Source organism: Oreochromis niloticus, linkage group LG13 (genome assembly GCF_001858045.2).
Source record: "Oreochromis niloticus isolate F11D_XX linkage group LG13, O_niloticus_UMD_NMBU, whole genome shotgun sequence".
Lineage (NCBI taxonomy): Eukaryota > Metazoa > Chordata > Actinopteri > Cichliformes > Cichlidae > Oreochromis > Oreochromis niloticus.
The window spans coordinates 32,141,783-32,285,961 of NC_031978.2; the positions used below are offsets into that span (position 1 = coordinate 32,141,783).

At 41.5% G+C, this 144,179-nt stretch overlaps 5 protein-coding genes and 1 long non-coding RNA gene across 10 annotated transcripts in view; 5 read left to right on the plus strand and 1 right to left on the minus strand.

Annotated features, from left to right (window-relative positions):
• Nucleotides 1-5,900, plus strand: part of vax1 (ventral anterior homeobox 1) — a 9,026-nt gene extending 3,126 nt beyond the window's left edge. The window contains 2 exon segments of the mRNA XM_003454995.4: nt 2,230-2,635; nt 2,638-5,900. Coding sequence (XP_003455043.2) covers nt 2,230-2,635; nt 2,638-2,771 — 540 coding nt within the window. The 3' untranslated portion in view covers nt 2,772-5,900.
• Nucleotides 5,901-18,301: 12,401 nt separating this feature from the next.
• On the plus strand, nt 18,302-60,239 carry atp6v1ba (ATPase, H+ transporting, lysosomal, V1 subunit B, member a). Its single transcript, XM_003454994.4, is given in 15 exon segments — nt 18,302-18,520; nt 34,891-34,946; nt 35,205-35,303; nt 40,606-40,699; nt 41,089-41,166; nt 43,140-43,279; nt 48,509-48,610; nt 52,831-52,928; nt 53,063-53,186; nt 55,765-55,915; nt 56,392-56,474; nt 57,352-57,456; nt 57,565-57,694; nt 59,271-59,335; nt 59,337-60,239. Coding segments are annotated over 15 exon segments (1,512 nt in total). The 5' UTR covers nt 18,302-18,411; the 3' UTR covers nt 59,415-60,239.
• LOC112841952 (uncharacterized) lies at nt 25,414-25,715 on the plus strand. Its single transcript, XR_003213454.1, has 2 exons — nt 25,414-25,445; nt 25,588-25,715. It is a non-coding gene; the product is annotated as an uncharacterized LOC112841952 (long non-coding RNA).
• Nucleotides 60,240-60,817: 578 nt separating the features above from the next.
• shtn1 (shootin 1) lies at nt 60,818-97,876 on the plus strand. Of its 3 annotated transcripts, none has more exons than XM_025897437.1 (18): nt 60,818-60,854; nt 61,459-61,608; nt 64,464-64,516; nt 64,955-65,035; nt 65,783-65,843; nt 72,892-72,986; nt 78,237-78,405; nt 81,122-81,219; nt 83,885-83,966; nt 84,778-84,872; nt 84,954-85,100; nt 86,747-86,900; nt 87,144-87,258; nt 88,392-88,474; nt 90,960-91,063; nt 93,062-93,112; nt 93,459-93,576; nt 97,578-97,876. In XM_025897437.1, the coding sequence occupies exons 2-17, from the start codon at nt 61,554-61,556 to the stop codon at nt 93,567-93,569; spliced, it is 1,554 nt and encodes a 517-aa protein (XP_025753222.1). In that variant the 5' UTR covers nt 60,818-60,854; nt 61,459-61,553; the 3' UTR covers nt 93,570-93,576; nt 97,578-97,876. The 3 variants fall into 3 exon arrangements, with proteins under 3 accessions (XP_025753222.1, XP_019222609.1, XP_005459571.2); XM_019367064.2 differs by lacking the exon at nt 60,818-60,854 and adding an exon at nt 61,301-61,350 and having other exon boundaries at nt 61,435-61,608; XM_005459514.4 differs by lacking the exons at nt 60,818-60,854; nt 64,955-65,035 and having other exon boundaries at nt 61,454-61,608.
• A 10,376-nt stretch (nt 97,877-108,252) lies between these two features.
• eno4 (enolase 4) lies at nt 108,253-139,954 on the minus strand. Of its 3 annotated transcripts, XM_005459512.4 has the most exons (13): nt 139,507-139,942; nt 136,593-136,721; nt 133,284-133,441; nt 132,775-132,890; nt 131,340-131,509; nt 131,137-131,265; nt 130,881-130,949; nt 129,653-129,817; nt 129,377-129,499; nt 129,094-129,268; nt 121,147-121,208; nt 109,513-109,630; nt 108,253-108,999 (listed from the first exon to the last, which is right to left on the minus strand). In XM_005459512.4, exons 1-13 carry the CDS (start codon nt 139,672-139,674, stop codon nt 108,875-108,877), a joined length of 1,707 nt encoding a protein of 568 aa, XP_005459569.1. In that variant the 5' UTR covers nt 139,675-139,942; the 3' UTR covers nt 108,253-108,874. The 3 variants fall into 3 exon arrangements, 2 of the variants coding, with proteins under 2 accessions (XP_005459569.1, XP_005459570.1); XR_002064398.2 differs by lacking the exon at nt 121,147-121,208 and having other exon boundaries at nt 139,507-139,953; XM_005459513.4 differs by lacking the exon at nt 136,593-136,721 and having other exon boundaries at nt 139,507-139,954.
• LOC112842021 (zinc finger BED domain-containing protein 1-like) lies at nt 111,008-114,562 on the plus strand. The gene is made up of 2 exons (XM_025897764.1): nt 111,008-112,701; nt 113,539-114,562. The coding sequence occupies exons 1-2, from the start codon at nt 112,529-112,531 to the stop codon at nt 114,266-114,268; spliced, it is 903 nt and encodes a 300-aa protein (XP_025753549.1). The 5' UTR covers nt 111,008-112,528; the 3' UTR covers nt 114,269-114,562.
• Nucleotides 139,955-144,179: the final 4,225 nt, after the last annotated feature.

The window sequence follows — 144,179 nt, forward strand, 5'->3', positions numbered from 1 at the left end:
CAAAATATTTGATTTGAGCTTCTAATAAAAATTGAAATTGAAATAAAGCAATCATGTGTTTACTGTCTGACTGAGATGTGTGCTGGCCATAGAAAAGCTCAGAATTTGTCTTCATGCTGTACATGTGGGGTCAGCACAGGTTCATGTAGTGGGTGAACTGTGTTTGCTCTTTGTACCAGATTCCACAGCGAGTCACTCCAGTGATCCCAGCTGCCTGTTTCAGCTCCTGTGGCTCGTTGGCTTCTCTGTGATTTTTAACACTGGTGCTGTCGGGACCTCAGTTTGCAGTTTGTGTTAATGTGGGTTTCGCCACAGATGAATGAACTTGACCTTGAGAAAAGGCCTGCAAGAGGTCATCTAAAGACACAACTAACAGCAACGGCTGTGCATGTTTTAACCTAGCTGTGTGTTAACATTTTAAATGTTTTACATTTTCATTAGAGCAACACAACCGCTGTTTCCCCCACACTGCAACTGTTCATTTAAAAGTCGGACAGAAAACCAACTTTTCAATGTCTAGTTTTCATCTGAAATGTAAATAGTTGGATTGAGACTCCTCGGCCGTCATGTGTAATCAGCAGTTTGAAGATACCAGTTTCACATCGTCAACTTTGCACTGAGGCCACTCAGGAGACCACCTTGTTCATTTTTGTAGTCTTTATGTTGCGGACAGAGATTATTGGATAGAGCAGTGGCGTTTCTTCACTTTGTGTGAAGAATATAGCGAGGAGATAAAAGTATTCAAATGTGATTGGAGTCGTTTTTAAATCTTTTTTCTTTTACTATATATTATTAATATTTTGCTCTTTACTAATTTTTACTGTACCATTCTGCTGAGTGACTGTCTTCTGCTCGTCAAATAAATTTCATTGCAATGTTGATCCTGTGCTAACTTGCATATGACAAATAAAACTGAAAACTGAAAACTGAGTAGCCCCCGGACTGAGCTGCTGATGATTGGTACGTGTATATTTTGTTCCTTATTAAAATAGTCCCGTGTGTCTAACAACGACAACAGCAGCTATATTTCACATAAAACCTCTTTCACTTTTGACATATTTTAAATTATACCGCTAATTAAAATTGAACTATTAAAATGTCACATTAAATAAAATGATGGATAAAACATGTAAATATAATAAAAATTTACTGTTTCTGATGAAAGGTACAACATCGAGCCTATATTAAGCACATCGAGGTAAATGTTGCGCTACATAAATAAAACTGAATAAAAACTGAATACTTGTGCTAGTTTAATCAGTTACAGCAGTAATATCCTCAGGCATGGAAATAATTTCTTCCCTGCTGTATATTTCACTTTCACAGTTTTCAATAAATCTCTAAAATGTTAGAAATATATTTTATTATGACTAATTTATTTAATTCAAATTAAGTTTAATATTTTCTGTTCATCAGATATTATTTTTAAGGAGCAAAAAGTGTCAATGTCAAATATTACATTTAAGATTTTTTAAATTTGTCTGAGGATATTTTGTGAAGTTTAGCCTTCATTTCCAGGGTCGGTAAATCCTGTGTTGGTAATTTAAAAAGTCATTGCAGTTATTTATCACCACTCTGAATGGAGATACGTAGAATACAAATATGGAATAGACCAGGTTTACTGTGAATGTGGTATTCAGGGTTTTGTTTCTAAAGAAATATGTTGAGATTTTAAGATCTTAATGTTAATAGGAGGCTATTTAAAATAACACAAATGCTGGCGAGTCATATTCAGGATAAAGCAGCTGGTCATTAATCTTTGTGGATCATTTAATTTTCCAATAAATAACATCACACCACAACAATCAGACATAAAGTCCAGATTCCCATGTTTTTGTTTACTGATGGCTCTGTTGGATCGTGTGTGGTTTGACTGAATTACTTTGCTGTCAGTTAGTCTACATGACTTAATGAAATCACTGTATTTTATGGTCAGTCTACTCTTATTAAAATGTCTGCACATATATAGCTGTTAGTACGGCTCTGAAAGAACGCTGCATCTGCACGGGGGAAGGGAAGGCAGCTGTCGCTGTAATCTGTGCAGACGAGCTGAAGCAGCAGATATCAGTGAATATAAAATATTAGTCTTTTCTTAATTTTATACCAGCACACAAGATTTATATATTCATACACAGGATTTGGATCTGTGAACACGCGCTCTACGGCAACAGAGGAACTACATATGATTATTATTTCTCTGAAGGCTCTCTCTTATGTGTTTGAATCTAGGTGAAAGTCTGGTTCCAGAACCGCCGTACTAAGCAGAAGAAGGACCAGGGGAAGGACTCTGAGCTGCGTTCGGTAGTTTCAGAAACAGCAGCCACCTGCAGTGTCCTCAGACTGCTAGAGCAGGGCCGGCTGCTGACGCCTCCCGGCCTGCCGGGCCTCCTGCCTCACTGCGGCAGCAGCACTCTGGGCTCTGCCCTGCGGCCACCCTCCATGGCCATGGCCAGCAACGGCAGCAGTAGCAGCAGCAGTAGCGGAGGAAGCACTGGCACAGCAGGCGGCAGCCCCCCGCTACCCGCCGTCACCAGCTCAGGGACAGTGGCAAGCTTGCAAAGCTCACCGGCAGCTCACAGCCTTTTCAGCTTCCCTATGCCCTCCTTACTCAGTGGCGTCGCCACCCGCATTTCCTCCAACCCCTCTCCATGGCGGGCTCCCTGGCTGGAAACCTGCAGGAACTTTCTGCACGCTACCTGAGTTCCTCTGCCTTTGAGCCTTACTCGCGGACCAATGGCAAAGAATCCATGGACAAGAAAATCCTGGAATAATGCTTTGTTTTTACATAGATGGAGTCCTGTTTCCTCAGGACACGTGCCGGTTATTTTCCTTGGCTGTTATTGTCATTTTTTTGTTTCGAGCTGTCTCTTTCATCTGTCTGTGTCATGTTTTGTAGCAGTTCATGTATTCCAGTTGCGCATCTGGCGCCTTGTACGAGGAAGCAAACATAAGCTCGTCTTAACAAAGAAAAGGTGGCAGTGGGGAGATTTTGCACAAGAAGTTCATAAAGGACTTTATAAAAGAGAATTAGAGAGATATACACTGAGGAGAGTAGTAACAGATGTCTTTCTGTTAATAAACAAATATTTAGTCCAAAAACCAACTATATACTAAAGCGCCTAGAGAATACAGCTGCTACTGTGGTGCATACAGTCTACAGCAGGGCGCTGAAGGCTGGTGACAAGAACTGTAAAGTTATGGTAATGTTGTTGAACTGTGTTCTTTGATTGTGATGGGTAGGTGCGTGTCAGAGCAGTGAGTAGATATAGACAAACAAGATGAGACGTCAAACACCTGAGCAGCAGTTTGTGTCATCCGACCGGTAGATCAGTGCTTTTAAAATTTAATGTTAGCAAGGCCAATTTCCTGAAACAGAACGAAAGAAGGGGTCGAGTCTGCGATTAAAGGCCAGAGTCAAACCCAGCGATCAGAGACGTGATTACAGTTTGCATATGCAGATGTTTCATAAGAGCATCTTTTGTAAATCTGTATTATGTTTGAACCAAACCAAAACAGAATCCAGAACAATGTCGTCATACAGTATGAGAGTTGAATTGTTCCGTGTTCACACACACACACACACACGTGTGTGTGTGTGTGTGTGTGTGATTGTAATTCCACTACGAGTTCTCCAGGTTTTGGTGTACAGTTTCTATTGCGTGTTGGAGCTAAGCACAGGTACGAGCTACTGAAAGGGAGAAAAGGCTTTTCAGCTGAAACTGTTTGCTTTGTTGAACGCTACAAGGTAACAGCTTTTTCAATCATTAAGACAACCTTTCCTGTGCAAAATTTCTTAAATCCACAGCCTTCAGAAAAGATTAAGGCCGATGATTCTTGTGGAGACTGAATGAAATTATTGTAGTACTCAAGTACTGGAAATGCAAAATGTACCTTAAAGTTGTTATTTTATTGTAAATTATTTACTTCTGTAATTAATAGATTATTAGTATATCTGGAAAATAATGAATGAATGAATGTATTAGCAGGGTTCAATCAAAAGCTCTTTGGTGCTGTTGTTGTGAAATATCTTGAAATTTGTGAAATGTGTGGTTCAAATGTTGATATATATTATGTATACGGCTGCAGACAAAGACAAGTGTGTTTTTTTTTCTTCCATACATGTTGCTATAAATTAAGTTATGATAAATTTCATGACTGTCATGCCTCCTCTACACGCGCCTGATGTGTATGCTTGCTGATGTTATTCCCACTCATCCTTTGACTGGAGGGAACAAAAGCTATGAAGCAACAAAGTGGACTAACGTGTTGCAGTGACAGCGTAATTGGTTTAAAGGACATTTTATTAGGGCTGTACAGTTATTTATGTAAGCAAACATTTTATTCATTTTGTACTATAAGAGACCAGAAACAGTAGGAAAAAAAACTGCCTTTTTTGTTCCTTTTTCCAAAATCTAAAACAATGAAATCGACAAAGAAAGGCCCGAGCAGATGGTGGAGTCAAACTCAGGATCTTCGTGCTGTGAGGCGACAGTGCTAACCACTATCCCACCATGCTGCCCCGGTTCGTACGTTCTGCCCGTGGGTTCTCTCCGGGATAACGGTGTAAATTCAGTTGAGACATTCGTTTCAGTTTTCACAAATCTGAGTTTCTGTATTTTCTGACTAAAATCTACACAACAAAAGACAACAGTTGACTACAGCGTTGGTTTCCACATCTGGTTCGCCCTTTTGTTTTCCTATGAACTCGAAACAAAAACCTTTAGGGCTAGCAGCCAGTATTTTGTTTTTTCACCTGCTCCACCAACTAATTAGTCGGCTGGACGAGAGGCCTGCAGCTTCCACCCAGTCCTCCAAACATACTTTAACAAACTCCTCCTAAAAGTTTCTGTCAGTCTAATTTCAAGTTATTTTCAGTAAATTTGAAGAAAAAAATTTGCAAAGAATCTTGTTTTAAGTCATTTAACACATTTACATAAATGAATATTAGAAATAAAAGTAAGACTTCCAAAGACCTCTTGTAATCATTGGTCTCACTCTCTGTTGATGAAAACATGGTTAAACCGTCTTGAACCTCTACAACTCCCAATAGCAATGAAGACTTATAATAATATAATAGTCGTGTTTTCTGATATAATGTTAACATAGCACTGCAGCACACAGTGGAGGTTTGTCAGACTGCTATGAAAACTCTTAGTTTGTTTGTTCTCTTCTGAGTTTAGCCCTGCTTGTTTCTGCAGAATAATAACACCAGAAATGCAAAACTGAGGCTTTTTTGTTCACAGAACCAAAGAAACCAATCCTTCCCACTGTGTCTTGGGAATCTCCCAGAGGAAAAAATAAAGGTTACATTTATGCCTCCTATGCCTCTCAACCCCATTCTGGAGGCCCCCATCCATTCTCTCCCTTCACCCTTAGTCCAATTAGAAGAAGGTCGGGGAGGTTTTTGTAAGTGTGCTGGGTTTTTGAAGGGGTATGTGTGTGTGAGTGCATGTATGTCTGTGTTTTTTTATGTGCAGACCACCAACATATTTTCTCTCATTACATCGTCCTGTCTTTAAACTCAGGTCTTAGGAGATGACAGAAAGCCTACATTCTGTCCTGTATTTAGTATCTGTATTTTGCCTTCGATGAAGCTAGTACATCTCACTATTCATCACTCACTGAAGACAAAAAGAACAACCCCTGGTTTCTTTTCAGGCTGGCGAAGAGTCAGCGTACTAGCCAAATATTTCTATAACCTTAACTCGGAATGACTCCTTGAATTTCTTTACAAATAAAATTTTAGATTATTCCTACCTGTCCCACACACGTATCATTAAGTACAACTTTAAAACTACTCATATTTATTTAGACTTTTTTCTCTCTGATTGATGTTCCTCAGTTAACCTCAGTTATTATTTCCTCCAAACCATCATCATGTCTGAAGCACATTTACACTCAAAGAAGTCCTACCATTAATTAATGCTTTGATTTTAAACATGATTAATCTATCTCTGTTATCGGGGGGTATGTACCACAAGCCTTTAGGTGGCAGTAAATAAAACAATAGTTAAAACGCCAGCCTTTGACCCAGCTGTCTAGCTGATGATCTGCAGAGGAATGGCTCATTTGAAAAGTTCTGTCAGCATTCAGAAACAGCAGCAGTGAGGATAAAACATGATTTTTTGATGGCCACCAGATCCCCACAAATAAGTCCAGGCCTTTCTCCAGTGTCTGTGTTCCAGGACAGGTAAAACAATCCCTCGTTAAACTCACAGCAGGGGTTTGCTGAGTCTGGATATGTTCATGTGGCGTCTTGCCAAACCACTTCAATCTATGTAACATCAAGTTGAGCGCTGTGATTAAGTTGCACTTCTTCAGGTTATTCAATTTATTTCAATTCCATTCACTTTTAATGTCATAGCAGCAAAGCACAAAATTGCCTGGAGGTGCTTTAGACCCTACAATAACAGAGAAAATCCCAGCAATCACATGACCCCCTATGAACAAGCACTTAGCAACCGTGGGAAGGAAAAACTCCCTGAGCCACCAGCTGGGGGTGAGGGGAGGATACAGGACAAAAAACATACTGTGTAGATAGATTAATAATAACTAATGATTAAATGCATGAGTTATTGTTAAAAAGGTGGGTGAAGAAAAAACATGCATCATGGAAAGCCCCAGCAGGGCCTAGGCCTATTGCAGCATAACTAAGGGAGGACTCAGGGTCACCTGATCCAGCCCTAATTATATGCTTTAGTAAAAAGAAAGTTTCAAACTCAGTGTTGAAAGCAGAGGGTGTATGTCTCCCAGTGTCTCCTGAATCCAAACTGGGAGCTGGTTCCGCAGAAGAGGGGCCTGAAAAAGTAAGTCGAGTAAGCCAGCAGTCTGAGAGTGAAGTGCACTATTAGTGCGATATGGTACTATGAGGTCTTTGAGACAAGCTTGTGCGTTATTATTGAAGACGTTGTGTACGAGGAGAAGGATGTAGAATTAAATTCTTGATTTAACAGGAGCAGCCAATATGGGAGAAATATGTTATCAGTACTCTCGCTATAATCAACAGAAGGCTTTTTAGGTTGTTCTGGGGCAGCCTGCTAAAAATGAATCACAGCTGTCCAGCTAGAAGGAATAAATGCATTTTTTAGGCATCACTCTAAGATAAGACATAAGATGAGATAAGATTTTATTGATCCCACAGTGGGGAAATTCTTGCTGTAGATAGGTTTTTCTTTGCTATGTCTTCTAATGATGCTGCCTAAGGGAAGCATGTATAATGTAAACAGAATTGGTCCTAGCACTGAACCCTGTGGAACTCCATAATTGACCTTAGTGTGTGAAGAGGACTCTCCATTTACATGAACAAATTGGAGTCTATTAGATAGATATGATACAAACCACTGCAGTGCAGTACCTGTAATACCTACAGCATGTTCTAATCGCTCTAATAGGATATTATGGTCAACAGTATCAAACGCTGCACTGAGGTCTACAGTGATGGGAATAACGGCGTTACAAGTAACGGCGTTACTAACGGCGTTACTTTTTTCAGTAACGAGTAATCTAACTAATTACTATTCCTATCGTTACAACGGCGTTACAGTTACTAACAAGGAAACGCGGTCCGTTACTATTTTTCAACAAACAGACGGTTGAAGCTGTGTTCAGCTTACCGCATCTTATATCAGCTGCAGGAAGTAGCTGTAAGTAATCTGGACGCTACAGCTTTGAGCAGCTGCGCGCTCCCGCGGACGGTAATCACGATCGCTGTCTAGCACAACACCTGGAGCTCAGGGGGCAAAACAATTGCATGAGTGCTGCTGTTTGACTGAGGAAGAATAAAGTAGTCGTGGTAAGTCAATCACGTGACCACTTAAAGACAAAGCAACAAGGTGATATATACCAGTTTTTAAATTGTGTCCATAGGCCACGTAAAACCAGAGTCATGATAAACAAGATATACGCGACGTTTTTTCCTCAATAGTTTCGCCACGTTAGCGCTAGCAAGCACTCTCTGCTTATGAGCAAAAAACAAAACAAAACAAAACAGGGGAAGTTTTAGGAGAGAGAGAGAGAAAGAGAGAGAGCAGGAAAAGAGAGAGAGCGAGTTTTGAGATGTGAGATTTGTGACGTTTAGCGTGTTTGGAGTGTGTAGTTAATGTGTTGTCTTGTGTAGTTAGTGTGTAGTGTTGTGGATAGTTTTGTGTTGTGTGTCAGAACAATGAGGCGACTGCTGTCTCCAGGTAGAAACAACAGTGATACACCTGCTGCTGTCAGACCTGCAGGTATCAGGCTGTGATGTTCTCCTTTATAGTGGACAGAAATGATTTTTTTGGAGTGGCACAAATAATTTGTGGCATCTTATTGAAGAACAGCTGATTGTTCTGTAAATAGTTTGAAATGGTTGTTTAAAAAATCAAGGTAAATGGCTGCAAATAAATTTGTTGTTTGTAAAACTTGTGCATAGGATTTTAAAATTGACAATTAATATTTGCATTTAAAGTTATGAAATATGATTCATTAAACATGTTTGTGGTTGTTACAGTAAAAAATATAACTTTTTCTACTCTGATTTTATGGTTTTTGTCTGATTTTAGATCAATTCTGGTTATACAGTATGACAAAATGAGAACATAACTGTAAATTCAGGCACGCGAGGTTGTGCTGAAAAGAATGATACCAAACAAGGCAAAGCAAATAGTTTTTACAGGTAAAATGTGGAGAGAAAATCAAGAGTAGTAAAGAAATGGCCAATTATACCCTGGACGCCAGAGGGTTAAACGTTCTTTGTTTTTTTTTAAGTAACGCAATAGTTACTTTTTCAAGTAATTAATTACTTTAAGAATATTGTAACTCAGTTACTAACTCAGTTACTTTTTTGAAGAAGTAACTAGTAACTATAATTGAATTACTTTTTCAAAGTAACTTTCCCAACACTGGAGGTCTAGCAGGACAAGCACAGAGATGAGTCCACTGTCAGAGGCCATAAGAAGATCGTTTGTAACCTTCACTAAAGCTGTTTCTCTTAAAGACATAAACAGCTGGATGACCTAATTTCCTACTTCTAAATTCAGACAAAATTGAGGTTTTATCAGTTTCAGCCCTAAAAATCTTAGAAACATGGTGTCTAACCAGGTACCAAGATGCTGCAGTGAGAGTACTGACAGGGACTAGAAAGAGAGAGCAGATTTCCTTTCTTCAAGACTGGCTTCTCTTCATAAGCTCCCTGTTAAATCCAGGATCAAATTTAAAAACCTTCTCTCCACATGCAAGGCCTTGAATAAGGCCCCAGCTTCTCTTAAATGGGAGGCAGAGCCTTCAGCTTTCAGGCATCTCTTCAGTGGGAGACAGACACTCATGCTGTGAAGCTTTGTGGGTGTGTATGTATGGTGCTGCTCTCTCCAGGACCCTGCGTTTTTGCACCAGCACCTGGGCTCACTGAGCAATTAGTCCTCAAACATTATGAAGGCTAGGTGAGGTCCACTTGCGAGAGTTGTGGTTGTTTATCTGTCTTTCTCTTTTCTCTGTTTTCTAGGGACTCAAAGAGTCCTGCATTTTTGATTTTGGGAGCAGTGTGGATTTTTCTGCTACTGTGAGTCTGTGAGACACAGAAGTGCATTTGGTTGTTGGTTACATTTTCCCTTCCTTCAGATAGTTTGTGGTCCGATGTTTCTCTTTTTGTTCTCTTATAGATATAGCAGCATTGCCTTGTCTTTGTGTTGAGACCTTTTAAAATAAAGCTTTTTTTAAAAACCGTTTCTAATGTTTTGCTCCTTTTTTCTTTTTGAGGCTCTACTTATTGTTGCTCCCCACACCCGTGTACATCATCTTTGGGACATAACAATTTGGGGGCTTATCCAGGATTTGCAAGATGCTGAAACAGCTGTGCTAATGGTTGTGGTAGCTGTCACTGATGTGTGTCGTTGATCATTTGCTTCTTCTCTGGTGTATTTGAAATATTCTTCCCAGACAGCATAGCATATCTCAGGTGGTAAGGAAACATATCAGAATGTTGCCCCATCGACAGATCAGACTGTAGCACCGTCTGTGTCTACACCTGTCACTCAGGTGCCTGAGGACAGGCCGGTGACACTGCCTCACTTGGATGTATCTCATTATGGTGCGAAGCAAAAAATTCATCTCCAGAAAGAGAGGAACACAAAAGGGAGTTTCATCTGAAGAAAGAGATGGAGGCACCATTTCTCTAAGCTGTGTTTGGGTACAGAGCGATTTAGTAAGTGGCTATGTGCTCATTAGGGGTGTAGACTTCATTATGGGGAATGATACTACAACCTGGTCTACCTGTTGGAGCGTGCTCACTTTTGCCTGGATGATAGAGGTGGCATTGTGAAAACCATGTTTTTTTTATTTTTCCAGTGCCTTTACTACCATCCAACCACTTCTGCTGATTAAGAAGCTGCTCAGAATGGGTGTCACCACTTCTACTGTCTCCTGGATTGCTGTAATAAGGGTGGGAAGGAACTGAAGTATAGGGAGCTGGCGAGGAACTTTGTGGAGTGGTCCAGAAGAAATCACCTTCTTTGTAATGCAAAACAAAAGAGCTGGTGGATGACTTCTGGAGCAAAGAAACTGCAACTAGGTCAGTCACCCTCATGGAAGAAACATTGGAAAGGTACTTGAACATTCATCTGAATGACAGACTGGACTGGAAGACCAACATGATGCTGTGTACTTTCTATCTATCTGTCTGATTTAGCCAGCTGCTACGTCCAGAAGGCACTCTTTACTCTCACTATGCACTTGTGCTCACTACTCATTCATGAAGCAGATGTGAGGAAGCAGTTCAAGAGTCTGAATGCTTGAAAAGCTCCTGGCCCAGACGGTGTGTCTCCTGCCACCCTCAGACACTGTGCAAACGAGCTGGCCCCAGTGTTTTCTGGCATTTTCAACTCCTCACTGCAGGCATGTCATGTGCCTGCCTGCTTCAAGTCCTCTACCATAATCCCTGTCCCCAAGAAACCAAGGATCACTGGACTAAATGACTACAGACCTGTGGCTCTGACATCTGTGGTCATGAAGTCATTTGAGCGCCTGGTTCTCTCCTACCTCAAGACCCTCACGGCCCCCCTCCTGGACCCCCTGCAGTTTGCATACAGAGCCAACAGGTCTGTAGATGATGCTATCAACATGGCTCTACACTTCACCCTGCAGCATCTGGACTCCCCAGGAACCTACGCCAGGATCCTGTTTGTGGACTTCAGCTCTGCCCCAGACCATCTCCAAATGGTAAATGGTAAATGGCCTGCATTTGTATAGCGCTTTTCTAGTCCATAGGACCCCAAAGCGCTTTACACTACATTCAGTCATTCACCCATTCACACACTGGTGATGGTAAGCTACATTGTAGCCACAGCTGCCCTGGGGCGCACTGACAGAGGCGAGGCTGCCAGACACAGGCGCCACCGGGCCCTCTGACCACCACCAGTAGGCAAACATGGGGTTAGTATCTTGCCCAAGGATATTTGGCATGCAGCCAGGATGCAGCCTGGGATCGAACCACCGACCTTCTGATTAGTGGCTGACCTGCTCTGCCACCTGAGCTACAGCCAGGTGGCAGCCACCAATCTCCAAGGCAAGCTTTCCCAGATGAATGTGCCTGATCCCATCTGCCGGTGGATCACTGACTTCCTGACGGACAGGAAGCAGCATGTGAGGCTGGGAAAGAATGTCTTGGACTCCCGGACCATCAGCACCGGCTCCCCTCAGGGCTGTGTTCTTTCTCCTCTGCTCTTCTCCCTGTACACTAACTGCTGCACCTCCACCCACCAGTCTGTCAAGCTAATCAAGTTTGCAGATGACACCACCGTTATTGGACTCATCTCAGACGGGGACGAGTCTGCCTACAGGAAGGAGGGTGAACGTCTGGTGTCCTGGTGCAGCCACAACAACCTGGTGCTGAACGCCCAGAAGACAGTGGAGATTATTGTGGACTTCAGGAAGCACACAGCCCCACTCCCCCCCATCATCCTGACTGACACCCTCATCACCTCTGTGGACTCATTGCACTTCCTGGGTACCACCATCACCCAGGACCTGAAGTGGGAGCCCACCATCACCTCCGTCATAAAGAAAGCCCAGTAGAGGATGTACTTCCTGAGGCAGCTGAAGAAATTCAACCTGCCAACACGGACGATGATGCAATTCTACACCGCAATCATCGAGTCCATCCTCACCTCCTCCATCACCGTGTGGTACGCTGGAGCCACTATCAGGGACAAACGGAGACTGCAGCGTGTTGTGCGCTCTGCTGAGAAGGTGATTGGCTGCAAACTCCCACCTCTGCAGGACCTGTACACCTCCAGGACACTGGGGCGTGCAGCTCGGATCACAGCTGACCCTTCTCACCCTGGACACAGTCTGTTTGACCTGCTCCCCTCAGGCAGGAGGCTCCGGTCCATTTGCACCAGAACCTCTCGCCATAAGAACAGTTTCTTCCCCTCTGCTGTTGGACTCATGAACAATAACCACATGACTGTTCCCACCACTAACACGTGACCCTACACTGTGTTCACTGCATCATTCCATGTTTGGCACCTGCACTCATGTATATATCTATCTACTTAGCACTTTTAAGTTTTATTTTTATGTTTATTTAAGCGTTATATGACAGTATGTTTGCACTAAGTACCGCAGCAATTTCCTAATGTTGTAAACCTGCTCAACATTTGGCAATAAAACCCTTTCTGATTCTGATTCTACTCATGTTACTTGTGGTATACCACACAGTTCTACTGTACGTCCTTTACTTTTTATCCATCTATGTTAGTGACATGTCTCAGGCTGTTTGTGCTGACTGTTTTCTTTATGTGGATGATTCTGCTCTTATAGTTAGTAGAAAAAATCTTTTTAGGAATTATAATGTTTTAGCCATCAGCTTGAAGAAAATAAACTTCCACTTCCTGCACACCTGCTTTTCATTAGATGGTACAACACCAAGCTCCCTCTCAAATGAGCTGTGACCAGGACTAATAACAATAACATCCAATCAAGAATCAGAGCTTATACAGGACAAACAATCGATAAGTGAAAATATACAAATGATGTACATGGCCTAGAAACAAATCGGGAAAACAAATGCCTGAAAAGAAAAAAACATCTACACAAACCAAACTGAATAAAAAAGAAAAACACAAAATAAAAATACAATATCCCAAGGAGTATCTAACAATGGACACACACACAATAATAATAACTCAATAACTTAACTTAATAAACCCTTTAGTACATTAGCAAGGAACGCTGTGACGATGATAGAGAGGGGACAGATGATTTTTCCAAATCCAGTCAAGGAAGCTGACAAAGCGCAGGCTGACGAGCAGTTTCAAATGATCATTTATGAGACTATGTGAATATTATTAGTTGCACCTAACTGCACATTCAGCTAATTTTTGAATTCTTTATTAATATATTTTAACATACTACAAAAACAAGCCTGTGTTTCTGAGCTCATGAACAACAGATTGTATTCATTGTGCTCCTCACAGGACAGCAACTACAGACATGATTTATAGAATATGATCCTGGACACTGGACATGCTTTTAAAATGAGCTAAAAAATGAACATCTGTTAAACAGTATTACTATTAATGCATTTAACACTGAGAGAAAAGTAATTAGTTTTACTTATGATGGTATGCCCAATTTACCAATAATACAGTTTCATATGCAGTGGGGTGTTTTTATGATGTTTTATTTAAATCATTTTTTTATCCTATGGCGTGTAACTTTTGGTAACGTATTTATGTAATTATATCTTCTATTTGAGGTGTGTATGGTCAGTCTATCATCTCTGCACATCACCACACACACTACTGCTCCAAGGGATATATCAGAAGGTACTTGGGGTTAGGGCCAGGGATTGAACCGGCAACCTTTCAGTTAGGAGATGCCTGCTCTACCTCCCGCCCTGTCCTACCTTAATAAACTCTAAGATTATGACAAACGTGGAAAACAAAGTGACAACAACAAAACATAGCACAGCATGACAATGCACAACATAAGGTGACAGAGTGAATTTTGGTTAACTTTATTCTCCAGTCGCAGCATGCGAGGTTGACGGGACTGCATCAGAGCACTGGAAACAAATGTTAGTGATCATTTGTCCATTTGTTAAAAAAACGATAACAGTAAGATTATTAGATACAACAGTAACATAGTTTACCACATTATTTGCAGTAGTTTGTTACAATGCAGTTTACAATTCAGGACACTGTTTGAGCCCTTCAACAACATCAACATGCAAAATAATTGCATGAGTATTTTGACACCTATTTTCCTAGATGGGTAGATCTGAGGAGTTTGAGGGAAATCATAACACTCTGAACTCATCATAAAAGACTCAGGGGGGAAAAATGGTATTTCTAAAATGAGGGCAATGCTCCTGTAGGCAGAAGCCCTTCACTTGCATTAATTTGCTATTTTTTGCATGCGGCCTGAAACATTTTGATGAGCTCTCTAGGGGCTGCTGTCAGCCTCACCATGGCAGTACTTACCACTTCAATCTGTAGTGCTTTTCTACTGTGAGAGAGCTGTGTAGATGTGTATGCTCTGTGCAACTGCCGGTGCGTTGATTGTGAAAGGGCCATGGTTAAAAAAAACACCTTCAGTTATAGCTACTGGACAGGACACACAGTGAAAAGGAGAATGGATCAGAGCTTCCAAAATGAGAAAACAGCAAAGCAAAAAATTTTAAAGAGAAAATGTGTGCAATCATGTCATTTTAGCTTTCACTCAACAGTACACTCAGCAGGACATTGTGCTGCCGAATATGTGTTTGTGGACGTGAGTGTGTATAAGAGAGAGAGAGAGGTAGGGAGATGAAACACACGAAGAGCACATTAGAAACAGCTGTTCTTTAAGCTGCGAGCCAGTTTTCATCTCTATCACATGTTAAATATCTCATGAACAATGTCAGTGCTGGAGGGACAACTGTGACACTGAGGTGAAATAAAAAAGGAATCCAGTAAAAACAAGGTTAAAAAACACAAGAAAAGGAAAACCAGAACCCACTGCAGCTAACAGCACCAAAGATCATCTCGCTCGGTTTGTCTTTTTCTAAATGACAGAAATCATTAAAAGCTTGCAGAGGCTTTTTGTATCAAGCTAACACTCTGTTTTTAGTGGGTGTAAGAATTGCACTGAATATAGAGTGTTTTGGCCAAACGCGATCTCTGCTCACATCCACGTGGGCTTCCATCTGATCAGCTTCCCAGGACACACTGCACATTTGTGATTACTTTGGTTTTAAACCTACATCTGGGTTGGACAACAAGGATAATATGCTTCACCACTCTACTTGCGAGTTCCTATTAATGCATCCTTTTAATATGAGTTTTACTTTCAAGGAAACAAACCATTTCATTAGAAAAATAAGATGTCAAAGACAAATGGTGGTTAAAAAAAACACATGTATATAAAAACATTCCCCGCTCGCCCTGCGCAGTATCTTAGCTGTTCCCAGGACTGCGCTCTTCTGGACAGAGATCTCCGATGTTGTTCCCGGGATCTGCTGGAGCCACTCGCCTAGCTCGGGAGTCACCGCACCTAGTGCTCCGATTACCACGGGGACCACCGTTACCTTCACCCTCCACATCCTCTCGAGCTCTTCTCTGAGCCCTTGGTATTTCTCCAGCTTCTCGTGTTCCTTCTTCCTGATGTTGCTGTCATTCGGAACTGCTACATCGATCACTACGGCGGTCTTCTTCTGTTTGTCTACCACCACTATGTCCGGTTGGTTAGCCACCACCATTTTGTCCGTCTGTATCTGGAAGTCCCACAGGATCTTAGCTCGGTCATTCTCCATCACCCTTGGGGGCGTCTCCCATTTTGACCTCGGGACTTCCAGGTTATACTCGGCACAGATGTTCCTGTACACTATGCCGGCCACTTGGTTATGGCGTTCCATGTATGCCTTGCCTGCTAGCATCTTGCACCCTGCTGTTATGTGCTGGATTGTCTCAGGGGCATCTTTACACAGCCTGCACCTGGGGTCTTGCCTGGTGTGATAGACCCCAGCCTCTATGGATCTTGTGCTCAGAGCTTGTTCTTGTGCTGCCATGATTAGTGCCTCTGTGCTGTCTTTCAGTCCAGCTTTGTCCAGCCACTGGTAGGATTTCTGGATATCAGCCACCTCCTCTATCTGCCGGTGGTACATACCGCGCAGGGGCCTGTCCTTCCATGATGGTTCCTTGTCTTCCTCGTGTTTCTGCTGCCTGAGGTATTCACAGAGCAGTGTTGGGCAAGTTACTTTGAAAAAGTAATTAATTATAGTTACTAATTACTTCTTCAAAAAAGTAACTGAGTTAGTAACTGTGTTACAATATTGTAAAAGTAATTAATTACTATGGAAAAGTAACTATTGCGTTACTTAAAAAAAAAGGTTAACCCCCTGGGGTCCAGGGTATAATTGGCCATTTTTAACTACTTTTGATTTTCCCTCCACATTTCACCTTTAAAAACTATTTGCTTTGCCTTGTTTGGTATCATGCTTTTCAGCACAACCTCACGTGTCTGAATTTACAGTTATGTTTTCATTCTGACATACTGTATTAACACAATTGATCTAAAATCAGATAAAAAACATACAATCTGAGTAGAAAAGTTATATTTTTTACTGTAACAACCACAAACATTAATGAATCATATTTCATAACTTCAAACGCAAATATAAATTGTCAATTTTAAAATCATATGCACAAGTTTCGCAAACAACAAAGTTATTTGCAGCCATTTACCTTTAACCCTTTTTTAAATAACAATTTCAAACTATTTACAGAACAATCAGGTGTTCTGCATTCAATAAGATGCCACACAAATTAGCAGTCACCTCATTGTTCTGACACACAACACAAAACTATCCACAACATTACACACTAACTACACACTCCAAACACGCTAAACATCACAAATCTCTCACATCTGAAAACTCAGTCTCTCTCTCTCTCTCTCGCCGTCACTCCTAAAACTTCCCCCTCTTCCTAAACAACCAAATGTCATGTTGCCATATCATTTTCTGATTGGTCGACATGGTACAATTTTCCACCAACACAAACGGGCAGTTTTTTGTTTTGTTTTTTTATTTTTTGCTCATAAGCAGAGAGTGCTTGGTAGCGCTGTCCTTAGACGTTAAACGTGACGAAACTATTGAGGAAAAAACGCCGTGTATATCTTGTTTATCATCACTCTGGTTTTACGTGGCCCATCAACACAATTTAAAAACTGGTATATATCACCTTGTTGCTTTGTCATCTTAAAGTGGTCATGTGATTGGCTTACCACGACTACTTTATTCTTCCTCAGTCAAAGAGCAGCACTCAGGCGATTGTTTTGCCCCCTGAGCTCCAGGTGTTGTGCCAAAAAGTGATTGTCTGAATGTTGCCCGTACTGAAAAAAGTAACGCCATTACTTATAACACCATTATTCCCATCACTGTCTCTGATCTGATGTATTTGTGGATGTTCTTTGTCTCATCCTGGACTGTGGTACTGACACTTATCAGTCCCCGGCCTCTTTCCTTCCGCTTAGCGTACCCAAGTCCAGCAGCCTCAGGGTGCGGGACTTGGGGTGAAACCCTTCATTCATAGTCAGGAGGTTCCTCGTCTTCATGTCAGTGGTTTCCGATGGAATATTGAGTCATTACAGAAACACATGAAGAACCAGGCAGGTTTCTGGCTGTGCAGAGTAGTTGGGGAACCACAAATAAACCTAGTAGAGTCCAGAGTTTGGAGAACTAATCTGAAAAATATAATAGCATGAATAGTAAAACTAAAGAGGTTAAGAAATGCAGACTGAGGAAGAGTAGTGGGATAAGAGAGGCTGCTGGCAGATATGGATAATATGATAAACTTGAACTTTTTCCCTTTTACAATCATTTATTAAAATCTTTTTCATATTCAGTTGTAGCCAGCCGTCAGGTCAGTTTTACAATGTAGGCAGTGATTTCTTCATTCCTTCACAGTGAGCGCTGTTTTTATAAATAATAACTAATATCACATTTTATCCTAGTTTATTTTTAACTTTTTCATAATGTTTTTCTTCTGCAATAATTATTTTAGGTATTGGATTTGTTTCCTAGTAGGTTGTAAAATATATGTTACCTTCACGATCTGTAATGACATGATCTAAATTTAATCTTAAATACTTAACGAATCCAAATATCCCACTGTGGAATCCTACACCTACAAAGAAAATGCTTTCAGTTCAAGTTAAACAGCCTTGCTGTTAGCTTTTCTTTCCTAATCGTTTGCTACTTACTGTACATTCATTACGTTTCTGTGAGAAGCAGCTACTTCTCACTGTTTCAGCTTTGCGCGCACCCGCTGACTCCATGGCCTTTACCAAACATCCGTTTCCTGTGTGTCACATGACTCGCGCTCTGCTGTCATTCAGTAGCTCTTAGCAAAGCACGTCAACCAGCGTCAGATTTCTTAGGTTTCCGTACCTTATCCGACAATGGCAACACTGGTGGCAAACAGGGCGATGGATGTGAACGGCCTGGCAGCGGCTTCGAGGACACATACCCAGGCTGTGACCAGGAACTACATCTCTCAGCCCAGGCTAAGTACGTTGCTAATGCAAACTAGCAGCTCTAAAGGTGTAGTTGCGGTAGGAAACGGGATAACTGTGACCCAGTGAATAAATGTAGCCTTTAAAATGGCACAAGGGACAGTATGTTGACGGACTCGTGCAATAGGTGAATGTGTAGCGTGAAAATATAAACGTGTAAGATTGTGCTTAATCTTGGATATCCCATTGAACGGGGACGCAGCATTAGAGGGCATTAGCGTTAGCTAACTATCCACCTATGGTGCTGTACACAGGCTGTTAAACAAACCAGCTTTTGTTTTATAAATATTAATAATTAAGTGCGAGTAATTCGGTAAATGGGCCTAACTGCTGCTGTACATGCTGCGTTTGAGAATATGTCATTTCTGTCAAACAGCAGTGTGCCACGCTAGCATGCTGCCTTTCACTAATGTCTCGGAACTGTATTCATTAGATGAAATGAGCGTGTGCGGAGATATGTGGTACACTCAACTGGTCACCAATTTAAAATGTCATATTTGCGTCTTTGCAGTGTTTTACAGCCAGTATATTACACAGCTTATTGGTCGTATGGGCCAGATGGATGATCTGTCATGTGATCGGGTCACATGAGTGAGGCAGCCCGTGGTTAGGGAAGCTGACGTTCATGCTCTCATGACAAGAATTTCGACATTGCTTTGTAATTTTTATGACATAAAACTGTAGAAAATGAAAAGATTTACAGAGATTTTCTAAAACATTGACTCTTATTTGTCACCTGTCTGTTAGGGGTAGGTGTGGTAATACAGTATCTATACAGGGGACCTAATATTGATATGTTTTTATTAAATTAAAATACTGTGAGAATGTTACAGACAGGAAGGCAACTGCAAAGAGATTCAGTCTGGCTTGGACTGACTGCAGTCACTGTTGACATTGTCAAAGGTTTGCAAATAATTTCAAAATCATTTTTCCATCCACACATTGTTCCCATTAGTCTGAGGCTCAGCTGGTTGTGCAAATGTAATAGTTAAATGTGCCTGATAAATAGTTAATAGTTAAATGTAAATTTCTGTTAAATGTAAATTTCTGTCTATGCAAACAGCAACACATTTGTAATTTTCACAGGTTTATGACAGACGATTACTGTATTATTAGAAACAGACTGCATGTAATTGCCAGCTTCACCCCATATAATTGATGAGTGATAGCAGACTCTGTCTGTGGCAGGTTTTAGTCACAGTCTCTCGATGTTTGACAATCTTATTGTCAGCAAAACACTAATTGAAGTAAGATAACTTGACCTTATTGGCTAAAACAGATATCAGCAAAGTTTACCTTTGAAGAGATCATTTTCAGTGGAAAAAGGTGATCAATACCAATTATTACAGCACGTGGCATATCACAAATGTGACAATAATGTCATATTGTGAGTGAAATATGATTAAAAAATTTTATTATTGAGTGTCTGGTGATTCCCATCTTTAATGTGTATAGTTATTTGCTCTTGTATGGTTGTAACTAAAGGTGAAATTTTTATCAGCAGCACATCTGTTGCATATTTAGTTGTTTTAAGTTATTAATCTCACAGAAAGAAAATGGAAACAATTGAACTGTCAGTCCATTTGTTGGTAATTCATTTTTGCTAAAGTCAGGATTTTGGTGGAGGCCTATTTAAAGTGACAGCTCAAAGTTATTAAAAGTGGGATCGTGTTCTTCTCTTTGTGGAATTTCCCCCTCAGTCACCATCCACCCGGCTGGCTGTGGCTGGCTGGGCTGTAGAGGAAACACAGGGACAGTAGCACATGCAGGTTGATGTCGTTACTTCATCAGAAGCTAAAGAGGACAAATCCAATATTACAATAATTGATTTCTAAACCAAGTTGTGAACTTCAAGTGTTCTGAAATGTTGCTTTTTGTCATCTTCATTAACATAGTTGAATTAAACAGGAGTGGAGGGTGAAGGTAACTGTCACAAAACGCTAAGAACGTATAAGAACATTTAAATGATAGCAGAAATCTCTATGAACACATTAAAGTATGGGGGTTGGTAAATGCTTTAAATTAATTAATTAATCGTTTACATCAATACTTGATATGTTAATATTTAAAAAGTCTGTTTTCCCAAACAAAAGTGCATTTAACGCACATGTGCTCATATTTTAATAATATTAACTGAGAAAAGTTCATCTACAGTACAATAAGTCATTTGAAACGATACCTGGGCTTTACCTCATTATGCTGGATTTCCTTTACGTTAATGTAGACATTTCCTCTATAATGTGACACACAAAAGCTGCAAATGGGTGCATAAAACTAAGATTCCTGAACAAATGCCTCATAAGGACGACCTAACCCACACTAACTCTTATTATAAAATGTTGTCACAACTGCAAAATGTCAGTTATTGATCATATACCTATTGTCTTCTGCTGATCTGTATCGGGGTTTGGAATAAACTACTCGGGGTTCTTTGCTGTAAGTCCAGGCCTGGTTGACAACGGTTAAATTCTGTGAAGAAAAGCTTAAAATGTTCCTTGTTCTATTCTTGTTGTTGGCCGAGCATTATTAGAGTTAGGGCAGCAACTATCGATTATTTTAGTAATGAAGGAATCGATCGAGAATTCCGTCGATTAATTGAGTAATCAGATAGGAAATACTTGTCTCTTATTAATATTCAGTCTTTCAGAATGAAAGACAATATTTATTATTTATTACTGCTCATTGGTTTCCATTTTAGGAATTGCAATGTTTTTAAGTTTAACTTCATACAACATCTATAAAAAAACAACTAGAAACTTTAATTGCATGTACTTCCCATATTGAAATGTAATTTTATTTAAAGAATAGTTTCCTAAATGCACAGTGTATATATATATATATATGTATATGTATATGTATATGTATGTGTATGTATATATATATATATATCATAACAGATGTTATGATGGTGCAGACATTAATTAATATTCATGATAAATCAGTGACCAGCCTAAAAAAAAGAAAAAAGTGTACCTGGCCAGTGGACATTTTTAATGGCTTCTAAAAGCTTTTATTTTTATATTTACAAATATGAATGTAATGTAATTAAATACAGTATTTTATATTATTTGACTTTTAAGAATGTTACGAAAGCCTTGAAATGTTGATGGTCTGGTACAACCATGCCCCCCTTTAGACTCAGCCCTGTTTCCTGCAGGTATGGCTTCCATGTAAAATTGGACGGATGCCATCAGCCTTTAGCACGCTGTAGAATTTAAAGGTGGTGTCACATTAGGTTAACAGTTCATTTGCATGTTTGAATACAACGTGTTGTTGGTTACTGCGGGTTTTAACACACAGTGGTGGATGGAGCAGCTATAAAGTTTCCTTTCTTCAAGTCAGTTTGTTGATCAGGAGCTTTGATGAAGGCGTCCCGCATCGAGTTTATTTATAATCATATTATTGGAATGACTCGATGAATAGTTGCAGCCCTAATTAGGAGCAGAGCATGGTGTTTTAAAAAGGTTTGTGCTTCTTCCACTTAGCTGTGTGATGTTGGGTCTTGGCTGGGCTGCTGCAGAAGCCCTGAGCCATGAGGCCAGTGATGGTTTTTTTTCTTTCCTGCTCTTTATGCAAGTGTCAGAGAAGCAAACATGGACTAAAAGCCTCTCAGCAAACTGGAAGGAAATGACTTAATGGCGCTCAGGCCATCTGAGAGCTAAGCAGAAAGGATGCAACATGTGATAAAACCCATCTTCTAAAAACATTGAACAATCCTGCTTCTGAAATACTCTAATTTTGCCGTCTTTTTTGTCTCATCAAACACATTACCAAACAGCAGCAGTCCACACTTATGATGAGGCAGCAATTTAGAGCTAAATGATAATCTCAAGTAACTGTTTGGAAAAGTGTGTTTCTCAAATAGTGCAGGTGCTGCATTCACAGTGTGTAGTGTGTGTCTGTGTAGCCCTGCTGGGGGCTGGAGGAGATATGTGTTTTGTTTCCATTTGTCTTCAACATACTGCTTATATTTGGGAAAGGCAAGGCCTTTGTCCCAGTCTAAAGGTAGTGTGTGAGATTGACTTTAGTACAAAACCATTGAATTTATACATCATTTAATGTATATGAGTTCCAGTAATATAGGCCCATAAAATAAACCTTTAGTTTCTGGTGTCCTCTGCAGTTCATTTAAAATCCTGGAATTTGAACAACATGATAGTGGACCTTGGACTCAAGAGAACAAAGAAGCAAAGAAAGCATAATTGGCGGCATGGATGGGCCAACTGTAACTTGGTCCGTTGACGAGCTTCAAAATGGTGTCGAGATGTCTCTAAAATAACAGTGAAGGTCTTTTATGTCATCGTTCTTCACTTTGCTACACAGAACTATCTGAGAAGTCTTTGAAAACTGCTGAAAATTGGAGGTGCTTTCAAGAAAATACTTGGCAGATGATGGGATTAAACATATGTCCCTTTTTACCATGGGCTGACTTCAGCCAATCGGATAAGCTAAAACATGGGCTACAGACATCATTCAATTTCAGGACTTACGACAGTTAAATAAAGCCATCAGTATACTCAACGATGCAGTTGGCTTGTCATTAAATTATTTTTTGTCACTATGTAAGGAACATTAACTGTCACTGTGTAAAGCGTTCGTCTAAAACATGTCCATGAGTAGTCCAACTGTGAGCACATGGCTACCTGGTAAGACGTAATCAGTGTACTGCAACCTTTGACATCTCACAGATTCCGATGCTGCAGGTTTCGTCTCTCTCTGACCAAAATTCACTGAACCAGCAGGAGAAGATCCAAACTATGCTTCACGTTTGGATGAATTCCCTCTGACTTTTGCTGTTTTGCTTCCACCACGATAAAATCACACTTCCTGCACAGCTCTCTCTCTCTCTGTGTATGTGTGGGTTATGCTTTTATACTAGAATATATTTTACCATGGGTATTGGTAAATTGGATCTGTGTCTCAAGCCAGTTTTGACCAAGTCTGTAGGAGGGAGCTAAAGAAAAATCATTTTTGTCACTCTGCCATAAAAGCCTAATGGGGTATTGTCATTATCTCACTGGGTGGGTGGGCAGTGTGGATGCTTGTGTTTGTAAATATGATGGGAGCAAACCACTCCAGTGTGAGCTGGAGGCCACCACTTTATGAACCCAACAGAGCCACATCCACATAAGGCAGAGATGGCATCCTAAGGCCACCGAGGTGAAAGCCTTTTGCCATGTAGCTTTGCTACAGCCTTCAGAGGTACAACACCCACTGATAATGAGTCTGACTTACCAGAAATGCAGACCAAGCTCTTACTATGGCTGTACAGTGACCAAATATTTTGCACTAACTGGATACCTCATACTATCGAAGCACCTCCCACAGGAGACACAGTTGAATGCATTCTCAAAGTCTGCAAAAAAAACCAAAACCAAAAATAGACTGGACAGACCCCCATGCACACTTTTTGTCCTTAATACATCCTTAGGGGTACAGGAGCGCAGCATAAAGGTTAAAAAAGGGTGTCCCTGTCTCAATCCTCAATGGCCAATTCACAGATAAAGGTGAGGTTATTGTTACACCAGTCGTACTAAAACTAAAAGCAGAAACTTCTCCGATGAACAGTATAAGAATATATGGGCACTTCACCCCTTTGAGGCCCAGGGCAGGTCTGCTACTTCTGCCAGTTGCCAGCTGCTGCCAACTGCTGAAGGACGGGGTTTTTGAAGTGACCAGTTGAGCCAGTCTCCATTAAAGATGGCAACCACTACCCAAGTGGTCATTCTCATTTGTTGTTGCAAAGCCATGTGAATCAGAACAGCCCTACAACATCTAGGGCCTTAAGGAACTCGGAGTGAATCTCATTTGCTTGAAGGACCCCAGGGGTCCTTCAAGCAAAACGTTCTTTAACCATCCTAATGATGTCGTTCACAGTGATGGGCGAGTCATCTCCTATGTTTCTATACTCTGGTATAGGAAGGCATGTTGGTGGGATTGAAGACATCCTGAAAGTATTCCTCACATCACCTGACTACATCCTTTGTTGAAGTCAGTAGCACCTCACCCACACTATACACCACGTGAGTCGAACACCGCTTTCCTGCTTGGAGTTGCCTGATGGTTTTTGCCAGAATTTCATCTACAGCAGGCGTGTCCAAAGTCCGGCCCGCGGGCCAACTGCGGCCCGCGGTCCAGTTTTAATTGGCCCGCAAGTAATCTTATAAATAGAATAGAGTATGGCCCGCACTTCAACTTTTGCTTGAGTGTATTGCACTTCTTAGTTTTAACACCAGGGGGAGCTGCTGCTGATCAAGGCAGTTGCTCCACCAAAAAGGACAATCACAGAAGAAATTTACCCCCAAGTTACTAAACATGGCAGAACCAAAGAAGCCAAAGGTTGAGTGAATGCAGAAAATTTGGGAGAGTGAATATTTCTTCAAAGAATTCAAGGGGACGTGTGTCTGTTTTATCTGCACTGAAACTGTGGCAGTTATGAAAGAGTATAATGTACGACGTCATTATGAAACCAAACATCAGGCCTATGCATCCTACACTGGTGCTGAGCGAGAGCAGAAAGTAAAGCAAAGGGTAGCTCTCCTGCAGGGTCAGCAACAGTATATTTTTTTTCGTGCTCAAATTGTCCAGGAAAAGGCTCCAATAGCAGCTATGAGGTCGCCCAACTCATGGCAAGACATGGCAAGCCTTTTTCAGATGGAGACCTCATAAAACGCTGCCTCGTTAAAGTCACCGAAATAATGTGCCCGGAAAAAGTGCAGGACTTCAACAACGTCAGCATGTCCAGAAATACAGTTGTGCCACGCACTGAAGACTCGCCAGCCAACATTAAACTGCAACTGTCTGATAAAGCTGTGCTTTTGATTTTTACTCCATCGCATGCGATGAGAGCACCGATGCCACAGACGCCGCACAGCTGCTAATTGTTTTGCGGGGAGTGGACGAGAGCACGAGCGCTTTAGGTGAGTAAAAATATATTCCACAGTACCCGTGTGTTAATGTGCAGGTACACATGCTTCAAATATCAATAATGCGCATCAATTCTGTCACTACCCTGCTTTTGCGCACCACTTTCTTATATGCGTTTTTCTTGTTAACACACAGAGTACACACCGCTGTGCACAGCGCACGCACACGCAAAGTCAGCTGATCTCATCTGATGCAGATCTGCTCCTTGATCAAGTGACATTTGTCCGGATTTTTGCCACGAGTGGCGTCGGACCAGCACCGCAGCTGGATGGCCCGATTTACATACCCAGCGCAGCTGATACTCCAGAATAATTTACTAAAATTATATGGACTCCTGTTATTAAGTCCAGTGCAGTCTGTTAATGTTGATAACCGTTTCAAACGAACGTTAATAGGTGTGTTGCTAAGCCTAAGAACTTAAATAACAAGCTTGAAATGTCCCCGTCCCATTTTCCCCTTTATTGTTTTTTCTCTGTGCTGTAAATCTTCTGTCCAAGAAGAAATCTGCTGCTGTTCTGAGAATGAGCTACCAAAGCTTTTTCTGAATAAATTAATAAAGATCCATTTATGAAAAGCTGTGATGAAGGCAGTTTTGTCTTTAATTCAACAATATAACACATTTGACCACTTTTAAGTGATTTTTAATACACTACAGTTAAGGTTATATACCTAATTTCTAGTAAGTGGCCCAGCCCCTCCTATATTTTTATGTATGTGGCCCTCAGCGAAAAAAGTTTGGACACCCCTGATCTACAGGGACTGAAAAGTCATCTTTTGAGGTTTTGCTTCACCTCAAGAACTTCACTCCTCTTGGAACGCTGGTACTGGGGCTGCCACAGACTAACCAAGCCTAATAGGGCTCCCATAGAGCCTCCCTGAGGTGTCTGGTGTCCACCATACCACTACAACTGGCACCAACCATCTTGCAGACACACGTCTGTTCAGCCGCCTCACTTTGAAGTCAATGTCCCCAGCCTTCCTCAAAATGCTGTAGAGGTTCTGTTGACGATCCTAATTAAATATCTCTTGCACCGGGGCCTCTGCCAGGTGTCCCTTCCCCCAAAGCACAGGGGTTCAAGAATAGACTCAAGAATAGAGTTCAGTTCCAAACCGGAACAGAGTCCAGCCCCTCTACTGGAGACTGATTCATTCATTGAGCTGGCGTTTCTTCCAGTGACCCAGTTCAAGGTTCGTACTTGGCCACAGTTGAGCTTTGTTAGTATTAATGGTAAATGGCCTGTATTTGTATAGCGCTTTACTAGTCCCTAAGGACCCCAAAGCGCTTTACACAACTAGTCATCCACCCATTCACACACACATTCACACACTGGTGATGGCAAGCTGCATTGTAGCCACAGCCACCCTGGGGCGCACTGACAGAGGCGAGGCTGCCGGACACTGGCGCCACCGGGCCCTCTGACCACCACCAGTAGGCAACGGGTGAAGTGTCTTGCCCAAGGACACAATGACCGAGACTGTCCGAGCCGGGGCTCGAACCGGCAACCTTCCGATTACAAGGCGAACTCCCAACTCTTGAGCCACGATCGCCTCTTGAGCCACGATCGTTACTGAATCTCTGTCAGTAACCGTGGGAACATCAAGAATGATACCTAAGTTGACAATATTATTGAAAATAGGAAAAAAATCATATATTTTGGCTTTTTTTATTTCCTGCTATTCCAAACAGTTACTGAGCAGTAACTCCAAAACGTACTGTACTCACCAAATCTTGAACATACTCAGAATCACCCTTGCTCTTAGTTTAAAGTCCAACATCACTATACTTTGAACAACGTCCAAGCAGTTTAGGTTAGCATTTCAAGCCATCAAGTAGTCTATAAGATCACAGTGTTGAGCTGGTTTTCCACTGCGATACCGACGTGACAGAGCTCTAAGAGAAGCAGCTATTGAAAATCCACTCAGAGATGGAGCAGGAAAATAAACAAATAAAAAGGATTTCTCATCAGACCAAGTCCTTTCTTTTAAGAGGCCTTTGTCTCTCTCATGTCAAATGCGACAAAAGCTATTAGCCCATGAAATGGCTTGTCTTTGTTTTAGTGGTGCATTCTGTCATTTAGTGCTATGAAAAGACATGGAGCAAGGCACTACATTTCTTTGTGAAGATTTAATTATTGGTAATAATGTAGTCACGATAAACAAATGTCTCATCTGTCACTATGAAAGTAATTTCTATAAAATCAATGTTATTTTTTGCAACAGTTCTATAATCCACATTCTAATTAGGTTTAAGCAGCTAGCTTGTCAGTAGGAAAAAAGACTCTTGCGTGGGCGTTTGCCATTCTTTTCATGAAAGAACATTAAAATGTACGCTAAGGATCTGACACCATTTCAGTCTGTTGCAAGAACAGAAACCAATCAGCACACACTTGTTTCACTGACCACTGACGGCTCACTTCCTGAAATTCCTCACCTTAAGAACTGGTGGCTCTTGTTAGAAGAAATGCGTTTCCTAATGCAGGAAATTCTCCATTACAGAACTTCCCATAAACCTAGGATTGTAAGATTAGTGTGATTTTGTTTAGTTTTAAACACCCTGATGATTAAATGTGCACTGACTCGAGTATCTTTGTGCCCCAGGTCACAGCAGATCTTTACTGTTTGCAGGTCCTTCTTTACGAGTGTGGCCTCCTTTGTTCTCTACTTGCACTCGACGTTTTCTGTTTATTGATCAGTTCAGTTTCTGTTTCTTTTTGGTCATCACTCATTTTATTGCACATGATTGCTTTTCAAAATACTTAGAGTTTTGAAACACGCTGCTTCTGTTTCTTGTTATTCCATAGCAAGGTCATTTGTTTTGACAGAAATAGTAAATGTGTATATTTTTCATGTAAAGATCCCTTAAAAGATATAGCCTGGGATATGACAGCTGTCATAGAATAAAGTATATTTGGCTTAGCTTGATGTTATAAAAGCGTGAGGGTGCCGCACATAATTAGCATTGAATTCTGTGGGAAACCCGTCTTTGTCTACAGGATGTATTTGGGGAACAGCTTGTGAGGGCTTCTTTGTTGGACCGCTCTAAAGCCTCTGTCCCAGACCCTATCTTGAGTCTACTATGGGACTACCCCGCAGGATGTGTTTATGTATTTTAAATCTTTTAATTCATTAATGCTTTTTTAAAAAAGGATTTCTTAAGTTTGTGTAAATTGTCATTATTTGTACCTGCTTATAATGATGAATTGAATGGATAAGCTAGCACAATAAAATGCTCTTCATCTGCTCCAAATAGCAAGAGGCTGTTGCTCTGTCAAAGCCCAGGCGTCGAGCTATTGTAAGTAAAGCACTAGGCTATCTGTGTAATAACCAGCTGCCTCTCTGTATAGTCACTGTTTTTCCTCTACTAGCAAAAAGACCCTGCATACAAGAGACCCCACTCTGTTAGAAAATTTGCTCCTGGTTCATGCCTGATTACATTTCCTCCCAATCAGTGCAGTGTGGTAGGAAGTCATCTTTATATGGAGTACCTGTGCACCTGCAATGTTAAAAGCCTGGCTCATTTTCTAGTGGTGTCAAACCCAGGTGCTGCCGACATGTCAAAACACAGATTGTGTGCTGATTGGTTGGTGAATATGTGCCTGTGCCTGCTGCTGTTTCTGACACCCCCACCCCCTGATTTTAAAATGTTTGTATTTTTTTATTTATTCCAAAAGTCTATCATTGGTTAACAAAACATTCAACTTGTCCTTCATCTGTTTGGTTCATTTTAGTTGCACAATTTCATTTTCCCTCTCTCTAATGTTGAAAGCACAAAGTAGTTTGTGCAGGATAAAAATAATGTCAGGATATTTTTCCAGTGCCATAACTGCATCACGGCACAGTTGGATGAAACATCACATTCAGATCTATAGAAGCAGACGTTGATTCTATTTCATGATGCAAAAGCCAAGCAAGGCTTTCCTCCCAATGTGAGGACTTGTAGTTACAGTGACTCCTAACTCTCAGCTGATGAACCGCACGCTGGTTGTATTATAAAGGGCATAAACAATGTCAAGTACTAATTTTGGCAAGATCTACTGCTTTGGGTTTTCTCTTTTTGTTTGTTTTTTTTTGTTTTTTTAAATCATAGGGATAATGTGCCAGTTATGCTAATCGTCATGCTAAAGCCCGAGTCGCTCTCTGATGCCTCCGTCAGAGTGAATGTTAGGCGTGGAAAATGCTTGTATGAATGAGGCAGAATGAGGTTTGGCCTGAAACACGAAGACAGGAAACACTGCGTCAATTCGGCTAATAAAGTGTATTTTAATGAAAGTTCAGCAGTGTTGTTTTTTGGTCTTTGATATGCAGTTCCATGATCAGCGGACAGGCTTGAGCTCCACCGTCTTAGACTATGGCTGGCAAAGGTAGATTGCACTCTGCTCTACAGTCTCGGTGAAGCCAGCAGGACCACCTGTAGCACGTTAGGCTAACCCTCCAGGTCACAGCTGATCTCTAGAGCAGGAAGAAGACTGCTGCAGCTCGAGATGCTGCAGCTGCTGTGGACCTGAATGACATTAGCAACTGTTAACAACAGCAACCTCAGAATAAAGCATTCAGCTGTTTATTTTGATGTGGTCCATCAGGTGTAATCTACGTCTGTAAACAACAGGTCAGCTGATTCAGAGTGACAGATGTTTTTGGTAGATGTGCTGGCAGTCTGCGTCGGGCCTACTTGTATAAATACCATTAGCTGAGGGTTGTCTTGTCATTTTGTGTGTGTGTGTGTGTGGGAGAGCTGGTCGTAGGTTTTAATCAACTAGCATTCCTATGTCCAGTGGGGCTGTGGGAATCCCGTGAAGTAGAGGCTAAGACGTGATTGTGAGAGTGCACATCACAGCAGCCACTGCTTTGTAGCCCTCGTTTATTGTCAGAATGATGATGCTCCCCCATTTCCATCCTAGGCCAGACTCCCCCTTTCCTCCCTTCTCCTCCCTTGAGTTCCCCCCTCTTTCTGCTGGGAAATTGAATTGTGTTGGAATGCTCTGTGCCTCTTTTCTCTGGCACTTGAATGGGCTCTTTAGTATTTCACACCAAGGTGTCCTTCAGGGTGCGAGGTCAGGCTACCAAAACAGCTTCTAGTGGCGGATTAGGACCAATTAACATCTTTGTACACAAAGGGCTCTGGCAGCTGAACAGGCTGCAGGGTGACCCACGCTGCTGTTGCATGCCAAACCAGGGGAACGCTGTACTTGAGCTGAAGTAGCAAAAGAGGGGTGGAGAAAGTTTTCTAAACCTATTGGGAAATGTTGCTACTTCACACCTCATGAACATATAGCCCATTGATGAGTCGTTACCTTGTGAAATGAGAGAGCAAACCACTTATTTTTTTTCCATCATCACAGTTATACATAAGAGTGTTCCCTGAACTGTTGTCTTTTTTTTCTTCCCCTTTCATGTAATGATGGGTTAGCGTGTTGGGCCAGGGTTAGGCCTTTAATCCGACTGGAGCTGCTCATTCAGAGCCTGTACGCACTTTAGACTTTGTGCCACCGAGGCATCCATTTGTTGTGATCGATGAACGCCAAAAAGGCTCATTTTAACGTTATGTTAATACTGATACAATTTATTTCAGCACTTGGTAAAAATATAAATTTGATTAAAATACTCTGACTTGCAGTAACAGCTGTTTAACTCTGTCTAAACAATGTAGGTTGAGGTGAAATAACAGGATCATTCCTGGATCGTTACTCTTTGACACGCTGTGTAACTCCAAAATGTCTCTGAAACAATGCTGTGATTGTTAAAGAACGATCACAGCGAGCGACTGTTTTACCTGATATGTCTCAGTTACTTTCTGCTCCAGACATCGACCATGACGATGACCAGACTTGTGGATTTCTGCAAAGTTCCTTTTTATTACATAGTAACATTTTCCTTGCACCATTATTATTACCTCTCAGTATGATTACCCTGATGTATCTCTTTTGAGCCCTGTTAGGAATTTCTAGTTTAAGTGTATGCAGCGTGTTCATAAACATGGCTAATCTGTTAGGGTAATCCTGATGCTATGAATATTCACTGGAATTGTCAAATAAAGCATTTTTGTTATGTAACTGTTTGAGCTTTAAAGTATAAACATGCCAATTATTCCAGGAATGATAATCTAAAATCATTCTTGGAGCTGTCAGTCGTCCTTGTCAGGCTACAGATTCACCTTTTGATGTGCTCAACAGTTGTACACATTTTAATTTTTTTCTCTCTTTTTTTAAAGTTCTGGCTGTGTAGTTACACACTCTGCCATCATGCATGTGTTTCAGAAAAGCATAATGACTATACATAGATCCTGCATCTCTGTAAACAGAATATTATTTTCTGCTGTCAGATTATGTAGACTCTGCGTGAGCAGCAGGTTGTTATCACAGATACATGTTGGCTAGTATGCACTGGATGCAGCAGATGAGATTCAAATAGTTGGTTAAATGAGGCCACATGTTTTAGCTATAAGGGTAATGAAGAATGCCTTTAAGAGACTGTGTGCAGACTTACACAGAGTATCAGCGTTTTTGGAAACCCCTTCAGTGACATATTTGAGCATTTGGAAGCATTCCTTATATTAGTGTTCATTTCTATGAATGTGTGTTATAACTTTGCCTGAATATTTCTCTTTATTTTCTACACCAAACAATATGAGCTGGAAACCTTTCCCACCTAGAAAATATCACTGCTGTTTCTTTGTATTTCAGTTCAAGTCTTTTTGTGTTATGTGTCAGGTTTACATGCAGATATCAGACTTGGTTGATCAGCTGCAAACACCTGTGCTGGCTGTCAGGATGGCGGGGATATCCGTGAGGTTTGATAATACTGGTATTGTTGGTATACTGGTTCAGTGTTCTTTTATTACTTGGTCTTTGGCAGAGTGGTGCTTTTTCATGTTGTTTAAGTAAAGCTGTATGTTAAATGATGAAACCATGAACTTCCTGCCTGTCAGTGGAAAATGAGCAAAGCAAAGGTCATCTATAAATGCCCCCCCCTCCCCCCCATTCGCACCGCAGAGCAAGGCCTTGTAGAACAAACAGAGACAACTTGAGTCATTCACTGGAAAGTGGACCCTGAGGCAAGAACTGAGATAAAGGCTGTTTAGAGTAAAACACATTTTATTTTGGAGAGGAAATTTTATTTATTTCTTTATTTTTTGTGTTTGTCCTGCCCTTGGTTTTCATCATCACACTTGAGCCATCTTTTATCGCGCTAACTCAACAGTCTGTGCCCCATCCTCCCAGCACCACCTCCCATTCAAACCTCGCGTTCAACACACAGACGCACACAGTGTGTGTCTGACTAATAGAGGGTAAAATGCAGGTGTGTGTGGGAAATGGCTGCAATACTGTAGCGCATTGACAGGTTATTTTGTTGGCCCCTGCCTAATTAGTGGCATAGTGGATGCACCCCGCTAAGCTTTAGTGCTTTATGTTCGTAGCAGTCTGCTCTAATTTCCCCGAGCCTTTGATATCAGCCCAGAGATTGACAGTTCACACATAAAGAAGAACAGCAGACCCTGATAGAAACAATGCCGCCACCTTCAGTCCCCCACTCCAACGCGCCCTGCATGTCTGCATTTTACCACCCAGCTCTACAGATGTTCACAGCTGAGGAATGGCTTTGGCTGAACATTATTTGACTTTAACATTTACAATGCACATTTTATTGCTTACTTCACAGAAACCAGGACACTGTGCTGACCTGCTGTTCTTGTTTGGTCTGAAAGCAGTTCTGTTCTACAGAGACTGAACCTGCGCTTCTTATTTAGACTTTTTAATATTACTGTCATTTATGGCTTTCTTTAACTTACTGTCTGTTGCCACAGCTGAAACAGCAGTTTAGTATACTCCAGGTTAGAAGGACAGGAAGGGCACCTATATATAGCTATAAGATGAATATGATGTGGTGACAGCAATTTAAGGAAGGTTGCTGATGGAGTAGAGTCAGCCTGCTTTTGGATTTTTAAATCCAGTGATCATTTTTAGGTGCAGCTCTGCAGGAGAAACTGAACGACTGTAGTTTTAATGAACTCGCTGCTTCCAAAAATATTCCTTTATTGGGTGTTTTTGATAATAGTGATGGAGAATAGTTTGCAGCACAGTGCAGAGGGTTTCACTTGAAATTAACCGAGTCTAAAGGGCGTAGAGTACAGTGAATATGTGGACAGTTATGCACAATCTGCTGTTGTACGTGACTGCAGTGGATTTGTTTTTATTACATTATTAATTTATTGTAATTTATTATTATGAATTTATATTATTGATTTTGTTTTTATTATATTATTAATTCTGATTAGACTGAATTTATAGTAACGACATCAGCCCTGCATTTGCTCTAAATGACCTGGATTCTCAGTCACATTGACCTTCATCATTATTATTATTATTATCATTGTTATTATTATTAGTATTAGTATTGTTGTTATTATTCAGGGGCACAGCACTAACAGGTAAGCACCTTCATTCCCACACCAGATGGAGACCCGTCCTTGAGTCTGTTGGAGGTTACTTCCTGTTAAAGTTCCAGATGCTGCTCACTAATATTCTACAATCGTCTTACGCCGATGAGATTGTTATGATAAAAATAATGGGTAATTGAATTAATTACAGGTGAGAAAGTGCTTGTGTGAATGTGTGAACGAGGTATGCTGTGTACAGTAAAAGGCTTGAGTTCAGCATTGTCCATTACTGTTGTACTGATGTTACTCTGCAGTCGCACACATTCAGGGATATTGCATTTTTTTTGTTTTTATAGGATACTCTGATGACTTCACACATCACCGTTGCAAACAGGCACACAGCTCCTCACCTCACTAACAGCTGAAGTATTTGTATCACACTTTAGGAGGAAAGTATTAAACACTTATCATTAATGTTTACCTGTCCAGTTTAACTCTAACAGCTCCGTGAGCCGTCTTCTTTCCTTAACGTAGTGGACTGTAGTTAATAACTGGAAAAATTAGTGCGGGTGTTTTTGAGATGTTTGCTATTCTCATGTTGCAGGATGGGATCAGAATCTTTCTTATGGTATCAAAGATGGTATCGAGTATTTTTGCGAATATCAGTATCGAGTTTGAAATTCTAATATTGCGATAACCTAAATATGAAGTATTTAATGTATATTTTTGAACATCTGCTCCAGTTCCCAAGAGTCTTTAGTTTTGATTGATTTGTGTGATTGACTGTGTGACGGTGTAATCGAACGATGTAAAATTCCTCCATTTCTTGACCTGACATTTGGCTTTTTGTGATATTTTAGGGCTGAAAGTGCAGTAAAGTTGTTCTCACAGCAAAAGGTCAGCCTGTGGTGATTAGCAGTTTTGGCTGTGGAGAAGTCTGCTTATTGCACTGCTGATAGGTGGCTTGCTCGCTGCAGAAGGAAATTGAAGTATTGTGTGTTATTTTCCTGTTCTGCTGCCTGTTGAGGTTCAGAAATGAGTAACCTGTCTCTCTCCTATTTCAGCCTACTCCACTGTATCGGGTGTAAATGGACCCCTGGTGATCCTGGATAATGTGAAGGTAAGGCTGCAAAGAAATTCTGTTTTTATCAGGCTTTCTGTCTGTGGTGCTGCTAATACTTGTTCATCTATTGTGCAGATCCTTTTACAATATGTATTAATTAGGTTGCAAATAGTAGCGCTATCGCACGGTAAACTCCAAATCTTTGTAGAAGTCAGTATAAATCAGCACTTTACTGGCCGATGTGCTCATTTATAATAACGATAAGAATGTGTTTTTCTGTTGCTGTAGTAACAGTGTTGAATTTCTTTGAATTAGTTCCCCAGGTATGCCGAGATTGTTCACCTGACCTTGCCAGATGGTACCAAGAGGAGCGGGCAGGTCCTCGAGGTGATTGGAAGCAAGGCAGTTGTTCAGGTAAGAAATAGTGAGTGGAAACTAAAACATATCATCGGAGAGCCTCTGTGCTGTAAGCTCTGTGCACTGTGTAATTGCATTATGCTATCCTTACTTGTGCCCATGCCCCAATGTCCAGTTTGTTTCATTACTGATCGCTGTTTGCTGATTATGGCCTGCTTGAAAAGGTGGGTCAGGGTTGGTTCGGTTGCACTCAGGAAAGGTAAATATACAAACTTAGTGATAGCTTATGCCATAAAAATTGCTTATACATAAAAATATTTTTCCAGTTTAGCTGCCAAATACATGAAATGATAAGATGATATGGGGACCAAAACATACACAAAAATCAAAACCTGGTTGGGCACCGGTCAAGCTCCTAAAATACATTTATTATCCATCCATACACTGTAACTTACTATTATTATGTTGCCTGAATGCTCCATAGTAGCATACTAGCCTTTTTCATACTATCCATAATAACCTTATAGAAGAAGGAAATTTTCTATGCAGAGACCAATAGCACCTCATACAGCTTTGCATGGTGGTTGGTTGGAACCAAGCAATCAGCAGATATAAAGAGGTTATGGTTGGAGGTATCCCACCAAATAAACATAAAACTGAAAAAGAGCCTGGCACAACCACCACATAAATCTAGAAACACAGACATGCACCGTGAGTGCACACAGGCACACAAAAGAAGGGATAGCAGACAATAGGTCAAAATTGCTAAACTGCAATCTAACTTACCATTGATAATTAGAGCAGGAGATAACAGTTGTAGGTCTTTGATCAGTGTGCTGCAGTTTCATTTTAGCAAATATGTCAGTGTAGAGCAACTAAAACAAAGGCTGCGCATATTTATTTGTTCAAGCAAACTGTGACTCTGATAAACCAGCACTGTTTGCCTAAAGTGAGCCTTCCTATCCATTTTTGTAGTATTTGCATTTATTTATTTATTGCCTTTCCTGTCCGGCACTGTAGCAATCAGAATTATTGTCTGAAGGCCAAGAAACATGCCTAACAGATTTATTTTCCGAAGTAAACCATTATGACTTTGCTATACTGGTCCACTTGATTGTCATATTTCATTCAACCTTTATTATTTATTTATTTTTTACTTCTACATTAAAAAAAAAAAAAAACAAGCAAAAATTCAATTCAATTCAATTCAATTTTATTTATATAGCGCCAAATCACAACAAAAGTCGCCTCAAGGCGCTTTATATTGTACAGTAGATAGCACAATAATAAATACAGAGAAAAGCCCAACAATCATATGACCCCCTATGAGCAAGCACTTTGGCGACAGTGGGAAGGAAAAACTCCCTTTTAACAGGAAGAAACCTCCGGCAGAACCAGGCTCAGGGAGGGGCGGCCATCTGCTGCGACCGGTTGGGGTGAAGAAGGAAAACAGGATAAAGACATGCTGTGGAAGAGAGACAGAGATTAATAACAGATATGATTCGATGCAGAGAGGTCTATTAACACATAGTGAGTGAGAAAGGTGAGTGGAAGGGAAAAACTCAATGCATCATGGGAATCCCCGGCAGCCTACGTCTATTGCAGCATAACTAAGGGAGGATTCAGGGTCACCTGGTCCAGCCCTAACTATATGCTTTAGCAAAAAGGAAAGTTTTAAGCCTAATCTTGAAAGTAGAGATAGTGTCTGTCTCCCGAATCCAAATTGGAAGCTGGTTCCACAGAAGAGGGGCCTGAAAACTGAAGGCTCTGCCTCCCATTCTACTTTTAAATACTCTAGGAACAACAAGTAAGCCTGCAGAGCGAGAGCGAAAAAGAGAACAACGCTGTAGGGAAACCACAGCAACAACCTAAATAAGCATAAGTAACAGTAAATAATACATATTGAATGTTACTGAGCAGCACACAAAACCGACAACGAACTATATGCTTAGAGGCAGCAGCCAAGGAGTTCACAAGGTTTCTCCATGCAACTGTGTGGGGAGCCATAGCCCTGCCCCCAATGACATGAAGCAGGCATGGAGGAGATCCAGGCCCCAGACGTCTAGAGGCCACCCAGAGCACAAGAGCCCCAGGAGGACCACCGGAGGGGCAACTGCAGTACCCACCTAGAAAAGAGCTGAGGAGAGCCGCAGACAGGGGGTCACCCAGCAGCCACGGGGAAGAAGCTAGCTGGCTATGCCAGGGTGGACTGAACCCCAGGCTTAGAGGCCTGAGATCTGAGGGCCCCACACTCCCCAAAAGGAGCCCGTTCGAGCCACAGGCGCCAGGTCCCGCCAAGCAGCTGCCGGGAGTGAGCCAGTACACACCCGAGCCCCGGACACCAAGAACCACCAACGCACCGACGGGTGGTGGCATCAGATGCCAGCACGGAGTGTGGTGAAGTCGCAGCAGATAGCCCCGCCCCTCCCTGAGCCTGGTTCTGCCGGAGGTTTCTTCCTGTTAAAAGCAAGTTTTTCTTTCCCACTGTCGCCAAAGTGCTTGCTCACAGGGGGTCATATGATTGTTGGGTTTTTCTCTGTATGTATTATTGAAGGGTCTACCTTACAATATAAAGCACCTTGAGGCAACTGTTGTTGTGATTTGGCGCTGTATAAATAAAATTAAATTGAATTGAAAATTCCTCCTCCCGGCCCCCCGCCCCAGATTGCGAACAGAGAATGGGGGGTGTGAAGACCCCATACCTCACTCCACCCGCTGATATGTGGCGTTGCTCATGGTACCCTCTGCCGCTGGTGTCAGCACAGGCTCTCCCGAGAACTCTCAATGTCTACATGTATTTAAAATTGAGAGGTGGGCACCGGCACTGGAGGTGAGGCTGAATAAACAGACCGTCCTCCGGACGCCGTTTGCTGTGCCCACTCCCAAAGCCCTATATGTATGTGTGTGTCATGAGAGTGTAAGTAATGCAAGTGTGTAAGTTGTAGAATAAAATTGAGGCCCAGGTGGCCAAGAGGGGACAGAGGAGGAATGCCTTCCCTGCACCTCAGTGACGCACCTGTACCTCTGCATGTGTGGTGGTGTGATGGCAATTCCGGATGGCGAGGGAAGGATTGGGGGGGGGGGCACAGTTCCCCATCTTTGGAGACCGCTCCTCCGCTGATCCCGGTTGGCACCCCCAACATTCAATCAGCTCCCAGACTACATAAGACTATAGACACCCAGGTTGAGATTATCCTACACCTCAGCTAGACCGTTCCCCCATGCACGCATCCACCCACAACCCCGGCAACACACCAACCAGGACCCAAGCCCCCAAAGCCCCAGCCAAGAGGCGGAGCACTCCCAGAACCCCAAATCCCCAAGCCCACCCCAGACACACCCAGGGGCAGCTAGGCTACCAGGTCGGTAACCTATGTCTGCTGACACAGACCCTCCCCCAGCTGTGCTGCACGCAGGTGCCAGAAAAACACCACTCAAGAGCCACCAGAGTCCCATCCAGGTCATGACCACAGCCCCTGGGTTGTAATTGTCGGGTGTATTGCCTTGACAATGTGAGCAGTTGTTAGAAGCCCATTTTCAACATCCATTGACTGTATAGTGCACTCTATGTAGTATTTTGTATTGTATTAATTGTAGACTGGGATTTCTAATCAATTTAAATTCAAAGGGAACCCACTGAGCTACGCCCATAAATTCCATCCATAAAAATTACGAAGAGAATCGGTGACAAAGGGCAGCCGGGCAGAGTCATCACACACCAGGAACGAGTCTGACTTATTGCTGGCTATGCGGACCAAGCTCTTGCAACTGACTGAATGGCCCGTAGCAATGGGGCAGACACCCCATTACTCCCGAAGCACCTCCCATAGGACACCCTGAGGGACACGGTCGAATGCTTTCTCAAAGTCTACAAAACACATGTAGACTGGTTGGGCAAACTCCCATGCGCCTTCAAGTATCCTTGAGAGAATAAAGAGCTGATCCAGTGTTCCACGACCAGGACGAAAACTGCATTGTTCCTCCTGTATCCGAGGTTCGACTAACGGACGGACTCTCCTTTCCAGCACCCTGGCATAGACTTTTCCAGGGAGTCTGAGGAGTGTGAGCCCAACAACATCCAGAGCCTTCAGGAACTCAGGGCGGACTTCATCCACCCCAGGGCTCTGCCACCAAGGAGTTGTTTAACTGCTTCAGTGACTTCGCCTCCAGAGATAGGTGAGTTTCCCCCTCGTCCCCAGACTCTGCTTCCTCCATGGAAGATGTGCCAGTGGGATTAAGGAAGTCCTCGAAATATTCCTTTCATCACCTGACAATGTTCTTAATCGTCAGCAGTGCTCCACCCACACTATACACAGTGCAGGTAGAGCACCACTTTCCCGTCTGGATTCGCCTCACGGTTTGCTGAATCTCTTCGAGGCAGTCCGAAAGTCTTTTTCCATGGCCTCTCCGAACTCCTCCCACACCCGAGTTTTTTGTCTCAGCTACTACCGCTTGGCCTGTCGGTAACTATCACCTGCCTCCGAAGTCCCACAGGCTAAACAAGCTCGATAGGCCTCCTTCTTCACCATGGTGGCTCCCTTCATCTCTGTTGTCAAAGGACTGTTGCTGCTACTACGATGACCTGGATGACTGAGAACCTTCACAGACTTCATCTCTGCTGTCTACCATTTAGTTCAGGGGTTACCACCACCACAGGCAACAACCACCTTGCGGCCGCAGTTCAGTGCAGCGGCTTCAGCAGTGGAGGTGCTGAATATGGTCCATTCAGACTCAATGTCTCCAGTCCCCCTCAGACTGCTGTTGAAGCTCTGCTCGAGGTGTGAGTTGAAGATCTCATGAACCGGGGCCTCTGCCAGGCATTACCAGTGCACCCAAACGTATACTGAGGGTGCGTTGTCCGGCATCCTCCCCCGCCACCTGATCCAACTCACCACCAGGTGGTGATCAGTTGACAGCTCACCCCTGTCTTTACCCGAGGGTCCAGAACATGTGGAATTACTCATTGATTCTAATCTTATCATTCTCTAATAGCAGCAGGCTAAGATTAATGTGAACCTAATGCATAATCCTGAACATTTCAGCATGTAGCAGCAGCTTATTTTGAACCATGTATCAACCTTCAGAGACTACCGTGTAGTGTCTGGTTAGTGAGGGGAGGAGCTCAGCGCCGGACTGTCTGCAGCTTAGCCATGTAAAGTCCCATGTTGGCTGACGGGGGCAAATACAGCACTGTTGTATTAATTCATATATTGATTAATATGTGAGCATTGAGGGATTTGTTAATGAATTAATTTTTTTGACAACCCTGATAATCACTATCAATAAACATGTAACTAGACGTGCTGAGGATGTGTGTAGACAATGTGTCAATCTTTGCTACCTTTCTATGTTGCTTTAGGTGTTTGAGGGAACATCAGGTATTGATGCCAAGAAGACGGCGTGTGAGTTCACTGGTGATATCTTGCGTACCCCGGTGTCAGAGGACATGCTAGGTATGATCAGCATGATTTAATGATTAAAATGCTATAGCACGCTGAATTAATGTAGTCGGCATTTTTCCTTGTTACGCTAATTTCTAAATAAACTGTAAAATCAAATAATTAAATCAAAGCTTTTATTTGAATGTTCTTGAATCTCTCAATCACTGTGATTTTCTCAGTACAACACAAGGTTACATACATTTGAATAGAAGCAAAAAGTAGAGCTGATTTTGTTTTTTGAAGTATCCGTCATCACTAACATGAGTTTATAATTGCTGGCACTTGTTACTTCAAAGTAGCTAAAGTAGCACAAAGTAGACAGAATGTTCTTGCAGGTCTCATCTCATTAAACAATGATGTAATGTCTAAATGCCTCCTTACCGAAATATTTTCTTTTATAGGTCGTGTGTTCAATGGTTCAGGCAAACCTATTGATCGCGGGCCGACTGTTCTGGCTGAAGACTACTTGGACATCATGGGTACGTTAACCTCATATTTTCCTGCTGCTAAGTCATATAAGAATGCAATGTCATAAACTTATGAAATACCTTATGAAATAATTCAGGTACAATGTCCTAAAAAATCACCAGATAGTTATTGTTAGGGTTTTATTTTTATTATTATTACTTAATCTTGACCAAAGCTCACTCAGCAGTATATTCTGAACTGTTTTACTATCCCAGGTGTGAACTTGAGTGATGAGTGAAATACACAGTGAAATACCACAATAACATTAATAATGTCTTTAACAGGAAATGTTTTTATTTTGAAGTACAGGAAATGATCCTAGCATTCTGCTACTCGCAGAATAGGAAGTAAATGTTCAAATGTTGAGTACACAACAGACATAAATGTCAGTCTGCTCTCATTCTGCAATCAATCAATTTATTTATAAGCACATTTAAAAACAACACGGGTTGATTAAAGTGCTGTACATAGTAAATAGGTAAAAAGTAGAACAAACACACACAAAGAACAATCCAAAGCCAGTGAGTAAAGCTGTTTCAGACAGGTTTTAAAGATGTCGAGTGTTGGAGAGATCCTGATATGAGGAGGCAGACTGTTCCAAAGTTTGGGGCCGGTCTCCTCTGGGCTTTAGTCTTATCACCTTATCAGCTGACCCATGTGTGTCAGTTTTGATGGCTGTTTTGGCTGAGCCAATGTATTTTAAGTTGGCTCAGCTAACGTTATGTCAGGTTGGTGCATAAGATGAGCTATCGTGTTCATGAAATTCCCAGAGTATTTAAATTTATGTAATAAAATATCGATACTCCGTGTCCGTGTGTTGATCCAATATTCCCATGCCAAATATCACTATACTATAGATTTTTTTCCCCGTACCGTTACAATATACCCGACCAGTCAAACGTTTGGGGTCCTACAATCCTACATTTACCATCAATACTTTATCCACACAGTGCATTGAATATTAATGCTGTTGTCTAAGGTAGAAACAGTAGATGTTACTTCAGTAGTCACAGCCTTGGGTCCTTTTATAAAGTGATCTGTAAGTATTTAAGTCCTTTCTTCTGGAACAGTCTTCATAGGTTGGATAGCAGCTCGGTAGGATTAACCCTAACCCCGGTCAACAGGACAACGCCCAGCCACTGCTTTTCTTAATGGTTTATATTTGGAGCTGTGCTGCAGCTCGTGGTCACACTAAAGGACCACAGTGGTTCTAATCTTGTGGCAGCTACACGGTTTGACATGCTGTTGTGAAATATTGATAGATTAGTGCCGGTGAACCACATGAGTGAGAGTTCCTGAGAGCAGGTCTCTGTGCACATCCTTGGATAACCCCATTCAAAGTCACTAATGAGTTATGACTAATTCTCTGCACCCCTCATTGCTCACGACGGTAGACCAGGTTATCCATTAATTGAAAGGCCTGTCAGATGTTTTCTGTGCCAGATACTGACCTGTGTAAGGTGTCTGTCTTTGACTTTAAGCAGGCAGTAGGACTATGAAAGTGCTCTATAAGTGCAGTTACCCTTTGGTCATATAGTAAGCAAGCAACGGCTTAATTGGCAGAATTCCTAACAGTCATTTGTCTAATGTAGCTGTTGTCCTTGTACTATTATTTAATTACTGCACCTCAGAAGAGCGTGTTGTAACTGTAATAGGAAATATTTTCATTGACTCAGTATGTAGCCACTGTAACTAGAATGTAAACTATGCTCAGCAGTTTTATTAGAGCACATGAATGTGCAGTGTAAGTTAGCTTCCACAATAACATGATATAATTGATTCTGATTGTTCATGTCAAATTAATAATCTCACTTTCCATTTAAGCAGTTGCACAGCCTTTTGCTCTCTATCACCATTTTCTTATTATGTTTTTTCTGTTGCGTGTTTTGTCTGGTCAAGTCTGTGGGACTGACCTGTATGATGAACAGTGAAGTGTGCTATTGCTTCCTTTGTGTCCAGCTGAATACATGTTTCTGTCTCCCAGGTCAGCCCATCAATCCTCAGTGCCGTATCTACCCTGAGGAGATGATCCAGACTGGCATCTCGGCCATTGATGGCATGAATAGCATTGCTCGAGGACAGAAGATCCCCATTTTCTCTGCTGCTGGGCTGCCCCACAATGAGGTGAGATCAGCATACCATTTTATTTCTTTAGTGACAAAGCCAAGAAGTCTCAATGCTGGGCCACTAGGTACCATTGGAAGCACTGAATATCTCTGTTTATCTTTATGGAGGATCAATCCCCATCGTAAACACCAGAGCATACCTGAATATTAGCTGATATAAGTGTGTTCAGCATTATGTTCCTGTGTAGTGTTTGCTGTGTCTGTAGTGGCTTCAGAGTGAACTCTGATAGCATCTTCACATGATGCACTCGAGTCAGCGTCAGTTTAGGCAGAAGACTGAAAATAAGGTGACCCTTCCCATTGTATGTAGTCTGTTGTAACAAGAATAACTTCATTAAACCAGTTGCATTACTTCCTGTTCATTTGGTATTGCAAGCAGATTTTGACAAGGAAGAAGTACATGGAGTAAAAAACAAAAGTAATCTGCCTCTATCTGGTCTGTAAGTCTGACATCATTAGCTGTTTCTGGGTCCTAAACTGCGTCCACTTCAGGTCCCAAAGTCAAACGAACACTGCAGCATCACTGAGAGTTAAAAACTGTCTAAATTCTTTAATCTTTAATAAAATGATCAGTGTTGCTGCTTTACCAGGTGTAACAATTAAGTACTTACCACATTTAACGGAGTTAGAAGTTAGCAGGAAGTTAGCTCGCTAGTTTCCACCTAAGCATGGTATAGCATGTTCTGACTGAGAGATTTCTGACAAAATTCAAACGAACAGCTCTGCTATCACTTCCAACATAAATGAAGACCGAAAACTAAACAGCAGTGACGTTTGTAGGGTTACTGAAGTTGGGCTAGCTGGTATATAATGATGTGCTACTGGATCGCTAGTGACACAGCTATGTTAGCATAATATAAACAGTGAAGCTGGAGGATGAACGCTAACTTTTTTCCACTCGATGAACGTAAACAATAGGGTTCCCGATGATTAGGGACAAATGCAATCGCATGGCAGGATGCTGTAAACGGACCAAAGTTCAGTCAGGAGAACAACTGAGATAATCCATCCACAATAGCGATTGACAGACCACGTGACTTTCGCGCATTGCATGCCGGGCAATGGTGGCAAAACAATCAAAGCAATGCATCAAACGCAAGCATTTGCAGCACCGCAAAACGTTCATTCTCCGGTTCCAATACCTTCTTGCTTTTTCTTTGCCCCCCAAAAAGGTATGTACAAAAACTAAGGAGAACAATGCCGGTCCGTACAAAGACAGACTTGATGAAAAGTAAAAAAAAAAGATACGAGGAAAAAATCAAAGGAGTGAGAGGGTCAGACCCTTACGAGCACACAGAGTGGACAAAAGACGTCAGCGTGCTGCCCAACTTTCACCACGCTCAGATTTATAATTATACGGTTCTTGGAGTGAGTGCATACACTCATGAAGTTTAGTAACTTCAGGTCACTGCAACAAGCCCGGGTACAGTTTACCGACGGATGGGTACAGGACCTTGAAATGCACCGTGTAGAACGACCATCGTACAAACAAAGGTAAGTTTACCAGTCTCACAATTTGTTGTCATAAATACACAATCGTTAACCGTTTATTAATATAACCTTTGAGCTCAACGGTAATTAATTAGTAGTGGAAATAATTTCTGGTACGCATTACAGAAATGTAGCAGTGACAATAATATTGTATGCTGTAATCGTACTGGGCAATTAGTGATACAAAAAAACTGTTTTATCCTGTGAATAAAATGTTTTTGTCAATGTACCGTGGTAATAACAGAAGCGAAACGCAATATTCTGTCAGGACAATTCACTATTTATGCACATTAAACAAAGGAGCATAGCGCGACGATTTCTGTTCAGCGCCAGACTTGCTTGTAACCTATATCACCAATTATGTTATGGAAAATGACGTATTAACTACTACAAAACACTGACCTTTGTGGAAATGCTTGGAGCAGACTAACATGTGAGCTGGAGTGTTCTGAGACGTTATATTTGGTCTTTGAATGGCTGCAATCCAGGCCATCCGTCGGCTCGTTGTTACTTCGGAAACACGGCTCGAACAATTTCTCTTCAACAACGTAATCCGATAGCAACTGATCTCTTTACCCGTCGGCTTCCCGTGGCTGTCATGCGACCAGCTATTGCAGTTAATAATACAACAGCTTCTTGCCATTTTTTGTGTTTCTTTTTATCGCTGTGTGACTGATTTCAATTGAAAGCCTGCGTGCGCTAGTACCTTTTGCCACGAGTTCCCAGAATCCTTTGCGGTTTTACCCCTGAATGACGTCACATTTTCAATCTCTATACGAGGTTAGTCATTAATATACTGCTGCATGGGCTGGGCTGTAGTTACATCAGAAGGTTTTAAAAACTGAGCTTTAAAATGAACAGTGATGATAAAAACTGAGAGAGGCTGACAGGGATCACTGACTGTTTTTAGGGGCTTGTTCAGATTAAACAGAACAAGATACAAAACATTAAAACATGTTAAAAACACAACATCCTTATTAAACTCAGAGAAGTTTGGTTCATACGTCATCACTTAAAGACCAGATATGGTTCGGCCAGTCTGCTCCTTAGTTTGCCAGATCACCAGAGACCAGAGGGGGTTAAAGTAGTGCTATCCACCCACCTAATTCATGCTCTGTGGTCCAACAATAAAAAAAAAACCAACCCACACCAGGGAGTTTATGTCCCACTTCCCGCATACAGAGAAAGAATACGATACTAGTGGGAGAGCACCATTTATATACAGTGATGGATGGTTTATCATGGAGTGGACAGATATTACAGATACATTTGCAGCCACTTACATAGTTTTTTATTTAGGTGTGTAGTTGCACCGACGCATTTTAAAACTGTGTTCGTGTGTAAAGGCTGAGGAGAGGAGATAAAGTAGAATTTACTTCAAACAAACAGAAACAGCACTTTGTGTTTTCTTCTCTTTATAGATGAGAGTAATGGATCCTCCTCATCCTCACTCATGTCAGAGTTCAGACGTGGATGTGACAGCTTGTGTATATGAGCACTAGCATGCATGCTGACATTAAACCATAGCAGGGCAGATTACATTTGTTACAAATGTAATGATAGTGATTATTTATTACATTACTGGTAAAACAAGATAAAAAGAATTGACCTCAGGCTCCTGGTGAGCAGTCACCAATCATTAGTGCAGCCCTCGTCTTTAGGCTGTCATTTTAAACCTTTGTCTCTTAAACTCATAGCTTTAAACTAAACCTTTTTCATCCCTGTACTCTGGGAGGTGATACTCTTACTAAACTGTTGTATCATACCAAGAACTCACAGCTGCTCTGGAGCCATTTTTGAATACACCAAAAATGTTTTGCTAGCTCAAAGGTTTAAGCTACATGCTCTGGGATATGTTGAGGTCCAATTTTGTGGAAGTCTTTCAGTGGAAATGTTTAACATGAGTGAGTGGGATGATTCATGAGTGGTAGCTGTGGTCCTTCTGTGTCATATGACAGCTGTTTTGTTTCCTTTTTGGAAGTTTTTGTGCCTCACAGTGGAAATTCATGACTCAGTGTGTTCAGACACTTTACAAATGTACTACATCCCCAAATATCCCTCGGTGTATAAAGCTGCGCAAGGTTCAGTGTGTTCAGCTCAAGAGCACCAACTTTATTGTTTGGATTTGATCATCAGCCTAATTTCTGCTCTTTGGATATATGAGCTCTGTTTTCACCAAATAAACCCATCATTCAGAGCCGTGCTGCAAAACAGGTACGGCACTTACCATAGCATCTACAGCACCACAGCGTCTACAGCACCACAGCGTCTACAGCGTCTACTGCATCTGCAGCACCACAGCATCTACAGCGTCTACTGCATCTGCAGCACCACAACGTCTACAGCACCACAGCATCTACAGCGTCTGCAGCACCACAGTGTCTGCAGCACCACAGCGTCTGCAGCACCACAGCGTCTACAGCGTCTACTGCATCTACAGTACCACAGCGTCTACAGCGTCTGCAGCACCACAGCGTCTACAGCGTCTACTGCATCTACAGCACCACAGCGTCTGCAGCACCACAGCGTCTACAGCGTCTACTGCATCTACAGTACCACAGCGTCTACAGCGTCTACTGCATCTACAGCACCACAGCGTCTACAGCGTCTACTGCATCTACAGCACCACAGCGTCTACAGCGTCTACTGCATCTACAGCACCACAGCGTCTGCAGCACCACAACGTCTACAGCACCACAGCGTCTACAGCGTCTACTGCATCTACAGTACCACAGCGTCTACAGCGACTACTGCATCTACAGCACCACAGCGTCTGCAGCACCACAGCGTCTGCAGCACCACAGCGTCTACAGCACCACAGCGTCTGCAGCACCACAGCGTCTACAGCACCACAGCGTCTGCAGCACCACAGCGTCTACAGTGTCGACAGCATCTACAGCCACACGCCCTGTCGCTGTGCATTTCTTAAAACATAAAGAGCAGCTGCTGCTTATGGCAATCCTGTTTATCTGATATTCATAACCATTATTATTGTAGAACAGATCAAAGTGTTAACAGTTCAAACCAAAGCAGTGCTAGAGCGAGCGAATGAATCATGTGACCACAAACGCACAGATGCTATTTTTTTTCTAAATCTGTCAGCAGGTACTTTTGGAAATATGTTCCAACATTTGTTTCCACTGTGCCCACAAAAGGATCAGCTGTTCATAACTGCACCCCAGGATCATTTTACATGATCAACGTGCTGCAGAAGCGACCAAACTAACATGCAATGTGTTCTCCACCTAATTATGGCCTGTTTGGTGTCATTGTGTCATTAAGCACACGTGACAGAGCTCATCCATCTAGTCCTTTTCTGTGTGGCCCAGGTGGCTGAATTCAAGGTGCACAGAGAGGTCAGGGCTGTGATCATTTCACACATTCACTACAGTGACACAGCGTCTCTGCAGTCTTATATGTAATGTAGTGGTTTATGTAGGGATTGAATGTCAGATATGAAAAGGTAATAAGACTGAGTCCTGATGGAGAGGCAGCTGCAGCCATGTATGCTCAGTCACAGTGTGAGTGGCTTTAGTTTCCTTGGTGATTGTCTCTTCATTAATAATGGCAACTATAGTTTGTAAATAGCACGTGATAATTTTGAACCTCAGGTGAAGCTTTCGTAGGGATTTGACTCTGCATTAGTTTACATGTTCTTTGAGAGCCTTTTGTTGAGTGTTAGCCCTCCTGTCCGTCCGTCTGTGTGTCTGAATCTGTTTCTTGTTGGTGCTTTCAGATTGCTGCCCAAATCTGTCGTCAGGCTGGCCTGGTGCAGAAGTCCAAGGATGTGATGGACTATAGCGCAGACAACTTTGCCATTGTCTTCGCAGCCATGGGGGTAAGCAGACAAATTGCAGCATTCAGCTTTTCAAACTCTTCCCAGCCCATCTGTGGCTTTAATCCCCCTCTTAACCTTGATGTGACACCCTGTTCCCTCCTCCCGCCCTGCATTTTGTCCTTTATTCACCAGGTGATTTAACCTTTAAGTTCCTCTTGTTATTTCTGCACCTCTGAGCATAGCCCCCAGCCATGTAGACAGCTTAGTAATTCAAAGGCCACCGTCAGCCTCCCGTATCAAGTTCTGTGTTCCTCAGCTGCTCCTTCCATCTGTTGTAATGCTCAATTGTGATGGCTTGACCTCCGAGGAACACGTACACGCACACACTTACACACACACTTGCTTCACTTGCTAAATGTAATCCTTCATCCTTTCACCTTGCACAGTTCACATCCCACGGTGGTTGGTGTGTGACGAATGTGGATAAGCAGTGTTAATAGCAAATTCTATAAGGCAGTATTTTAACACACAGAGTGCACCATCACAGCATCAGAGTGAATCCAATTGAGACTCTTGCTCCAGGTTGTCATCCTAAAGCACGGTCGGCGACCAGCTGCATGGGACTCATTGTTCGCTGTGACGTTTAAATATCAGGAGTTATTTTTATCTCGGTCTGTTACTTCTTAAAATTTCACTGTAAATTTTTAAGATTATGGTGATTTTGTAACATTAAAATGGACCACTCAAACGATGTGTGCTAACTGCTGATGTGTGATGCCTGGGTGTGATTTTCACCATGGATGAATCCAGGAAAAGCAAAGTTTCTGAAAACACCTTTAATGCCACGTGTGCAGATTGATTTGTTTTCACTGCTGATGAAAGTGGTTTCCCAGTGTGCTAAACAACAACAAGTTTATGTTGCAGAACATTCCCAGCACAAACACAAAGCCTTTGCTGACAAATCTGTGGAAACACCTGATTCAGAAGGCTGAAGGACTGGAATTCAACTACGTGTGCTAGTTTGGTGGCTGCTCAGGAAATAGTCAGGAAGCTGTTAACAGCAGGACAGTATATAAAAGAATCACTGATCAAGATTTCAGAATATCCTTGTCAGAATTAAAAAACAAGTGAGATTGTGCAGAAAATGAGAGATGTGTCTCTCTGCAAAGACTGTAACAGACAGAAGCATGAAAATAGCAGAAACGTCTCCAGACAGCAAATTAAAGACATCAGCTTTGGCAGACTCAGTGGTCTGTGATGAGTCCAAAGACAAATCACAGTGTTCTGCTGGTATGTGAGCTCTGCTGGGCCACAGAAAGAATCCCACTGACAGACCAAACACAGGTGGGGGGCTGTGGTGGAGGGTTCAGAAACACCTGGTGTGGGTGGCTGCTGATAGGACACCGAGTGTGACAGAAGAGCTTTGTAGCTTCACTGCAGAAGTCACTGGGCAGAACATCGCTGATGTTTCACTACAGCCTGCAGCTTTTCCCTGAGGATGAATGTTGTCATTCAGATTGTGACCAAAGTCATGGCTACAGGTTTAAACCACTGTCAGGTCTGTTTCTGGACGACATGGACATCCTGCTGAACAACAGCATCTGACCACGGGGGAAGTGCCAAAGCCCTTTGCTGCGTGTCTGGAAGAGGTGAAAACTTTCCTGGGAAGCAAAGGGATCACAATGAGCTGGAACAGCCAGAGTGGTGGAAAGCTACACATGGTAGATATGGCAGTGCAGCCCGGCACAGGCTGGAGGAGACTTTGGCAAGTTGGCAGTGTTTGCCAGAGACTTACAGTGAGGTGCACTGTGTCACTCTGTGATAAGTTCAGAGTATCTGCAGTGACCACAGTGCAAACATGGATTCTGTGAGTTCAGAGAGGAAAACACCACATCATCCTTTCCTGTCCCTGACCATCCATCCATCCATCCCTGTTCAATACGACTGCATTTGCAGGTGTAACTGGCCGACATCGCCGACAAACATATGTCCAAGTTCAAACTCTGGACAGCTGATCTTGAAGATGCTGCCTGTCAGAAGGCCATTCTTACTCAAGAACAGGGTGATACTGAAGACTTTCCCAAACTGGTGTTGAAACACGGAACGCCATCCCCGACGCTTATATGAACATGAAAAAATATGGATTAGGAGTCCTGCTGATCTTTGGATCCACACACATCTGTGAGCTGCTCTTCTCCAACATCGCTCACGCCTCACAGACGCCATCTTCCATTCCTGTGTGTGTGCAGACGCTGTAAGCTGAGGTTCAGGAGCAAAAATCATATTAACTAGGCACAATAAATGTTTTCATTGGCTATTATTTTGCAAATATATATTTTACATTGCTCGGGGACTTTTTAAATTCCGGTTGACGGCTGACTGCACGCTGAACGTGCGATAAAATGCTGACGTTGCACAGATGCAGACACATTATTGTCAACCCAGCGTCTTTTTTTCCCTGTTTGTTCCTGTTTTTGTTGTGTGCAGAAATAAAATGTTTTCTCTGTAGCAGCGGATTGATTTCATAAATGCAACACACCATAGGTTTTAACACACAGCATGAAAAACACTATATGCAGTGTTGACTTCATTTTACATGTCAAAGGGGTTTGGTGGCTCCCAGTGTTTTCTTCTCTGTGGGAAACTGGTCGAAACGGCTCTTTGAGTACTCAAGGTTGCCGACCCCGTCCTAGACTCGAGACCTTACTAAACAATATTAACCAATCAGTCTATAAAGTGACAGACCATCTGAAGATTTCTATGTTGTTGTTTGTCTCTGACTTCTCGATCATAAACCTTTTTGCTGTACTTCAGCTCCTTTCAGACACGACTGTAAAACACTGTTAAATAAGTACTGAAGTCTGGGTTTTAAAGTAAAACTCTTAAAGTGAGAATATTCAAACTGTTACTGAGACATCTGTTCCTTTCACAAAGCTTGATTCTGGTCCAGACGTGTCTGTGAAGTTCTTACACTTTGTTTTAGCTCTTACTTCAAGGCGGTTACTCCATGACACAAAGTGTTTTTAAATATTTATATAAATACTTTGTGGCAGATCTGGAATATTTGAATGAAATCAATGTGACATTTACCTGTATAAGACACAGTTAGTTTAAAATCTGTCTGTGGCATCAGTGAGAGTTAAGTAGCTCGCTAATTTCAACCTAAAGATGACATACCATGTTCTGACTGAGGGATCTCTAACAAACTCAAATGTATGGTTCTCCTGTCACTTAACAGACAAATGACAGCAGAAAACTAAACAGCAACAATGTTTGTAGGCTTATTAAATTTGGGCTAGTTGGCATATGTTTAGCTACGAGGTGGCTACCTGCAGCTCTATGGTTAAAATAATATAAAGACATTGGTGTAGTGAAGATGAGGACGAGTGTCAACTTTCTTCCATACAATAAGAGTAATTGTGAGGATTTCTGATGGGCAGAGCTAAAACAATCTTATGGCAGAAAAAAGATGCTGAAAACGGGCCAAACTTCAGTCAAGAGAACATCTGAGGTGGTTTACCCACAACACAAGGTTAGTCATTAACATGCTGCTGCGTTGTTTGGATGACTGGCCTAAGATTCAGCTCAGCAGTTTGTATGGTGCCCACGTGCTTGTATGCATGAATAACAGTATGAGGGCGTGCTGCTAATGACATGACAAACATGTTATTAGGAGCACGGCCCGCCGGAGGGCGTCCTCGGCACTGCCCGCCGGAGGGCGTCAGTGTGTTTCTGATTGTTTTGGTCAGGCTTTGCAGTGATCTGGTTACGGCTCTGGCAGTGCTCATCGTGTCTAACAGTATAACGTCAAGTCCATTAACGAACTTTGACTCAGTCGTGGTTGAATGTGGTCCTCACAGCCATTAGTCTTAGTCACATGTGCTGTATGGTAAATAAAATGTCTGTGTATTTTGCTGACAGTGAACTACTCACCTGGGTACTAATGTTGTGAACCTACCACATGAAACAGTATTCGAATTTCCATTTCTGAGTTGAAAATGTAACTGAAGGAAGGCGGATCATGAACGTGTTTATATTAACGATGTAAACTGAACTGTAAGTCTTTATGTGGAATTTTATTTATCCACCTCGTTAGCTTGCATTACAAACATCACTTTCCCTTCCTTAATGAATGGCTTGCTCCTGTTCTTTTCAGTATCTTTCCTTCACGCCTTTTCTGCACCCTCAGACGTTCTTGCATCTCTCTAGGACACCTCACAGTTTTGAAGCCACTAGTGTTCCAGAGATGATTTCTGAAATGCTTATGGCATCTGTTTCAGGTCAACATGGAAACGGCCCGTTTCTTCAAGTCGGACTTTGAGGAAAATGGCTCTATGGACAATGTCTGCCTTTTCCTAAACTTGGCCAACGACCCCACGTAAGATTCAGAAATGATCTCAAGTAGTAGTCTGGCTGATGTTCTACATGTGGGCTGCTGTGTTTACTCGTAATTGTTTGTCTCATGGACTGAGAGCTACTAAAGATCTTGACCTTTCTCTTGTGGCTAACTAGCATCGAGCGTATCATCACTCCCCGCCTGGCGCTGACTACAGCAGAGTACCTGGCCTACCAGTGTGAGAAACATGTCCTGGTCATCCTCACTGACATGAGTTCCTACGCTGAAGCTCTGAGAGAGGTACGACTGCTCGCCTTTACTTTCTTTGGCTCTGCTAATGTTTAGGTGGGTGGTGTTTGTCAAAATAGCATCAGCATAAAAGCCAAATCCCAGTGATTCCAGTCACAACGCTGCAATATAATGGTCTGTATTAAGGTCATTTACTCTACCGCTGGTTTGGTTTTGTTGTTGTTGTTTTAATGCAAGTGTGTTAAACAAATCCAATGACTCCTTATACCCGGGGTCACAGTCGTCATGGTTACGGGTTTTTCTTTTCTTTATAAAAGAATCTACTCAGCAAAGATTGATACATTTTATTCTCAACCATTACTTTTACCATTCTGATCTGAAGTGTCTTTGGGCGAGAACACTTAAACACTGCTTACATGGTGACAACATAGATAGCAACACATTTTTCTGGCACAGCTTCACTTCCGAGGTGCATGGAGAAGACAAAGAGCTGATGTCGTGGACACTCCAGTGACACTTACAGGATTAGGGAGCAGCTCTTTATTAGGTGACCAATGTGTTTCAGCTTGTGTCCTCATTGCAAGACGTCAAACTGTTTGTGTTTAAATAAAGGTTAATTGGTCAGCTGGTTTATTTGTGAAGCTGTGATTGGTCCACTTGGATTTTTTCTGTTTCCTGTTTTTTATTTAAAGACAAACTGTTTGACATCTTGCAATGAGCCAGATGAAGGACACAAGCTGAAACACGTTGGTCACCTAATAAAGAGCTGCTCCCTAATGCTGTAAGTGTCGCTGGAGTGTCCACGACAACATCAACTCATGTCATCATGCTGCTGTGCATAAAAAGGGGAACATTTTGCCTTTAGGTAATCACATTTCCATGGCTGATATTTGTTGGCGGAGGCAATAAATGCCTCTGAAGGCAGGCTTTTTACTGTGTAATTGCATGCAAGTTGTACCTCTGTGGGTGAAAACAAAAGCCAGATCTTCATGGCTGTTGGTGGATTATATATCCATTGTGAAAGAGGCTTTGCTGAGCAATGTTCTGCAGGAAACCTGAGATGCTGCAATATCCCAGGTAAATATAAATGAGCTGAATAATCCCTTCAGGCTCAACGTCATCTGTAGAAGAAAGCTAACGTGGGCAGGGAGTTCTTCTTCTCAGTATTAAATCCTAGAAGTTGTTTTTAAATGTGTCCTTTTCCATCTGCTCTCTCACTCTGCCACACACATATATATATATATATATATATATGTATGCCACATATTCAGCAGTGTATGGTAAATACTGAATCCTCTCTCAAGCAGCACCCAATTTAAAACCTCAGCAACATTAGCACAAAGGTGATAGACTCACTAAAGTCGTGAGCTCCTGCTGAAAGGGAGAATAATGTGTCCTTCAGTCTACTAGGAAATACCTTAACTTCATTATTGTAGGTCTGGCTTTAAAAGGAAATGGACCCCCCCCGATCCCCACTCTCCTCACACCCACTGCCCTCCTTTCTCCTTGTTGCGAGGAGTCGGGTCCTCTCGACTCACTCTTTTGTGTCTCCGTAATAATCCTTTTGTGTTGCACAGTTTGCTGTTTCAATATGTTGGCACAGCACAGTGTGGGTTTTTAAAGGGTGCATGTGTGTTTGCTGTCCATAACCTTGGCACATGAACGGCTGCACCAATAGTCAACTGAGCCTCGGGCAACTCGATGGGTAATTCAGCATGTACAAAGAGCCGGGACATTAACATTTAACTTCTGTTTCCATTCACAAGCGTGAAGGTTGAATTTTGCATTGACTCTGCTGTTCAGAATAGTGTAGACTGCCCATCAACCTTTGAATCCACAGATGAATAGGATCCATTTTCTTTCCCTCTTGCTCTGAATCCGGTTAACTTTTAGAACAAAGATTTGCTTTGGTCATTTTTGTAGAGGGTCTCAAAGAGAATGGCAACAATTCCAACCAGCTCTTTGCCTCTTTTGTAACCAAAATGGAAGAGTTGGCATCACTTGACTCTGCAGAAGTAAAGGCTAGTGTTTATGTCTTTGTTTTGAGTCTTACAATAATTTTATGTCTTCAGTTTGAATGCCAAATCCTGTTTTGCAGCCCCTTTACCCTAAGGATGAAAGCTGCAGAATGATGACGTACCAACCCTGAATTTGTTTCAGACCAAATTTAAATCAGGTGTGTGTGAACACACTCATATAGCAGCTATCAGTTTTTAGAGTTTCTTTTTCCAAACATATTGGACTTGGAGGGGATCATTCCCTGACCTTGGTCCAGGGTCACAGTGGTGAGCAGCACCACCGCCTCACACCAACAGCGTTTCAGACCTTGGAGTTTGTGTGTTCTTCCTCTTCCAGTCTACTCCAGCTTCCTCCCATAGGCCAAAGGCACACACATTAGGTCACCATGGATGTGTGGTAAATAACTGCAGATCCATGGTTAACTGTAACCAGTCTAAAGTGTTTGGACTGGCCAGTAAGACCAGTAAAGACTAGACTATGTCCAATACCAGTGACCAAAATAAATGACACAACTTTAACATTTTTCCCAGATGTGATTCAAATATAAAGCAAATGGGAATGTGTATTTACAGCCTTTGTCTTGCTTCCCCCAACTCCTCCTCACCTTTAGGTCTCTGCTGCCCGAGAAGAAGTACCCGGGCGTCGAGGGTTTCCTGGCTACATGTACACCGATCTGGCCACCATCTATGAACGCGCCGGCAGAGTGGAAGGCAGAAGCGGCTCCATCACCCAGATCCCCATTCTGACCATGCCCAACGATGGTGAGAGCACACCGCCTGCAACAAAAGCTGCCATAGCTCTGAACCTGAAGCGTATTACTCATTTTTCTACCTGTGTGTGTTTTGTGTGTGGTCATCACAGTCACCCACCTTATATGATAATTCCCTGTCCTTAAATGAATTAATCTGTCCACGAGGCGACTGAATTAATGGAGGAGGTATCTAAAATGGAATGAGTAGACATTTTTGATGCCTTCAGTTACCATGGGAACGTGTATGAAGAGCCTGCTCCTGTCTGGTTGAACACGAGCCCCCCCCATTACAACACTGCAGGGAGGGTGATGGTGTTGGCTTTTACAAAACACTGCTGGTGTTTCCAAGGGCTCTCTGCTCTGGAGTAACACAGACTCTGTGCTGGTGCAGTTTGAATGGCTGACAGTCAGCGAGTTACATATCGTCTTCATATTCATCGTGTTCCAGCGAGTACGTTCAACAAATGCATTTGTCTCTTTGAACAGACATCACTCATCCAATTCCTGATCTGACTGGATACATCACAGAGGGCCAGGTGTATGTGGACAGACAGCTGCACAACAGACAGGTATGTGTCAGTCAGGGCTTTGAACCTGTGGTTTCACACGTGCCTCACTTTAAAACCTGAAAAACTATATTAACATAATGATAACTGGCCATAACTGGTTCTCAATATTATTCTGTCAGATACATTTGGCCAGGTCCTCCGTGTCCACCTGAGGCGGCTCTATCACATCTGTCACTACAGTAATCAGTCTTTGTACCAAGAGCACATGCTCACTACACACATGTAGATCTACATGTTTGATGGACACTCGACCAAACAGAAACATGTTTTTTTTAAGTAAAAGTTGTTTTTTAACGTTGTCTGACAAAGTCAGTATGACAGGAAATGATAACCTGCCAGAAGGAGAGTCTTTGATCCATGTGCTGCACATGTGGTTTTTCCTCAAACGTTGATGTGTTTCACATGAGTCGGTCTCCTCTAAGGTTACGATCCAAGCTCGTAAACCTAAGCTAGACTGAAGACTCTTTAGTTTAGGGGCAGCTGTTCCAAACTACATGATCCTGTACATTTCAAAGTGAAGACTCATCAAACTGTAGCTCTGCTCTCCGTGCTGTACCTTTCTCAGGTGATGTGTTTTTGGACAGCAGCAGGGACACTTGGGACTATGAGCCGTGAATGTTAGAGCACAGCTTGCTGAGGAGTTTGTCCATATCTTGTTCCACACCCAGACTTTTCATCCCAGTTAAATCTGACTTTGGTCAGAGTTGTTTGGACAGGTCTGACCAAAGACATCAGACTGCAGTGTGGACACAGCGCAGAGCCTTTGAAAGAGCCGGCCTGTTTTTCTCTCATTTGGAACTGAACAGTTGCTACAGTTGCCATTTGTGCTTTTCCACAATATCCAGTAACACCTTTAACCTCATTCTACGTCTTTCAGATCTACCCACCTATCAACGTGCTGCCCTCTCTGTCCCGTTTAATGAAGTCTGCCATTGGAGAGGGCATGACCAGGAAGGACCATGCTGATGTGTCAAACCAGCTGGTAAACAGTCTCACACGTTGCACCATGAATAATGTGTATGAAGAGGGCAGCAGTGTTTGGTATGCAGCAGTAATAGTTCACACAGTGAGTGTGTGTCTTTGTCTGCAGTATGCCTGTTATGCTATCGGTAAGGATGTGCAGGCCATGAAGGCCGTGGTGGGAGAAGAGGCGCTCACCTCTGATGATCTGCTGTATCTGGAGTTCCTGCAGAAGTTTGAAAAGAACTTTATTGCTCAGGGTAAGAAAAACCATCTGCACACCTACAGACTGGTTTACAGCAGCTTTGTATTCACACTGTGTGTAACAGGAATGTGTCCGTGACACTGTAACACAACATTTCATATACAGCATTTTATTCACATTGTTTTCTCCTACTTTCCTTCATCTGTCACCTCATTAACACCTTTATTAGGTTCAATTTATGGGTTCGGTCAGCAGTTTCATGTATTTATAAAAGGTTGATTAGAACAGCTGAAGGAGGAAAGCAGGGCAAGATGAACTGCTTCAACTAACTGATGCTTTTATTTTTAAAGTTTCACTTATTTGAAGCATCTTGAGAGACTAAGGGCCTTTATTTTGAAGGTGTGTCTCCTCCCTCCTCCTTCATCGTGTGAGTCAGCTTCCTCGTAGTGCTGGATGGTTTTTGTGACTGCACTTGGGGACACATTCAGAGCTGTGCCTCTGTCCCTTCAGTTCTTAAACTAATGATGGACGGTGGTTTGTCTTTACTTGGCTGGTTGGTTCTTCATGATCACCACCTGGGACCCTCAGCCTCGTGTGGAGGATCAGCTGTGCTTCCGGTCCATTGGACCCTGCTATGAAGCTCAGCTCGGTGTTTGCACTGCAGTCACAGTGAAGGTTGTGTTGTTGCTCAGAGTTATTCATTTTGAATATGATTTGTAACATTGTTACTTTTTAGCCAACAACAGATATTAAGTTATTATCTCACAGCAGTGAGGTCAGCCTGTAATCAGCATGTAAAGTAATCTAAGAATGAAACTATGGGCTGTTTTTCTTCTCTGTCAGAGCGCTCCGCTGTGAATACCTGCAGTTATTTTGGCATTTATTGTATGTCTGAGGTTACGTTTGTTCCTGGAAAATATTGATCTGCGAGGGTTCCTTCTTTTCTTCCCTTTGAGTGACTAACGTGTTAAACTGGCGTAATCTTCTTGGTAAATACTGTACATACAGAGCCTGATTCCTCTTTTCAACACTAATAGATTCGAGTAGTGTAGCAGAGAGAAATATGTTCCCCTGTGCGTCCCGACAGCAGTATCCAAAGCATGTGGGAAACATAAGAGCAGAAGCACACGTCAGAGTTTATATGGAGGTGACGACGGCTCTGCAGATGTCAGTGATGGGGCTGAGACTGCTGCAGGTTACTCAGGGCGCACTGATCATTTCAGCACAGACACTTTCAGTTATTAGCTGCTGCTGAGACGGTTTGGGTAAACTGAACTTTGGTTAAAAAATTAAAGCACGATGAAAAGGCGTGTGACATTCTCCAGAGTACTTCATCATGGAGTACACACCACACATTACATTTCCTCATGTCAGTGTTTAATCAGCGAGTAACTGACGTGCTCTTTGTGTTATTGTAGGGTCTACCATACAGTATAAAGCACCTTTGTTTCTCTATAAATACACCTGACATTAATAAGAGGCATTTTCATTGTTGTGTTCACGTCACGTTTCTATTTTAAAGAAGAAAACTGCACCTTCTGATAAAAGCTACCTGTAGGGTTACTGCAGTTATAACACTGGATGTGTTGGTGTGTTTACTTTTTGCTAACTGTGATTGCTCTGTGTCTCAGGCCCATACGACAACAGGACGGTGTACGAAACCTTAGACATCGGCTGGCAGCTGCTGCGAATCTTCCCCCAAGGAGATGCTCAAGAGGATCCCTCAGAGCACCCTGGCAGAGTTTTACCCCCGAGAGTCTGCTGCTCGTCACTGAGGCACACTTCACCATGCTCTGGTTCTGCTAACACACCCTGTTTCCATGTCTCAGTAATAATATCCCCCCTTCTTTAGATTCACTGTAGTGTGTTCGTGTATGAAAAGTGTCTGAGTAAAGAGTAAGCGTATCCTAATCAGTCCTTATTTATTGTGCTGTCATATATCGAGATATCTTCTTTTTCAAATAAAGCCCAACGAAAGCAAAGCAACAGGTTTCCTGTAGAGACCCATGATGATACCACCATGTTCTAAGAAATCCCTTAAATTACAATCATCTTTATGACTGATATTAGCACAGATTTAATATCATAATTTAGTAACTGTACGGAAACAAACGTTCAGGTGCTGGAGTTTGTTTTAAGAGCGGTCAGTCCTCTTTACTCTCCGTGTTACGTGGACCTGGATGCGTTCTTGTCTCTGGACCTTCTTGCTTCTTCTCTGCATTTACATTTTTGTGGTGTTTTGATTTGTCTTGCAAAAACATGAGTGAGTGTATTTTAAAGAAATCACATCTGTCTGCAGAAACAGTTTATTGTGCAACCATGGTTCTGTGAGTTTACATTAAATTATATGACATATGAAATTATATGTTGTGTGTCCTGGATCATTGTCCCCTCCTGCCAACATCTGAGCTAATATATCTGTTACTGGCTGTAACAAAAGTATAAATATGTAACTACAAGGCTGCTGCATACTTTCTTTGTTAGAGCTGTGAACTGTAAATCAGCTCTCCTAGTTTCTGCTGAGACACCCAGTGTCCTCTCTCACTGCCTTCATCAGCTGTTAGCTAGCATCAGATGAGCCAGTGTGACAGTTAAGCTAACATCATCCTGATACAGGTCACAATGTGCTGCACACAAGAAGAGCCAGAGATAAATGAAGGCTTTCTGTTTAATGTTGGTCTGGTTTATATTTAATTCTTACAGAATGTGTTTGAATAGAAAATTAATATGCAAAGAAAAGAACCAAGCAGCTGTGTGAGGTCACTCTATGATAGTCGAAGCCACGGTTCATTTATTGTGACTGAAGTGAATAAAAAAGTGGACTAAACGGGCAGCATCGTTATTCTGTTGCATGTGTTTGTTTACTTCTGCTGTTGATATTTCTGTGTTTAATGTTGATGTCCGCGTGCCAGAATATTTATGAGCCGGGCTGAAATCGGTCACCGAGTATTATTATTATTATCATCATTATTATTATTATTATATTTGTTGTTTTTTGTTCTTTTTAATCATTTTGAGATTAAAGTGGAGATTCTGGTTGTTCGGAGACGAAGCTCCACGGTCAGTGAAGGTCGTGCTTCAGAGCCGGTTTTTATTACAAGGAAGGAAATGATTTCTGTTCTCGCACATAAACACAGTGAGGTGATAAACACAAGGATGTTCAAAAGGAGAGCTGCATCAGGTCACACGGAAACCCACACAACCGTTGTGCCAAGGTAGGGCTCTGTGGAAAGGACATTTCTATACAGACGAGCTTTTAAGTTCTGTTTTCATTGTTTTATATTATTATTCATATTTCTGGTTTTATTGAGGAGCACTTTGTGACTTTTATCTATGAAACGTGCTGTATAAATACATTTGAGTTACAATTAACTAGACGTGTGAGTATGACGTTTAGCGAAACAGTGAGAGATGAGCGCCGTTACGTTACCGACAGAAATGACACGTTTATCATTGTCACGTGGTGTCGGACGTTTTGCCTGATTATTTGTATCCTCTGTATCTTTACTGCATCTTTACTGTATAAAGAGCTAAGACCTCCAAAGCTGCAGGAGTAATAAGTCCTTGTAGGAAGTGTTTGGGAACTAAAAATCAAGAATGACAGATACAAGGTTACATCCTCGTACAATAAAGACGCCTGTTTCATGAAGCCATCTACACTAAGCTTGTTGTAAAGGGTGCAGCAGCCGTGCAGTTTGTCTTCAATCAGCTGTAATCCGCACACTTCGACTTTATTCTCAAAATAATCAATAATATTGTTCCTAATCCTAATGTGGCCCTTATGCTCACTCCTAGCGTCTCTTGTCTGTGCTATCTCAGCTGCACTCTTATCTCGTGCCGTGCGCCAGTGTCCACCTGGGCAGGTGTGTCTTGAAAGAACACTTCCTGTTGAACTTTGGACAAGGATTTTTGTCATGGCTGCGGAGGAACTCGACAGAATTAATGTTATTACAAACCTGTCGAATCAGGGTAAGTTTCTTTTCTGTTCCCTGCCCTGTAACAGTGTTTCCAGTAGTAACACTGCATTTTACTACAGTGACATCACAGCCCAGCAGTTGTAAGATCCTGAAGAGTGTCTTTAAGATTTACTGCTTGCCTAGTGTCGAGGGCTGGATTATCACATAGCTGCTTATTTGCCTTCTCTAAGGGTTTTGTTTCTATGGCCAAAGGTGTGTACAGTAAGATGCTGCTTTAACTTGACGTAACAACTCTGCCAAAGTCTAACGTGGCCTGTGGATTAAACACCTAATCTTAAAGCAAGCCTGTGGTGAAAAAAGAGGTTGGACCCCTCATGTTATACTACGTAGAGCATACTTTGGTTGTGACAGCAAGAGAAGGACACATGTTAGGCAGGATAATCCATTTAGATGACCTCCTTTTGGGTTTTGCGCACGCTTGCTCACTGTCGTGGCTCACTGGGCTACTTGATGAAACTTAAAATGGGTCCCAGTGGGAGAAACGTTTCGTCACTCATCCAAGTGACTGTTTCAGTCACTAAATGCAGGTTTACCCAACATTATAAACAGTTTGTATAATGAATGAACAATGGGCTGGGAGGTTATTGATCAGTAATCTGCACTTTGTCATGAACACTGACCAACGGCCATGAGTCCCATTCACAGAGAGTTGGGGAATGGCTGCAATCACAGCATTGTAAGATGGTGACAGATGTACCCTTAGGCCCCCTCCTCCATTCAGAGATGGTCTTTCCCTTTTCACGTAAATGGCCTCCTTGACTCCGCCCTCAAACCAGCGTTCTTCCCTGTCCAGGATATGTACATCCTCATCATTGAAAGAGTGTCCAATGGCCTGTAGGTGTAAATAGACTGCAGAGTCCTGGCCTGATGAGGTAGCTCTTCTGTGTTGTGCCATCCGCTTCGCCAGAGGTTGTTTGGTTTCCCCGATGTATAAATCCTGGCACTTAACAGCGTACACTATGTTACTCTGTTTGTGTCGGGGGACCCGATCCTTGGGGTGGACCAGTTTTTGGTGCAGCGTGTTTTGGGGTTTAAAAGCCACAGAGACTCGGCGATACTCCTGACACGTACAGGATCACTACAGGTTTTCGCCTGGGCAGCGGTTGTCCTTCTCTCCTGGATCGGCTGGAGCTTTCTTTGGGAGCTTTCTCTGCTTTGACAAAAGTCCAGCTGGGATAACCACATTTACTCAGGGCCTTCCTGATGTGCTGTTCTTCTGCTTCGCTGGCCGCTGTGTCTGTGGGGATGGTGTTCACTCTGTGTTGTGTTGTAATCTGCAGTCAGCTCTGACTCAGCTCTGATGCTATCTAATTATGTAACATATGTGGAGAATGACTCTAGACAGGCTCAGCTGGCAGTTGGACGTGCTGCTTTGTTAGCCCGGAGATCATCGAGATGTCAGAATCAGAACACTTTCCCAGAGCAAACACGATAAGAACTAACTAAACTAAATAAAAATAAATATATTACAAAGTTACAAAATAGAACTAATAGCTCTAATTATAAATATGCCAGTACAATACACAAAGTGAAATGTATAAAGTTGACATTGAGGTGCCCCTCATATTATATTGGCTTACAGTTTGTGATATTAAGGGTGTGTAATCATTACAGTGTGTACTTGTGCTTTAAATGGAGGAACTGTACAGAGAGAGATTCACAGGCAGGAGTGATTTCCTGTGTCTGTGAGTGGTGCGTTTGGGTAATCTCAGTCTTTCACTGAACGTGCTCCTGTGACGACAGCACACGATGGAGTGGGTGGAGGTATCCAGCTTTGTCCTTAACCTGGACAACATCCGCCTGGCTGACACCACCTGTTGGATGGCCTGAATCCAGTGATGGTCTTCATGCAGACCGCTCTCATGCCGCTCTCTCGAGTTCCTGCTCCAGCTTTCTCTTATACTTAGCCTCTCTGAACATTCTCACCTTCTCTCTTCTTGTCCTTGAGGAGGGCTGTGATGTCCGTAGTCACCCACAGCTTTTTATTTGGGAGCAATGCACAGTCCAAGCTGGGACAACGGAGTTGGTGCACAGGGTTATGTAATCATTACGACCAGTAATATAACCTGGCCCTTGTCAGAGCAAAGATACATAATGATGTTTGAGGCATGTTCTGAAAACACTTGGGTTAAGTGTGTTTTTTTTAGTATAACTAAAGTTAAAACGTGATGTTGTGACAACGTCACTCGACATAATTCTGCAATCGGCTCTGTGACTGATTAACGGGACAAAATAAAAAGGACGACGTTCCTTCTGTTTTCACATGTTTTTACTGTCCGACTAAGAGAAAGTGAATCAGTGAGTGAATCAAACTCCTTACCTGTGTGATAATAAGCTTTCCAACAAGTGTATTGTACGGTTGTGGTCAGACGTTTATGCGCACTTGTCATGAGCACAAATGTCATGTTAAGATTTTTCCAGGATGGAATGACTGTACTGCACACATGTTTGATGGCTGTAAGAAAAACAGGAATAGGATGCACACACAGAAGACCGTGTTGTACAGATGAAATGGAGTAAAGCCTTCCTTTTATTCCTCTTAAATATAGTCCTATTACAAAGTAGCACAACAATCTATTTCACTTTTTTCTTTAGCGCAATTTATCTACACATGTATTATGGAAGGTAGTTTCCTGCACTACGTACACGTAAGCCAGTTATATTTAGACGGTACTATATTCGAAATAGCGTGCTATAATAGTCCTGTGACACGACATAAGCGTGACAGGATGAGACGTTATCACATGCTAGAGAAGCTTCCACAGGACTCTTGAAGATGAAATGAGCACGTTCTTTACTGTGACTGAGTGATGGCGATGGCTTACTGGCACCCTTTGCTCCCCACAGCCCTGCATGAGTATGAGGACCTTCAGAGAAAGCAAGAGACTACAGCCATGGAAGTAAGTGTTACAATCTAATATTCACAGTCTGCAGACCTGGATCAGCTCTGATCATCTCTGATCCAGGTCACCTACAGTAGCAACAAGTGTAACAGCGGCGATAGATGAGAACAGTTGGTACTCGCAGTAATAGAAGCCGGCCGAGCAGCAGGGCAGCAGGGTAACACTTCTTTCTTTGTTTATTTGAACAATAAAAACACCATTAACAAAAATATTTTGGTTTCAAAGTGAATAAAAAGCGTCGAGCTGATAATAACCTCCAGCAGGTCCAGTACTCAGTGTTGTGTTAAATAGCTGCCATGATCACATTTTTGTTATTGTCTAAAACTAAGCAGATTGATTAGCAGATGAGAGGTCAGTGTGTGTGTAATATTTGTCTTTAACTGTTTCTAACACTGAGAATGAATGATGGCAAAAAATCACTTTTATCTCTCCAAGCTTACTTCCTCTTATCATTGCTGCAATATTTTTGTGACTGTTGCACACTGGAAACAATCACAGCAATGGAGCTTTTCACAGGTGAGCCTGAGTCACCTGCCAAGCTTTTGTTTCCATGCTCCATTTCTTAAATGTTTTCACACTAAGATTATCCTTCAAAGCCTGTGCGATTCCTCACACAGAACACGGATCATGATCAGGAATGGGAGAATTAATATAGAATTAGAATCAATATTGACTTCCATCCTGTTGTGAAGCTAATGTTGGGCAACGTAGTTAGACCTTTAGTGGTTAGGCCACGTTTGAACATTTCCCCTATTTCAGCAAATAGCATGGCGTCCAGTACAGGAACAATACTTGTTCATGAACATTTTAATCTACACAGTGTTCCAGGAAGTAATATCACTAATGTTGTACAGTACTGTTTTATTATGAGCAGTGTCGGATTAAAAAATGAACTAGCTGCTATAATGGTGTCCATATCCTCCGTAAACACCTCAGTGAACTTAAGCTGAATACACCGTGTTGATCTTTAGCATTAAGACCAAACTGGATCATCTGTAAAGCTGAGTTTAGAAGAAAGTTTGACCGGATAATGATTTACTGATATTTAATGACAGAAACAACAGTGACTGAGGACTAAACATGGCTGCTAAACCAAAGGTCTGAGGTGCTCACAGAGACCATCAGGGGTTTTTCCCTTCATGGTCTTAATATAAACATAGTTTTATATATTTTCATTACATGACCTGCTTTTCCAGACTCTGAGCTGTGGCATTGCATAAAGGTTAATGATGAACTGAAGCTACTCTATGTGTCTTACATAAGTTCAAGAGGCTGGAAGAGGAGCGAGACGAGGCGATGAAGAAGCTCTCTGAGTTCCAGCAAGGTAAGTTCACCTGTGTCCAAAAGTGAGATCCCCATTGCACCAACACGTTTAACTCACTATTGTTTGCACATTAATGCTTAATACACATATCACAGATCTGAGCATGTGTCATACGTGTCCATGACGCTAACACTGGGTAGAACACACTGCACACAGTAGGTAATCCCAATCTAAGATTATGAAATTGTCCAGCATCTGTAGCTTTTTCTTTAGCACTCTTCCTCTTCTACATGTCAAAGTCTGTTTGTTGGCCAGAGAGTAAACGATGAACCTGGAGGCTCTTTGGTTTGGATTTATGTTTCTGTGAACAGTTTGAAAGACATGCATAGCTGACACATACGACTAACAGGAAATGCCTTTGGGCTTTTTGACAAATCCATATTCATCAACGTGTCATTAATGAATTACTTACAATGGAAATACAGTAATAAATTCACAAGCAAAAAGTAAGAAGTACAGTATGTATGTAACACAATAACTATCAAACTTTCATAAATTAAACTGTTACAAAATCAAACTGCAGCTACATAAATAAAATCTGCACATACACTGATTGAGTGGTTTTAAAACACTAAATAATTACGTTTACAAGACAAAGATTAGTGCTTTTTCTCCCACGTGGAGTTTATTTCCTCCCGTGTCCCTACATTTAGAGAAGCTCAGCTACATTTGTGCAGTCAGCCAGCTGGATCTACAGCAGAGTAAGCCCTCGTCTTCATTCCTGCCAAAGCTTTTTCAAGTCAAATGCAGCGATCCAAGGACGTTCTAGTGTTGGTTTGTGAACCAGGTTTGGTTGCAATCATGCTGCTGCTGGAAAGTCCAGTAATTATTAGGCCTCCATCTGCACATTAGGACGATCACATTGTTCTTCACAAAGGATTTTAAAGACTCAAAGACCTGAAAATCAGGTTTCATCACTTCTGTGGCTGAACCACCGTCTGACCTCACACTGAGCTTGTGAAGCTCGTCATAAACGCTGCTGTTGCTGAGTTATAATTCAAAGCTTATCAAGTATAATTTCACTGAACAAGCAGACTTTATGTACAACAGTTTGTACATGTTCCAGGTGACTTTTACACAGCCTTAAAGAATGAAAGCAATGAGTTGTCTGGAAAACGAAGTGCTTGCTGGTTCAGTGTTGTACCTAAAGACTTCATCAGTGCTCCAGTAACTCTTTGGCATTTTTCTCTCCTGTATTGCTTTTAAAAGTTGAGGTCATTTCTCTTGTGAGGAATATTAATGGTGCTTCCACTCACAGTAAGACGTGCTGCTGTTATGTGCATCCACTGCTGTCTGTGTCTCTTAAAACTTCTGAAGTTTGAGTCCTGTTATCATGTAAAAAGTGTAGGATTAGTTTGATTCAGTTGGGCTTAATAATGATCTGGTGGCTCTCTGGCCTCCTGTTGGTGTCACGCAGGCTTTTTAGGAACCAGCTGATTTTCAGAAATGGGAGTGTAGTCAGAGTCCATTTCTGAACCTACAGGTATGATATACACAAATGTCCCCTCGATGTCTAATTATTGTATGTCTGGGTAATTTTGTGTACATCTATATGACCTGAAGCAGTAAAAGGTGCATATTCAAAACATTTCTTTTAGATTTTAGAGCAAAATCTCCAGACAATCTGTCTCCTGATATTGCTTCTAATGTAATTTGTCAAGATTTATTTTAAGATCAAGCTAGCATGGTGCTATATAATGTTGAATTGTACCATGCCATTACAGCAGTGTTTCCCAACCACTGGGCCGCAGCACATAGGTGTGTCAGGTGATCCACAGGTGTGCCGTGGATGGTTATCTGGTTCCACTTGATTGGTCCTCTAAGCTATCGGCGTGAGTAACGGGCGGAACAGTGATATTCTCTTCCACTAGAGGGCAGTACAACTACCTGCTCTAATTAAATGGGTTGCCAACTGCCAGTAAAACAGAGGAAGACGAAGGAAAAATGACATAATACTGTGATACGATGCAGCGCATAATGGCAATAGATAAATATTTGAAAAGTAGTCAGTGTGACCTGGTCCTGGAGAAAACTCCGGCCCAGGTGAAGGCCCTAGCATGAGAAGAAAGCAACAAAGCTATACTGGGGACAAACCAAGCTAAGTCTGCTATACGTGGTACTCAGGGGAAAATAACCCATATGCTGTTTGTGACATTGTTGTTTGGTGGTGTGCCGTGTGATTTTTCTAATGTGAAACGTGTCGTGGCTCCAAAAGGCTGGGAAACAGTGATATATGGTACAAAATAGTCATGACCAGTGATGGGAATAACGGCGTTACAAGTAACGGCGTTACTAACGGCGTTACTTTTTTCAGTAACGAGTAATCTAACTAATTACTATTCCTATCGTTACAACGCCGTTACAGTTACTAACAAGGTAACGCGGTCCGTTACTATTTTTCAACAAACAGTTGAAGCCGTGTTCAGTTCACCGCATCTTATATCAGCTCCAGGAAGTAGCTGTAAGTAATCTGGGCGCTACAGCTTTAAGCAGCTGCGCGCTCCCGCACGGACGGTAATCACGATCGCTGTCTAGCACAACACCTGGAGCTAAGGAGGCAAAACAATCGCATGAGTGCTGCTGTTTGACTGAGGAAGAATAAAGTAGTCGTGGTAAGCCAATCACATGACCACTTAAAGACAAAGCAACAAGGTGCTAGTTTATAAATTGTGTCGATAGGCCACGTAAAACCAGAGTCATGATAAACGATATATACGCGGCGTTTTTTCCTCAATAGTTTCGCCACGTTAGCGCTAGCAAGCACTCTCTGCTTATGAGCAAAAAAACAAAACAAAACAGGGGAAGTTTTAGGAGTGACGGAGAGAGAAAGAGAGAGGGAGAGAGAGAAAGAGGGAGAGAGAAAGAGAGAGGGAGAGAGAGCAGGAAAAGAGAGAGAGAGAAAGAGAGAGCGAGTTTTGAGATGTGAGATTTGTGACGTTTAGCGTGTTTGGAGTGTGTAGTTAATGTGTTGTCTTGTGTAGTTAGTGTGTAGTGTTGTGGATAGTTTTGTGTTGTGTGTCAGAACAATGAGGCGACTGCTGTCTCCAGGTAGAAACAGAGGTGATACACCTGCTGCTGTCAGACCTGCAGGTATCAGGCTGTGATGTTCTCCTTTATAGTGGACAGAAATGATTTTTTTGGAGTGGCACAAATAATTTGTGTGGCATCTTATTGAAGAACAGCTGATTGTTCTGTAAATAGTTTGAAATGGTTATTTAAAAAAAGGGTAAAAGGTAAATGGATGCAAATAACTTTGTTGTTTGCAAAACTTGTGCATAGGATTTTAAAATTGACAATTAATATTTGCATTTGAAGTTATGAAATATGATTCATTAAACATGTTTATGGTTGTTACAGTAAAAATATAACTTTTTCTACTCTGATTTTATGTTTTTTGTCTGATTTTAGATCAATTCTGGTTATACAGTATGACAAAATGAGAACATAACTGTAAATTCAGGCACGCGAGGTTGCGCTAAAAAGAATGATACCAAACAAGGCAAAGCAAATAGTTTTTAAAGGTAAAATGTGGAGAGAAAATCAAGAGTAGTAAAAAAATGGCCAATTATACCCTGGACGCCAGAGGGTTAAACGTTCTTTGTTTTTTTTTTTAAGTAACGCAATAGTTACTTTTCCAAGTAATTAATTACTTTTAGAATATTGTAACTCAGTTACTAACTCAGTTACTTTTTTGAAGAAGTAACTAGTAACTATAATTGAATTACTATTTGAAAGTAACTTGCCCAACACTGGTCATGACAGGTTGAACATTAGTCTCTGCAGGGATACAGTCATTTAGTGGCAATCACACACACACAGCATTACAGTGAGAAGTTGTTTACATTGTTTGTATTATAATATGACACTAAAAGCATAAAAAATCTGATCACAGAACAAAGATTGACGACAGATAGGAGCACAGTGAGGTATGAGACATGAGCAGGAACATGATATCACTCGCACTTGGAAAAGTTAGCTGCAGGCTAAACTAACGTGCCTATTTAACGGCAAGATGGCGCGCTGTAATAAATGTACATTGAAAACGATGGCAGCTGTGGAAATACGAGCCTGGATACAAATAATGGCACGTGAGCGGCACCGTTGCAGCTCCAGCTCCTTTTCTGAGCTTTTATCTGCTTCCTGGGATTGCAAACACATTTCAGGTGCTCCGCTGCACCATTCAATTGATTTTCCTTACAGGTTGCTATGACCACTTTAGTGGAGACAGAATTTGAAATGGGGCACCACATGTCAAAGGATGGAGCAAATAGTTTGTCTTTGTAACCATGACAGTTGTGTGGATTTTCATCTGAATAATTCTGGCCTGTACTCATGTATTCAGTGATTCTCCAGCCAAAACACATATTGTGTTTGACTTACGCGTTAATAGAGGCTGCCTCACTGTGCCAAGCAGCTGCATATTAGGACCTATTACGTGATTTCATAGCTCTTAGAAAATTGCTCCTATTCACAACGAAACGGCTGGGGGTGGGGCAGAAGTGTTGGGTGGGTGGTGGGTGGTGGGGAGCGGGGGCTGTGGGAGGATGTGACGAAAAGCCCCCAACACACAATCGTGCCTTTTCAATTGGCGATGGCAAGGTTGATGACAACATGACCATTGTGTTATAATGATAACACCACAAAGGCATCTGCCCCCCTCATCAAGGCTTCGCAGCGGCTGCAGATACAATTTAATTCACTGCTCCGTTGACGGCGCTGATACCATTATGTAGCACGTCGGCACAGGGGTAATCACTGTCGCTCCTGAGAGCGGGATGAAAAAAGACAAGCGTGAAAAAGAGGGGGGAAAGATGGAGGGACGATGATGGGGAGGCTGAAACTTACAATTAAGAATGCCAATTGTGATGTGTCAGAGCCCCCTGTGGACTCGTGCTCATATACTTGCAACGCTTCCAGCGCTGTTTATTTACCATGGCTACCAGTAATTATAATTAACACGTCATTTAGTTCGAGGCACCCTCTCGTAGGTTGCCGAGTGTGGACAGAGACAGAGAAGAGGCTGAGGAAGAAAACTGGCAGCTAAGTGCTATTGAGCGCCTGATACGGAGGACGGCAGAGTGGATATCGCCGAGCGCTGACGTTCATCAACTTCTTAATTAGGTGTCACCGGGGGGAAGGAATTGCCCACGGCAATGGCACTAATGCTTAATTTCTCCCTCACTCAGCCGTAATGTTTAATTAGTTAAGTGGCAGGGCAGTCTTTAGGGTGTTCTTCTCCTACCGAGGTACGATTGCAGCTCGAAACGTTGCTGTTTGGAAATTTTGTTCCCAATGTTTTAATAAAACTGCTTTAATCACAGTTTTTCATATTAACGGTGAATCGGACCGCTGCATGTTCACAGTTTCACTCAGCTCCAAGAACCTGTTAGATTCTCAGGAAATAAACCACCTTCATTGTCTTTAGTAGTGCCAGGGTGTTGTCACTGGGTTTATGCTCTGCTGTACAGGCTCAAACTTTTTCTCTACATCTCTTTTAATCGATGCCTTCCAGTAATCTAACCTTTACTATTCATCCATACTTTATTTTTACTGCCTGGAAGCTTTGAACACACAACAAACGTGACAAAAGACAGACGCCCAGCAGGTTTCATGTAAAACCTTAAAATTAAGACTAAAATATATACAGTGTGGGACACAAAGTAAAAGTCTCGTTTTGGGGGGTTGACACATTTCCTGTAATCATCCCTGCTGTGGCCAGCAGCAGGCAGCTTCTGCCAACTAAAGCTCCCACAGACCCTCCTGACTCTACATCCAGGTAACTGTCGACATGTTTACATTATTCAGAGCTCAATTATATTTGTAGGGACGAAAACTTGAAAAGTCAAAGGAAAAAAGTAAGTGTGCTGAGATAGTTTTTATTGTTTCTGGCTTGTTTTAAAGACTTTGTCTCACAGCTGTAACAAACCAGACATGATCAGAAAACAGAACAGAAATAAAAGAAGAATAAAACGCCAGCAATGGTAGCATTACTGCTATTATTACATAGAAGCAGTAATAATATAATGGTTTCAAAGTGTGCAGTTAAAGCTTTCCCACGCTCCTCTCTGCTGTGTGAGCTCCTGTTTTCTCCACCAAACGTGGCCTGTGTGGATCTTTACATGAGTCGGGACCAGAACGCAGTTAGCGGTAAAAGTTTGGTCATGTATTTCCTTTACCATTGTCATAGGTAATATCAATTAAAAATCACTTCTTGTCACATTGCAGAATAAAAATGTTCCCACGCAGGCTGAAGTGTAGCATCACACTTCATGACTCCTAAAGAGAAGCTCATGTCCACCCTTGAAATACTTGCACAACACTCGCCTTTATTAATACTCTTGCTCTTTATCCTTTTCCTCGTCTATTCAATCAGACACGGATGAAGAAAATAAAAAGCTGGGTAAATAATCTGAATATCAGCTCATAAATAAATATGTAGTTCAGTGTAAAGTCTCGTTCTAATGATGCACACAGGTCATTCACTGCTGAGGTGACTGAGTGTTACGGCGCTCTCGTCAGCTGCAGGAATGCATCGTCTTTTAGAAAATCCTAATTATTTTCTTTGTTTCCATCGTGACCTTTTGTTCATGAGTTGATGTTTAAAGTTCTTATTCACATGAATACAGCCTTTCATATTTCATCAGTCAACACTAATGACTCGTTTGTAAAATTAACACATATGATTTGTTTAAACACTGATTTATGTTTTTTAATAACCTGTTGTCCTAATAACCGAGTCGTTGTGAGGTGCTGGAGACAGCAACGCCCAGAAAATATTTAGAACTATTAATACATTTGAGAGTCATAGTATTTAATACATACACTAACTCTAACATAAAAAACTGAGGGTGAGATTTTAAAACAGAGCAACAGAGAATTTAACAACCACGTGTAACACTGAAAAATATTAGTCATGAAGTTCCCTCACATCAGTGTTGTAGGATATGATGTTTGTCATATTTTACTATTTTTATTTGTTCTGTAACATGATGTTGAAAAAGCCGTTTCCCCTCTTTCCTTTCATCTTGTCTTTTTTTGTGTTTTCTAGTCTCTCAGATGGTCATTGAAGAGGTCAGCGCCATCCAGGAGAACCTGGAGATTGAGCGAATGTGCAGAGAAAGTGCTGAAGCGCTGGCCTCCAAGGTACAGGTCACCTTTAGTTAAATCAGGTCTCAACTAGCAGTCTGTGTCTTTCTAATGTCCTATACGCGCTCAGATTCAGTTTCACATTTACTAAAACTGTGTCATTAAAATGTAACAAGAGAAGAATAAAGTAATAACATAATGTAATAATGATGTGTTGATTTAGAACCAGCTTGCCTAAGTAAATGTTAAAGAGTCCAGTCAGTCATTTGTGATGACATTATCTGAGCGCAGGGTTACAATCACAGCGCTCTCTGGTCCTCTGGCACCGCTGCTGTCCCCACGGCTCTGTGTAGAAAATTGCGTTGGATTCTTCTGATTCACAGCACAATTTTTGGAGTCCTTGCCAAAATGCGAGTTGTGATTGAAAGTGGGGGAGCCTGGCACATAGTGATTTTGCAGCCCACTGGTGCTGAACTTATCACAGTAATCATTTCTCATTCAATTTCTGCACAAAAGCCCTCATAGTCCACCTGGTTGGACGTGAGTGTGGACAGTTGGAGACTGAGGAAGAATTACGGTGAAGGTTTTCATCAGAGTAGGTCATCTGCTAATCGGGAGGTTGGTGGTTCGATCCCTGGCTGCTCCCCAAATATCCTTGGGCAAGGATAACCCCGAGTTTCATCCATGGGAGTGTGACTGTGTGTGAACGCTGGATAAAAAGCACTTAAGCACAGAAAAGGCGCTCGTATAAATGAGTGTGAATGGGTGACTGCTGCGCTTTGAGTGCTTCAGGAGAAGAATCGGTCCATTTACACACTGATCATCTGCTGACGTTATCACTTACTCATTTGTTCACTTAATTACTTAATTGTGTCTCTATGTTTAAAAGGTTTTTAAACCTCTAAACCAGCAAATAACAAATGAAATTATTACTAGTGTTATTTTAAGTATTAAAATATTTGATGTTAATGTTACATCAGGTCTATATGTTTATATCAAAGGAGTTTTACTGCACTGAGCAGTAGACAAATATTCTTCTATTGATCATAGAAATCTTATGTTTCAGCAGTGGCCATGAAACATATCTGACTCATGTTTCCTGACCCCCGCGTGCACAGCTACAGTGTCACAGACAGAACTTCTTCCACACAGTGCTCGCCTCCTCATGAGTAGCTCAGGGTGGCAAAGATATGCTGGATGATATTTTCCCACCTCAGATGATCAACAGTTCCTATGATAAAGGATCAGCTCGCTCTTCTGTCAGGACTGTTTTGATGTTTCATCTGCTGTAACAGGCCAGCTCTGCCTCCCTGCTAAATCTTTACCAAAGATGACATCAGCACCCCCCACAGGAAGCTCCGGACGCGCCCTAAACTCATCTATGCAACTATTGAATTTTTGCATTAGTCAAAGATTCAATAAAAGTTCAGAATCTTCCGTCCGTCTTTACGTTGACTGGAGCGTCTTCTTTTATACTGACTTTAACAGTCCAGCTTCAGTCAAGAATCAACCTCTGACACCTTCTGTTGTTTCCTTAGTTATAAAGTCAACAGTATTGAGATAACATACGACAACATTAGAATATTATAACAAAAGTACCTCTGTCCTGAATAATTGTCAGGCCTCTGTACGACTGTAGGTAGGTATAAGATGGACAATTTTTTATGCAATTAAATTATAAATTATTACGTAATTTATTAGAAATGTATCTTTACTGTTTTTAAATAGCCTTTTTTCTCCAGATTCATGAAGCGCTGTTGATTGACAGACTTCTATAACTTTACTAGTCACATGAAATAAATACAGCTACTAATCAACTAATACAGCTGCATTTACCAGCAGTAACCAGCAGTAACCAGCAGTCCAACTTTAGCAAGTTGAGATATTTACAACCATTAAATTGATCAAGTAGGCCGACGTGAACCTCGAGCCCCTCCCAGAGTAGAAAAAGGTCAAGTGAGTATGAGGTAATAGAAGGTGACTGTTAGTGTCTGTTCACATTTTGAGAATACTGCCGCGTCTCCACACGAGCTACGAGGCTTAAGAGCAGCTGTGTACGTAGATTTCCACTGCAGTATCTGAAGTAGGTGTTACTCTAAGTAGTCGTGTACGAGCTGCCTTTCTTCCTAATTTACTTTTTAAATTTTGTTTTGTAAAATAAATTTTTCAAAGATGAACAGCATACTTTGGAACCGATGACAGAGAATCAGATGTGACAAACTGTATTTGTCTTGAATTGTCGTCGAGGATTATTTTGAATCCCGCTTCCAGCTGACTGAGCACAGAACAGACATCATGTATCAGGCTATGTCCAGTGAAGCAGCTGCCTGCAGGTAGCACTGTGCTATTTCAGGCCTGACAGTTGGAATGAATTATGATTTCCTAAGAATACTGGCTAAAAGGCTGCTTGGTGCCAGTCTAAGTAACTGCTCTCCTTCAGGCTTTATTTGATGTCTTCGCTCTGCTTCACTAACGGTTTCTTTCTTCATATAAAGCAATGTCTATAACCAGACACTCCCTGTGCTGTGGGTGTGGGGGGCAGACAGCAATAGTCCTTGATTAGCTATTTCAAAGAATAAATCCATTTATTAATTATTAACTTACTTATGTTAAAAGCATCACATTTGTTCACCATAAATCCATAAGCAGTGTGAATGGAGTACAGTCTGAGTATGAAACATTACGCTGGCCTTTCAGCAGCAATACTCCAAAGTCACAGTTCCTGTGCACACTGTGAAGGTGTTAACGTGGGTTTATTACTCATTTGCATTTAAATCAGACCTGGAACACACCAGGACGGCAAGTTAAACTCTATGTTAATTTCTGTGTCCCCAATGATGGTAATTTTGCACAACAAATATCTCCAAGGCTGCTCTGAAAGAAGTTTAGAGCAATTCTTTAACTCGTCAACATTTTGATTTAAAAGAAGCTGGAGGGGGTTAGCAATTTACAACCAGTCAGAGGAGAATGTGGTTTTGATGCTTAATGTTTTTGTGTTGCTGTATGATCAAGGTAAGATGAAAGGCTGTGACTTTGTAATGGTGACCTCCAACGAGAGCGCTAGCCGACTGTTATGTCAGCCTCGATTCATCTAAGTATGTAATTTTAGATGTACATCTTTCACCAATTGTAGATTATTATCAGAAGAATGTGATTCCATGTTATGTATTGTTGATTGCATTTCAGAAAAAACGATGTCGTCTGAAGGGTGTCATCAAAAGATGGAATTGCTGCAATCCGCTCTCACCGGGATGCCATTAATAAATGCTTCTTTCATGGCTCCTGTTTTCTATTTCCTTTACTTTTTTTCTTCTCTTTAGGGACTTTTCTTCCTCCAGATGACATCAAGAAGCGTGCATAAGAGGCATCTGTCTCACTGCCGTGGCTTTCATTCATGCTTTACTTACCAGTGGTCTCCTTAATTAGATAGCTAGATCGATCAAACACTAATCAAACACTAAATGTTTATACGTGTTAGAAGCAATAATCGATATCACAGAAATGTAAATACACGTCACCACAAACGTGGTTTTACAGGATCTAAGAGGAGAGAGACTTGCTGCCTTTCTGTTTGCACAACTCTAATGACGGCTTTTTCCACACCTTGCATACATCCTGCCATTATGCCTGATTGCAGGTCCAAAGAAAAGAGGAAATCAGAGCATCTGATCTGCCCTGTTTTTCCACTCAGCTGCCTCGTTTCTTTAAATGTTGTGGCTAACTAGAACACATACATGCACAGATCTGGGAAACGATGAAAGCTCTTTCAGTTTATGTTGGATGCCATCTTTCACAGAGCATATCCTGAAAATCCTATAAGCAGTTTTTTCTGTTGCAGCATCACATCGTCTTGTAATGCGTTGTGGTAAAAGTGCTCAGCCTGAACAGCTTTAGCTGTTTTTAACCAAAACATTTGCAAAGGACTTCATTTCAAAGATTTTAATGTTAGTGGGGTAACAACAGGTGTGTACAGAAGTAATAATAGGGAAGTAGTATTATCAAAGTAGCTACCAAAATAAGTAATGATCTTTTATCAACAGTAGTTACAGCTGAATAATATTACATTGGAATTCATGTAAGTGGGTAATAACAGCTTTGTAATATTGTTTCTACTTTGTTACCCCAATATTATTAATAAGCTGTGTCACCTGTCCAAAGAAATCTAAATTCTAAATAAAGTATGATGCTGCATTTCAGTAGAGAAGCACACACTACTGCAGGAATGATTATAATGGAGTGTTAAAATATTAACAGCTAAAATGAATTGTTATTCCTACTACAGTAGTAGTACTGCCATGTTGTACTGCAGTTCTGTGAGTGAGACTGTCCGAGTTGTGTTGTGTAGCTCGGCACAAGCTTATGTTCATTAGATGTTGGTGGTCTACAGTCTACTGTCTACCTTGTATAAAAATCCATGAATGCTTTGTTACCAGGACTGTTTACTTCAGCTAGGACATACAGTACATTAGAAGATATTGTTTTAATAGCAGTATCAGTACTTTGGTGAAAACAAGCAAAATATGATTTTAGCTTCACTTCGTTTCCTGGAAAATGAATTTGCCACAGATTATGTGAAACAATGAAGACGTGATTAAAGTGCAAATGTTCAAAGCATTGCTACACTTTAGCATCAACTGTTGCATTTATGGTCTCTCTGTGGAACTTGGTAATCCTTGAAAATGTGTTCTTGAGTTGGTTCGATTTTTCTTAACTAAGAGAAGAATTTTGCTCTAATCTATTTGAGCTGCCTCCTGTGGTCTCAGATGTTTTGCTGTTGCTGAGTTTGGCACTGCATTCCTTCTTTTTCAGAATGCCTGCAGATCTGTGTTTGAGCCCAGCCATGGCCTACTTTCATTACATTGAAAAGCCATGAAACAGCTTGTCAGTCAGTCCAGTTACTGTTGAGAAAACATGAAACGATGTATTCAGATGACTGTATTTCCTAAATATAATAATATATTCCTAAATATTCAATGCAATACTTTTGTTAACACCCCCCCCCCCCGAATTAATGCTGAAAGTCCACTTTGCTAGTGTGCAAGGGCACAATTACCAAAAAAATGTACTTCTGTCCAAAAACTTATGGACTTGACTGCAGGTGTGTTGAACTTCAGTTGGTGTCTTTATTGGTTTATGCTTGTGAGAAACCCAGGTGACATGTTGGTAGATGTTTGCACACTTTGCATAGAAAGTGTTGGTGTCAGTGTCATTTTATTCATTTGGTCAAATAAACCATGAATGCTGCTTTATAACACACACTTATTCTGACAGTACATTACATTTCCTTTGTTTGCCTGAATGCTACAGCTGGACAGGCAGAACCGCTCTCTGAAGAGGAAGAGTATGATGTTGCTGTCTCACATCAGCCCTGAGACCATTGCAGATATCGACCTTAATGATGAAGCAGAAGAGAGTGAGGACCTGCATGCATCGAGCCAAGACTGCCTCTCTCCTCAGTGCTGCAACTCCATCTCAGGTACTGGCTCCTCCTGCCATATAATGTAAAGCATACACTGTATACTACACACTGTACTGACAGACCTCACCTACAGCATTCATTCATTCACCAAAGAGTATTTGAACACAAGAATGTATTCACTGGTCACAAGGAGAGCTGTGAAAGCACTTGTGCATTGGTACATTTACTCTTTAACCATCTGCTGGCAGTGATAAGTTACTGCATTTCTGCTTGTCCTGGTTACACATCAGTGAGACAAACTCTGGGTTAGAAGATGGATAAATGAGGAAGGGAAAGTACTACTGAGGTGAAATCTAGTTTGGAAATGGATCCATGAGCTTTGTGTTTGACACTTCATTTTACAAGGACTTTACTCAAAGTCTGCACATGGCACATGATTTACACTTTGAGTTTCTCACATATTTGAATTAGTGGAAATCAAATTATCTGGATTCTAGAAGTCTGTAATGTTTTGGTCTGGTCGGTGTGTTTATGGAGCAGACCCAAAAGCAGACACGGGAGCACGGCAGACGAAGAGTAACGAAGGGCGAGCCATTTTATTGGACTGAATATCAAAAAACAAAAACACAAAGCGAAACAAGAGACCTGAACTGGGAAAACTAAACAAACTCTGTAAACTGTGGAAGGAGACATGAAACACGTAGCCGGGGAATAATCCTGAGCATGAACAGTTGTAACAAAACACTCTGAAAACAGACGACCCGACACTGAGGACACACAGGAGGGGAAGGAGGGAAGTAGAAACACAGCTGACACAAATGAAGCATGACGCCACAGGGGAAACAAAACTAAACACACTGAACATGGAAACACTAGACCTTTCAAAATAAAACAGGAAACATGGAGACGCAGACACAAAAAAGCGACAAACATCAACCAGACTAAAACTCAACTAAGACAAACTAATATACCAGAACTTATCTCATTAGTAATCAGAAATATGAAATAACTCAACTATATCCTTAAAAAGAATAAAACACGATTCTAACATAAGAAGTCAAGAATAGGAAAAATAAACTCAAGATGCTGGGTCTCAGACCCCGACAGGTTTAAGCCAGTCCCTCGGTCCATCACAGTGTGATTTTTAGCTTCATCAAAAATTCAATTTACAGATGACATTAAGAGTATAACGTACACACCCTTAAAATAAAAAATATTCGGTGTGTTGCACACATGTGCATAAAATAATTGGCAGTTCCAGATGTCCTGAGAGTTTTCAGCTGTCTGAAGTTCAGCACTGCAGATTTATTTTCGCTTCTCCTCCAGCTGCCTCTGGCTAACGTCACGGTCAGTTCCTTTAGTCAAACAGTAATTATACCTCGGGTGATAATGGATTTATACTCAATGATGCTTTTCCATTCATGACGTGGCATTAAAAGGGACAGATAATCATGTCATTTGCAAATAATATGCTGTGATACAGGCAATACTGAAATAAGTTGACTTTTGCAAAGATTGTGGGCTTATTATCTTGAAAATTCATAATTGCATGTTAATGGACAGCTAGTCAAAGCAGCTACTGTGATGAAACACCAGAGATATTTGGCTACAGACTTCTGTAGATCCCAGCCAAACACACCAGTTCTCGTAGGTTCTGAGCTAAGTACATCACACAGATTGTGTTCATCTGTTCAAATCATTTTCAGTATTTCGTTTGAAAATTTTATGACACGAAATCCTCGTTCTACTCACCAGAAGGCAATCCATCTGTCCCTGAAACAGCTTTTGGTGTCAGCGACCTTCTTCTGCTTAAGTACCCTGTTTAAATGTCTCAGACTGTTCCTGCTGTGAGCTGTTTGTATTAACACGTCTTTATTTCAAGATTTATTCCATTTGTCACATTTTTGGACACGTACAGTTCTTAACTAACTTATTAGCACAGCACAGGTTTAAGCCACAGCTGCACTAAATTAAACTAAAACTGTATTTATTTTTATGTTTCTTTAATGGTTAAACTGACCACTAAAGCTCAACATGATCATTTTAATGCTGAAATATGTTATTTGTTGTTGTCCATGAATTTTAAGATTTATTGTTGTACAAAAAGTGGAAAGTGGAAAAAATAAGAAAGCATATATATGTATATTTATATATATATATATATATATATATATGTACTTATATATAAATAGCAAAAAAGAAGTTTCAGTGGTTAAAACGCTAAAGTCCATGGCACCGACTCAAAGAAGCTTTCTTATTTGACTCATAAATTCCAATAAGTTTTCGTTTCAGAGACAATTTTGACAAAGTTTGAAGTATTTGTGTTTTCTTGTTTGTATGACAGGTGGTCTCATACATTTGTTTGGCACAGTGTATAAAGGCAAACTAAAAAACGAGAATGTAACGGCTGTATGAATGAATTACTCTGTTTCAATCATTCTGTATTATCAAAAAGATTAGAAATAAGCCGATCAGTGTTTCAAAGAGGTTTGGCACTACATAATAAATGTTCTTACTTGAAGAAACAAAGACAGGGTGGCTGCTAATAAACAATGAAGAGATCAGTTCTTCCTGAGAATGAGGGGACAGTTACTATCAGCCATTTTATTTAATGCTACAGGTTAGTGACGGGAGAAATGGTGAATTAGTTCATGTAATGTTTCCCAGACTTTGGTGTGAAAAATAGTTACAGTCTCAGTCTCAGAAGGTTAACCCACAGACAGTTGTACAGTCAGTGCACCACAACATTGTTTAACTGTGCTGCTTTTTTTAGTGCTGCAAAATAAGTTGGAAATGACAGTTAAGGAGAAAAATCAAGCACTCTCTGATCTTGAGGCAGTAAGAGAACAACTGAGGGCGACCAAGGAGGAAGTAAGTGTTTAATATTTGTTTTTCCCTGTTGTTAATACTTTGAATTGAGATTCCCAGTTCTTACTAGTAAATATGTGCAAAATGCGGCCCTGCATTGTTGTTTCCTAACAATAATAACAGTGACACATGAGCACGGAGGACAGAAAGGGACCCACACTGTGTGTGCAGCTGCACTGTGCATGGCAGAGGTTTGTCATGTGTCAACTTAAATGTTAGGACTGACCATGTCTGTGGGCTCAAACTGTGGTCATAAATATTTTGTGCTTGTAAATCAAATGCTTCGTTGTGAACCTTTAAACCAAAACATGTGAAAATCTTTTGTTTGTGCATAGATGAGAATTTGTGTTTGTAAAAAATATTTACACAAGTTACAGTTTTGTTTGTTAAGGTCTGCTTACAGGTGCAAACAAAAAACTACATATAAAAATCTGTGCTCTGGTTGCCTGGCTGTGTGTGGATTTCAACTTACAAGTACAAATTTTAACCCAATTTTTCTTCCTTTCAGCTGATTGGTCAATGTCATGTCAATCACAATGTAACAATCCAATCAGAGAACAGATGGATTTAGCTGTTGGAGGGGTGCTTTACAGAGCTTCAGGTCCTGGAAGGATAACTGCCCCTTTACATGCCAGCCTAGCGTTTTCCTTCATCACCACGAAGGAAAACAGTCTGTGCGTGTCCGAGTTCGGTGAATATTTTGTCACAGGTTTACGTGCTTTATACAGGGACCTCCCTCCACAGCCTTTTCAGTGGCTCTGTGGACCTCGAGAAGGAGCAGCGTTGTGGAAATGACACAGTCTTCACTAGTCGGGATAGTTACAAAGCTTTCTTCGTTGTGAATTAGCGATACATGTTTTTATTGAACATTTGAAGATAATACAACATAAACTCCTGTAGAGGACATAAAGTCAGAGAGATACGTGCTTTGAAACGACAAGGAGCAGGCGCATCTAGTACATGCAGAGCTGCAGCAAAAAAACAGCCAGCGCAATATACTTTGGATCCTTCGCTCTTAGTTAACAGTGAACACGTCCACTGTGAAAGGACCTTCATGCTGCGCACTGTGGCTCACAACAATGGTCCCGGGTCAGCCCTGACTTTGTGTTATAGTGTTATACTAAAGTAGTAATGGTATTTCTAACCACTGATATACCACAACTTTATCCTTTCAACAGCAACCAAAAGTTAGGAGAATTAGCTTCTATGGGACATTCTTATAGAGATTCTCCAGCTTCAAACTGTACTACCCTTCCACAACCTGAAGCTCAGTAAAGCACCCCTCCGACAGCCAAGATCTTCAACTCACACTTCCGGCAGAGTTTCAACAGCATTCTGAGGGAGACTGAGGACATTGAGTCCAAATGGACCATGCTCAGCATCTCCATTGCCGAAGCCACTGCACTGAGCTGTGGCCGCAAGGTAGTTGGTGCCTGTCGTGGTGGTAACCCCGATCCAAATGGTGGACACCAGAGGTGAGAGTAGCCACCAAGCTGAAGAAGGAGTCCTACCAGGCCTGGTTAGCCTGTGGGACTCCGGAGGCAGCTGATATGTACTGACAGTGCTCCACCCACACTATACTGTGTATAGTGTGGGTGGAGTGCTGCTGACTTTGACTGAGAAAATTGTCGGGCGGTGGAAGGAATACTTCGAGGACCTCCTTAATCCCACTGGCACATCTTCCATGGAGGAAGCAGAGTCTGGGGACAAGGGGGACAGCTCACCTATCTCTGGAGGCGAGGTCACTGAAGCAGTTAAACAACTCCTTGGTGGCAGAGCCCTGGGGTGGATGAAGTCCGCCCCGAGTTTCTGAAGGCTCTGGATGTTGTAGGGCTGTCTTGGTTGACGCGCCTCTACAGTGTTGTTTGGAGATCAGGGGCAGTACCTCTAGATTGGCAGACCGAGGTGGTGGTTCCTATCTTTAAGAAAGGGGACCGGAGGGTGTGTTTCAACTACAGGGGTCTACAGTCTACTCCAGGGTGCTGGAGAGGAGAGTCTGTCTGTTAGTCGAACCTCGGATACAGGAGGAACAATGCAGTGTTCGTCCTGGCCGCGGAACACTGGATCAGCTCTTTATCATCTCAAGGATACTTGAGGGTGCATGGGAGTTTGCCCAACCAGTCTACATGTATTTTGTAGACCTGGAGAAGGCATTCGACCGTGTCCCTCGGGGGATCCTCTGGGAGGTGCTCCGGGAGTATGGGGTGTCTGCTCCATTGCTACGGGCCATTTAATCCTTATACAACCGTTGCAAGAGCTTGGTCCGCATAGCCAGCAATAAGTCAGACTCGTTCCCATGAGCTGCGTTTTTAGGAAAGGTAGCTGTGCATATAAACAATAAGCTTGTAAATGTGATAGAAAAGGTTGTCTACCAATCAGATGGTTTGTCCCCTCCCCCTGGTGTATCCCAGTGATGTGTGAATGTTAGATAAAGTGCTTTGGTGTAGATAAGAAGCACTGTATGGATTTGTGTGTGATTGGGTGAATGAGACATGTCGTTGAAGGTGTTTTCAGTGTTCAGCCTGAGTAGACAGGCACTACATAACTACCAGTCCATTTGCCATTTCCTTATTTTGCCATCTCCAAAGTGGTTATTGTAAAACAGAAATCATGAAACCTGTTTTTATGCTGTGATGTGTCTTTACTCTGTCCCTCGCTGCATTTACAGCTGCTGAAGGAGAAACATGATAATACTGTTCTGATTGCGGAGACACTTCGGCAAAAGAAGCTGCTGGGGAAATATCACAGAGGTTCGAGTGCTGCATTTTAATGTGGTGTTTTTACTGGTTTATTAATATAATGCTAATTATTAATCTACTGGGTACAAAGAGTCAGTGTAGCATAAGTATAATTTGATACAAAGTAAATACAAAAAGTGTCCTGATTAACTGATCGTTGATACACTGACAGGAAAATGTATTCATAAAGCACAGTTAAATACACCTTCTATTGAAAAGTGCTATACACACACACACAGGCACACACACACACACACACAGGCACACACACACACACACACACACACACCCCAATTCGGAAGAAGTTGTGTAAAATCTAAATCTAAAACACTGTGCGGTGATTTGGAAATCTCATAAATCCATATTTAACTTACAAAGTGAGTAATATCAAACTGAGGACATGTCAAAGAAAGGCTGGTTGGTCCCGATTTGTTTACGTTTGCTGATAGGTCAGAAGACCTGGACTCTTAAAAGCCTGGCTGTTGTAATAGCTGCAGTATGTGGTTTAGCGTTGTCTTGCTGAAATGTACAAGGTCTTCACAGAAGACGATATTTGGATGGGAACACATGTGGCTTTAAAACCAATGTGTGAAAGCTGTCACTGCCATGGGCGCTAATGTGTTTGAAAGTTGGATAGAAAGCACTTATGCTTGTGTGAATGAGGCTGAAGTTGTGTAAGTTTCTGTGTTCTGTTTTGAATAAAATGTAGTTTTTATGAGAGTTGCAGATCATATCTGCTGTTTTTATTTACATTTTACACAGTGTCCCAACACTTTGTTGCCCAAAAAAGCACAAATCTCTCCCTGTGGAAATCTTCTTCTAGTGTCTCAGTTAGCTGTGGAGGAATATGAAACTTTACACGACACCTTCAACCTGGAGCGAGATCTGAGGACAGAGGCAGAAAATTATGCCAGAGCTGTGAGTTTTTGTTTGTTTCTTTGTTTGTTTGTACAGTCTTCCATGTTCTTATTCTCCATCCTCTTCATGGTGTTTTCCCAGATGGTGGTCGAGCAAAAGAAGCTGAAGAGACAGAGTCAGATCCTGATGCAGAGCTCCTCACCGAGTCAGGCTCTGCAGGATGCCCTCAGCCAGGTGACCAGACTGACAGAGGAACTGGAGACACAGAGGCTGGAGCACCAGAACCAGGTCTGGTATAGAAGAAGTTTTGTATGTGGCCTGAAATAGTCTTGTTAAAATAATGAATTTCTTGTTTTAAAGAAAGTTCTGAATGTTGAAAATCTGAACTCAGATATACTTATTTACTAAAAACTGTCTTCTCCACACAGATGTGTAAAAGGCAGCAAAAAGAGACTCATCATGACTAGCATTACTCACTGCTCCTTGGCTGCACTATTTAAAGCTGGTTGGTCAGATAAAATAACCTCCAGATTAGCAGACATTGTGTGGATCTGATGGAATTTCTCTGTGTTTTGGATGCCAGCCTTTAGTCTTCCTACACTGAAACAGTTCAGCTGTTCTCAGTTAGCCTGCTAGTGCATATCTATGTTTTTATCATGAAAAAACAGAACTTGGATATGTTTCTATTAGTTTCCATCCTGGCTCATTCTGCCAACAATGCAGCGATAACCATGTAATGAACAGGAATGATAGTTTGCCACATTTGAAAAACAAGCCAATTAAATATGAATAACAGTATAAAGAATAATAGAAGTTTAAAAATACAAAGTAAATAAAAATAATGCTGTGTATTAATTGCTGTGGTAGTTTGTATTAAAGACTGCAGAATCTAATCTATACCTAAGAACAGACTGTGGTGCCAGTCAGAAATAACTCTTTAATGCTTAAAACAGAAGAAAAGTGTTAGGCAGTGAAGGCAGCGCATCTCTGTAATTTGCTTGGACAATGCTTTTAATTTGTATGCATCCAAACACGACTTATTTAGCTGACTAATTACATAGAGTGGAAATGCCTGGTGAATTATCATGAGCCATGGCAGTACAACCACAGGGCCACGACCTGCCAGATTAATAATTAAAAGCAGCTGAATAGCCTCCTCCTTTCTCCCTCCTCCTCTGGCTCTGATGGAGAACAATTAGAGCTGAGAGGGATCACTGATCTTTTCTGGTTCTGGGGTGGAGGTGAGCCATGCCCTTCATTTGAGGAACAATTAAAACACTGGTTAAGGAACTGGGTTTGTGCAGCAGATGACTGAATGTCAACTGGCAGCTGTCCAATGAGAATTATGAGAAATTAGCAACACGGGAGCTGTAACCGTGATATCCAGCACTATGCTGGCACTTGGTTTATCAGAGTCATCCAGATTCTTTTCTTTGATGGATATTCATTTCATAGATTTGTGTGTATCTATGTGTGTATTTCTTCATTGAGGAGAGAAACAATTTCAGCCGTTGGACTAGTTTGTATTATTATATTATTATCTGTAGCTGTAAATGAAAGCAGGAGAACGAACAGAAAGTCCCAGAATGTAAACACCAGTGACAGTAACGCACAAACAGCAAAGCATTGAAGGCCATGACCTCATGAAGCTAGCTGCCATAATGGCGTATTATCAGAGGAGAGGTGGTTTCTTCAAAGTAAACTTTTTTCAGTTTGTCTGCAGTATTATGCTACAATGTAGCAAATCATTTAAAAAATGAGACCCAAAAATTCATTTTAAAGCCAAACAAACTAATAATATTCTGTCAGTCGACATGTACAATTCTGTCTAAAATGTAACCAAATATGCTACGTGTTTAAGGTTACGCTGATTTTAACTAGTGTGCATATCTTTTGTAGCAAAAATATTTTCTGTGTGCTTGGGCCATCTTCAGATAAAGACGATGGAGGACATGCTGGGGAACAGTGAAACTCAGAGGGAGCTTATGGCATTGAGGCAAACACTGGAGCTCTTGGAGGAGGAGAAGAAGGAGTACAGCAATAAATGCTCCAAGGCTGAACTGGAGGTCAAGGATCTGAGGTTTACAGGTGAGGTCGAACAATATTGGAAGGGGGCATAGTGGAGAATGGAAACAGCACTAACAGTGTCGAGAGCACACTGTGTGTGCGTAGGTTTCAACAGAAGGACACAACTGATTTAAAGTGTGACCTTGAAATTCTCTTCGTGGCTTTTGCCAGCTTGGAAGATTATTAGTTGTTTACTATAATAGTTAAAAATTTCTGTCCTTGGTGATGTGTTGGTACTGTAACTGGATGTGATTGATGGGCCAGTTGAAGAGCTCCAGAAAAAGCTTCAGGCAGCTACCAACCCACCCCCAGCTCCAACACCTCCACCACCACCTCCTCCACCTCCTCCAGCCCTGCCTTCAACCACGAACCCACTCAGGTTTGACCACATACAGTTTACTCTTTACATCATCAATGTGTGAAAGTCTTTGAGTGTGATGGAGTAATTATACAGTAAAATGACTATAGGGAAATAAATTGTTGACTGAGCTGATCACAGCAACCACACAGAGCAGGTAATCCACAGTGTAAAGACAGGAGTGCAGTTGTTGAACATGCTGGCAAAGCTCAAAGTGATTTTTAAATGAAGTGAATAACTTGGCGCACAAGCCAGACCAACCATGGGAACTTTCCTCTGCAATGTGTTTGTTGGACTCTTGTGAGGACCTCAGCAAAGAGACATGAACACCCTGTCCAGGATAGGGGCACTGGAGTACACTAATGAGACCCTATTGGCCAGGCTAGGGTCAAGCTAAATTAACTTCAATGAACCATTAAGGTGAGGTAGATAAAGGACTTCAGTAGAATATGTAAGTCTAGAAATGCACTATATAGAGTCCATCCATTGCACTCTTTGGTGCATGACTCTGGTCCCAGAACCAGGTTTCTGGAGAGGTGCTGAACTCATTCCACCTTGGAGTTGGAAACTATACGTCTGTGCCCTAGGATGAAGGTTTCTTCAGTGAACAAGAGGGTTTATTTGATTCGGGGAATTTTAACATTTTAAAGAGCAGAGTCCTTTTTGAAATCTTTGTTGGGCACCACACATGGGCAATGACAGTAAAGCCTGGGGGCTTTGTTTGAGAGGAGTAGCTGGCTTGTTGCTAGCACTGATGAACCATCACCTAAGAGAAAAGTAGTGACTGAAAGAAGATCACAGACACAAACAGTCTAAATAAGCTTCCTCCAAATGACGTTGGCCACTCCTTTGCATTGAAAGGAGCCGTTTCCAGTGATTCTTGCACACCTCTAGGTGAGATGTTTCAAGCATCTCCAGCCGAGCTGACACTGAAGGGTAGTCCCAGGACACACTGGAGGGGTTATAGCTCTCAGCTATCTCAGGAATGCTTCGTTTACCTTGATTTGAAATCACTACCAGGGTGTTTAATATGACCGCTTCTTTCACTCACTTTTAGATTTGAGCAGTACTTTCCCTAAAGTGAACAGTTTCTGGAAACTTTAGTAGCCTAAATAACAACTAACTGAACAATGTATTTGTGTCTTTCCATATAGCACACTGGTGTCACTGATTCGAAAGAGAAGAGGCATCAGAACCGACATCCCGCTGGTGGAACAGGACTCTGCCAAGACACCAGGTACACGTCAAAGACAGTGCTGTACTAACTTGTAATCACTTGTAGTCACCTACAAGTGATTGGTCGTTCGATCCCTGTCTGCTCCAGTCTACATGCCAGATATTCTTGGGCAACATACTAACACCAACTTGCTCTCCGATCCAGTCACGTCTCTGTGTGTTGCTCTCTTGTCCCTTACTTTCTCACTAACTTAAACACAGCTTTATTGGTGGAATGCAAAAACTACACTTAGACGTCCTGGAAACTAAACAGCAGGCAGAACACACAGCCGGAGGGTAAGAGAGACTGCGACACAGGACAGACGGTGATGTGGACATAAATACACACAAGGGCAAACGAGGGAACAAGCCACAGGAGGGAACACAGCTGAACGTAATCACACTAACTAGACAGGAGAAGCAGGGCTGAACATGGAACACACAGACTGTCAAACTAAAACAGGAAGTATGAGGAACACACACACACAGAGACTGATATGCACAAACCCAGACCTAACCACGGGAACACTGGTGGAAGGACACAGAGATAAAACAAAGACATGATCAGGACCAAATAACAACCTAAACTATAAATACTGCAAAAACTCAAGCTTTTGCAAACTGAACTAGGAAACACAAGATACACAGGGAACATAGTGATGAATAAACAAGACTCCAAAACACAAAACACTGGGTCAATAACCAAGGTACCCTAACACTGAATGGCTTAAGAAAACAAAATAGAGACTTTAGGCTGGCCTAGTCACAGTCGTGACCTGAATCCAACTGAGATGCTGTGGCATGACCTTAAAGGTGGTTCATGCTCGAAACCTTCCACTGTGGATGAATGACAACAATTCTGCAAAGATGAGTGGCCCAAAAATCCTCCACTGGTGCTGTAAAAGACTCATTGTCACTTATTACAAATGCTGCATTGCAGTTGTTGCTGCGGTGGCTGCGGTGGCCCAGCACGTTATTAGATTCAGGAGGAATCACTTTTTCCACACAGGGCCGTGGAGGTTTGGGTTTTTCCCTTTAATTATAAACATCTTCATTTAGAAACTGCATTTTGTGTTTACTTGACTAATATTTAATAATACGTTTTCACACCACTGTGTATATGGCCAAAGATCCAGAAAGGCCTTGTTCTGTTTGCTTTATATTTTGATGCATGTCAGTTAGAACGATTATTCTCTTTATCTCCTGATTGCCCTGATTTGGGAAAATCTCTTCTGTTTTTTGTGCGATGCATGTTCATTTTGTATTTCATTCTCTTTGAGACTCTTTGTTTCATGTATTTCAGTGTAGGAGTTTTGAATTCTGATTTTGCATTTCAGTTTTTTTTCCATATTAACCCTTTTTACCACACGTCACTCACACATTAGAAGAACAAACACATATGCCAAATGGTCCATGAGAAATGCAAACTCTAAATCTTCATCATTGGCCTTTTAGGTCAGGAAGTTAAATTCTTTAATTTGTGCAAAGAAATTGAAAGCCTTGACTTGTTGGAGCAGGTAGGACATCTGTGTTGCCTGAATAGGCTTAAACTGTGCCCTCATTTTTTAAAAATAGTTTTTGAATATGTGCTGGCTGAATTGAGCACTGCACACAGGGAATTTGTTGGAATTGCATACAAGGCTGAATAGGTGCAACCCAAGGATCTTCTACTCTGACACCTGAATAATAGTCTCTCTTTGAGTACTGGAGAAAAATATTTTACGATTACTTTAACACAAAATAGTCTTTGTGTGACATTTTAAAGACATCTTAAGTGACAATTGTTCCATTGTGTGTGCCACTGAATGTTTGATGTTAGAAAATTAAATATTCACATTGCTTTGAGAATGGACTCCTTTATTGTAGAATTACACTTTTTGTTGTCCTTTGAAAACTTGAGGATGAAAAATAGTTGAATAGTGTGTGTTTTTACACAGAGAGTCAAAATTGATTCCAGAGTAATTCTGGTACTCTTACACACTACAAATGTCCTGCGTGTACTTTGAATACTTTGAAATTAGCAGCCTCAGTAACAATTATTCATCATTAGCCAAATCAACCTCCACAATTCTCAGTCATGTAGGACAGACTGATATGTGTGCAAAACAAACAAAAAATCATCAATCACTCCTGATTGGCTTTTTAGTGTTTTTAAAAACAACCTGAATGAACTTTATTTCAGTTGCAGAGCTAATTATGACTTTGATGCATTTACACCATGTTAACATGCTTCTAAAAATCATTTAAACTCACGGTGTTCCTAACCTACTGCTGCTAAAATCACTAAATATGATTCAATTCAGTTTTATTTATGTAGCGCCAAATCACAACAACAGTTGCCTCAAGGTGCTTTATATTGAACAATCTATGCAGGTGTTTTTGCCTCTGTCCTCAGGTCTTGCTCCAGGTTCAAGGTGTTTTGCATTTCTCCACAGCTGAGACATTATAAAAACATTGTGTGTGTGTGTGTGTGTGTGTGTGTGTGTGTGTTGGTCACTCACTGCCAGAAGTGGATGTCAGGCAGCAGGCAGTGGAGGAAATGATGCAAAGGATTAAGAAAGGTGTTCAGCTTCGACCTGTGAACCAGTCACCTAACAGGACCAGGAAACAGGTAACCTAACCCTGACGTGGTTCATGATTTGCTCTGTTTTTGATTTTTAAAGCCAAAGTCAAAGTCAAATTTATTTATATAGCACATTTAAAACAACAACCATTGACCAAGGTCCTGTACAATTAAGATAATTAATTAAAAGAAATAAAAACATAGTGAGACATGATAAGAGTTAAGAAAAAGAATCTTAAAATTAGAAGATTTGAGTGAGAAATAAGATAAATAAAAGTAATAAATCACATTCACTCTGATTTAAAAGCCATGGAATAAAAGTGTTTTTTCAGACGGGTTTAAAAGTGTCCAGTGTTGGGGAGGTCCTGATGTTCATTCCACAGTTTAGGAGCAGTCACAGCAAAGGCCCGATCTCCTCTGTGCTTTAATCTGGACCTCAGGACAACCAGCAGCATTTGATCCGCAGACCTCAGTGGAGGAGTGTACTAATGTAACAGATCAGAAAGATATGAGGGTGCCAGTTGATGGATGCTTTTAACCTCCATTTTCTTGGTATCATCCATCCATTCGCTTCTCCTTTTCAGGGTCGTGGGGGGCGCTGGAGCCTATCCCAGCTGTCATAGGGCGAGAGGCGGGGTACACCCTGGACAGGTCGCACAATGTGCGTACACTGTCACAGGACTAACACACAGGGACAGACAACCATTCGCAGTCACATTCACATTATGGCAATTTTAGTTTTTTCAATTAACCTGTCCCCACTAACTGCATGTCTTTGGTGATGATGGAATTGAACTCAGGACCTTCTTGCTGTGTGGCAACAGTGCTAACCACCGTGCCACTGTGCTGCCCAGTTTCTTGGTATTAGATCCCAATAGTATTTGGTAATACTGCAGCACTGTGTTGGCGGTGTTTTTCAACAATGAAACACTATGTTTCTTATCAGTTCTTGTGTTGACTGCAATTTCCTGAACCCTTCTGTAATTCGTGGTAATTATTAGCTCGTGCATAACTATGTAACAAGGTTGCTTCTGCTGTGAGATTCACTTTTTCCTTCCATACTGTCAGACCAAAGTTTTACCCTCAGATTTCTTTGCATACAGCATGATGACATGATCCACTCTACCAACAGAACAGCCACAGAACTACTAGAACTACTGTTTAAGATCACAAGTTAGAAAACAGAGAGACGTGATTGTAAAGTGGGTTATAAAAGATGTATACTAAACTTGGTGTGGAGTTGACACTAAGGTCTTTTACATAGAAAAAAGGATCCGCAAAGACTTGATGATACTGTTTCATGATGGAGCCATGTTGAGATTAATGCTGCGTCGTTTGAGGAGTTAAACTGAGTTTATAATGTCAGCAGCTGACACACAAATGTGACCTCTGTGTCACTGAAAACTGGTCAACTTTTTATTTGGACAAACGAAAGAGTGGCGCCCACACAGACATTTCACCAAGCTAAAGACAGAATATACAGGACACGGGAACATGAAAGGGGAGCACGGTGGACATACGGCTGGAAGGATGATGGACACATGTGAATGTGGCAGAAAACAACTTCTCATCTTTGCTAAAATTGCCAAACTGCACCGCTGGCTGCAGGCGTCCGCTGTTCTCAGACCTCACTGAGATTTTGTACATTGAGCATATATTGTTCAGGGCTCTCAAACCCATCAGTGTGGGGAATTATCTAAGAGCGTGTTGTTTTGATAAAACATGACATATGGCGAAGACTTCTTTTAGTCTGCTTGTTCCTCCGCCTCAACAGCTCAGCCAAATTAGATAGCATTAGGACCTGCTCTACAAGGTAATTATAAATAATGAGGATGGGAAAATTGACGTGACTCAAAATGATTGTGTGTTGACATATTTGCTTCTTGTAGAAAGCATACTTCCTTGTGCTTGCCTACAGTGTCTCGTCTTTGTGGTAAGAGGTGCAGTTTAGCCTCTAAGTGCTGAATGAGGAAAAATAAGTATAATGTGTCAGACTGCTGTTTATTTACCAAACCCATCTTTTTCCTCCTATTTTCCTTTTATCAGATGGAGAAGCTGCCCTCTAATTCTGCTATTCAGGAACTTAAAGGAATCATGGTAATGGGGCTTTAAAACAATCAAACGTCCTCACAAGCCATATTTTACTAGTTGAACTTTCACTGTGTTTTCACATCTGAAATTACTTGTTTGTTTTTCATGTCATACAAAGTTGTGCTCAGAATACAATTTAACATGAAAATACACTAAAGTCAGAGATTAGAGTACCAGTGCCACATTTAAAGAGGCTACTTACATGCTAAAAATACAACATGAAGACTAGAAGAAATCCTAATTATACTTCCACTGCAGATAATGTTAACAAGACGCAGATACGTGTTTGTAATGCAGCTGCTTCTTTTCTTTGTCCTGATCTGTATTACTGTGTTTGGTTTGAACTGGCCAGGAGAATTTTAACAGAACTGTACAACAACCAAAGGCAGCGTCTCCGACAACGACCCGAGACGACGAGCTGCAGAGGATTCTGCTGAGGCGGCGGGACGCGCTGGACGCCTAACACAAAGGTGGGACGCTGGACGTGATCGATACTGATAAGTCATTTATCTGGATGACTCGTCTCTCCACTCAGTTTGTTTTGAGCAGATCACCAAGAGCCTCGTTAGCTAAAAGAGGACAATAGACTGAAGTAGTGCTGGGCGATATGGAAAAAATATTTATCACGATATGAATTATTTTATATCACGATATACCACCTGACCTGTGGCCATCTGTAAAGTATGCAGTCTGTAAACAGCGAGTGGAGAGGGTGCAGTCTTTGTTTTGAGTTACCGTAAAGCATGTCGCAAATCCGGGTGCACGTAAAGCAGCACCATGTCGCAAAACCACAAGATGGAGTTTCTTTGCGAAAAATATCATTTTTTTATACTTTATTTTCTCTTGCATAAAGTTAAGAGTAGAGATGGCACGATACCACTTTTTTATGTCCGATACCGATACCGATATCATACATTTGGATATCTGCCGATACCGATATGAATCCGATATTGTGTTTTTTAATCAATAAAACTGTGTTTTTTAATATCTTGCTGCATTTTGTATAAGTTCATACTCAAGTTTAAATAAACAACAACACTAAAGCTATTCTGTTATACCTGTGTGTAAAAAATACACTGCACCCAAAATATTTCATAGTTCAGCAACACTGATCAATCTAATAAACCTTACCTAACTTAAAACCTAACTTAAACCTACTCCATCCTCCCTATTCTGGTATTTTAAAGAGTACTTAGCAGAAATATTAAGCAACCTAACTAATAGGGTTGCCAACTCCCAGCAAAAAAAAAAAAAAAATAGGGAACCACCCACCCTCCACCTCATGATGCTTAATCGATGTAATCAACTTTAATTTGATGCAGGGTGAAAAAAAATGCACAGAAATAAATTATTTTTCAAGAATAATTAAATAGATTCAACATCTTTCTTCAACAGAATTGCAGAATTCACAGACGGTACCTTCCCAAAGGAAAAAGTACTATAGCTTACTAGGGTATATAGACTTAAGAGTTACTATATATAGTAATGGACTTCTATACATTTTACATCAGATTAAAACTTTGGGTGTAAGATTCAGATAATTATTTATTAAAAGCTACATATTTTAAATGAGAATAAGAAAGAAAAGTATGTCTTTGTGCCCCCTTTTCCCTGTTCATGCCCTATCGGCCCCCCTGGCTGCACTTTGCTAGATCCGCCCCTGCACAGTTACCAGCCGTCAGCTACGTAGAAAAGGATCCTGGTGTAGAAAGTAATATTAAATAAATTCTAACAACAGCTTATCAAGCTTAAACGTGCTGCTGTTGTTCAGCCGCTGGTTTCCTCTTTCTGGTGAGAAGTGGGCCAAAAACAAAGAAGAGAGACGGACTCGCGACAGAAAAGCCGATCAGCTGATCGTTAAGCAGTTTCACGATTGAAGTAGTGGCAGGAAGGTGAGGGAGAGAGAGAGGCAGTCGCTCCATATATCGGTTGTTAAGCTTAACATGGGAACGCTTTACAAACATTCAGAGATGAACTTACACACTTGTTTTACTTCTCTCTGGGATAACTTCCTCGGAGATGAAATGCTGGTTTGGTAGCGAGGCTACAAATACACACAGCCACTCTATCACATGAGGCAAACTGCTGCAACGTGCTACGGTTATGAGCCGAGTTACGCCGTGTCGCAAGTTTTGTGAGATGCTTTTTTGATATTTAATGGATCGGAGTACATTTTTTATTTTTCGCCGATATCCGATCCAGTAATTTAGGTCAGTATCGGACCGATACCGATACGTAATATCGGATCGGTCCATCTCTAGTTAAGAGTATGTATAGTGAGAAGACAACACTAATATATTTGCACAGGCTATTTAACCCTTTAAGACCTACCATAGAACCAAGTCCGCCAGAGCTTATCTTTACATTTTACATGCTGTGGAGCCATTTGTGGGAGCATTTCAAGTTGCTATACATCAATACAACCATTATAGCCCAAATTTTAATAATATGTATGCATTAAGTCCATAGTAACTACATAAATTGCAAAAAAGTGCAATAAACTACAAAAAAAATTGAAAATCGTTTTTGTTTTGTTTTTTACATATGAGGCTTATCCCTCAAAACTGTAAATACAAAAAAGTTGCACAAAATAGTTTCCAACCACGAGAAATTTATTTTGAGTGTGTTCATAGTTTTATTTTTGAGATACACTAATTTTTATATACTACAGGAAAAATGAAAATAAATAAATGCAAATTTGCAAAAACACAGCATGTGGATCAAAATAAACTATTTCCAACAGTGTCATTTGACTTCTAAGCCTCCCAGAAACGACACAGAAAAGCATAAAGTCAAACATGACTTTTAAAAACACCAACATAGGCTTTGAAGCTAAAAAACTACATTTTCCGCGACAATGACGTCACTTCCGGTTTCGGACAGGTAATGGCGGACATGCTATAGTTCGCGCTGACTTATATTCCAACTTAGGAAGTGTTATGAACAGCTGATCGGATCGGCAAAACGTGTTTCTGGAATATTATGTTTTTGTTGCTGGAAATGCTTTTTATGCAATTTTTGCAAAGCTATATGTGGAAGGAAACCGTGACCTAGGACAAGCTAATGACATAAGATGTAAGTACAACTCCTCCGGTTTCATATGCAAAAAAAATTATTGCGCTACCTTACGTGGTTCCAGTTCTACAGGGATTAAAAAAATAGTTAGGCAAAATGGAGCGTGCCTGCTCCGACCGGTTGTAAAGGGTTAATGATATATTTTATGTAATAATTTATAAAATTAGGGTTAGAAACGATAGAAGACAAATGGCACGATAGACACTTTTCTATCGTCCACACGATATATATCGTCATATCGCCCAGCACTAGACTGAAGTGTGGCTCCTCCGAGAACATCTCAGATTATCTCAGTCGACCAGAAATCAATCAGGCAGTCTGATTGTTACCAGATTTAATTCAGCATACCTATATTTTTTTATCACACTGTCACAGGGCTGAGAGTCAGTGTGTGGTACATGTTAACAAAGTCTTTGTCAGGCTATGACAAACACAATCTCATCAGCCATCGGTGGTAATCTACTGACACCTGTGGGCTAGTATATAATTCACAGAGGTCAGGAAAAAGACGAGCATGTCAACAGAGTGTGCGTGCAGAGACGCTCCAGTGTTTCCCACAAGGACAAACTGGTGATGCAGACATGCTGTGGTGCACCTTCATGTTCATCATACTGTCCCCCCACACATACATCTACAGTCTCTCTGGCTGATCTGAGGCATTTCTGCATGTCTGCAGGCACCTGTGATTTTTAGCAGCTATGTAAGACTTCTTCATTCAGCTGCGGTCATCATGGAGACCTTCTGATCAAGAAGCATTCATCTTTGCCTTAACGTTACAGACAAAAGCAAGAGCACTACTGTTACTTAAAAACAGGTGCTTCATCCAGTTTAGCTTTCTGTTTCTTCCTGGGAACATTTTGGATCTACTTGACCACACTTATTGAATATCACCAAGCACTTTAATGCATAATCCTTACCACTGTGAACAGTAGAGAGGAATTTCAAGCTGATTTCATCTGTGCAGCTGAACTTCTCTGAGATGTCCAGTGTAGCTGTGATTACACAAGACTAACATTCAACCACTAAAACTATTTTTCTGTTCAGAAACTGTAGCTGTAATTTGGCATCTTAATAAAAGAAATATTAAAGTGCTTTCTTATCAGTATTTTGAAAATGAATGGCTAACTTTAATAATTCGTTTTTAGCATTAATAAAGCACTTGCACATTACTGTTAACTGTTGCATAAACCTTATATTTGATGAGCACTGTAGCACTCCAGGTATCTTTTTTTATATGATGAGAGCGTCGATCCTTCGTTTCTTATCTAAATGATCCCACTGTGTGGTCACGCTGGCCTCACCGACAGATTCTCAGCTGTCCTCCTTACCTGCTGTAGCCTGACAAAGGAGACACTGCTGATTGGTTTAATGTGTGTGTGTGTGTGTGTGTGTGCAGGTCAGCGTCCTCGTCTCTCCCCGCAGTGTGATGCCACCTGAGCTCAGGCCTCACCTGAGTATCCATGTGTACAGAGGATGCGAGTGACTGAAGACTAATATGGAGTGTTATTACCCAGCCTTTTGTTCTATTACATTAGTATACACTTAATAACCTCTGACTGTATTAATGAGAATACAGTCAGATGGATTCCTGGTGGGTTTCACCGTCAGAGGCAAAGTCAGACATGTTCCTGTTGCATCAGTAATTCCCACTGGACTGTTTGATTCCAGTAAAATAAAGGCATGTATCATACACCACCTGGGTGCAGTTCATTCAGCTCCTTTTGTAAAATACCACTTCATCGTTATGCACAGTGACACTACAGTCGCCTCACAGCCTCGAGCTTTTGCTTTTCTCTGAATTGTTCCATGTAGACCAGTGTTAAACTTGTAGCCTCCCAGTAAGCAATCACAGTGATAGATTTAGTTTTCAATGGTTCTCCTCACTCACTCAGACATATTTTATTTGGGGGAACAACTCCTGTTTTCTGTGTGCACCCTCACTCGACTTGTTGACCCTTAAGATCAGCTTATGGTCACTTCACTTCTTTAAAACACAACTCCAGGAATTTATTTGACATTATTTGAAGAGTGTGTTTGATGTCCAGTTTGTAAATTATGGCCTCCTTACAGTCATAAAGGAGGATACAGCAGATTACGCAGTCTGCAGTGTCTCTGATTCTCAGTCATTCAGTGTTTCACACGGTGGAGTGAAAATGCTCAGCGCGAGCCTCACAGTAACCAAAGTGTCATATCAGTGGATACAGCCATCGTTTACTTACAGTTTGCATTTTTGTGGGGGATTTAAAAAAAACAAAACAATCAACAACCCCATCGTACGGTTAAGGTTCGAACTTATTGAACATATTTAGGGATCAGTTTGAATGAAAGTGTTTTACAATCAGATAAAAATGTGTTCCAGTGTTTTTCATTTGGTCTTCACTAAGCAGCTCTTTAATGCTCTTGGGATTAATATTCACTGATTTCCCTTTAAACTTTATTTGATCTCTTATTGTACAAACCATGTATAAGATCACTTTTTTTTTAAAAAACCCACAAATAAGTTAATGTGTTATATCCTGGTTTATTTGAATACACGTTTTGCTGTTAAAAAAGCAAAGTACCATTTTTTTTATTTGTCAGTGGGAAACATGGTTTATTTAAGCTTGTAGCGTTTTCACAGCCAGAGAGGCTCCAAAGAGCGTGAAACACAGGACGAGCCTGAGTCGTACCACCAGCCTCTGTTCTTAGTCCTGAGCTCCCGTTATGTTATGACGGCACGCAGCAGTTATTTTCTCCTCAACTCATTTAATTAAATGTTTTACAAAGTATCTGAATAGAATGTGTTGGACACGAGGTTTGCTTTAACGTGTTTGTTTCAGTCTCAGCTGTGCTGTACCTGCAGCCCCTCTGCAACGCCACCATTGTTTTTGACTGGCTGCAGAAACAATGGTGGTGTTTTTAATCTGCACACTGTTGTATTTTTTTTACAAGACGGAAACCATCGACCTTTTCACAGAGTCCAGAAATGCTGAACTTTTCCCCACTGGCTGCTTTGTACCAGCGTCTGAAATCTCCAGCAGGGCCAGGCACGGATTGATTTGACCACATGGCCGAGCCGCTTCGGTGTTTTGTTTTCCCCAACACCTGCCCACATTTCCCACACACTTTCTTCACTGAGAGAGTGAAACATGAGAGTTGTGAACTATGGCTGGTGTCCATCACCTATTGTGTGCTGCTGTTCATTAACGCTTTAGGCTTCATTTAACACTGAGGTGCAATTTCCAGCCCCTGACACAGTGTACAGGAAATGTCATTGTGGATCAAAGTCTGTGTTCTAACCAAGTTCATCAGCAGCACTGCTTCAAAGGCTTCCCTTCATTCTTTCATCAGTCTGCTGAAGCACATGTTGCAGAGGAAGTCCTGGTTAAGTTTATTTACCAGCACGTTGTTAGGAACAGGAAACAGTCTCTCAGCAGATTCGACAAACTAATCATTGGTGTAGACAGCTGACAAAGCAGCGTGAGGATGTGTGGGATTATCTAGTTGGAGGTTGTCAGTGTCAGTGTGCAGTTGACCTGCTTGAGCGAGAGTAAATGAAAAAAGAGGTTTTTATGTCTCTACCTCCTCATATCTGTATCTAAAGAGGTTCTTCTAGTCGAGGCTGTGTGGGCGCAGCTGAATGCCGACATATAGTTTTGCATTCAAAGGAGGAGAGACGCTGGTGTCCCTTGGATGCACTGCCTCCCTCTTCTTTTCCTCAGCAGAAACAACATCAGCACTTCGGTTTCTTTCCTCTGCCTCAGCTCAAGCTGCTGGACTCGCTGATTCCGACTGATGGACGGAGCCGACATCGCAAACTAAGGCAAAACATGCAATTACCCAAGCCATGCGATGTCCTTTTCTTCCTTTGGTCTCTTCTCAGCACTGTGTTCCCTCAACATCACGCCGATACAAGCTAATGTTTTGTTGTTTCTGTGTTTTTGTTCCTTCAAGGAGCAGCAATTAGGGAGGTCCTGTTAGTGTGTGTGGGAAACACTTAATTTGACCTATTTTGATAGTCATTTCATGCATTTTCAAAAATTGCCTGCTGGTGAGCTTCAGATGAGTGCTGCTGTGTGTCCAGCCCCGGTTTGTGTCTGCACATTTCATTGATTAGAGGCTGCCTTTACTCGCTGATAGGGATGGGTACCGGTGTCTGGTGCCATGATGGCACCGGTTCTGACATAAACGGTAGTAACCAGAAAAGCAGCGCACATTTCGGTGCTTTATTTCGGTGCTTTTTTTTTCCTGACCCAATTCTAGCCAATCATTTTACGTTTCCGAGGATAGTAGGCGGGGCCAGGTACGTACGTTCTTTTAGAGCAGAGCTACAGATTAAAAATGCCCAAGGCGAAGCGGTCAAAAGTCTGGCTGTACTTCACAGCAAAAGATGCAAACTCAGCAGCCTGCAACAAGTGCTTTAAGCTGATACTGTGATACCGTCAAAGGAGGTAACACCTCAAATCTGATGAAACACCTGGCGACACATAGCGGGGTTTTTTAAAGCCGAGAAATGCGCCGTGTTTGATAGCTTGCTGCAAGACCTCACACCGAGCACATCTACTGCGGGTGTGGTGCCTGTTATCGGACCCGGAGTTAGCAACATCCCCCAAAAACCCGAAGAGTAGAGTCCTGGCCCCTAGCCCTGCCAGTGTAGCAGAATGATGAGGATGATGATGGCAGCAGCAGCCGTTCTCCTCTGTGTGAGTAGCTTCATGTTGTTCGTGTGTAATTTGCGTTGAGTATGCTAACCACATTATTACATTAATGCATGTAAGGTGAACTAGCAAACACCGTCGTAGTTACATGCGGCTGTCTTCTTGTTTGATGGCAGATACTCCCTTCACCCTGGCCAAAAAGGCTAAAATGACCAAAGAAAAAGTGGAAAACAGTTAAACATGAGAGGTTTTTGGACAAAGTTTGTGTTCTCCATTCTTTAACCACCGGTTTGGCACCGGTATCGGATAAAACCTAAACGATACCCATCCCTACTCGCTGACATTTACAGCAACACTGGGTGTGAGCTGCCAAACAAATCACAACAGGAAGAACTTTCTTCTTTTCGTTTCATTCTTCTTTCTTTTCACACTCTTAATATGTTTGTTTAAAATGCATGTCATCTAAATACTAAATGCAAAATACATCTGTGAAGTAGTCAGACTCGAATGTCAAGGAAGGTGGTAGGGAAGCAGACTACGCAGACATTTCCGGTTTCCAGAGGTGAGCAATTTATTTACAGCGAACTCCATTTAATGTGTGTCAAAGAATTGTTTCAGCAGGCAAAGAAAGACAACTCAAACATGTATATACATGGGTGATCTCAGTGGAGACTCACACTGAGACATCAGTTCTCTCTTTATTTATACCCTGCTCCTTCCTAAAATATGTCAGGTCGGCGCCCCTTGTGTGTAAAACAACTCCTTACAAGGTGATAAGCATGAAACAAACTGTTAAAAATAGTAACCAGTCAAGCTTATCTCAGCAAACTCAGCAAGGGTGGAGGCACCTGTGGTATTCTCTCATGCAAGCTTTGTCATGAAACACAGTGAAATAGGAGATTTAAATGAAGCTAAACAACTAGGGTTTTTTTTAACTACAATAGAGCAGAATACAATCAAAAAATCCTATAACAATGTGTAACTTAACAAAACTTCTCCCCAAAGTAACTCAATTAACAAAACAGTACATGCAACACAGCTCACCTCTCCTCCCTCATCTGAGTCTGGCAGAGACTGGCTTTAAATAGGGCCATCAATTTCCCTTCAATTAGCCCAGCCAGTACCACTCACTTGAGCTGAGGGATCTAAAACTCTACACAGATGATTAAAAAAGACACAAAACCCCCTCGCACTTCTAACTAGCACATTTACACAACTAAATGGCGGTATTAACGAAAAGAAAAGATTCAACAAATCCCTTCAGACCTTGACACAAACAAAAGGAAGCATTTCTATGGACAAAGAAACCCCTCCACTTGGTTCAACCTGCTGATGTCATGTGTGACATCAGCAGGACTTTAAAATGAGGAAATGCTAGGCGGGCGTTTCCCCACACCTGAAGTAAGTATAAACAAATGACTTAATCTGTAACACAATAAAATATAAAGAAACATGTAACTGAGTATTTGCCTAAATTTGGAGAATGTTTGATTTGCCGGCAACAGAATGCTTACACAAACAAACCCGGGATAGTGAGTGAAGCAATGTTATTTGACAAACAGCAAATCATAGCAAATAAATAGAAACCGAATAATGTGCAAATAAAGGTCAACACATATGGGACAAATGGAGAGCATTGCATCTGCTCATCCACTTTGTCACAACATCCTTATTTAACCCTTTGAAACCTGAAGCATGAAATAACTGCCAGGAATCTTTAATTTTATGATAATGGAGTGTTTGTTGTACCTTTATACAAAAATATATCAAATTTCAATCTGCACATATATATGATTTTTAATTTGTAACACATTTGCTACATACGCCACATTTTTGTAATTTAGTCATTAAAAATGTGTCATGCAATTTATATCATTTTTTGAGGATAAAGAAAAGTCACGCCGATGATGTAGAAGTCTCAAAAACACACAAAAACACATGTATCACATACAATACGCTGGGCTTTAAAGGGTTAATTCGAGTCCATTGTGAGTTCTTTTTACTTTTGCCCAGATATTTAAAACATGCTTGCTTTTGTTAGTTATTTGTACATTTTTTTTTACTATAGAACATTTGTACAATTCCAGACACATTAGTGTTAGTGTTAACCTTCAGATCGTTTAGTCTAAGGAGGTTGGAAAGAACGCAGCTGGACTTCTTCAAGTTTCTTGCAGACGTTTCACTTCTCATTGGAGAAGCTTTTTAATTTCTAGAACCAAATGGTGGACAGTCCCAGGTACTTAAACCCAGATGGGCAAAGTGTGTTGCTCATGCTTCCAAGGACACCTGAATAATATAAATACATATAAATACATGAAAAACCAATTAAACTGAGCCATGCAAGACTATAGTGAGGCAGTTCAGTGTTCCAACATCAGGTTAGGAGGGATATATATTCATCCACACACTCTAAGAACAACTGGTATATTAAAAGCATTGAATGCAAGAGCAGCTGAACTGATAAAGAATATCGTGGCTTAGCTGGAAACCTGTACTCTCATTCTACTGAATGCAGTATTACAGACAATCCCTACTGTGGCCATCACTGAAACCCAAAGATCGAGGCAGCACAGAGGAAAGTTAGAACAACAAAAAGGTGTGATGAAGAAAATAGTCCCTAGGAGGCACAACAGCTGTTCACATCTGAGGCCTTAGAAGCTGTCATGACTCACAGACTTGGCTAACTGCTAGAAGAGGTATACCAGAGACACAGAACATAAAAGAATAAACCAGATGTTCTCCACTGAACCATCCAAGGTGGACTCTCTGTGGCACCGTCCATCAGTCAGCATCAGCGAGTCCAGCAGCGTGTCCAGATGGCAGAGCCCCACTGAGGCTGGAGACTTTTCTACTGGAAGAGTAGAAAAGTGACTAGTGGAGCTAAGAGCAGATCACAGCAACCTCCCTAAACAGGAACCAGTAGCCATGACAGTGTCAAACATCCAATAAAGAGTCTCAAGCATGAAGAGTTGGACAGCACCAGGCCCTGATGTGTTTCACACCTACTGGCTAAAGAAGCTAACTGCACCCCATGAGCATCTGCAAGCAAAGCAGTTCTCACTCAGTGGTACCGTTAGCTAACAGTTAATAAGCTAATGCAGCAACTTCACTGAGTCCACTGCTGTAGCTGAACTTAGTGAGCACTCATCTCTGTGCTTGTCCTGCTAGACCTCAGTGCAGCGTTCGATACTGTCGACCATAATATCCTATTGGAGCGATTAGAACATGCTGTAGGTATTACAGCTACTGCACTGCAGTGGTTTGTATCATATCTATCTAATAGACTCCAATTTGTGCATGTAAATGGAGAGTCCTCTTCACCCACTAAGGTCAATTATGGAGTTCCACAGGGTTCAGTGCTAGGACCAATTCTGTTTACATTATACATGCTTCCCTTAGGCAGCATCATTAGAAGACATAGCATACATTTTCACTGCTATGCAGATGACACGCAGCTCTATCTATCCATGAAGCCAGGTAACACACACCAATTAGTTAAACTGCAGGAATGTCTTAAAGACATAAAGACCTGGATGGCCGCTAACTTTCTTTTCTAAGCCAATGATACATCAGTTGCCACACTCTATACCAAAGACATCAGAATGTCCTTCAGACTGAAGAAAATGTAGTGAGATGATAAAAAAAAAAAGGGAAGGAAGGTAGTCACAACTGAGGAGATCCAGAGATCATGGAAGTATAAGAACAGGCACTAAGCACCAAGCATACAAAGGCTCACAGTCTGCACATTCACTATGTGTTTGTGCAACACTCTGCATTTAATCATTAGTTGTTATTGATCTCTGGCCCTCTTCGTCTTTGACCTGTCTTCCTCTCCTCACCCTCAACCAGTTGCAGCCAATGACTGCTCTTCCCTGAGCCTGGTTCTGCCAGAGGTTTCTTCCTGTTAAAAGGGAGTTTTTCCTTCCTTCCTTCCTTTCCTTTCCTTCCCGCCAAAGTGCTTGCTCATAGGGGGTCATATGATTGTTGGGGTTTTCTCTGTATTATTATTATTTTCTAATTTCACTTTTATTTATACAGGTAAATCTCAATGAGAAACAAGGTCTCATTTTCAAGAGCGACCTGTTTTAAAAAACCATACAAAACTACAGCATGTTAAAACTAGAGATGGACCGATCCGATATTACGTATCGGTATCGGTCCGATACTGACCTAAATTACTGGATCAGATATCGGAGGGAAATAAAAAATGTAATCCGATCCATTAAATATCAAAAAAGCACCTCACAAAACTTGCGACACGGCGTAACTCGGCTCATAACCGTAGCACGTCGGAGCAGTGTGCTCACGTGATAGAGCGGCTGTGTGTATTTGTAGCCTCGCTACCAAACCAGCATTTCATCTCCGAGGAAGTTATCCCAGAGAGAAGTAAAGCAAGTGTGTAAGTTCATCTCTGAATGTTTGTAAAGCGTTCCCATGTTAAGCTTAACAACCGATATATGGAGCGACTGCCTCTCTCTCTCCCTCTCCTGCTGCTACTTCAATCGTGAAACTGATCAATGATCAGCTGATCGGCTTTTCTGTGCGAGTCCGTCTCTCTTCTTTGTTTTTGGCCCACTTTGCACCAGAAAGAGGAAACCAGCGGCTGAACAACAGCAGCACGTTTAAGCTTGATAAGCTGTTGTTAGAATTTATTTAATATTACTTTCTACACCAGGATCCTTTTCTACGTAGCTGACGGCTGGTAACTGTGCAGGGGCGGATCTAGCAAAGTGTAGCCAGGGGGGCCGATAGGGCATGAACAGGGAAAAGGGGGCACAAAGACATACTTTTCTTTCTTATTCTCATTTAAAATGTCTCGCTTTTAATAAATAATTTTCTGAATCTTACACCCAAAGTTTTAATCTGATGTAAAATGTATAGAAGTCCATTACTGTATATAGTAACTGTTAAGTCTAATATACCCTAGTAAGCTATAGTACTTTTTCCTTTGGGAAGGTTCCATCTGTGCAGTCTGCAGTTCTGTTGAAGAAAGATGTTGAATCTATTTAATTATTCTTGAAAAATAATTTATTTCTGTGCATTTTTTTTCACACTGCATCAAATTAAAGTTGATTACATCAATTAAGCATCATGAGGTGGAGGGTGGGGGTGGGGGTGGTTCCCTATTTTTTTTTGCTGGGAGTTTGCAACCCTATTAGTTAGGTTGCTTAATATTCCTGCTAAGTACTCTTTAAAATACCAGAATAGGGAGGATGGAGCAGGTTTAAGTTTATTAGATTGATCAGTGTTGCTGAACTATGAAATATTTTGGGTGCAGTGTATTTTTTATAGTTTATAGTTTTTATAGAATAGTTTCAGTGTTGTTGTTTATTTAAACTCGAGTATGAACTTATACAAAATGCAGCAAGATATTAAAAAAACAGTTTTATTGATTAAAAAACACACTATATCGGATTCATATCGGTATCGGCAGATATCCAAATTTATGATATCGGTATCGGACATAAAAAAGTGGTATCGTGCCATCTCTAGTTAAAACACACTATAGTCATTACAATTCATATAACCAATTAAAATAAACGTAACAATAAAAGATTAAGAGAAGAAACAGCCATCCGATGCTCCATTGTCTTTAGAATTTGATTGAAACCCTTCAGTCCTGTTGTGCTGTTGTAATTTGTTCCAAGCAGAGATGGGCAGTAACACATAATTTGATTACTTTTTTCAAGTAACGAGTAAAGTAAGGGATTACTATTGCAAAAAAGTAATTAGATTACACCCGCCCCACTCCTGCTGAACAGGTGACAATAGATTTAAGAACTGCTGGGTCTTTATTTTTTACCGTTTCACTTGCATCTATCAAAAAACTATTTGATTTTATATGCTGGAATATGCAGAAAATAGGTTTAAATGTTATACACATTTCTTCCAGTCAGAGACTGTTGCATATAATTTAATTTTTGCTGGATGCATAAAATTAAAAGATTAAAACTCATAAAACAATTTTAAAAAAGAGACTTTTTCATTTGATTACAATTCATATGATTGGCTGAAAGGTCTGTTGCTTTATTACACATTCAGGTTTTGTATCATGTTTTTTAAAAGTAACTAAGTAATGGAGTAACTAATTACCATTGAAAATAAGTAATCAGTAAAGTAATGGGATTACTTTCTTGGAGATGTAATCAGTAATTAGTTACTAATTACTATTTTCAAGTAACTTGACCAACACTGGTTCCAGGTATAAGGAGCACTGTCTTGTTCTGTTCTTGGGAAAAAGGGTCATTGTACGGTCTTTACCTTACAACATAACTGTTATTGTGATTCAGCGCTATTTAAATAAAACTGTACTGAAACTATCCAGGACACAGCAGCAGATGAGAAGCTGGGATGGTGTACAAGAACATCTGTGCTGCATGTGGAGTAGAAGCCTCTGATTCTTGTTGAGAACGACACAGCTGAGGTCCTGTGGGAATTCAGTGGTGGTTAGTGGTGGTTTCCAAAGACAGAGGTGGCCATCCCAGTGGACAGCCACATCAGGAGCATGCATACTTTCTTTCCCAATTCTCGTTACTAGTGTTTTGCTTTTAAATCACAAAAGCTCTGTAGTACTGTACAAGAGATGAATGGGACGACAGTGCAGTGTCTTCAAAACTCATCTTAGGATTCACTGTTTAAAGGTTTTCTTCACCGATAAAGTGATCCAGAGTCAGGTGTCAGTATTAAAGCTTATCCCTTTCCTTGTCTTCTTCCTCACCTGTCCTGTCTTTGTCTTTTTCTACCTCTGAGTGAACCGAACCAAACAATAGCCCACTTTAACCCCTGACTGTGGCACCATAAATTGTGCATGAATTATAACCCCTGGTGATCGGTACTATGTTCAATGATAAAGTGATGTGACAGACACATTGATGCAGCTTTATGTGTCTGGTCCATACAGCTCCTCCACCTTTGCAGGAGCTACACCTCTGGGTCTTTCCTCTTCTGTTGTTACACACAGACACAGTCACTTCCTCCACAGGATGGGAGCCATCAGCGGAGCCGACAAAGGTGCTGCCCAGTTTCGAAGCTCATATCCCATGCTGACAAGGGGCAGGCAGTGTTTGATAACGCCGTCAGCGCTCTGTACTTGTATATGTCTGTTTATCAGCCTTTTCTTTACCCAGCTCTTTTAAAGCTTCCACAGGCACAGCAAACACGATGACTCAACAACTGTCACACTCTTAAATCAGATTGCTAACAAAATGTGTCACCGTCAGCTGTGACATTAAAATGTTTCACTGTGGTCTCGTCTTTTAGTTCTTTAAAATTAAGACTGCGATAAATGAACCTCTTTTCAGAGCTGTGAAATTAATTCCATTAATTCGATTTTCAGTTAAATCTTTTACTGCCTGGAAGATATTCTGGATCGATGCACATACAAACCTGCAGAAATGGAGAACAGCAGGAAAACATGCTTCTGGGCCACGCGTGATCATTTTCTCATTTATTTGCTGATAAATGCAAACACTGAATACACACTGACACTGAATCAAAATCTAATTTCATCCCATTCACAAGATTTTTAGAAAACTTGACCTATGACCTTGAGGTTGAGGTCACTGAGACACAAACCTGTCTGAGATTTTTAGTACATAAACCTGACACTGATGACAACACACCATCATTCTTTTACTGCTGAGGAGTAAAAATACAAACGTTTCCTTCAAACACCATCCAGCAGATTTAGCAAAGATATAAAAGCAAATCTTCCATGTGGAACTTATTTGGGGACTTGAACTGACATGAACTTCTGTCCCTTAAAATCGTTCTGGTTTTTATTTCAAATTAAAATGACAACATTGTACATAGCACTGTGTGTGATTTCCTCCCAGTCTGAAACTCAAAATGTTAATATATTTGATAAGAACTCATATTTCAAACTGTTAGAGACACTTTTCTCAGAGCTGTAAACGTAGCAGAATGGCGCTGACACACTGGTGACCCAGGATCGATCCACAACGGTTATAATCACCTCAGCAGATTATTACAGGTGGTGTTAATTGCAAAACTGAATTGTGAAAGGTAAATATATTATATTATCATGAAGACACGTTCAAAAATCTGTCTGAATCAGATGTGAGCTGTGTTCCTCCAATCCAGACCTTGCTCCCTCTGTGGTGCCTGAATGCGTATGTGGGCTGTCAGGGAACAGTGGAGGAGGGTGCTTCTCCTTAAAGACTGGATGAGACAAAATTAAATAAAGTGAATGTACAAAAGCTGGAGCGTAGACACCTACGACAACTGGATGGAAATAGCATTTGTACTGCTGCAGCTGAGGAACGTTAACCCTTTCACTTTGTGTAGAATGAACACAAACATTAAACACAGATAAACATGCTGAATAATGCCGGCTTATGGCAGCTGATTACACAGACATGTACTCATCTCTCATTAACCCTCTGCTGCCCCTGCCTGCTTTTTCTGAAATGATGGATGGGAAAGTATTTGTCCTTGTGTGTAATTAGGTGGCCAATTAACAGATCCAAGGTAGGGGGTTTTCACTCTTCCACTCACACTCACACACACACACACCGTGTCCTTTCATATCCAGCAGTAAGAGAGAGACGTATTCCCAAACACAGACACTACTACTACCGTTCTCTCTCTCTGGCTTTGTCTGGCCTTGTTTCTCTGTCCAGCCCAAAAAAAAATCACAAGGAAGGCTGATTTAAAAAAAAAAAAAAAACCTACCAAGGATTCCCTGTTGGGCCAGTTCTTCTTCTATAGAAATCAGCCGGTTGTATTTAGTCATCCTCTCAGCCCCACTTAGACCTCCCAGTTTGACATAGTGCAGGCCCAGACCCACAGCCTGAACGAGAAGAAAAGCACAGTCTGAGACACAAACAGCAATATTTAATCTATTTACACTGCTTGTTAATCAAAATAGATGAACAGCTCCATAGCAAATGGATGGATAGTCAGGGTTATTAGTGGCCCTTGTACAGGTCCAGTTTTTTATTACTTGATATTTGATCTCCTTATCTTAATAAACAATCCTCCTTGCAATTGTTACCTGAGATACTACTCATTTCCATGAGTCTGCTTAAAATGGAGTTCAGAACAGCATCATACAATAGATACAATAAAATGCAGTTTGTAGTCCAATGGCAGTCTCTGGTCACTTTTTGTGCAGCCAACAATTCTCTTATCTACTTTTTGTCATACTGTAATATAACAATTCTGAGCTTAACCAAAGGAATTAACTGAACATCGAAAAACTCTTTTGTTCTCGTCATCATAGCAAACTGCATCTTGCTAACATTCTCAAATACATCTGATGTTAATAATAAATGGTAACATGGCTACCTATATCCATTACTCTGAAATTAAAACAACAATAACCTTTTTATTTTGTTATGATTAATCACTATTAGTCATCTAAACTTTGAAATAGACAACATTACATGAATGCAAACACATAAATAGACTAAAACAAAGACAAAAAGGTAACAAGAAGCACCCAAAGAGCACAAACCTCTGCCAAGGCAACTCACGCTCCAGGGAGTATTTACAAAGCCCAGACTTTTATTGTTTCACCTTTTTTTTCTTGACAATACACGCCACACTTGTAAGAATGATAGTTTCTAAATTATTTCTAAATTAAGCTTTGTTTCAACTTTAGACTGATAAATATGTAGCTGACTTTGAAGACCTTGGTGGACATAAGTCAAATATCAACTGATAACTGATGTAGTGTTTTTCAGTGGGAGAAACGTTTTGCCACTCATCCAGGTGACTTGTTCAGTCTCAGCTGACTGCAAGACTGAAGAAGTCACTTGGATGAGTGACAAAACAGGATCTTAGCTCGGTCATTCTCCACCATCCTGGGGGCATCTCCCAGTTTGACCTCAGGACTTCCAGGTTATACTCGGCACAGATGTTCCTGTACACTATGCCGGCCACTTGGTTATGGCGTTCCATGTATGCCCTGCCTGCTAGCATCTTCCACCCTGCTGTTATGTGCTGGATTGTCTCAGGGGCATCTTTACACAGCCTGCACCTGGGGTCTTGCCTGGTGTGATAGACCCCAGCCTCTATGGATCTTTTGCTCAGAGCTTGTTCCTGTGCTGCCATGATTAGTGCCTCTCTGCTGCCTTTTAATCCAGCTTTGTCCAGCCACTGGCAGGATTTCTGGATGTCAGCCACCTCTTCTATCTGCCGGTGGTACACACCATGCAGGGGCCTGTCCTTCCATGATTGGTTCTTCTCCTTGCTCTTCTTCTTTCTCCGGTTCTTGCTGCCTGAGGTATTCTCTAAGCTCGCGGTCGGTTGTGGCCATCTTCCTGATGTACTCATGGATGTTCATTGTCTCATCCTGGACTGTGGTACTAACACTCACCGGTCCCCGGCCTCCATCATTTCGCTTAGCGTACACTCTCAGGGTGCTGGATTTGTCTTGAGGTCAGTGGCTTCTATCTCCTCCTTTTGCCAGCTTATTATCCCAGCTAGGTATCTGATCTTTGTATCTGATAGGGGGGGGATAGATCTTGATAGCCTGGATCTTGTTCTTACCATTCAGCTGACTCCTCAGGACTTGCATGACCCTCTGCAGGTATTTGGTGATTGCAGCTTTCCTAGCGGCACCTTCATGGTTTCCATTTGCCTGTGGGATTCCCAGGTACTTATTATTGCCCTCAATGTCTGCAATTTTGCCTTCTGGAAGTGCGATCCGCTCAGTTCTGACTACCTTCCCTCTCTTCGTTACATCCGACTACACTTCTCCAGTCCGAATGACATTCCTATGTCACTGCTGTAGATCCTGGTGGTGTGGATCAGTAAATCGATGTCCCATGTACTCTTGGCATACAGCTTTATATCATCCCGCATGTTGTTCGCCACATCCCCATTGAATTCCTGATGAAGGCTTTTAGGGTCCTGTTGATCTTGTACAATTTTAGGCATTCCAGGATCCACCTGTGGGGCACCAAGTGATAGGCCTTCTTGTAATCAAGCCAGGCAGTGCACAGGCTGGTCAGTCTGGTCATCCAGTCTCGGGCGACTGCTCTGTCTACCAGCAGCTGGTGTTTTGCTCCTCTGGTATTCCTGCCAATTCCTTTCTGTGCCCTGCCCATGTATTGACCCATGTGCCTATTCATCTTAGCCGCTATGATGGCTGACAGGGGTTTCTGGTACTGAGGCAGGTTATTGGCCGGTAGTTGTACGGGACTGGTCCCTTCTGGGGTCCTTGGGGATCAGGACTGTCCGGCCTTCAGTTAGGCATTCTGGGTGTGTCTTGTAGAGTTGGATGTCTCGAGACCGGTCTTTGGTCTTGGTCTTGTCTTGGTCTCAACGGACTTTGGTCTTGGTCTTGTCTTGGTCTCGGATCCCTCGGTCTTGTCTTGGTCTCGCTGTCTTGGTCTTGCTGTCTCAGATCAACATAGTGGTCGGGAGATTTGGAGTCAACAGTATCCATGACACACAACGTAACATTCGATAATGTGTCATGCGCAAAAGCATCAGCTCTAAGAGCCGTGCTTAGAGAGTGCTTTGTAGTGAATCAGATGAGTCGACTCCCATTGAGTGAGAGCCGGCTCCTCACTTAATTTCCTTTCACTGCTCAGCTCTTACACAGTGGCACACAGTGGCTCAGCTATGCTCAAATCCCTCCATATTGTGGCATATTATTATTTCGCCTTTCACGCCCTTCAAACACAACAAAATGCAACCTGTTAGATTGAGCAGTAAGCCAGGTCAGTAAGTTACAGAAATGTCAGCGACTTTGTCTGTCATAAAGTTTGCGTTCACAGAACACAAAGAGTTTTCGGTAAATGCAAAAAAGAAGCATTCGGCAAAATGCAGATTTTGCAAAGTCTCCTTGACCGAGACAGCCGGGACTACCTCAACCTTCACCAGGCACCTGGAGCGCAAACACCCTCAAAGGTAAGCTAGCCAGTAGCCATCTATCCATCTTCAAACTCTTCTACTTACTTTTCCAACCTCAGATGACATGGTCATGTTTATGTAATATTGTATGTATAATGTGTTCTTTGCGCGATATAAACTATTTAGGGACAGATTTTTTGCAACTGTCTCTGCAGACTTAACTTTTCTTGTAAAGATTGTAACTAACATTACATGCTAAGTACAGGTAGCTAGCTCTAGCAGTGGCTATCAGCTACTTAAACAGTTTTCACTAACTTTAGGTATTTTGGCGAATTCATTGAGCAGAAATATATCAAAACCGTTTCAGTGAGCACTTTAAGGGCTGGTATGGTGTGGTTTGTTATCAACTTTAATGGGCATATTTATGTGGTTGCTGACTCGTAAGGAAGGACGGGCGTTTCAAGAGTGTCCCTATAACATTGCTAGGCTAACAGCGGCATTCTCAGTTATTTTGTATTTGTGTAACTTCAGACTTTACTGAGTAGTTCATTTCTTGTCAATACAGCTGTGTCTGATAGCTGACTGGCATGAGGAGACTTAATGCAATATGCAAAGTTAATACACAGACATTTTATCTTTTGTAGATTCCATTCAACTGTTTTTCTGTTCTTGTTATTTAAGGTCTTGCAACCCTGAACACTCCAGTATTTTCATTATTACTAGTTGTGCCTAATGATCTATAAATGTGTCACACTGGATTGGATTAGGTTATTTTGTATGCAAAGACCTGCCCTCATTGATAGGTTTAAAATTACTGTGCTTGTAAGATACAGTAGTTTGTTGTGGTTGAATAGAAACAGATGTCTTACAGATTCCTATTTCCCTGTTTTGTAGGTACTTGGAGTACAAAGCAGGATCTGCAACATCAGTGATAGCGGTCAATCCCACACAGCCTCAAATATCATTGTTTGCTCCAAGCATCCACTTATTTTCCCCAAATTCACCCAGGCAACAGGCTATCACCCAGTCCATCCTCCAGGACCTTATAGTTGGATGCTCTCTCCCCCTGTCTATCGTTGAGAATTCACATTTTAGACACTTCCTGAATGTCCTGGATAGCAAATACACTCCTGTGTCTAGGACCACCTTGACAGAGAAGCTGATATCTCACCTTGTCACTAAAGTGAAGGGTGACATAATCAAAGCCCTGGAAATCCAGCCAAATGTAGCAATAACAACAGACCTCTGGTCTGACTGGAGGCTTCAGTCTTACCTGGGAGTTACCGCTCATGTTGCCTGCAAGAACAAGGACTCTTACAGTTTACAATCATTTTTGCTTGACTGTAGGCGTTTCACAGGGAAGCACTGTGGCGAACGAATCGCCTCAGCATTTGACAACATAGTTGAGGAGTATGGCATTGGGCATAAAACAAGCTACATTCTGATGAATAATGCATCCAATATGAAGCGAGCCTTTAAAGTCAGGATGCCAGAAGTAGAGCACCCTGAAGGTGACAGCAGTGATGACCTCGATGATGAAACAATGTGGGAGGATCAGAAGATTCTGATCCGTGGTCAACCGGTGAACGTCTTTCTTGCTTTGCCCACTCGCTGCAACTCGTAATCAATGATGGGATGAAAGAGGTAAAGGCAATAGACTCTGTGCACCTTATCATATGCTACTTCCGGTGGGGAAACTCCTGTAGGGCGCTTCGTTTCCGGTGTGATATTCGCTCCTTGTTTATTGCCGGTTTTTCCAAAACAAGTCAACCAAATGGATGAATCAAGTGGCGATTTACATTTCTTGAGATGTCTTGGGCATTTACGGAATATATATGTAGATGCTGTTCATAGACCTGTCGATATTTTTCCCCCGCGCCTCAGAGAAAAACAGAGAAATGATTCGATTCAAATTCTATATTTCTTAGTATTTGTAAACAGCAGTCCCTCGTTTATCGCGGGTATGTTCTAAAAATAACCAGCGATAGGTGAAATCAAGTAGCCAATTTTATTTTTTGACGATTGTTGGGATTTAAATATATATATTCTTAATGCTTATTTGCTGATTATATTGTTTTATGTATTTTAATGAGAGGGCCAACTTTAAGTGTAAACTAGGTCAGAAGGTGACAGGTCGCCCTGGCAACAGACTTTAGAAAGGGGAAGTTTAGTGCAGAGCTGCACAGGAAGTAAAACACAAAGAAAGAGGAACTGGTACTATATAAGGAGTTGTTTTGATCGAAACTATATGTGACGTAGCAGAACTATATATACACATGCAGCTTGTAATGCTCTCAGAACTGTGAATGCGTGCTTGTGCTGCAGTTCTCCATTTCCGGAAATGTAAAATAAAGATCATTTTTTGAGCTTTGACCACCCTGGGCCTAGTCTTTCTTTGCCGCCAAAAGAATGAAAAGAACTAAATTTAATAATTGGTGCCGAAACCCGGGATTCTTTTGCGGCTGAGAGGTCAAATTCGGCGCTTAAGGTTGGATCTGATATGAGGTGGACAGGACAACGGTCTAAAAAGATTTAAAGGTAGGCACAAGCCTGTTCAAAGAAAATGCAAATTTGTGCACATTGGATGAATTCTAAATTATCTGTGCGCCAAGTGGAAGATCTAACCGTTAAATTGGCTCAGGAGTGGTGAAATTAAAGTAAATTATAAAATCTGTTAAGTAGATTTCGGGTGACATGTCCATGGTAATTTTGAGTGAAGTAAAGTAAAGTCTGGGAATATTTGATGAAAGCTTATGTTGTTAATGATGGGGTGAAGTTTAAAGTTGATGTGTTGAATATAATCTTTTCAGCCAAGTGAAAAGAGATTAGAGAGTAGGTAATTGGACATTGGTTTCAGGGTTGGAGTCCCTTTTGGTCAGAAGGCTGGGCCTGGACATCAGTAAACTGGGTGTTAGAGTCCCCAGTGATGTTTTAAAAGTTATTTAAATTAATCTAGGACGGGGGTGGGACCCCTAGGAGTGCACACAAGTTCAGAGGTGAGAACCTCCCCCTTCGCTCCGGACGCGGGGCAAGGTCCTGCGGCGTCAGGGTATCTCAGTTGACCACACTGCCAAGACTTGGGACCTTGGTTAATGGTCAGTGGTCAGGGACCACTTTAGTGCGCTGTTTGGTTGAAGAAGCGGGGCTTCAGGCGTGACCACTTCAATGTGGACTGACCGGTAAAGCTTTAAGTAAAGCTTCAGGCAGCAGTTAAATACTGGACGCTAGTTAAGTGGAGTTTTTGGTCAAGCTGCGGGGAGCGCTTTTAAATTAACATAGGACTTAGAAATCTGGCCCCTTTGTCCCAGACAGAGAAGGGTGAATCGATCAGCAAGGTGGGCGAACCTGGGCTTAGAGGCTTTTAAATGAGTCACAACAGTAGGATGACTAGCACTACAGGAAGATGATGTGAAGTTGTGATATGGAAATGAAAATAATTTATCTTGGCAGTCGGTGTCTTTATAAATGTGTGACTGTATAGATGAAGTGTAAAATTGTTATTTGAATGAATGATCAAAGGTGCACATTGTTTTGAAACTGTGAGAGAAAAGGGTGTGACGTGTGTGTGTGTGTGTGAGGCGATTTTCTTTTAAGGAAGCTCAGGGAAGTGTGCAAAAATGCTGATGAAAGTATGGTGTGGATTGTGCTACAAAGCTGAGCTGAAAGAATGGTGATCTGTGTGGAAAAACTGAATTGTGCTGAGGATTTGTGCCAAAAGAGCTCTGTTAAGTACGCTGAAGATTTTGATGTGAATGCTTGCAAATGCAAAGAGTATATTTGTGTGCGTGTGTGTATACTGAGGGTGCATTCTTTTTATATGAAAACTTCGCACAGTTACATAGGGTCTATAGACTGTAAATATAAAATAAGAGTTCGGTTAGGTTGTAGAAACAGATGAAAATCCAGTGAAATAAAGAGTGTGTGGGTGTATGAAAACTGCTGTGTGTGTGTGTGTGTGTCTGGCACGAAGTGTCTGGCAGGAAGTGAACAAGTTTGCATGCCCATAAAAGGAAACTGGCTGATGTGTGTAGTGTGCCTCGAGTGAGAGAGAGACGTGTTAAAAATCTAGATAGAGGAAGCGAATGAATGTATTAAGAAATAGTAATGAAAATGATATTAAATAAATGTTTTAGTGTGTTAATCCAGGTGCCCATGGACTTGGCTCAACCTGAAAACATGAGTACAGCGGCAAAATGATAGATTAACAGAATCGGGACGAAAACAGGCCAGGCTTTGGCTTAAAATTTGACAGCTTCACCTCTCATTCTGTCCTCATCCTGAGAAGAAGCTTAAAGGACAGCCAATCTCCTGATGAAGACAGAAGACAAACACAGCAACACCATGTACTTGAAGAATTAACAGCAGGCAAAAAGAGCAACTGACCTAAAACACTGAAGGGTCAAGCAGAATCTATGAATACAATTGTGGATGGAACATGCACTCTGAATTACAAGCTGGGAAATTGAACAGTGAGATGACTGTGTGAAAGCACTGGACAGCACTGTGCACTGAGTTTCATATTTGCCATGCTGAGAGTTGACATCCAAGAAAAGACTGAAAAGATCAAGAGAGAAGGAATGGAGAGAAGAAACAGCTGATTTGGGCCTGTGTTTGATCTGGGAGGCCACACAGGACACTGTGAGAACAGGGACGAGGACCAGTGAGAGGTGAACCTAGACGTGATACAGTGAAAGCATATGGGAAATTGGATTGAAGATTGAGACTGAACTCATGGAGGTTTAGAAGGGTCCAGAGCATCACAACAGAAAGGCGGAAAAAAAAGAGAGAGAGAGATAAAGAAATAAAGTAATAATTACATGAATGAATAGAAAAGACACATATACAAATTGTCATATGTGAAATTATTTATGGAGAGAATAGTAAATAAAATAGTAAATTATTAAAATAGCAAAATCAGTAAGGGTATGTGATACTAGCCAGTATTGGAGGGAGACAGGAGCAAAGTAAGGAAAGTAAAACACATTTTGGTTAGCTGTGATAAATTAAAAATGAAAAGAAGTACCACGAGACAGAGAATCAAAATGAAATGAAAAATATGGAAATTTTGTATGAAGCACATGACTGATAACTGTTCTGTCTTAAGTTTTGTGTGGTATAACACAGATTGGATCATAAGTCCCGAAGGAACTGAGTTTGAAATGTGAAGTTGACGTTAACACACAGGTTTTGTTTCTAGGAAGTTTCGAGGATGCAGGCTCTGGGTGGAGCCAGGAGTTCAAAACGATTTGACATGATGATTAAACTGATTTTATTCCTTAACCCAGGTTTGCAGGCCCGGAGCAAATATATGATTTTCTGGGTGTTTGATAATTTAGCTATGGTAAAACTTACGCATAAGTAATTGCTTGTATGCTTAAACTTAATTGATTGAAAATGTTTGTTTTCTCTTTGATATTTTGGTAGAATAAGGGGTTATAATGCACGCTTACGGACACAGATATTACGTAGATTCGTTTCTAGGGTAGAGGTGAAACACATTTTGCTTTGTTTTTGCTTAGCAAGCAGTGATGCAGAAGGTGTGAAAGATAAGCATGCCCTGAATAGGTCGACAGGAAACATCTGGAGACTGAGACAGCCATATAGGGCAAAATGTGGTTGAGCTTGTAACTGACTGTGTGTCTGCAAAAGTAACAGTTTTGTACAAGGCGTGCTCGAGATGATCAGATAAGAGAAGAAGAGGGCGAGCAACAGGAAACTCCTGGAGGGAAGACGGTGAAAGTGTGTTCAAGGTTGTCAAAAGTGTCGCTTACACAAATAAATAAAATTGAAGATTATATATGTATAAATGATAGACCCTAGAACATGATAGGTTGAACCAAGTTTGAATAATTAAGAGAACAACTGATGAACATAATAGGTTATGGAGGCGTAGCAGGGAGAGGTGTTTTGTTTATCCTTTACAGGAGAAGATTTCAGGACCACAGCGAAACCACGGAGGGATTGGCGAGAATCCAGGAACCAACCAGAGAAAGGGACATCCAAAAGAAGCACAGAGAAACCTCACAGAAGAGTAGTTGTTTAGATTGTAAAGAAGATTAAAAGCTTGTTAGACAGAGGTTAAATGTGAGCATAAGTAATGAAGAGTAATGAGAGGGACTTTAGTAATAGTTGGTAGGATTTTTATTTTATGTCAATTGCCCAAACACAGTGTTAAGGCCGGATATGCGCTACCCGTTAAAGGGGGTGAAGAAACCAAGAGTAAATATTTGATAGAGGGAACAGGTTAAACAATAGAGACTGTTTCCAGAGAGTGACAAAAGTAATGTAGGATCTTTTATTAGGAAAAGCTAATTATATCTGATGGGATTTTACAGTGAGTACTGAGGGAAGTTAGAAGTGGGTTTAAACTGGGATTCTAGTTAAAAAGGGGGTAATACCTACGGTAGGACAGTTCACAGACCGGCGTAAACGCGAGGTGCTGTCTAAGAGCTTGATTTATTGGTTTGATTTATTTGTTGTGGATAGAAGTAATTATGCCAATATAATAAGGGAACATTGAAAACATACGACCCGTTGAGGGGACGGATGACCTATATGCTTGGACAATGGAAAGGTTTTATTTTTCGGCATGATTTGTTTTGTAAACACTTTAGTTATTATTCTCACATAAAAGTAAAATTGATGGGATAGATCAGGGGTTGTGTCGTCTTTTAAAAAAGACGAAAAGGGGGTCTGTTGGGATTTAAATATATATATTAAACGTTTCGTCGACATTGTTGTGTTTGTTGGGGAAAAAACGTACAAATATACGGTACTGCACTTCAGAGTCACACTGCTAGCAATCGATGCAGCGATTCTGTACTGTACAGGAGAGACGGCACGGAGGAGATCGACAATGGTCTGCAGCCAATCAGGACGCAGGACACAATGTGATGTAAAAAAAAAAAAAAAAAGCATGCAAACTTGCACTAAAAAATCTGAGAAACAGTGAGGTGAAAGGTGAACCGCGTTATAGCGAGGGACCACTGTAATTTTGAAGGTAAGTCACAACATACCCTTCGTAAATACTAATATATAGAAACCCTCACCAGCAATCATTCATTTTTTGTGTGGCTTTTTTTCACGGTTTGTTAACATGCTGTGTAGGTGTGTACTTGACTAGCTGATATCGACATAACGGGGGAAACATCTGGCTTTGACTATTCTTCACCTGTAGTTTGAATTGATCATTAGATTTTTTTATGACACAACAGTGGTGAGTGTTCCCACCTTCTGCTCTTTGTAACTTAACGCGATCTTTCCGTTTTCGTGTTTTGGACATGATTTTGGAGTATATCCTGTTTTCCTTCTTCACCCCAACCGGTCGCAGCAGATGGCCACCCCTCCCTGAGCCTGGTTCTGCCGGAGGTTTCTTCCTGTTAAAAGGGAGTTTTTCCTTCCCACTGTCGCCAAAGTGCTTGCTCATAGGGGGTCATATGATATGATTGTTGGGGTTTTCTCTGTATTTATTATTGTGCGATCTATTGTACAATATAAAGCGCCTTGAGGCGACTTTTGTTGTGATTTGGCGCTATATAAATAAAATTGAATTGAATTGAATTGAATATATCTTCGCAGTAGCGATTGACCGCAAAGTAAAGCTTGGTCCGAGGAAATGTCTGGGACTTCAGAAGCTGGCTGATGTGCGGAAGCCCTAGACCTTCTAGAACTGCTAGAGTGCCTGGAGAGGCCCCTTGACACCTCCTTGGCACAGCAATGACTATCTCGGGCCTGCTGTGGTAGTCCAGCTGCTTCCAAGTCAAACATCGCTGCAGGGTCAACAGGGAGTCAATAGTCTTGGTCATCCTGTCGGAGCTGGGACTGAGACAGCCAATTTCCCCAATTCAAATCAATTTTAGTTTGAATAAAGCGATATCGATTCATTAAATCCCGAATCTAATTTTAAATATAAATGTATTTTGCCAGAATCTCAGGTTATAGGGTATATCCCTGGACCTGCTCTCATTTGCTCTTTTAGCTGTTTGGCAAGTTGTTGAAATAGTTTCCTGAGCTTTAAGATAGATATCCCTTTATTTGCACGTGAAAAATAAAGGGCTAGGTATCTGGCCTAATCTTAATTTATAATATTTGAAAAAAAATTATAATGATTTGGAAATGCGGAAAGATTGCCATGACATGGAAATCATTCTAAGTGAGTCTGTGCCGATAAGCACAATACTTCTGAAACTGGTCAGTGCAATAGTGTGACTCAACTGGTTACCAGCTGGTTGCATTCTGGTTACACACAAAGCGAGGCTGCTAGGCACGTATCATTTTTCAGCTAAGTCACCACCATGCAGAAATTCTGTCACTATTTGTAGATGAATATCTGTTTTAAATCTATGAGTTTGGCTGTACTTTTAATTTAAGTAGTTCATGTAAGTTTCTATTTAATGTTAATTTCTGTTCCAGTAGACGTCTGCCGTCTGCTTATACAGAAATTCACATTGACACTGTTCGTCACCATGGTAGCATCATTCAGAAACCAGAAAGAAGACTTACTATATCTGACAAAGAATCCCCATTGCATGGCTCACTGCATGTAGTTCCCATCAACACAGAACCTGTATGTCAACAAGACACAAACAGACAGTTAGCTGCTATAGCAATGCACCATAGTGGCAATATTTTCCAATATTTTTATAGACTTATAGACTGTCAAACAGGTGTTACAACATTTGCTGGAAAACCGGCTATTTGTTAAAGCTGAGAAATGTGAATTTCACATGGAAACAGTCTCCTTCTTGGGCTTCTTTACTGAGCAGGGGAACATCAAACCGGACCCAGTGAAGGTCCGAGGAGTACTCGACTGGCCCAAACCCCCAGATTGGAAGCAGCTCCAATGCTTTTTGGGTTTAATTAACTTTTATCGCAGCTTCATTTGGGATTCCAGTAAGACTGTCTCATCTCTCACTCACCCTGACCTCTCCCAAGGTTCCCTTTCAGTGGGATCAGTCTGCTCAGGCTGCTTTTAATCACCTAAAGCAGCGTTTCACCTCAGCCCCTATTCTATCTTTTTTTTTTTATAACTTTTTATTTATTAATTTACAGTATAAGAATACAAAACATTAGGTCAGCATGGAAGACGTACACAGTCTCAACATTAGTATATACTTATATCAAGGTAATATTCAATTATTCAGTACAAAGGGAATACACAATCCATTTTTCCCAGAGCTTCTTGAATTTCTCAAGCTCAAGTCTAAGAACAAAGGTAAGTCTCTCCATACCAAAAATTTTTTTCACTATCCCATGCCACTGGGCCAGAGTTGGAGGGTCTGCCTTTAGCCATCTTCGGGTTATGCCCTTTCTGCTGCTAGCCAAAAGTATTTTCAATAAGTAATTATCTTTATGTGGAAGCGCCTTAGGTAATTTGCCAAGATACAACGTATCAAATGAATAGTCTATTTTTATCCCGATTATTTTGTTTATCTCAATGGTTACCTCCCCCCAATATGGCTGGATTCTTGGGCAGGCCCAGAAGACATGAAAATGGTTTGCCATGGGGGAACCACAACCTCTCCAACAAAGGCCCTGGCTCTGTGAGCCTGTTTGCTGAGCTGTTAGTTTAGGAGTGATAAAAAATTTCACAACATTTTTCCAACCAAACTCTCTCAAGGACCTTGAATTTGCAGTGGTAGCCTGAGACTCACATATTCCAAACCAGCTGTCCTCTGATATTTGTGAGCCTGATTCCCTCTCCCAGTTTTGCTTAATATACAACGTAGTGTGATTTTTAGAGGCTTGTATACATCCGTATATTTTTGAGACCAACTTATTAGAGTCCTTTTTTTTGTATGCATCTTGAAAGATATGAATTAGATTGTATTCGTTTTCATCTCTGATTAGTAGCATCTTGTTGTAATAGTCTCTAACTTGCAAGTATCTATAGAAGTCATGCTTTTCCAATCCGTATGTATCTGAAATAGTTTTATAGCTTTGAAATCCCCCGTTTGTTGCTAGTGAACAAAAAGAAGTAATTCCTCTCTGAGTCCACTGTTTAAAGGTCCCATCCAGCCTGGCAGGCACAAATTCCGGGTCATAAGCTATCCAATTCAAGGTCTTAGCCTGTTTTTCTATTTGTAGTTTCCACACTACCCTGAACCATAGTTTCAGGGTGAACCGGGTCAAATGGTTCAAATTTTTGTAAAATTTTTCAGCTTGGTTTTTATTTCCTAAAAGAGACTGTAATGGGACGTCTAATTGAGTAATTTCCATGGTTTTCCATTTAGCCTCATAATTTGGGGAACACCAGTTTACCAGGGGTTTCAGTTGTGCGGCATAATAGTAATCTTGTAAGCACGGCAAAGCTCTCCCTCCCTTCTCTTTTTTCAGCTGCAACATTTTGTACTGGACCCTCGGTCTTCTGCTGTTCCAGATGAACCGTGAGATCCATCCATCAAATTGTTTTTGGGGTATCTCCAGGGGCAATGACTGGAAGAGATAGAGAATTCGAGGCAGAATGTTCATTTTAATTATTTCTATTCTATTACTCATATCTAGGGGGAGGAGAGACCACCGAGTCAGGTCAGATTTGATCTCTTTGTTGAGGGGGCCATAATTGATTTCATAAAGTTTAGACATGTCTTTTGTTAGGTTTACTCCCAAATATTTTATTGTGGGAGAGTCCCATTTGAAGTTAAGTTTCTTTTTGGTTTCCGGTCGAGGTATATAATTGAATGTAAGGGATTGAGTTTTTTGAATATTCAGTTTATAGCCAGAGTAATGATTATAGACTTTTAGCAAGGTCATCAAATGGAACAAGCTTGATTCAGGATTTGTAATAAAAAGTAGAACATCATCCGCAAACATACAAGTCTTGTGTTCTTCTCCCCTGATAATAATTCCTTGTATTTCAGAGTTTTCTCTAATAGCCTGAGCCAGAGGTTCAATGTACAAGGCAAACAGGGACGGGCTCAAGGGACAGCCCTGGCGTGTCCCTCTCTTCAAGTTAATATTTTGAGACAGGTGACCATTAATCCTGATCCTGGCTGTTGGAGAGTAATACAGTGCCTCAATACATTTAATGAAGCCATCCTTGAATCCGAATCTTGCTAGTACCCTAAATAGATATTCCCAACCCACCGAGTCGAAAGCCTTTTCGGCATCTAAACTGACCAACATTGCACTAATATTTTCTGATGTTATATGATTCATCACTTGTAGTGTTCTCCTTAAGTTATCTTGAGTCTGTCTATTTGAGACAAAGCCTGTCTGATCTAAGTCTATCAGCTCCGGAATAACTGATTCCAGTCTCTTGGCTAATATTGAAGCAAATAATTTATAGTCCACATTAAGGATGGAAATTGGCCTATACGAGCTGCATTCTTTTTTATCTTTGCCTTCTTTTGGGATAATTGAGATTACTGCTTCTCTCCAAGATTGTGGGGCTACTCCTGTTCTTAATGTGTGATTAAAGCAATTAAGCAGCACTGGTGTTACTTGCATTCTAAATGCTTTATACCATTCGGACGGATAACCATCTGTGCCTGGTGCCTTATTCGCCTTCAGCCTTGAAATGGCTTTATGGAGCTCTTCGGCAGTTATCTCAGCCATGAGTTTTTTATTTTGTAATTCTCCTATAGATGGTAGGTCTAATGAATTTAGAAAGGCATCTATCATTGTAATTTCTGCTATGGGAGGTTGGGTATATAGGTCTTTGTAATACTGTTCAAAAGCCTGTTGAATATCATCTAGTTTACTGCAGATAATTTGTGACTCAGGGTTCCTGATTTTATGAATTCTGTTCCTGTTGTTTTTGTAACCTCCATGACAGAAGCTTCATCGCCCTATGTCCCGTCTCATAATACTTTTGTTTTGTAAATTTGAGGGGTTTTTTCAGTTTCCTCGTCGTAAATGCCATTTATATCTTGTTTAATTTTGTTCATTCTCGCCAATATCTGGGGATCTTTTTGGTCAACGTGTCTAGTCTCTAGTGATTTTAATTCCTCCTGTAGCTTCTCAAGTCTATTCTGCTTTTCTTTTTTCCTGTAAGCTGTGAGGGCAATAATCTTACCTCTAATGACGACTTTTGCTGCGTCCCATAGAGTATTTGGAGATACCTCACCATTGTCGTTATTTTGTAGATAAGTTTCAAATTCCTGTTGGATTTGTGTTTGTACTGATTTCTCATTCAGAATACTGGTATTGAATCTCCAAAGTGTATTTGTCCGTTGTTTAGCACGGTGCAGGGTTAGGTACACACCTGAATGATCAGATAAGTCTCTGACACCTATTTTACATTCCTCAACCTTATGCCAGTCTGATTTATACATAAAAAAAATAGTCAATTTGAGTATATACTGAATGGCACGCAGAGTAATAGGTAAACTGTTTATCCCCTGGATGAGAGGCTCTCCACACATCAATCAAACCCAGTTCTGTAAGCATGTGTTGGACCATAACAGCATTCGAATTTTTCTTTTGCCGGTGGTTGGATGAATCTAGTTTTGGCTGGAGTTGAACATTAAGGTCTCCACCAAAAATCAAAACTCCCCGTGTTTCCAAAACCACCAAATCAAATAGCTTCTTATAGAAGGATTTGGAGCTTCCTGGCGGGGCATATACATTAAATAATGTTACTTCCTCCTCTTCTAATTTAACCTTTACCAGAATGAACCTCCCTTCTTTGTCCGTTACCTCTGAATACAATTCAAAGTTAACAGCGTTGGGGATCAGTATAGCTACTCCTCTTTTGCGGCCCGATTTGTGAGACGAGTAATAGGTATTCTGGAATCCAAGTTTTTTTCAATTTTTCATGTTCTAAAGAAGATAAATGTGTCTCCTGCCAAAAAATTACATGCACCTTCTCACGTTTTATTTTGGCTATTATTTTGCTCCTTTTAATCGGATTATGTAGCCCATTTACATTTAGCGTGATTATTTTATTTTCCCGATGATGCATATAACTTTTTCAGTCTGTGGACCTTTGTGCAACATCACCCATGCTAACCAGAACATGAACAAGAACAACAAACAAGTAAACCAAAAAAACAAAATCAAAGGCTTCCAAGTCCGAAGTTCAGGTGAAACCTCGAGTTGAGAGGAAATCCTCGTGCCAGTCGAGGGCCTCTCACCAGTGTCAGGGAAAATACCCAGCACCAGTATCCTTGTTTTAAGCCAGAATTGCCCAACCGGTACTAAGTTCCTTCTTTAACAGGCTTAGGGAGTAACTGTAAAAAAGACTCTTCACAGAATATTTGGAGAGCAGAAGGACACATGTCATTTGACCATTCAGAAGCCTAAATGTATTCAACCCAAGTAATAATAAAAGTAAAATAATCATTTTAGGCAGGGTCATATATGGAATACGTGGTGAACAAGTAGAAATAGTAACAATAAGAAATATTTTTTTTCCTTAGATATAGAGTTCAGCTTAAACTGTCCTGTGCAAAACAGTTTTCATATTGTTGGTAGATTTGCTAAGGAACAATATTTCATCCTCCTCTCTGCATGAGAGCAGGATACCTCACTTTAAGGCTCCAGTGGGGATGTGACGACCCTCTTGTGTTCACTCGCCGGAGTCGGACGTTCCCGGAGGGGCGCGGTGGAAGCTCCGTAGCTTCTCTCTTATTCGCCGCCGGTCCACCGCCTGTTTGCTGCGATCTGCGCCGACCCTCTCCCACATTGCTAATCTCTGCTGTTTCGGCGCCGTGGGGCCTGGTTCCTTGATTTCATCCAGGCAGAATCCTCTGTTCTTCAGGTCATCGGCTGCCTCTGCCGCATTCTCGTAGAGTTTGGTGCCGCTGTCAAAGAACACCCTCAGCTTGGCTGGATGTGGCGTTTGGAAGCGGAGTCCTTTGGCTTTGAGCTCTCTCAGGATCCCCACGTATGCCTCTCTTTTCTTAAGGATGTCTGGGGGGTAATCTTGGTCAAAGTAAATCCTTTTCCCTTCATAGCGGACATCCTTCTTTCTCCACGCTGAAAGCAGTACCATCTCTTTTACTCTATATTCCAGAAAGCACAGCACCAGTGATCTAGGCGGAGCGCCTTCTCAGGGCTTTGGGGTAAGTGCCTGGTGGCAGCGCTGGATTCCGAGGTTTATTTCCGCAACCGGCGGGCCGATTTGAGCCTTTATCAGCTTCGTTACAAACTCTATCAGATCAGGGCCCTCTGATCCCTCCGGTACCCCATGTATGCGGAGATTAATCTGGCGTGAGCGTGATTCTAGTTCGGTTAGCTTTGCTCGCAGGGTCTCCTGTCTCTCCATCATGAGAGCAAGTGCCTCCTTAACCTCCGTGTCCCATTCTTCAATCTCGGTTATCCGCTGTTCTGCCTCCTCTACCCTTGCCGTGGTAGCCACTAGCTCCTTTGTAGTTTCTTGAAGTTTCTTGTTAATTTCTCCTCTGAACTCGTTCAGTTCCTTTTTCATATCATTGCGGAAAGAAAGTCGAAACTCACTCATTTCACTTTTAAGGTCCGACCTCAGAGCCCAGATCTCATCGTAGATAGCTAGCATGAAGGGACTAGCTTCGCCATTATTCTCCTCTCCGCTGCGAGTTTCCTCGACTAACTCTCCCCTTTCCTGTCCCGAGCTTGGTTTGCCTTTGGTCTTTTTTTGTTTATCCCCATCCATGTCAAGTTTAGGTACTGTTCTTTGTGTCTGAATATTCTTCCAAGGGGATTATTTCCAACCGACAAGGAGCCGTAATTTTCAAGCAGCCATTTGCTATAGCGCCCAACCGGAAGCCTCCGGCCCCTATTCTATCTTAAGCAGATCTCTCGGAAGTAGACGCCTCAGATTTAGGTGTGGGGGCTGTTCTCTCGCAGCAGTATGAAGGTAAGCGACATCCTTTTGCTTACCTCTTTCGTGAATTCAATGTGGGGGATAGAGAACTCCTCCTCATCAAGTTAGTTTGTCTTCGAGATTTCACCTGTAGACTAATGGCCAAACCGAATGTACCTACCAGGAGTTGGAGGCAGCACTTCACTGTGTCACCTCCACCAACCAGAGCACCTGGAGTTCTTACTTCACTTGCATCAAATATGCCCTAATTAGCCTCACGTCTTCTGCTACCGGGCTGTCGCATCACAGGGCTACCAACCTCCGCTGTTCCCAACAGTATGGTTCCCTCTGTTCAACATCATCTACGCAGGCACCGCCACATCTGGAGAGCCACCTGAGCACCAAGGAGCAAAACCGATGGACTGCTTTCAGCAGAGTACGTTCCAGTCGGAATCAATTCCAGGAAACTGGCTCCCAACTTCAATGGGCAGTTTGAGATTGACTCCATGGTCAACCCTGTCTCAGTCTAGTTGAAGCTTCCTCAGAGCATGCACATAAATACTCTTTTCCATGTGTCTCAGCTCAACCCTTACATGTCTAGTCGGTATGTTCTTTACTGGATTGTCCTGTTGGATGAACGTGAGCGTGAGTGGATTTCAGTGTGGAGTGAGTTTGTGAGTGTGAATGGTAAATGGACTGATTCTTATATAGCGCTTTTCTACTCTCTCGGAGTACTCAAAGCGCTCTATACAACATGCCACATTCACCCAATCACACCCATTCTCACAGGCACTTTCTCTACATTGAGTGCTTTCTAACTACATTCACACTCCAATGGATGCATCGGAGAGCAAACTGGGGTTAGTATCTTGTACAAGGATACTTGACATGCAGACTGGAGGAGGATTGAACCACCAACCTTCCGATCAGTAGATGAGCTGAGCTACAGCCACCCCGACAGCGTGTGAGTCACAGACTGTGTGAAGAGGAGTGTAGACGTGTTACCCTTGCCCTGGACCTCCCCTGGTTGCCCTGGATCCCCTGGAGCCATGATCCTTCATGACTGTACATATGTATGTATCTTACCTGGTGTTTCTGTAAAGAAACCTTCCTTGACCTGTATGACTCAGAGTCCTGCATTCAGTACAGCCTGACCAGCCGTGACAGCAGGATTAGACCGCTGTGAGATTGGTTGGTTTTGTACAGGCTTTTTATTTAATCCAATCTTCATTTAGAAAGATGCTATATTGGGTCATAGCTGTACATGTTGAATTACACCAAGGAGCATGTAGTATGTAGTATTTTACATGTATATTACATGTTGAAAGAGAGAATATGTTGGATCAGTTCTTTTTGCAACAAGTTACTATATATTACTCAGTTTCAAGTGTAAGAGAGTAAGGTCAGCAAATTTTTTAACAGTGAACCTGAGATGAACATCCCTGTCTGCTGTGTGTAAATGTGTACCAGATGCATTGTACCATGAATTATACAGGTTGCGAAAGAAATCATTTACTGTTGAAGAGGAAGCACAAGGAATACTCCTATTGCAAACATTTCATTTTTACAACTAACTGAGTTGTTCACTAGTATTTGTACCTGATGTAACTGGTAAATGGACTGGTTCTTACATAGTGCTTTTCTACTCTACCTGACCACTCATTGCACTTTATGCGGTTTGCTTCATTCATCCATGTGCCATCTTTCTCTTCTCCAGCTGTTACCTTGTTGCTCTGATGTCATGTGGATCAGGTCACTGACTGTTGTCTCATTGATATGTTTTAAGATACGGCCTCTGACTCCAGGAATGGGAGGTCCCTGTGAGTTGTAGGAGACGTCAGAGAGCAGTGAACACGAGTTTCCAATCATACTGCTCAGCTTCTCCCACTGGGCTCTGTCCTTATGAATTAACAGACATAGGAACATGAATACACAGCAATGATGAACATTTTGTTAACAGCAAAACACACAGAAATAATCCGAGATTTATTTACTAGCTTTGCTTACCTCTTGCCTAAATGGGTCTATTAAAGCCACTGCTGGGTATTTGCTGATGAGGGTTTGGTACAGGTCAACTAACTCATCGGGCGATTTCAGAACTCCAGCTGCAACTTCATACTTCCCTTTAGACTACAAGAGATTAGAGAATCCAGCAAGAAGACAATAAATCTTGTTGTTTTTTTAAACTGATGTGCTTATGATGTATTTGCTTTTAAAAAGTTCACAAGAACATGTCAACACATTATTTTCCATAAAGCGTTTGACTATCTTTGGTGAACTTACAGGGTCCATGAGCTCATGAGCAGCACAGTTCAAAGCTAAATGGATCTGTGTGCCCAGTGGAACTCCAAGGTTGGTGCAGGCTTCAGTGATCAGATCCAGAGGCTGCTCTGGTCGCTCGTGGCTTACAGCCAGGGCTCCGCTGTCACATACAAATGCTTCGCTGGCCTTGGAGCAAGCACATGGTTCACATAAGTAAATATTATATATACATTAACATAAGTCATGAGACACTTCATTAGGCACACCTACTCAGTAAAGCTAATCAGTGGCACAAACTCGCTGCATTTAGGCACGTAAACATGGTGAATAGAACTTGCTAAGGTTCAATTGGAATGGAGACCAAAGCTGATTTTATTGAATTTCAACATGGCATGACTTTTGGTGCAGACAATCTGGGGAATTGTTCAAAGAAAAAACATCCAATGCAGCTCTTCTTTGAAAAAAAAAAAAAGGCTTGTAGATGGCAGAGGTCAGAAAGAACAGCCTGGCTAAAGCTGACAAAAAGGCAGTAGTAACTATAATTAGGCACTTATTAAAAACATGTAAGCAGATAATGACTACATGTCTGAATTCAAAACGAGTCCAACTGTGGAGCAAAGGATGAAGAGGAGAGTGAAGCTGCAGTGAGCAAGGTGCTCATTAAAATTAGACTAGATCATCTTAATATAGACTAAAACTACTGACTTGCTTTCAGCACCTTACTGAAAAATAAATGAAATAACTGTGAGGGCAGAAGGCGGTCCAACCAAACCTGGCACTTGTAAAGTGACAATGTTGGTGAAAGTATTTTTCTGTTTAGATATTTTTGCTGCAAAGTACCTTAGCTGAAGCTACACGTGGATGACAATAGACAAGTATATATTAATACTGTATATCTGAATGAGATAGTCCTCATCGCAAGGTTATTAGAAGCCAAGAGTGTCAAACTCCCACTCTTCACTCTTCAGTTTTTTAAAGTTCTCGGGTCGTTCAGCAGGGCTGAAAATGAAATGCAGCATAATCCACTCAAAGGTAAATAGAGGAATCATTTAAGAAGCATTTTGATTGATCTTTAGATAAGCATAGATATATTAATTTCAAATTTAACAATGAACAGTGAATACAATTCTCTGTTATATTTTTCAGGAAATCTCTGAATCCTGCCTCCGTCGTGTGCATTCTCTGCCCTCGTACAATCTGCTGAATTCAGCTCCTACTCTTAAAATTAATAAACAGCAATGTCCCTCACCCCGCCATTTGTTAAAGTGTTCATTATTCTCATCATCTCCTTCTGTACCTCAAGAGCCATTGTGATAATCTGTGGAAGAAGTTCAGATTTTAGTATGTTTTATAAACTATAGAGTGAAAAATTGAGAATATAAAGAAACCAAGGTGACTTACTGCATCAAAACAGCAACAAACAAAACAAGGAGATCTACACAGTCTACAATTTGTGAAGTAAGAATCTACAAGTAAGAAGTAAGCCAAAGACTTCTGTTTTGTACTTGTTTGACTTGTTGTCCCACTTTGGGGATCAGGATCACTTCCTCCAGTAAATTCAGTTTTCCCGGCGAGGTCTTGCCACAGCTGAGCAATGTCACCAAGGAAACAGGGATGTGAAACTGTGTCGGAGGCTGAACAAAATGTATAACATTATTATATGTTGTTTCCAGTGTTGAATATCCAGTATGTGTTTTTGTTATCAAACCTCTTGGTTCCTCAGAGCTGCTATGTATTCGTACAGACGGATGCCCTGTATCTGTGCCCCAGTTTTGGCCACAGCCAATGACACTGAGCCAATGGCCAAGCTTCCATGTAGGACTGGCTTTTGTGGCTCCACTGGAGGAAATGGCTTCTCCACGATACTGCTCTTTTTGCCTGTAATATGAGGAAAAATCCCAAAAGAGTTTGGAGGAACATTTTGGGCTTGTAAAAGAGAAAAAAAACTAAGATTAATCAGAGAAAGAACCTTAACCTCCACAAGAGCAAGAAACAGTGGGAGAAGTAAAACTTCGGGTCTTGTTTTGAACTCTTTCACAGTTTCTTTGTTTTTAATCTGACCACAGTCGTGATTTTATACAGTTTTTATAACACAGTGACCAAAACATGGAAAGTTTTAATTTTAAGGTAATGCTTCAAAAAACTGGACCAAATAAGACCCCAGAAGTGATTCAACATGGCTCAGAAGGTGCAGGAAAGAACTTTAATTTTACTGATCGCTCACAAACTCCTGTTTACACTAAAAGACAAGTTGAGCACACAGTCACGTGCTGATTCGTGGTTTTCTTGCCTGCTATAAAAAGCCAGGCCAGGAAAATCTCCTTTATGTTTTTCAGTTACTTTGACACAAAGGCCTCTGCTGTGATGCTCACACCTCTGATGAACTCTCACAGTGTCAGCTTTGTTTTATACACAGATATAGAATATGGATATGTGCTGATAAATGATAGAATTATGATATTTCTGACTGTCTGAGTCAAAATTGAATCATTTATAGAAATCAGTGATGATACCCAGCCCTAATAAGCCCGAGATTGGGTACCAAGCCCCAAGTGCGATAGGAGAAGGATCGTTGAGTGCGAGAGCAACTGACCTGAAAGATAGTAAATGGGAGATGCCCCCAAGGGTGGTGGAGAATGACCAAGCTAAGATCCTGTGGGACTTCCAGATGCAGACGGACAAAATGGTGGTGGCTAACCAACCGGACATAGTGGTGGTAGACTAACAGAAGAAGACGGCCGTAGTGATCGATGTAGCGGTTCCAAATGACAGCAATATCAGGAAGAAGGAACACGAGAAGCTGGAGAAATACCAAGGGCTCAGAGAAGAGCTCGAGAGGATGTGGAGGGTGAAGGTAACGGTGGTCCCCGTGGTAATCGGAGCACTAGGTGCGGTGACTCCCAAGCTACGCGAGTGGCTCCAGCAGATCCCGGGAACAACATCGGAGATCTCTGTCCAGAAGAGCGCAGTCCTGGGAACAGCTAAGATACTGCGCAGGACCCTCAAGCTCCCAGGCCTCTGGTAGAGGACCCAAGCTTGGAGGATAAACCGCCCGCAGGGGCGTGCTGGGTGTTGGTTATGTGTACGTACACATTCTATGTCTAAAAACAGGAAGCTCAGGGCAGGACTTACCACTCACTCACCTTTATTAATGACCTTCTTGTCTTTAGTCTGTGGAGGAGATGAAGAGGGAATCACCTTAGGCCTCTCCCTGTCCCAGACCTCTTTTTCCTCCAGGCAACGGTCCATAAAGAAAGTGCTACATCATTTCAGATGAGCAAATAAAACTTGGTTTAATCGACATAACAATCCCTAACAAGCCTGATTCCTAAGGAAGATTTTCAAAAAGAGCAAATGTTTGTGGTACAGCTGACAGTCTCAAGTATTACACTTAGTGCAATATTATCCACAAATTACTGAGAAGTACAGCGTGAATGTCAGTAGACTGCAGTCAGCTCTGTTTCTTACACCTCCCAGTTCATGTCCATGATCCTGGCTTCAGTGGCCACTTTAGGACAGACGTGTTAAATGGTTTTTGGTTTTTTTTTAACTCTGTGACTGAACATGATATGACATGTGTTCTTTAAGTTGACGGTTAGCACTGAAAAATACTACTAATAAAGTACTACCAATAAGTAGTATCAGGTGCTACCTGAGTATATCGTCGATTTTTAACTGGTCACAAGGATTTTGGTCTTTCAGCATGCTGTTCAGAGGTTCATTGATCCACAGCACAGCAGCCGTCACATGTTCAGTCCTCTCTTGACTGTTAGGGACCAAGTGGCTCGAAACAGCAGCTGATGACATGCTCTACACACACAAACATGAAGGACTCCTTCAGAAGGGTGAAAAAGGTGATTTACTAGTACAAGGTAAAAGTTCTTATGTTGCAGGGTATTTACCTCTCAGTATAAAGTGCTAGGAAATGACATCATCTACCTTTTCCTGTCATTTGGTGACATGTAATGTAATGTAAATGAACTATATACCTGATTAGCAAAAGGCACCGCTGTTCTCAGCATCTTGCACTACAGAAAAAATCCTCCTGACTAAGCACAAGCATATAAGCCCTCAGGTGTGTGGACAGGGAACTGAGCAGGGTGCAGCACCACCCAAGTGAAGCTGGAAGCCCACGTCGAGCAGAGAAACACCAGGTGGAATGAAGAGAATTACTGAGTTGGGCAGCACTGGCGCGAGCACGTGAGTGAGGGATTTGTTCAGTAGGTTTGGTTCACAGTGCTCTCCCTGGCATCCAACGTACAACAGTTACTTTGTAAATTCTGTTTTATTTGACTCTAGTTATTCCATATTAGAAAAAACAAAGTGTTTCCTATTTTATTGGTATTTGTTTAATAAAACCTAACATTTCATTAATGCTCTCCAAACACATACTTGGAGTGCAGAGTGATAATACCTACAGTGGCTTGCAAAAGTATTCGGCCCGCTTGAACTTTCCCACATTTTGTCACATTACAGCCACAAACATGAATCAATGTTATTGGAATTCCAGGTGAAAGACCAATACAAAGTGGTGTACACGTGAGAAGTGGAACGAAAATCATACATGATTCCAAACATTTTTTACAAATAAATAACTGCAAAGTGGGGTGTGCGTAATTATTCAGCCCCCTGAGTCAATACTTTGTAGAACCACCTTTTGCTGCAGTTACAGCTGCCAGTCTTTTAGGGTATGTCTCTACCAGCTTTGCACATCTACAGACTGAAATCCTTGCCCATTCTTCTTTGCAAAACAGCTCCAGCTCAGTCAGATTAGATGGACAGCGTTTGTGAACAGCAGTTTTCAGATCTTGCCACAGATTCTCGATTGGATTTAGATCTGGACTTTGACTGGGCCATTCTAACACATGGATATGTTTTGTTTTAAACCGATCCATTGTTGCCCTGGCTTTATGTTTAGGGTGGTTGTCCTGCTGGAAGGTGAACCTCCGCCCCAGTCTCAAGTCTTTTGCAGACTCCAAGAGGTTTTCTTCCAAGATTGCCCTGTATTTGGCTCCATCCATCTTCCCATCAACTCTGACCAGCTTCCCTGTCCCTGCTGAAGAGAAGCACCCCCAGAGCATGATGCTGCCACCGCCATATCTGACAGTGGGGATGGTGTGTTCAGGGTGATGTGCAGTGTTAGTTTTCCGCCACACATAGCGTTTTGCATTTTGGTCTCATCTGACCAGAGCACCTTCTTCCACATGTTTGCTGTGTCCCCCACATGGCTTGTGGCAAACTGCAAACGGGACTTCTTATGGTTTTCTGTTAACAATGGCTTTCTTCTTGCCACTCTTCCATAAAGGCCAACTTTGTGCAGTGCACGACTAATAGTTGTCCTGTGGACAGATTCCCCCACCTGAGCTGTAGATCTCTGCAGCTCGTCCAGAGTCACCATGGGCCTCTTGGCTGCATTTCTGATCAGCGCTCTCCTTGTTCGGCCTGTGAGTTTAGGTGGACGGCCTTGTCTTGGTAGGTTTACAGTTGTGCCATACTCCTTCCATTTCTGGATGATGGCTTGAACAGTGCTCCGTGGGATGTTCAAGGCTTGGGAAATCTTTTTGTAGCCTAAGCCTGCTTTAAATTTCTCAGTAACTTTATCCCTGACCTGTCTGGTGTGTTCTTTGGACTTCATGGTGTTGTTGCTCCCAATATTCTCTTAGACAACCTCTGAGGCCGTCACAGAGCAGCTGTATTTGTACTGACATTAGATTACACACAGGTGCACTCTATTTAGTCATTAGCACTCATCAGGCAAAGTCTATGGGCAACTGACTGCACTCAGACCAAAGGGGGCTGAATAATTACACACACCCCACTTTGCAGTTATTTATTTGTATGATTTTCGTTCCACTTCTCACGTGTGCACCACTTTGTATTGGTCTTTCACCTGGAATTCCAATAACATTGATTCATGTTTGTGGCTGTAATGTGACAAAATGTGGGAAAGTTCAACTTACTTTTGTAAGCCACTGTATGCAGAAATTGCTGCGCCTGCACAATCACCTCTACCTGCCCTGCCTCCAGCAGTATGGTGTTAGGGTTCATATCATTTCAACCATTTCATTCTCCTCACTAGGAGGTACGAGGTTGCAGGTTAGCCATGTGGGTAACATTCAGTATGACTGGCACTGGGTACACTGAGATGTACTGCTGTACTGCTGTATTAACCAGTACCAGTTGAGTTTAGATGAATGTCAGGCTTTCTAGCACTATCACACAATGAATTCCTCTTAGGTCAAGTCAAGTGGCTTTACTGTCATTCCAACCATGTGCAGTGGCACACAGTGACTCCAACACCACATATGACAGACAGCCTACACAACTGCAAGTGTGCAAAAATGGCAAAAACCAAAACAAAGACAGTGCAACAGAAATGTGCAAAACTCAAACCAGGTAAACTCATATGTATGAAAATGCTGGTGGCCACGAGTGCGACCCCTCAGACTTTAGTAAATGCATGTTTGAAAATCCTACGTGACTTCCTTCTTGAGTTATTGCAATTACAAGATTTTTGGAAAACTTGACCTCTGACCTTGAGGTCAAGGTGACTAAAATTCAAACTTGTCTGAGATTTTTAGGCGATGCCTCAGTGGTATGAATTTCAAAATACCAAGGCGCCTTGTTGTCAAGTTATCAGTGCGGGGCCACCGGGCAGGGTGACAGCCTGGCTGAGGGTAACAATCAATTTTTCTGTTCACTAAACTGAGAGCTCAATGTAAAGGTCTCACAAAGCATTCACACGTTAGACGTGTCCGTTAGTTTGGGGGGTACCAACTCTGATCCTGATTTAAGGTGTTCATACGTCAAAGCCACACAAGCCCCGCTCCTGCACTAGTGAAGAACATGTTCTTTGGCTTGTTCTCCAAACTCATCCATATAACATTCAACCACAGTCAAAGCACGTAAGAAAGCTCTGAGTTCACCAGTTAAAGGACACAATGAGACAAATGACTTTTACCTTTTCCTTGTTGTGAACAACACAGTAGACCTCTGCCTCAACAGAAAGTCGTCCTCTCGCATCATAAACCTGCCGTCCCTTCACTCTGCTGATTCTTGGTGGTGCCGCGAGGTTTGCAAAGTAATCTGCCTGAAGGGATGGTTATGATTAAAACACCTCGCAGTATCTGAGCCAGAGTGACATTATTTAACTAATTCTGTTTCCTCCTTACTGTCAATGATAGTTTGGGTCAGTAGTTACAGAATAAACACAACATGTGTAGAAAACATTAAAAACACATTTTAATGACATTCTAGTCAAGTCAAGTCAAGTCAAGTTTATTTCTAAAGCACATTTAAAAACAACCGAGGCTGACCAAAGTGCTGTACAATAAAATACAAATATAAAACACATAAAACACCTGTAAAAGCAGCAGTGACATTTTGAATGCTGACCAGTGGCCACACTCTCACAGCCAAGGAAGTGCTCGCACACAAAATAAATCATGTAGCCAAACCACAATTCATGCATTTTTTACAGAACCAAATATGCACAGTGTGCCTACAAATATGTGCAAGAACACACATAAAGCCACATTACTAATGTTACCAGGTAAAAACACCAGACTGTTTGTAACTGCTCGTTATCACACACTGAAGTTTTGTTTGGGAAGATTAACTGTAAGGTGATAATGAATATTTACATGTGTCTTTTTATGAATACACTGAGGCTTCAGTGACTTCAGCTTGTTCTACACTGTGGTGGTCTGCATGCCCTTCAAAGCCAACAGCACAAAAAAAGTCTGACAACTTGGAAGTTCTTAAAAAATTATCAAAGCTGACAGAGGCGACTGCAGATACTGACACAATCTTCGACCTCCTTTGTAAAGTTTACTGCTCCACAGCACTGAATCAACCTTGGAGTGTTTGCAGTAACCTTATTAATTCTGACAATGATATCAAACTAACATTTATGACAGGACGTGCTCTTACAGGCCTTTGAGATCTGGGAGCACGAAAACAGCAGAGGAAAGGGGCAAACACTGTCATTCCAAACTATATTTGTGCTCATAATGTTTGTTGTGTTTCCACTTTGGTTCTTTCAGGTGTGCGATGTGGTTTCCAGCATGCTGCCTTAGCTGTTAAATGGCCACCATGAATCAGACTCTTGTAGAGATGAATGAGTCCTTGTCATTGTTCATTTGTTGGTGCTGAAATGTTAATAAACCCAACTGTGAGATATGCATGTATGGTTTAAGACTGTCATGATACGGAAAAATGAAGTGTTTTCACAATGACCACATCAGACGTGCTCAGTGAGTTGAGTTTGACAATGAAGCTACAGAGTCACTGGCTAATGGCTGTACCCAGGCTAACCATCCTTTCTCTTAGACTGAACATGATTTACAAAATCACATCATGTTCTATTCAATATGACTTGAAAGTAGTGAAAGAACAACTGTAATCTCATCTGAGAACAGAACAAAGAAGCCTTTGGACACTTGGGTACTAGTGTCTGTTTTTATGTTAATCTTACACTATAATAAAAACTGAGATTTCTGTCTTTTAACACATCATGTCAATATTGCAATAAATAAACCAGGCAATAGTGACATTTTCTAAGTTTGCTAAACTAAAGTCGCATACACTGCATTTAATTTATCATTAACCTCCTAGAACCTGGCGTCCACATATGTGGACATCACATTTTGGGTTATTTAGACCAAAATACTGAATTTTGCTTTACAAGGGCCTGATACCCACTTACGAGGAGATTATACTGTTACTGTTCTATCAAAATTTTAAATGAATATCCTCATATATGGCTCTTATTTTTCTTAAAAACAAAAATAAGGTAAAAAAAAAAAAAAATCTGGTAATTCTTTGTTTTTACATTCATCAGGCCCCAATCAGCCCAAATATCAAAGAGATATTAAAAATGCATGCCGTGGAAGAGTTTGGGTCTTAGGAGGTTAAGTGGTGCTTGTTAGCCAGGAGCTAGCCAGTTAATTTCTGTGCATTCAACATGATCCAGTTAGCATAACTTGTAACTCCTAAGTTCGTCTTCCAGCTCATGGGGTTTTCTTTAGGGGACTAGGTTTGTTAAGTAAAGATGGGTAAACATAACTTGCTGCAAGCTGCAGCATCTTCACCTGTGGAAAATCTCTGAGCTTCTGCACTGATGTATCATTTAAAAGGCATTAAAAATAGACCTGACTGTACACTCAGGGCCTCACCTGGTTGCAGGAGTTGCATCACCAAGTATATTTGCAAAATTAGAGAAATTGAGCGGTGCACAACTGAGTGGCATGATACCAGTGTGTTACCAGTGGATGTTAATAATAATGGGAAAGCTGATTCAAAAAGTGGGTCAATAGACTCCCATGTTCAAATGGCCAATTTTACAACCTGAAAACACCTTCGTGTTATTGGTATTTGAAGCCTGGCACAAAAACAGATCGGGCCTCTAAGCACCATATTTCTTCTTTCATCTTAGAGGATACTGGAGTTATGGGCATAGCTGCTGTGTGCTATGTGCTGTCTGCTTCCCAATAGTGGGAACAGTACTGACTTGGATTAGTCAACACAATTGCCACCAGTGGTAAAATATTTCAACATAGTGTTAAAATTCCACCTTTCTGAATCGGGTGTGTTTACTGAAATAGTCACTCAAACGTCACTAAGAACTAATTGATTCATGCGTCACATGAAACCAACAGGTGACGTCAGGGGGTTGGGGCTATCTTTTATGTACAGTCGTTTTGTTTGCTAGTTGTGGCTGACTGTGACACACCGTCAGGGTTCCGTGACAAACAGCACCTCAAATGTCGTTCAAACAGGAAATGCCTTCAACAGAAGAACAATAAATAAACTTCTGTTTCTGTTTGTTTGTTTTCTAGCACATCACAGAGACAGAAAGAGGCTAACAGTCCTACCAGGTACCCATGCAGGTCTGCGGGCCGGTGGAGGAAGAGCTCGTGGAGAGCTCGCTCTATGTCCCGGGGGACTCTGCTGACTCGATAAAACTCCGCGGCGGCGTTTTTCATTTCGTCAAAGTCCCGCTTCTCTTTGCAAACACGTTTACTAAACGCTCGGTGAGACATTTTTCGAGCCTCTTCGCTGTCTCTGCATGGTTTGTGGTTTTTGTTACCATAGAAACGTTGTGTTCACGTGACAACGGAAGGCTTGGAGATATTTCCCCGTGACAATGTTTATCTGTGAGAGCTCGTCCTGCAGACTGGGGATGGCTGTAATCATCGATCAGTTAATCACTGATTACTTTGTGTTCCCCACTGTAACAATATGCACAGTACACTAATATTGTAGTATCATGTCTTATACACCACAGTCACACAGTTTACAAATGCTGTTCAGTCTCTGTATTTCAGTGTGAGACCAGAACAATTTACAAATCTATTTAGTTCAATATCTGTAATCTTTCTGTGTATTTGTGGTAAACTGACACTAACAAATACAAACATGTGATTTGGGAGATTTTCAAGTCTCAATTTAAATTCCTCAGTTTCATTGATGGAGTGCAAAATCACAACAACAGTCACCTCAAGTCCCTTTATAATTCCATGACGGGCTAATCTATTATTATTATTATTATTATTATTATTATCACTATTATTATTATTATTATTATCATTATTATTATTATCATCATCATATGGGTTTTATTTTATTATATACAGTAACTTGAGGTGACTGTTGTTGTTTGGTATTTGGTTGAGTGTAAGGAAAACAAGCGTGTGTCTATTTCAGAGCAAACATGTTGAATTAATTCTTTTGTGTGGCCTGTTTGATACATAATCGATGACAAAATATTATCCCACCAACTTTGACACGCTAACCTGTCTGCATGATACTCAAACTGATAAAGTTTTGATTCATTTTTACAACGTTTTTCAGTAAATCCAGCAGCAAAAGCTGAATTTGTCTTCTGGATTTGCATGGACCAGCTGCAAAGTCTGCTCTAAAATAAATCACTTATACAAGAATGTGGAGAGTACGTACAGGATAAGCTAGGTCACAGTAACTTCTATCGGAAAACTGGCCAAATAAACTATTAGAATGACCAACAAAATAGTTTTGCAGTTATCTGTATAGATGCAATTTGTAATGTTTTTGATTATTTTTCCTAAAAATCTTATTAATTAACATCGGGGTAAGCTTTAATTTTTATCAATGACATCATGCTTGCTTGGTTAGAAAATAAAATAGATTTGACATTAAATGACACAATAAAGGCAGTCTAAGAACAGGAGCTGTTTACAGTCACATCTCACACAAAGAAATATCAAACAAATAGCTTTTCATGTTGGATTGAAGGCAGCGCACCAGCACGTCAAAAATTCAAAGAAAACAAGCACACATTTGCTACAAACTGTTTTGAGCAGATATGAAACTAAACCATAAAATAACCTGGACGTATTGACAGGCCATATAGCAGCTGTGCCAAATGAAGCACAGGGCCGCTCTTTCTGCTGTTGCTGAATTGTCTGAGCTGAGTTCGGGAAGTGTTAGTGAGAGTGTCACACACACTGGAGCTGCCTCAGCTCAGTCAATGCTGCAGAGGATGGCAGTCTGCAACAGGAAACCTGCAGCCGTTCAAAGTGAAAGGATGAGCATGCTGAGAAATGGTTCAGTGCAAAGTGAAAAACAAACAATATTAGTGATCAGATAGACTTACTGGAAAAAACGAATATTAGCCTTTGACGCATGACGTAATCTCTTCGTGTTTCTGCCTCCTTAGGAAAATGTATGACCCCAACAGGATGGAAGAAAGCAGCTGTTTCTGTGAAGAATGTGCGATATAATACTTTCATGTTAGATTGGATTGTCCCTCCCTAAACCTGTAAAAAAAGAAGTGTTCCCTTCCCATCTCCCCCGAAAGTAGAGGAGGTCAGCTATGCACCATGGTAAACAAAAATAACAAACAAACAACTTCATTAATTAATTAAATTTTTAATCGGAATATTGCTGAAGGATAATATTCTAAGATTTTCTTGCGGTCTGGGAAATGATCAGGACAATATTTGGAATGAGGCCTTAACCCCAGCGCGTTTCATTACGCCCAGTGTCAAGTTATTACCGGCTGTGAATTGAACTCGCAAACATTCAATCTCACCACTGATGCCAACAAGGCCATATAGGGCCGGCAGAATTCCTAACATCAGAAATATTTGACAACAAAAATACAGGAGCAAATGAAAAAACATATTCACAATGGCCAAGTTATGCTGAAATCTCTGCTGGCCTCTCCCCTCGCTATTGCTTCAACTTTATATTGAAAGCGCAGGATGCAGTAATCATCACCATCATCACTGTGGATCTGTAGTCGTGCTCGTCCCACACTTCCACAGTAAACTTTGGATTTGAAATCCCATTGGACTGATACTTTTCTTTGAACGACCGCCTCGGGGGTTCGCCCGGGGCTCGTTTTCTCTTTGTATTCAACATTTTGATTCATCATTAAACAACAAATTCAGCTGTAGTCCATGTATTCCGCTAACAAACAGAATCCAGTGTGAGCTTTCCATTAGACGCTTCTATTTTGAAAAATGTCAAATTTGGTTTAATACAGGGAGAAACAGGGGGGACTTTTGTGCGTGCATCGCAATAAACACGCAATAAGCAGTGACATAAGATCTGACAGGTTCCGCCGATACTGTGTGCCGCCGCAGCTCGTGGCTTTGTGGCTTTGTGAGCCAACGTGTCTGCAGCGACGGCCAAGGGTGACATTTCCAGCAAGTGGCGCGGATCATTTCCACATAAATAAGGAAGGATCAGAGAGTCAAGAGCTCCTTCATGGACACAGAATGAGGTTTACGGTTCAACTGCTGTATACATAAAACACACCTGTCCCTGCCTCTTACAGTATGCGCTTCATAACTCGGTCCACGTCTAATCACGTCTAATGTCATCTCTGTTATAGATTACAGATTACCAACAAATCACTCACGGTGCATGAAAGACTATAGATACAGGTGTGTGTGTGTTTGTGTGTGTGCGTGTGTGTGTGCGTGGGTGCGTGTGTAATTTCTTAATTTCTTTTCTTTTTTTGTAAAAAAAAGAAAAGAAAAAAGAACAGAACAGAAAAGAAAAGAAAAAGAACAGAATAAAGAGATCAACGATCATTTATTTAGTTTTATTTTTTGGTGTCTTTTTCACCGGACGGTCCGGGAGTCCCCTGTGGCAGCTCCGCTGGGTCAGCAAAGGGCCGCCTTAGTTCCCTCACCGAGCACATCCGGTGTCCATGGTACCGGAACTGTATTTATGCCACCTACAGCAATTATGGAGAGATGGCATCGTGTCGTGTTATAAAGCCACTTCTCTGCGGATAAATCATTTGAACCTTTTACTTCTGCTCATAAAAACATTTTCGTTAAATCAAACATCAGCTCTAAATCTGTTTTAGGTCAGGTCTGTTCTTCAACTCAAACGTACTGATTTCATTGCCCTAATTAAAAACGTGTCCTCACTGAAAATCAGAAACTCTTTAGTTACACTGCATACTGCCATGAATCTCAAATGTTAAATACCTCATCTACCAGGCCTGGAGCGAAACCTTTAGAAGTAAAACAAACTAAAACCCACCCAGGACTGTCAAACTGAAACACTTTTAACACACCAGGTCCTAAAAATGTCCATCTCTGTGCCCATGAAGCCGAGCCTGGACACTCTCACATCTGAGACTGTAATAGGCCCATCATTCGTTCCTTTTTGTTCTTGTCCTCTCGGAGATGGTAGGCTACATCAGCAGGGTGCCTACGGGCTTATAAAAAAGAGATACAACAGCAGCTGCCACGAAAATGATTCGCGTGTGATGACTAGTTTGGGCTAAGTGACACAAATGGCATATGAAATTGTGCTGCGTGAAAAGTGTCTGGCGCTCATTTGTCACTTAGAACTCTGAATGTCTTTTTTAAAGTGCTGGCGCCCATTGAAATTGTCAGCTCGGAGTTACTGAGGGGGCTCTGGGTTGGGATTCCTCACACGGGCTTTGTTGGCAGGATGAGGAATATATTCTTCCCCGGACGTTTGGCCAGAGGATGGAAGTCCTACCCAAAGTTTCTTTGAAAATCACAGTTTACGCCAAATTTTGGTGTGTTTTAAAACGAATTAAATGCTCGGGAATCTTATCTTGTGTAAATTAAAAACGCGCGCCGATCTTTCTAATGTTAAACTGTGCAAGTGTTCTGTCTTTCTCTGCCGATCGCCGGTCATCCTTTCATACAGGCCATTCAGAGTCGCACAGACGACTCACCCCATCACAGTGAATGCGATGGTAACTGTTTATGTCAACAAACACGGATCATTCAAACGAATTCCCGTTTTAATTATCAGAGTGCTGACGTTAAACAGCTTACGCAGGGTCTCCACGGGTCACACGAATAAAAGTCCGGCCTAATTAGCGTATTTTTCCCCTCCAGCCTAAAAAAAGAAAGAAAAAAAGCAGGGGGCTCGTCCAGCTCTCTGCATGGTCGCCTTCTCTAATTGCGTCTAATTAAAATCCCCTAGTCATGTTTTCAAACTTTACCAGGTGTGGCTTGAATGGGAACACTGGTGAGCTTCCACAGTCTCAGGCTGATATCTACACAAG

Excerpts from the sequence above, each read along its gene's own strand:
- shtn1 (XM_025897437.1), top strand. The coding sequence starts at position 61,554 with ATGGCTGCGGAGGAACTCGACAGAATTAATGTTATTACAAACCTGTCG. Across the intron at positions 84,873-84,953 it reads CAGAAAATTATGCCAGAGCT|ATGGTGGTCGAGCAAAAGAA; the intron begins GTGAGTTTTTGT and ends GTGTTTTCCCAG. Across the intron at positions 88,475-90,959 it reads GGACTCTGCCAAGACACCAG|AAGTGGATGTCAGGCAGCAG; the intron begins GTACACGTCAAA and ends ACTCACTGCCAG.
- LOC112842021 (XM_025897764.1), top strand. The coding sequence starts at position 112,529 with ATGTCAGCGACTTTGTCTGTCATAAAGTTTGCGTTCACAGAACACAAA. Across the intron at positions 112,702-113,538 it reads GAGCGCAAACACCCTCAAAG|GTACTTGGAGTACAAAGCAG; the intron begins GTAAGCTAGCCA and ends CCTGTTTTGTAG.
- eno4 (XM_005459512.4), bottom strand. The coding sequence starts at position 139,674 with ATGTCTCACCGAGCGTTTAGTAAACGTGTTTGCAAAGAGAAGCGGGAC. Across the intron at positions 130,950-131,136 it reads TGGGACAACAAGTCAAACAA|ATTATCACAATGGCTCTTGA; the intron begins GTACAAAACAGA and ends CTTCTTCCACAG. Across the intron at positions 129,500-129,652 it reads CTCATGAGCTCATGGACCCT|TCTAAAGGGAAGTATGAAGT; the intron begins GTAAGTTCACCA and ends AATCTCTTGTAG.